The 131,651-nt window shown below is 42.1% G+C and overlaps 3 protein-coding genes, 1 long non-coding RNA gene and 1 other non-coding gene across 6 annotated transcripts; 4 read left to right on the forward strand and 1 right to left on the reverse strand.

Annotated features, from left to right (window-relative positions):
- The first annotated feature begins 14,580 nt into the window (after window positions 1–14,580).
- LOC115198560 (uncharacterized) lies at window positions 14,581–17,038 on the forward strand. Of its 2 annotated transcripts, XR_003879250.1 has the most exons (6): window positions 14,581–14,888; window positions 15,493–15,549; window positions 15,684–15,773; window positions 16,137–16,220; window positions 16,499–16,562; window positions 16,717–17,038. It is a non-coding gene; the product is annotated as an uncharacterized LOC115198560 (long non-coding RNA). The 2 variants fall into 2 exon arrangements; XR_003879251.1 differs by lacking the exon at window positions 16,499–16,562 and having other exon boundaries at window positions 14,583–14,888.
- A 4,706-nt stretch (window positions 17,039–21,744) lies between these two features.
- LOC115199260 (galactose-3-O-sulfotransferase 2) lies at window positions 21,745–41,349 on the forward strand. Its single transcript, XM_029761878.1, has 7 exons — window positions 21,745–22,089; window positions 23,589–23,708; window positions 33,025–33,175; window positions 33,297–33,443; window positions 38,296–38,416; window positions 38,713–38,915; window positions 40,618–41,349. Exons 1-7 carry the CDS (start codon window positions 22,067–22,069, stop codon window positions 41,347–41,349), a joined length of 1,497 nt encoding a protein of 498 aa, XP_029617738.1. The 5' UTR covers window positions 21,745–22,066.
- Window positions 41,350–50,610: 9,261 nt separating this feature from the next.
- LOC115198563 (microtubule-associated protein 11) lies at window positions 50,611–76,357 on the forward strand. The gene is made up of 11 exons (XM_029760583.1): window positions 50,611–51,326; window positions 52,596–52,691; window positions 53,064–53,193; window positions 53,466–53,552; window positions 56,401–56,521; window positions 56,932–57,079; window positions 57,372–57,433; window positions 64,371–64,543; window positions 69,422–69,558; window positions 69,681–69,880; window positions 73,194–76,357. The coding sequence occupies exons 1-11, from the start codon at window positions 50,835–50,837 to the stop codon at window positions 73,393–73,395; spliced, it is 1,848 nt and encodes a 615-aa protein (XP_029616443.1). The 5' UTR covers window positions 50,611–50,834; the 3' UTR covers window positions 73,396–76,357.
- Window positions 76,354–112,225, reverse strand: zanl (zonadhesin, like). Its single transcript, XM_029760581.1, has 52 exons — window positions 112,091–112,225; window positions 109,685–109,710; window positions 108,546–108,692; window positions 107,695–107,960; window positions 107,209–107,293; window positions 106,928–107,083; window positions 106,500–106,670; window positions 104,051–104,148; window positions 103,638–103,716; window positions 102,857–103,495; window positions 102,355–102,545; window positions 101,792–101,921; window positions 100,344–100,588; window positions 99,758–99,906; window positions 99,383–99,511; window positions 99,087–99,225; window positions 98,757–98,898; window positions 98,196–98,395; window positions 97,851–97,989; window positions 97,542–97,658; window positions 96,993–97,117; window positions 96,248–96,393; window positions 95,446–95,589; window positions 95,108–95,215; window positions 94,257–94,426; window positions 92,434–92,636; window positions 91,926–92,067; window positions 91,336–91,583; window positions 90,884–91,061; window positions 90,455–90,563; window positions 90,088–90,182; window positions 89,437–89,613; window positions 88,829–89,031; window positions 88,338–88,482; window positions 87,902–87,999; window positions 87,620–87,763; window positions 86,880–87,044; window positions 83,941–84,068; window positions 83,258–83,529; window positions 82,735–82,943; window positions 82,274–82,418; window positions 81,832–82,079; window positions 81,514–81,643; window positions 81,219–81,420; window positions 80,888–81,049; window positions 80,516–80,646; window positions 79,448–79,650; window positions 79,176–79,311; window positions 78,888–79,034; window positions 78,386–78,479; window positions 78,130–78,170; window positions 76,354–77,274 (listed from the first exon to the last, which is right to left on the reverse strand). The coding sequence occupies exons 1-52, from the start codon at window positions 112,192–112,194 to the stop codon at window positions 77,177–77,179; spliced, it is 8,298 nt and encodes a 2,765-aa protein (XP_029616441.1). The 5' UTR covers window positions 112,195–112,225; the 3' UTR covers window positions 76,354–77,176.
- Window positions 112,226–120,653: 8,428 nt separating this feature from the next.
- trnas-uga (transfer RNA serine (anticodon UGA)) lies at window positions 120,654–120,735 on the forward strand. Its single transcript has one exon. It is a non-coding gene; the product is annotated as a tRNA-Ser (tRNA).
- The last annotated feature ends 10,916 nt before the right edge of the window (window positions 120,736–131,651 follow it).

A 131,651-nucleotide genomic window follows, 5' to 3' on the forward strand; every position in this document is an offset into this window, starting at 1 on the left:
GTAGTTAATTATTCCTTGCCCACGAACATTCAACCACCCATCAGAGATGATTGCAATACAGTCTGCTTTCTCTATGATTTGCTTGACCTTCATTTGAACTCTGTTGAACTCTGCATCCAGCAAATGAGTAGAGAAAGCTGGAGGTGTGTATGCTGGGCGAAGAACATTCAGAAATCTCTTCTAATACACATTGCCTGTGCGCATCAGAGGTGAACCAGTTGCATACACAGCTTGAGCAAGACATTCATCTGCATTTCTCTGCCTACATTCCTTCATTGAGTCAAAAACTCCTGATTCCAGGAGGACCATGAGCTGTTGCTATCAATAAGGTGTCTGATTCATCATTTTCACCTCGAATAGAAGTAGAAGGACTTTTGTCAGAGGTTACTTGTTGTGAGCGCTGAGGGGACTTGGCCAGATGATTCTGCATCTTTGTTGCATTCTTCACATTTGATTTGGCACAGTATTTGCAAATGTATACCGCTTTTCCTTCTACGTTAGCTGCAGTGAAATGTCTCCACACATCAGATAGTGTCCATGGCACTAGAAGATCATTAGAAGATCATGAGTAAAAAAAACAAATACAATTCCATGTACCGATAAATAGTTAATCAGTTATATTAAACAACTCCTTTGTAAGATAAATGTTTTAAAATTAAACATGTATGGAAACAGGTGAATTAACACTCCTCAGTTAGCAGGTTCAAGCAAGCTAAAACCCACATTGTAGCAAAAACTAACTAGCAGAAATTGTTAACAAGTATGAAATGATTTAAAGACACTTTGCTGTAGGCTACTATTTACTAGTTAAGAAAAATGTATGTATGTCATATAAAATATCTTCACCCCACCCAGTATTGTAATCAAAACTTACCAGAAAGCATGTAGTTCTTGGCTCAGACAGTGTAGTAGTGTTGGCTCAATAGCATCTCATTAGTGTGCAAGATCTTGAGAATCAGCTGTACATGTGATGGAAGAATGTACTGTGCATGCAGAGGGTTGCAATTCCATTGAATTGGGGATAGTTTAACTGAAATATACCACAAGACCTAGAATTGCCTGATGTGTATCCCACAAAAAAGGTCCACTCTTATAAGCTAACTTTTTTGATGAATTTAAGCAATATTCCCAAAATTAACTTCCCGTGGAAAATTTCCGGAAGAATTCCTGAAATTTACTTTTAAGTTTCCGACCCTTTGTAACCCTAGTTACACCAGATACTGACTGGTTTTCGGATCCACACCCCTACTTTTTTTTAAGGTATGTGTGATGAACAGATGCATATCTGTATTCCCAGTCATGTGAAATATATAGATTAGGGCCTAATGAATTAATTTCAGTTGACTGATATATATATATATATATATATGAATTGTAACTCAGTACAATCGTAGAAATTGTTGCATTTATATATTTTTTCAGTGTATTATCTTTTGAATTGAATTGACTTACTGTGTGAGGTGAAGAAAAAATGACTGAGAAGCCCAGCTGGGCACTTTCTTACATTTGACATTTGCGAGAAACAGGCCAGGTACTTCTATGCGTGCTCAGGCGCGAGTGCTCCGTCAACATTAACAGGACAGAGAAATCAGACACATGGCATGAGATAAACCAAAACTTGTTTCTCACAAGCGTAGCAGGTTGGGAACTCTGCAAACAATGTTTCCACTCCGAATGAGAATGGTAAATTACTGTAATTAATAAATGAATAAAACAGAAATTAAAGTAACCAAATGACAGGGATTAATGGTAAATGTCCTGTTTTACAAACGGTAGGTTACCACATGAGTATTCATAAAAGTGCAAGGGCGACACTGTATAGCCTAGACTACTATTCTACTTTGCGGGTATAGGAGGGCGGCTATTTTTTTTGTCTTGCCTAGGGCAGGACCGGGCCTGTTCAGCTTTGATTAGTCTATGAATTAAGAAAAGATTCCATATAAAATTATACATGCCAGGTTGGAGAAGATTGGCACATTGTCCATTGATACAACATTAGTGCATTATAGGCCTCAGAGCCAAAACAACCTTGGCAACTGCTGTTGAATAATTAATGACATATCCAACCTTTTTTAAAAGAAGACCCATTTCTTGATTCACTAGCAAGCAATGAAAACCTGCATTGTATAAAAGAAAGTCCACACATCAAAGATTTGTTTTACTGAAGTGCCATGGCCTATAGCTCTCTACACTCCCGGACATCTAGCGGATTCATAGTTGTGGGAAGTAGGGGTGCTGAGGATGCTGTAGCACCCCCTGAAAAATCGTGAATAAAAAATAAAAAAATAAAAATCGCAGCAACTCCACCCTCAAACTACTTCCCGCGGCTATGAGCGGATTAGCTGCTATAGCAACAAAGGACAGTTGGAAAGTAGAAAGTAGTTTAATATACAGACAAAGTTAGCAAAACAATCGCTTATAATCATTAGTAAACAATCCCGCTGTTAGGTAAAGTTTATCTATATGAAAATAAAGTTAATAAAACATTTTTGAAATCCTAGAATTAATGTAGGCCTATTTAAACGGTTTTGACGGTTATTTTAATTTCATGACGGTCTTCATCCATAACCGTCAGTTACACGGTTATTCAATTACCGTCACAGCCCTAGCTTCCATGAGACTGTATAGCCTGGATGAACCCCGGGCCCTTATGGACACAGGGGGCTCCGGCAATGGCTGACATAGCACCCCATTTGGCTGTAACCAAACGTGGGGGCACTGACGTCACAGTAATGCTTTTGTGGCGGGTGGCGCACCGGTCGCTCAGACCCGCACTAAGGCCCCTCGCTCTGGGGGTTACCCGAGCCAAGTGCTCGGAGGCTGTTTCCTCATTGGAGGTGCCCGCAGGATGCTTTCTCCCTTTAACTCTAGGAATTGCAAATAGGAATGGGATTGCCATAATGCCAGGGGAAAGCTAGTAAGCTTAATTTGACGTAAGTTGTGCATGCTAGCCGACGTTAGCCATGATGAGGCTTCTAGGCTAGCTAGCCTCTTGAAAGTAGTACGGTCCGTTTAGATCAAGAGAAAAATTGTGGTGTAGATATAGGGGTCGGACGAACAGTAGATGAGTCCCCCCCATTTTTCCCCTACATTTTAAAATCCACTTCCTGCAATTATACACAGTTTAACATGAATTATGACTCTCTGGGAGGGTATTTTGAAAACACAGTGTAAGGTAAGTGGAAGGATATGTGGAAGGCCCCCCCCACAAAATATGTAAATGTTTTTAGTTTTTTTTAGGGAAAACAGCTAACTTCCTGCATTTCAACACATTTTTCCATGGGGCAGAGAGAAACATTTGCATTTACATTATGATGCTATGCTACACATTTTCTGATGAGTTTGAGAGAAAAAAACATTTAAAAAAACTTTCCTGCAATTCTACACATTTTACCACGGGGCTGAGAGAAAATGTTGCAGTTTTTAAGTAACTGTCCATTGAAAATCTCATATTCTATTAACTCTATGACTCATCCTATACTTGTATTTATGACTAAATAATAGATTGGAGAAAAAACATGTCAAAACCCTCAAACTTGTATCTCAAATGCTTCCTTTTTCCTCATAGAGGATGGCCAATCAGTGGTCTACTCGCATGAATATTTTTAATGACCCGGTATACGCCCACACCATTCTGTTGTTGGGGAAAACCCACACCATTCAAACACAGAAAAGCTGCTTTTTAACATACTTAATTAAAAAATTTTGGACGAAAATATTAATAGAAATCTATTTCATAGAAATCTGGAAACACTGCACAGTTTCTTCAAAGGTTGACTTTGGGAAAAAATGCTAAATGAATGGCTTTAAACTGTATAACTGATCAATGCACCATCATAGGTCATTTCATGCTTAACCCCAAAAATGGATGAATAAGATATTTGTTACTGATCTCTACAGCTTCCATCCAAAAACAAATCCTGTGAAATGACGTCAACACATACTGGAGGAGTTACTGGCTAGCTACAAGTGGCTAGCTTAGCTAACAAACTAGCCAAGGCGGTCAGGGCGCATGACCGTTTTTTGTTCCAAAAGTTGACCACATTAACCGATATGAGCGAGGGCAGCCTGATCATGCACCGAGCCGAGACATACTGGACAAGAAACGTTAGCATCTTTTAATTCATTGGGACATGGTCGCGAACCCCAACCAGACTTGTTAGCCTTTGTCATTTCGTTAGAGTTAGACAATCTTACTTATTGCTATAGCCAGGCCAAGCAACCCGAAGAATAACTAATTGTTTGTGATAAAGAAACGTATGAGAACCATACAAACTTCAGCACACAACGTCCAGGGGGTGAGCACGCTCTACCAGTAAGGGACAGTTTAGTTGGTTCAAAATTCAAAAGGCACTGAGCTAACTTTGTTGCAGGTGCATGCATGTTATGTTGTAAATGTGAACATGAGTTAATGCCACCACTTCAGATTACTCTGACGTTTTTTCTTGCACTATATGATTTATAAATCACCAATGATTTATGAAAACTTACTTGATAGGTCGACGTCCTCATTGTGGTTTTATAGACGTGTTTAATACGTTTTATGTACACACTTTATTAGAATAAAGTGTTATATTTGGTTACATTGTTATATTTGGTTACACTTGTTTATTTTCCCTCGACTCCAATCCCTTTCGTCGCATTGAACGGATGTGGGTGGAGCAATGTCTACGTAAGGGTGCATATTATAAACACTCACAAAAGCTCTGTCGAAGGTCTTGAGGCCGATACACAAAGCTTAAAAAAGAGCAGTGATACTATCAAGAGCAGTGTGCGGGTTTCTTCGTTTTTCACTGTTTAGTTGGTTGCAACGTAAGACAGTCTCGTGTTCCAATTGTTTGTTTTAGTAGAGTGAATCCTTCTTGTTCATGTGTGCAGCAGTGAGTGCATACTTGCATGTGGCTGTGTACACATGGCTGACAGCACCAGTATACAATTACTGAACAACAGCAGTAGGAAATAAGAGCCGTGGTCAGTTCCCCCAATGATTGAAATGCATCCTATTGAAGATAACCTTTTGGATAGCCTTGCTGTCCATCTCATTCGCACTGAAATGCATCCTCAACTCTGCAATACTCTCAGTACAACAAGGGCCTGTTCATCATGGTGCAAACGTTGCAGAATATCCAGATAGAAATGTATTGTATAGAACAGGGGCCATATTGACAAAGCCTCTCAGTGTAGAAAATTGCCCAGCTAGCACATAAAGTTCTAAGAACCATATGTTTTAGTGCTTGGTGAGATTGTGGTTGTCCTATGGTTATTCTTCATGCAACCTTCCCACAACTTTCTGGGAATGGTGCAGGATAGTTGTTTGGCTTTGGAACATTCTCAGCACATTTAAGGAACTTGACAAAAACTTTATTTTCTTGGTATTTCATTAGTTCAACAGAATGTTACCAAAAGTTCAAAGATGGTTACATTTCATTTACATTTTGGTAATGTTCTAGGAATGTTCTCTAGGTGGTTTGACATTGGGAATATTCTCAAATAGTTCTGTTGGAAGGTGAACCTTCACCCCATTCTGAGGTCCTGAGAGCTCTGGAGCAGGTTTTCATCAAGGATCTCTCTGTATTTTGCTCCGTTCATCTTTGCCTCGATCCTGACGAGTATCCCAGTCCCTGGCACTGAAAAAAGTCCCCACAGCATGATGCTGCCACCACTATGCTTAACCTTAGGGATGGTGCCAGGTTTCCTCCAGAAGTGACGCTTGTCATTCAGGCCAATGAGTTCAATCTGGGTTTCTGACCAAGGCCCTTCTCCACTGATTGTTCAGTTTGGCCGGGGGGCCAGCTCCAGGAAGAGTCTTGGTGGTTCCAAACTTCTTCCATTTAAGAATGATGGAGGCCACTGTGTTCTTGGGGACCTTCAATGCTGCAAAATTGTTATGGTACCCTTCCCCGGATCTGTGCCTCGATACAATCCTGTCTTGTCGTTCTAAGGACTATTCCTTCGACCTCATAGCTTGGTTTTTGCTTTGACATGCATTGTCAACTGTGGGACCTTATATAGACAGGTGTATGAGCCTTTCCAAATCATGTCCAATCAATTGAATTTACCACAGGTGGACTCCAATCAAGTTGTGGAAACAGCTCAAGGATGATCAATGGAAACAGGATGCACCTGAGCTCAATTTCGAGTCGCATGGAAAAGGGTTACAAATACTTGCAATACCAGTCAAAAGTTTGGACACACCTACTCATTCAAGGGTTTTTCTTTATTTTTACTATGTTCTACATTGTAAGACATCAAAACTATGAAATAACACATATGGAATCATGTAGTAACCAAAAAAGTGTTAAACAAATCAAAATATATTTTAATTTTGAGATTCTTCAAGGTAGCCACCCTTTGCTTTGATGACAGCTTTGCACACTCATGGCATTTTCTCAACCAGCTTCACTTGGAATGCTTTTCCAACCGTCTTGAAGGAGTTCCCACATATGCTGCTTTTCCTTCACTCTGCGGTCCAAATCATCCCAAACCATCTCAATTGGGTTGAGGTTGGGTGATTGTGGAGGCCAGGTCATCTGATGCATCACTCTCCTTCTTGGTCAAATTGCCCTTACACAGCCTGGAGGTGTGTTGGGTCATTGTCCTGTTGAAAAACAAATAATAGTTCCACTAAGCACAAACCAGATGGGATGGTGTATCGCTGCAGAATGCTGTGATAGCCATGCTGGTTAAGTGTGCCTTGAATTCTAAATAAATCACAGACAGTGTCACCAGCAAAGCACCCCCACACCATCACACCTCCTCCATGCTTCACAGTGGGAACAACACATGCAGAGATCATCCGTTCACCTACTCTGTATCTCACAAAGACACAGCAGTTGGAACAAAACATCTCAAATTTGGACTCATCAGACCAAATGACAGATTTCCACTGGTCTAATGTCCATTGCTCGTGTTTCTTGGCAGAAGCAAATCTCTTCTTCTTATTGGTGTCCATCGACCATGAAGGCCTGATTCACACAGTCTCCTCTGAACAGTTGATGTTGAGATGTGTCTGTTACTTGAACTCTGTGAAGCGTTTATTTGGGCTGCAATTTCTGAGGTTGAACTTATCCTCTGCAGCAGAGGTAACGGTGGGTCTTCCTTTCATCGCTCATGAGAGCCAGTTTCATCATAGCACTTGATGGTTTTTCTGACTGCACTTGAAGAAACTCAAAGTTCTTGACATTGTCCTGATTGATTGACCTTCATGTCTTAAAGTAATGATGGACTGTCATTTCTCTTTGCTTATTTGAGCAGTTTTTTTCCCATAATATGAACTTGGTATTTTACCAAATAGGGCTATCTTCTGTATACCACCCCTACCATGTCACAACACATCTGATTGGCTCAAATGCATTAAGAAGGAAAGAAATTCCACAAATTAACGTTTAACAAGGCACACCTGTTAATTGAAATGCTTTCCAGGTTACTACCTCATGAAACTGGTTGTGAGAATGCCAAGCGTGTGCAGAGCTGTCATCAAGTAAAAGGGTGGCTACTTTGAAGAATCTCAAATATAAAATATATTTTGGTTTGTAATTTTTTGTGGGGATTAATACATGGTTCCATATGTGTTTTTCATATTTTTTATGCCTTCAATAGCATTCTACAATGTGGAAAATAGTAAAAATAAAGAAAAACCCTGTAATGAGTAGGTGTGTCCAAACTTTTGACTGGTACTGTATGTAAATAAGGCATATCTGTTTTTTAATTGTTTATATATTGGTAAACATTTCTAAAAACCTGTTTTTGCTTCATCATTATGGGGTATTGTGTGTAGATTGCTGAGGAAATGTTTTTATATAATTCATTTTAAAATAAGGCTGTAACGTAACAAAATGTGGAAAAAGTCTGAATACTCACTGTATATGAGTCTCACTGGCTTGTCTGTCATGTATGCCTACAATTATAGGGAATGACATCTTCTGGTCTGGTTATTATATTTCTATCTGCAACATTCTGAATGTTTCACCCCAGGCCCTGGCTTGGAAGGTGCAGGGGTGCAACATTACAGGCTGTTCAGATAGAAATGTGTTTGAGTCTGCTGCTCTATGTGTTACATTTCTATATGCAATCTCTATATTGTTCTATGTGCAGTAAAACGTTTCACTCCAGGCCCTATATGGCCAGCCACAGAGAGAAGACACCCTTCACTTGAAGTGATAACTGTCTGCTCTATTCATTCTATTTCTATCTGTATTCTTCTGCAACGTTCTGAACATTTCAATTCCCCAAGTACACCCCAGGCTCTGCTGAGGCCTCTGTCGGAGACAGTCTTCAAGTGTTAGAAGTCATAACTGTTTGCTCTATTTATTATATTTCTTTGTGCAGTGCTCTGAACGTTTCACCCCAGGCCCTGCACAGCCTGCACAGCTTGCCATGGCACGGAGACACACTTCACTAGAAGTGATAACGCCCTGCTGTGGCCTTCCCCTCCATTATCACATTCCATTGCTTCTCGTTGAACTCTGTAGCGGCGAATTAGCACCAAGTCCACTCTTTACTGCTGCTGCTTGAACTGGAGGTTGTATCCTAAATATGCACCCTATTCCCTATGTAGTGCACTACTTTTGACCAGGGCCATAGGGCACATGTAGAAGTAGTGAACTTGTAAAAAGTAGTTAGACAAAGTTCTCTTGGATGTTCAGCATTCGAAGTGAGTGACAGAGACCTTTTGACTTCAAATCAAATCAAATTTTATTGGTCTCATACAGTTGAAGTCGGAAGTTTACATACACCGTAGCCAAATACATTTAAACTCAGTTTTTCACAATTCCTGACATTTAATCCGAGTAGAAATTTCCTGTCTTAGGTCAGTTAGGATCACCACTTTATTTTAAGAATGTGAAATGTCAGAATAATAGTAGAGAGAATGACTTATTTCAGCTTTTATTTCTTTCATCACATTCCCAGTGGGTCAAAAGTTTACATACACTCAATTAGTATTTGGTAGCATTGCCTTTAAATTGTTTAACTTGGGTAAAATGTTTCGGGTAGCCTTCCACAAGCTTCCCAGAATAAGTTGGGTGAATTATGGCCCATTCCTCCTGACAGAGCTGGTGTAACTGAGTCAAGTTTGTAAGGTTTGTAGGCCTCCTTGCACACGCTTTTTCAGTTCTGATCACACGTTTTCTATGGGACTGAGGTAAGGGCTTTGTGATTGCCACTCCAATACCTTGACTTTGTTGTCCTTAAGCCGTTTTGCCACAACTTTGGAAGTATGCTTGGGGTCATTGTCCATTTGGAAGACCCATTTGCGACCAAGCTTTAACTTCCTGACTGATGTCTTGAGATGTTGCTTCAATATATCCACATCATTTTTCTACCTCATGATTAGAGGTCGACCGATTATGATTTTTCAATGCCGATGCCGATTAATCGGCCGATTTTTTTTGTTTTTTTAACGATTTGTTTATTTGTAATAATGACAATTACAACAATACTGAATGAACACTTATTTTAACTTAATATAATACATCAATAAAATCAATTTAGCCTCAAATAAATAAAGAAACATGTTCAATTTGGTTTAAATAATGCAAAAACAAAGTGTTGGAGAAGAAAGTAAAAGTGCAATATGTGCCATGTAAGAAAGCTAACGTTTAAGTGCCTTGCTCAGAACATGGGAACATATGAAAGCTGGTGGTTCCTTTTAACATGAGTCTTCAATATTCCCAGGTAAGAAGTTTTAGGTTGTAGTTATTATAGGAATTATTGGACTATTTCTCTCTATACGATTTCTATTTCATATACCTTTGACTATTGGATGTTCTTATAGGCACTTTAGTATTGCCAGTGTAACAGTATAGCTTCCGTCCCTCTCATCGCTCCTACCTGGGCTCGAACCAGGAACACATCGACAACAGCCACCCTCGAAGCAGCGTTACCCATGTAGAGGAAGGGGAACAACTATGCCAAGTCTCAGAGCGAGTGACGTTTGAAACGCTATTAGCGTGCACCCCGCTAACTAGCTAGCCATTTCACATCGGTTACACCAGCCTCATCTTGGGAGTTGATAGGCTTGAAGGGGTGGGTATAATTTGTGGAGCGTTCCAGCAGGAATCTGTTCCAAAAAACGTAAAGTAAAAGGTTGCCAACCAACAACGCATACAAAGTAGCAACGCATACAAACCTAGCTAACTAGCTGCCGAATAGGCATCAACTCACCACGTAGCTTATTCTTAATGTTTGTCAATAGGCAACCAGAGTGAGGACAGACATTTTTCGGGAATAAACGTGATGAGTGAAAAACGCAATGAAATAGACCACTCCCTACCCGGTATCTTATTCTGCCGCTATACAACTTTGGATGCGTTGTTTTTTGGCAACCTGGTTATTTACGAAGGTTTTGGAATAGAAGGCGCCAGAAGGCGCTCTCAGAAGGCGCCAGAAAGTGGAATGACGTCTCTGCAGTCTCTGGGCGAAAAATGGAAGGAGTTTTTGTGAGTGGTCAGCCAGGGAACAATGACACTGGAGTGCACGTCCACGAGAGGACTCCATGTTTATCTTTCAGTCTATGAATGAATATAACGTCGCCCGGTTGGAATATTATCGCTATTTTACGAGAAAAATAGCATAAAAATTGATTTTAAACAGCGTTTGACATGCTTCTAAGTACGGTAATGGAATATTTTGACATTTTTTGTCACGAAATGTGCCCGCGCGTCACCCTTCGGATAGTGACGTGAACGCACGAACAAAACGGAGCTATTTCAATGTAACTATGGATTATTTCGAACCAAAACAACATTTGTTGTTGAAGTAGAAGTCCTGGGAGTGCATTCTGACGAAGAACAGCAAAGGTAATCCAATTTTTCTTATAGTAAATCTGAGTTTGGTGAGGGCCAAACTTGGTGGGTGTCAAATTAGCTAGCCGTGATGGCCGGGCTATCTACTCAGAATATTGCAAAATGTGCTTTCGCCGAAAAGCTATTTTAAAATCTGACACCGCGATTGCATAAAGGAGTTCTGTATCTATAATTCTTAAAATAATTGTTATGTACACCGCTCAAAAAAATAAAGGGAACACTTAAACAACACAATGTAACTCCAAGTCAATCACACTTCTGTGAAATCAAACTGTCCACTTAAGAAGCAACACTGATTGACAATACATTTCACATGCTGTTGTGCAAATTGAATAGACAACAGGTGGAAATTATAGGCAATTAGCAAGACATCCCCAATAAAGGAGTGGTTCTGCAGGTGGAGACCACAGACCACTTCTCAGTTCCTATGCTTCCTGGCTGATGTTTTGGTCACTTTTGAATGCTGGCAGTGCTTTCACTCTAGTGGTAGCATGAGACGGAGTCTACAACCCACACAAGTGGCTCAGGTAGTGCAGCTCATCCAGGATGGCACATCAATGCGAGCTGTGGCAAGAAGGTTTGCTGTGTCTGTCAGCGTAGTGTCCAGAGCATGGAGGCGCTACCAGGAGACAGGCCAGTACATCAGGAGACGTGGAGGAGGCCGTAGGAGGGCAACAACCCAGCAGCAGGACCGCTACCTCCGCCTTTGTGCAAGGAGGAGCAGGAGAAGCACTGCCAGAGCCCTGCATGACCTCCAAATGACCTCCAGCAGGCCACAAATGTGCATGTGTCTGCTCAAACGGTCAGAAACAGACTCCATGAGGGTGGTATGAGGGCCCGACGTCCACAGGTGGGGGTTGTGCTTACAGCCCAACACCGTGCAGGACGTTTGGCATTTGCCAGAGAACACCAAGATTGGCAAATTCACCACTGGCGCCCTGTGCTCTTCACAGATGAAAGCAGGTTCGCACTGGGCACGTGACAGACGTGACAGAGTCTGGAGACGCCGTGGAGAACGTTCTGCTGCCTGCAACATCCTCCAGCATGACCGGTTTGGCGGTGGGTCAGTCATGGTGTGGGGTGGCATTTCTTTGGGGGGCCGCACAGCCCTCCATGTGCTCGCCAGAGGTAGCCTGACTGCCATTAGGTACCGAGATGAGATCCTCAGACCCCTTGTGAGACCATATGCTGGTGCGGTTGGCCCTGGGTTCCTCCTAATGCAAGACAATACTAGACCTCATGTGGCTGGAGTGTGTCAGCAGTTCCTGCAAGAGGAAGGCATTGATGCTATGGACTGGCCCGCCCGTTCCCCAGACCTGAATCCAATTGAGCACATCTGGGACATCATGTCTCGCTCCATCCACCAACGCCACGTTGCACCACAGACTGTCCAGGAGTTGGCGGATGCTTTAGTCCAGGTCTGGGAGGAGATCCCTCAGGAGACCATCCGCCACCTCATCAGGAGCATGCCCAGGCCTTGTAGGGAGGTCATACAGGCACGCGGAGGCCACACACACTACTGAGCCTCATTTTGACTTGTTTTAAGGACATTACATCAAAGTTGGATCAGCCTGTAGTGTGGTTTTCCACTTTAATTTTGAGTGTGACTCCAAATCCAGACCTCCATGGGTTGATAAATTGGATTTCCATTGATTATTTTTGTGTGATTTTGTTGTCAGCACATTCAACTATGTAAAGAAAAAAGTATTTAATAAGATTATTTCTTTCATTCAGATTTAGGATGTGTTGTTTAAGTGTTCCCTTAATTTTTTTAGCAGTATATTTTTTGAACGTTAATCGTGAGTAATTAAGTAAATTCACCGGAAGTTTGCGGTGATACAGCCCGACAGGATGCTCTCAATTGTGCACCTGTAAAAGTTAGTGAGGGTTTTCGGTGACAAGACACATTTTTTCAGCCTCCTGGGGTTGAAGAGGTGCTGTTGCGCCTTCTTCACCACACTGTCTTCACCACACTGTCTGCTCCCTTTGCTGTTTCCAGAAGTCCACAATCATCTCTTTTGTTTTGCTGACATTGAGTGAGAGGTTATTTTCCTGACACCGCACTCCGAGGGCCAGTTTTTCTTATATAAGGCTGAACGGTCTGAATGTAATGGTCATTCTGCATCTGAGTACTGTAATTATAATACTGTACATTACGTCCAATTCATTCTTTACCGTTACACATGATATCGCTTGGTCTTAAGCTGAATGGACTGAAGGACTGAATGTAGCCTAATGCTCTTCATGCATTCAGTAATAGATATCTACAATACAAATGCATATTATGTGCATGAGAACCCTTTGAGTAAGACTAAAGGGATTTGGATGTTGCCTAATGGTCATCATACATGTATAATGAACAAAAATATAAATGCAACATGTAAGTGTTGGTCCCATGATTCATGAAGTGAAATAAAAGATCCCAGAAATGTTCCATACACACAACAGCTTATTTCTCTCAGATTGTGTGCACACATTTGTTTTTATCCCTGTTAGCAAGCATATCTCCTTTGCCAAGAAAATCCATTCACCTGACAGGTGTGGCAAGTCAAGAAGCTGATTAAACAGCATGATCATTACATAGGCGCATCTGGTGCTGGGGACAATAAAAGGCCATTCTAAAATGTGCAATTTTGTTACACAACACAATGCCACAGATGTCTCAAGTTTTGAGGGAGCATGCAATTGGCCTGCTGACTGCAGGAATGTCCACCAGAGCTGTTGTCAGAGAATTGAATGTACATTTCTCCATAAGCCGCCTCCAATGTCGTTTTAGAGAATTTGGCAGTAGTCCAACCGTCTTCACAACCGCAGCCACCCGGACAGCTGATGAAATAGAGGAGTATTTCTGTCTGTAATAAAGCCCTTTTGTTGGGAAAAAGTCATTCTGATTGGCTGGGTCTGGCTCCCCAGTGGGTGGGCCTGGCTCCCAAGTGGGTGGTGCTATGACATCCCATGCCCACCCATGGCTGTGTCCCTGCCCAGTCATGTGAAATCCATAGATTAGGGCCTAATGTATTTATTTCAGTTGACTGATTTTCTTATGTGAACTGTAACTCAGTAAAATCTTTGAAATTGTTGCATGATACATTTATATTTTTGTTCAGTGTAGTAATAGATACTGTACTGTACATTAGGTCCTTGACATTATTATGTGATGTAGTATTTATTATATGTCGATATTAAAGGGATAGTTCACCCAAATTACAAAATTGCACATAGCAGCCAGGTTATCAAACCCAAAGCATTGATTGCTAATACTGTCTCTCCTTGTCCTAAGACTGCTTATAGAGTAAGGAAACCAATATTTAATTTTGGTGAATGATCCCTTTAAATTTGTCAAAAATAATCTAGTCTTCTTTTTTTTATTGGTTGCCACAGATTAATCTCTACACTGCAGTGATGATACATTTTTAGGTTATCCTTTGATTTATTTATATTTTGTATTTATATTTTAATATAGGTGATCTCATCCCATTGAGATTAAAAAAGGAACATCTATTTTTTCAAAGGGACACCTGTCCGAACAAAATTTCCCCATGCCCAGCAATCAAACACTACAGTTTGGGGTATTATAATTTATCCTTTATTTTATGGTGGTCCCATTGAGATTTAAAAATCTATAACAAGGGATATCACCCGAAAACATTGCCCCAGCAATCAGACATTACAGTATTTGGGTATTATTACACCAGTATTATTATCACCGGTATTATGATTCAGTATTAGGTGGTGGTAGTGTTGATCCTATCGCCTCTAGGTAAGTTCAGCTGGGTTCAGTCACACGCTCTGCCCGGTCTCTGCTTCATGATAATTTAAGATAAAACAATGAAACTTAAGGTTAATTTAAGAACCCATACTTTTCCATCAGTTCGTTTTTGAACCTTTGTAGACTTAAGGGGTGCTTTGAAGAACCCTTTTCAAAAGAGCGGTGCGTTTTGGAACCAGCAGCGTGCTCGTGAGTAAAGGGCGCTCGTGCGTATAATTTGAATTGAGACGGTTGGTCAAAAAGATGCACTGGAAGCGTGTGGATGGTTGTAGACCCGACAGGTGAGAGACAACTGCAAAGGATCGATGAGAAAGGTGAGTAAATGTTAGCTATTCGATAGCAAAGATAAGTGATATCAAAAAACAAAAAAACAGTACATCATGTAATGTAGTCTTCGTTTTTCATCAGCTAGCCTGTAATGTTAACTGCTCATTGTTGTATAATTGTTGGTACATTTTAGCTAACGTTAGCTTGCTAGTTAAAGTTACTGTAACGTTAGCTAACTTTAGCTAGCTAGATTCAATATTGAAAAATGTTAATCCTCATTTAAACCCATAATACACTCTCTCGCCTCCTTTAAGACTTTCACACAGAGAGAGAGAGAGAGAGAGAGAGAGAGAGAGAGAGATAACCCAATCTAGGTTATATTAAAGGTGAAATATGCAGAAATCGTTCCGCCATTTCCTGATTGAAATAATTCTAATAGTTTGCCTAATTTCAGTTTGTGTCAAAACAAGCATTCATTGTTTTGAATGATTGTACCATCTAAACCTCTGTTAAATATATTTTCCATAACCCAAAATATTGTATGTTCAGCAGTTTGAAGCTGATGTACTAAACTGAAGAAAAAAAAGAAATGTATATGTTACATTTGATATCAACTACTCATGTTGACTGTGTCTAATGTATGTCTTTCAGGGTGGTGTGTCGGGATGGACTGCTCTGATGGAGAAACTCAACCTCCACAAACGGGGGGTAAGACAGACACACACAGATGACCCAATCTAGGTTATGTTAGACTTGCAACCCAGCTTGGTTGTAAACTTGACAAAACGATTTCAACCCATAAAATATTATCTTACCATCTCTTTCCATCCTCCTCCCTTTAGTCCCTGTCGTATCCTGCCCCTTTCCAGTAAAGTTGTAGAGAGTGGGAGCTGTGAGCTGTGATAGAGAAATGTATCAAAATCCACAAACAGGTAAGGCACACACACACAGAGAGAGAAAGAGAGATGACCCACTGTAGGTTTATGTTAAACTTGACAAAAATAAGAATAAATCAATCAGATTAGTGAGATGCAGTTGATATCGAATACTCATGTTGTTTATGTTTGTGATTGTGTCTAATGTATTTGCAGTGTGATTATTATGTGTTCTGTTCCTCCTGTCTCTCCTCCACACTCTCCCTCTCCATACTGTCTTGTCATAATCACTGCAGCTGATAGCATAGCACATAGTTAACTTTTACTGGATGATAATCAACGGCATTATTCAATGTAATTTGCATTACAAACCAAATTGTTAATTTAAATGTAGTCTTGTATGTTTCTATTTTGCTGTAGGTACCCTACTACCCGGCAATACATGTGTGCACCGCTCTCATTCAAAAGTACTCCTTGTTGAGAGAACAGACAGGGAAGGGATAAGTAAGAATTCTTGAATTTTCCTACTCACATTAATTCACACACTAATAACCTTTTTACACCATAATGTGCTGGCTTAGATGTTTTCTTCTCACATTGGTTATTCCATGACATTTCCAGCAGCATAAAAATACCATCTATTGTTATGTAATTGACTAAGTCATCTGATCTCAGTCCCAATAATCCGTCATGACATTTCTCATGTACCCTTTACAGTATGCAGGCATTCTAATTCCATTCATTCGAATCCAGACGTTTTATTATACACCCTTAAATTTAAGGTCTCGAGGCCACTGCAGCCATTTTGCTCCTCCCCTACCTCCTCAAAGAAGATCCAAGTGGGCTGTACGTTACAGACAGTGTATATATTTCTCACCAGACAAATAAATAAATGAAAAGTTAGTAATAATACTGTGTAAGGGGTGCTCAGTTGTTAACATACTGTTTGAAATATGACTTGAATAACCATATATATATATATTTTTTTTTTTACTTACAGTGTGTAAATTTCCCTATTACCTACCAAAAGAATAGAAGGGAATCCCTTTGCGGATTAGAGCCAAGTCCAACTCTTCCTGGATGGAGAGGAGCTACATGCCGGAGGACATCTCCATGGGATTGAGATTGGCAATGGGAGTCCATTTTGTTTTTAACATTGAGTATGCAGCGTCAGTGAAAAACACTATGCTGAGCATTCAGAAACGTGTTCTGAGAATTTATGAGGGGGGTGAATTACCAACAAATGTTGAATGGCAAACTTTTTTCAGAGTTCCTCTGTCCAGTGTCTGTGTTATTTTGCCCATCTTCATCTTTTCTTTTTATTGGCCAGTCTGAGATATGGCTTTTTCTTTGCAACTCTGCACAGAAGGCCAGCATCCCGGAGTTGCCTCTTCACTGTTGACGTTGAGACTGGAGTTTTGCGGGTACTATTTAATGAAACTGCCAGTTGAGGACTTGTGGGGCTTCTGTTTCTCAAACTAGACACTCTAATGTACTTGTCCTCTTGCTCAGTTGTGCACCGGGGCCTCCCACTCTTTGTATTCTGGTTAGAGACAGTTTGCGCTGTTCTGTGAAGGGACTAGTACACGGCGTTGTACGAGATCTTCAGTTTCTTGGCAATTTCTCGCATGGAATAGCTATCATTTCTCAGAACAAGAATAGACTGACGAGTTTCAGAAGAAAGGTCTTTGTTTCTGGCCATTTTGAGACTGTAATCGAACCCACAAATGCTGATGCTCCAGATACTCGACTAGTCTAAAGAAGGCCAGTTTTATTGCTTCTTTAATCAGGACAACAGCTTTCAGCTGTGCTAACATAATTGCAAAAGGGTTTTCTAATGATCAATTAGCCTTTTAAAATGATAAACTTGGATTAGCTAACACAACGAGCCATTGGAACAAGGAGTGATGGTTGCTGATAATGGGCCTCTGTACGCCTATGTAGATATTCCATTACAAATCAGCCGTTTCCAGCTACAATAGTCATTTACAACATTAACAATATCTACACTGTATTTCTGATCTATTTGATGTTATTTTAATGGACAAAAAAATAGCTTTTCTTTCAAAAACAAGGACATTTCTAAGTGACCCCAAACTTTTGAACGGTAGTGTATATATGTATGTTTTTATGTTTAGATTCATAATATAATTTAAAAGTATGCATTAAGGGATCTGTAATAGAATAAATGTGGCAAAATGTCTACATTACGAATGTAGACATTAATAAAGGCATTTCTATAGCTTCCTAAATATTTTTTACAATGGTGGGGGAGTGCCAAGATGGAGGCACGGGGGCTTCAACACAATGCCCCCTAACAGTCATTGGGCTAGATCCATGAAGTCTGAGTGTGACCAACTAACAGGGCACAGCAATCTTTGTGTGCAGGGTTCTACACTATATTTTTCCACAAACTTTTTCAGTTGATGGAACTAGAACATGATTTGGTCGCACCAATTTTTTTTAATAAAAACACTTTATAATTGATAATGACCTGGCCTGTTTATTAATTATTTTATTTTTTATTTCACCATTATTTAACCAGGTAAGCTAGTTGAGAACAAGTTCTCATTTACAACTGAGACCTGGCCAAGATAAAGCAAAGCAGTGCGACACAAACAACAACACAGTTACACATGGAATAAAGAAGCGTACATTCAATAACAATAGAAACAAAGAAAGTCTATATACAGTGTGTGCAAATGGCGTGAGGAGGTAGGCAATAAATAGGCCATGGATGCGAAGTAATTACAATTTAGCAGATTAACACTGGAGTGATAAATGAGCAGATGATGATGTGCAAGTAGGTGTGCAAAAGAGCAGAAAGTAAATAAAAACAGTATGGGGATGAGGTAGGTAGATTGGGTGGGTTATTTACAGATGGACTATGTACAGCTGCAGCGATCAGTTAGCTGCTTAGATAGCTGATGTTTAAAGTTAGTAATAATAATAATGTGGGACACATGGTGCCAGGTTTCCTCCAGACGTGACGCTTGGCATTCAGGCCAAAGAGTTCAATCTTGGTTTCATCAGACCAGAGAATCTTGTTTCTCATGGTTTGAGAGTCTTTAGGTGCCTTTTGGCAAACTCAAAGCGGGTTGTCATGTGCCTTTTACTGAGGAGTGGCTTCCGTCTGGCCACTCTAACATAAAGGCCTGATTGGTGGAGTGCTGTAGAGATGGTTGTCCTTCTGGAAGTTTCTCCCCTCTCCACAGAGGAACTCTAGAGCTCTGTCAGAGTGACCATCAGGTTCTTGGTCACCTCCCTGACCAAGGCCCTTCTCCCCTGATTTCTCAGTTTGGCCAGGCAGCCAGCTCTAGGAAGAGTCTTGGTGGTTCCAAACATCTTTCATTTTAGAATGGAGGCCACTGTGTTCTTGGGAACCTTCAATGCTACAGAAATTGTTTGGTACCCTTCCCCAGATCTGTGCCTCAACACAATCCTGTTTCGTTGCTCTATGGACAATTCCTTCAACCTCATGGCTTGGTTTTTGCTCTGACCATGCACTGCCAACCTTGGGACCTTATATAGACAGGTGTGTGCCTTTCCAAATCATGTCCAATCAATTGAATTTACCAAAGGTGGACTCCAATCAAGTTGTAGAAACATCTCAAGGGTGATCAATGGAAACAGGATGCACCTGAGCTCAATTTAGAGTCTCATAGCAAAGGGTCTGAATACTTAAGTAAATAAGGTTGCTGGTTTGAATCCCCGAGCTGGCAAGGTGGAAAAATCTGCCATTATACGCTTGAGCAAGACAGTTAACCCAAAGCAACTGCTTCCCGGGTGCCGATTAAGGCAGCTCCCCGCATTTGTTTTGAAAACTCCAAAGTTTTCTGTTTCTGGAGTGCACTTGGAATGGAGTTTTCAAAACAAATGGCCACTGGATTGATGCAAATAATCATGATTGTAACGTTCGTCGTTATGGGTAGACCAAGGTGCAGCGTGGTAAGTGCTCATGTTTACTTTTATTTAACTCAGAACACTAAACAAAATAACGAAAAGGAAAATGAACGTTACGTTCTGCAGGCTTACACAGAGCTGTACAAAAACAAGATCCCACAACTGAAGGAGGGAAAAAGGGCTGCCTAAGTATGATTCCCAATCAGAGACAACGATAGAGAGCTGCCTCTGATTAGGAACCATACTCGGCCAAACACAAAGAAATACAAAAACTAGATTGCCCACCCCACATCACACCCTGACCTAACCAAACTGGAGGAAATAAAACGTCTCTTAAGGTCAGGGCATGACAATGATTCTGCCAGGTAGGCATACAGTGCCTTCAGAAAGTATTCACACCCCTTGACTTTTTCCAAATTTTGTTGTGTTACAGCCTGAATTTAAAATTGATTACATTTAGATTGTTGGCCACCCCATAACGTGAAAGTGGAATAATGTTTTTCCGGCATTTTTACAAATTAATTAAAAATTAAAAACTGAAATGTCTAGAGTCAACCCCTTTGTTATGGCAAGCCAACATAATAAAAATGTGCTTAACAAGTCACATAATAAGTTGCATGGATTCTCTCTGTGTGCAATTATAGTGTTTAACATACATTTTAATGACTACCTCATCTCTGTACACAACATATACAATTATTTGTAAGATCCCTCAGTTGAGCACTGAATTCCAAACACAGATTCAACCACAAAGACCAGAGAGGTTTTCCAATGCCTTGCAAAGAAGGGCATCTATTGGTAGATGGGTGAAAAAACACCCAGTGACTAAAACAATACAGGCATCCTTCCTAACTCAGTTGCCGGAGAGGAAGGAAACCACTCAGGGATTTCACCATGAGGCCAAAACAGTTACAGAGTTGAATGGCTGTGATAGGAGAAAACTGAGGATGAATCAACAACATTGTAGTTACTCCACAATACTAACATAATTGACAGAGTGAAAAGAAGGAAACCTGTACAGAATAAACATTTTCCAAAACATGCATCCTGTTTAGCAACAAGGAAATAAAATAAAGCTGCCAAAAATGTGGCAAAGCAATTCACATTTTGTCCTGAATGCAAAGTGTTATGTTGAGAGATTAATTGAGATATGAATTTACCTTTCTACAGGACCAAAACGTATAACACAAGGCCAAATCTACACCCGGGTTGCTTACCAAGAAAACAGTGAATGTTCCTGAGTGGCTGAGTTAATGTTTTGACTTAAATCTACTTGAAGATCTATGTCAAGACCTGAAAATAGTTGTCTAGCAATGATGAACAACCAATTTGACAGAGCTTGAAGAATTTTGAAAAGAATAATGGGCAAATGTTGCACAATCCGGGTGTGGAATGCTCTAAGAGCCTTACCCAGAAAGACTCACAGCCATACTTGCAGCCAAAGGTTACATATGTAAATGAGATATTTCTGTATTTCACGTTCATAAATTCCTGGTTTGCATACCCATTCTTGCCTTAACATTTATCATAACTTGGAGCATTTCATACTTCCCTACCCCATGCTGTTGGAGAGCTCAGCCCGTGCTCTGTATGTGTGCAGGCCGCATGTAATAAATACACATAATGAACGAACAGCTTCGGGTATCCATCCGTTTTTTAAATAAATTATATAGCATAGATTTTTACAATAACAACAAAAACATTTCACTGGCCCTAGCTGCCCACTGACGGGTTGATCATCCGGGTTTCCAAAACATCCCCTGTATGTCGAGCCCAGACAGACAGGGGCATTCCCGTGCTGTTGTTGCTTCTTCAGAAAGTTTGGGTCAATTTCACATTACTGTTTGAATAAATCATGATGATAAAAAAAACGTGACCATGTACATGTCTTTCACTGGAACCCTGGCAACCAATTAAAAATGTGTGTTCCACTGCCAAGTCAAACGGTCGCAAATGTGACTTTTTTGGTTGCAGTATCGGACACTGCCCGCGCGTGTTTGTGTGTGTATGCTGTGTCTGTGTCCCTGTGTATGTTTGTGTGTGACTCCCCCGCCTCTCATGACCCCACCCCCCCAACCCTGCACATAAACATTTACGCTCACAAAGCCAACCCCTTTCTCTCCGTCCAAACCTGTTTTTATCCCAGAGCCCTGAAGGAGCAGCTAGCCAGCAAGGAGAAAGGCGCAATAATAAAAGGGAATGCAGCTTGACAAACAGCACTGCGAGGGCGTCACGTAGCAGCCTGCGGTAGCCTAAAACCGTAAAGCAAAACCTCCGGGATTTTATAAAGAAGACAATACTCGTTAATCTATAGCGATGGCTTGATTTGATCGGTGGGTTTTCGGTAAAGGCACGGCCAGGGCTCGTGCCTTCGAGATGCACGGTGGCTCCTGCTGCCGTCAACCGCTGCAACACGCCACGGAAACCGCCACCGGCCCGGTTCTATCATGGCTTTCAAACGGAGAGCGAGGTAAGAACACCGAGTTTGTGTTCAGTCGAGACCGGGACGGGGCTTGCATTGCAATCCGAGCCAGCAGCGGAATCGGACAATGGAGGTTGATAGATGCAAGGCTCTGAATTTCTCATTGAAACCGAAGCTGAGATTGATACAGTGACAACGACAGACAGCGGTGGTTGTTTTTTTATTGTTTTTTTTATGGTCGGTCTACTGAAAAGAGAATCCCACCAAACTAAGGCCCCCACGTTCGTGCGATAATGTCTCTTCCTTAGGCTATACCCTTCATTGAGCATTCAGTTTATATAATTTGTATTAGGGCGTCTCACAATGTAACTCATGCTAAGCATTTGCTTGCCTTGCATGCTTACTAGCAGGTCGACTCATCACCATGCTCGCTTGTGTGACAAACTGAAATCCGTGATTTCGCTCTGTCTGTTACGATTCTGTGGTGTAGCTAGAAAGATTAATTTTCAATCAGCAGTGTGCTGTTCTTGTCTGTGGTTATTGCTTACAGCTTCGCCTCCTCTCAGTCTGAAAAACCGTTGTGCTTGATTGAACATCTGGGAACATTGAAGTATATTTCCACCCACTATCTTCGTTTTTATCATCATTTTATTATAACAATAAATCAATGCGTTATAGCACACAGCAGAAGAGGTTATTACTGTGACATAAACATTACAGTGGGACAGTAGGCTAGAACTGTAGCAAGCTATCTAGCAGTACAATGCCTGTTACTGTTGTGGCTGAAAGAGTCATTGACAGGTTTGCACAGCACAGGGATATCATTACAGTACCACTAAACCAATTCCACCTATGATGACATGTGATACAGCATTGAACCAGATACCCCTATTTAGAAGTACTCTATAGGCCTACTTCCACTATTTTTCAAGAACTGTACCCCTGCCAAATAGAGGAAAGTAAACAAACACATCAATGAAGAGTGAGTAAATTCTGTGCACACACACATGAATTCATGAAATTCCTCTATCCTCTATAGACTTGTTGTTTAGGTCAATTATTCCTTGTTCTGTTTACATGCCGTGTTCGCTGACATCATACTCAGAGAATGTACTCGCTGATACTGGTGCTTCTCACTGGTCATCACAACCCTCAAGTCATAATTGTTTGGGGACCCATGCAACTCTGCCTCTCGCACACTACCTTTCTTTATCTTTCTCCCTCCCTCTATTTCCCTTCTTCCCTCTCTCCTTATTTCTCTGTCCCTTGCTCCCTTGCTCTTTATACCCTCTCCCCTTCTCCTTCCTCTCCCGCCCCACTCCAGGAGGATGTGGCTGGGGCCTACGTGGCTCTGAGCCTAACCCTTATATTAGTTTGTGTTGTCATATCATATTTGTTTGGTGACCCATGCAATTCTCTCTCCCTGTCTCTCTCTCACTCACACACACACACACACACACACACACAAAGGGTATGTGGCTGGGGCACGTGGCTCTGGACCTTTAAATAAATAACAGTAATATTTATAATTCTCTACCTCTCCACAGGAGGATGCGGCTAGGGCTGGGGCGCTATCGGGTGGGGCCCATGTGGCTCTGGAAGGCCCTGCTGGTGTTTGTGGCCATCGCCTTCGCAGGACAGTTACTGGGGGTCATCTTCAACAAAAGGTAAGAGGTCCTCCACCCTAGCATGGTCCCAGATCAGTTCCTGCTGTCTTTGCATATTCCTGTTTGACAATGAGCGTTGGAGTTGGCAAGAAAGCGCAAACATTTGTGGGATCAGGCTATAGCTACTCTGCAGCTCTTTGTGAAAACTACATCTTCTTTTTCTATTCTATTGTTCTTCAGTAGATAATAGAATCAACTTCCCTATCCCAGTCCATAACCAGTATATAACCAGTATAGGAACAACCAATACAGCAATGTTGTGTTCGGTCAACTTTCACCTGCACCTTTAGCAATTTGCACCTTTCTCTTTTTTTTCATATTGCTTTCATCAGCAAAACAATGAAGAAGAAAAATACATTGTAGTAGCACCTACATTATAGAGACTTACCTTGTACAGTATGTTACGTCTTGATTCATTAATAACCTCTAAAAGTCTAAGCTGTTGGGGGGGTTCTACTAAGCTAACATGTGGAATTGTTTTAAGATGATCATAACATGGATCATTTAGCTATATGATTTTTAATTTTAGAACCCCTTCAAGTATAAAACATATATATTTCAAAAATATTTAATAAAATATTGAATTTGGCCTTAACTACTCTATCCCATGGAAACACATTGAATAACACATTCATAAGTGGCAAAAAAGACAGTAAAAAAATAAATAATAAAGGTATAAGGTTTTGAAGTGTCTGGCCGATATCTAGGACATATAAGAAAGCTCAAGAAATATTTAAGTATTTTTTTTTTACACATATTTAACCCCTTATTTTGGTTGGCACAAAACTACCTCCATACTTCGATTAATTTGTATGGGTTACATTCAGACAAGTCCCGTGACACTTTTTTATATATTTTTTATTTTATTTAACCTTTATTTAACTAGGCAAGTCAGTTAAGAACAAATTCTTATTTACAATGACGACCTCCCAAAACACAAAAGGCCTCCTGCGGGGACAGGGGCCTGGGATTAAAAATGTAAAGTACATTTACATTTACATTTAAGTAATTTAGCAGACGCTCTTATCCAGAGCGACTTACAAATTGGTGCATTCACCTTATGATATCCAGTGGAACAACCACTTTACAATAGTGCATCTAAATATTTTAAGGGGGGGGGGTTAGAAGGATTACTTTATCCTATCCTAGGTATTCCTTAAAGAGGTGGGGTTTCAGGTGTCTCCGGAAGGTGGTGATTGACTCCGCTGTCCTGGCGTCGTGAGGGAGTTTGTTCCACCATTGGGGTGCCAGAGCAGCGAACAGTTTTGACTGGGCTGAGCGGGAACTGTACTTCCTCAGAGGTAGGGAGGCGAGCAGGCCAGAGGTGGATGAACGCAGTGCCCTTGTTTGGGTGTAGGGCCTGATCAGAGCCTGAAGGTACGGAGGTGCCGTTCCCCTCACAGCTCCGTAGGCAAGCACCATGGTCTTGTAGCGGATGCGAGCTTCAACTGGAAGCCAGTGGAGAGAGCGGAGGAGCGGGATGACGTGAGAGAACTTGGGAAGGTTGAACACCAGACGGGCTGCGGCGTTCTGGATGAGTTGTAGGGGTTTAATGGCACAGGCAGGGAAATAAAACAACGAGAGAGACATCACAATACTACATTAAGAGAGACCTAAGACAACAACATAGCATGGCAGCAACGCATGACAACACAGCATGGTAGCAACACAACATGACAACAACATGGTAGCAACACAACATGGCAGCAGCACAACATGGTAGAAGCACAAAACATGGTACAATCATTATTGGACACAGACAACAGCACAAAGGGCAATAGGTAGAGACAACAATACATCACGCGAAGCAGTCACAACTGTCAGTAAGAGTGTCCATGATCTAGTCTCTGAATGAAGAGATGGAGATAAAACTGTCCAGTTTGAGTGTTTGTTGCAGCTCATTCCAGCTGCAGCGAACTGAAAAGAGGAGCAACCCAGGGATGTGTGTGTTTGGGGACCTTTAACAGAATGTGACTGTCAGAACGGTTGTTGTATGTAGAGGATGAGGGCTGCAGTAGGTATCTCAGATACCCTAAGAGGGTTTTATAAATAATCATCAACCAGTGGGTCTTGCAACGGATATACAGAGATGACCAGATTACAGAGGAGTATAGAGTGCAGTGATGGGTCCTATAAGGAGCATTGTTGGCAAATCTGATGGCCGAATGGTAAAGAGCATCTAGCCGCTCGAGAGCACCCTTACCTGCCGATCTATAAATTACGTCTCCGTAATCTAAAATGGGTAGGATGGTCATCTGAATCAGGGTTAGTTTGGCAGCTGGGGTGAAAGAGGAGTGATTACGATAGAGGAAACCAAGTCTAGATTTAACCTTAGCCTGCAGCTTTGATATGTGCTGAGAGAAGGACAGTGCCATACTCCCAAGTACTTGTATGCAGTGACTATCTCAAGCTCTAAACCCTCAGAGGTAGTAATCACACATGTAGGGAGAGGGGCATTCTTCTTACCAAACCACATGACCTTTGTTTTGGCGGTGTTCAGAACAAGGTTAAAGGCAGAGAAAAAGCTTGTTGGACACTAAGAAAGCTTTGTTGTAGAGTGTAACACAAAAGCCGAGGAGGGGCCAGCTGAGTATTAGACTGTATCATCTGCATATAAATGGATGAGAGAGCTTTCTACTGGCTGCGCTATGTTGTTGATGTAAATTGAGAAAAGTGTGGGGCCTAGGATCAAGCCTTGGGGTACTCCCTTGGTGACAGGCAGTGGCTGAGGCAGCAGATGTTCTGACTTTATACACTGCACTCTTTGTGAGAGGTAGTTTGCAAACCAGGCCAAAGACCCCTCAGAGACACCAATACTCAATAATTAGCCGGCCCACAAGAATGGGCCGGCCCACAAGAATGGAATGGTCTACCGTATCAAAAGCTTTGGTCAAGTCAATAAAAATAGCAGCACAACATTGCTTAGAATCAAGGGCAATGGTGAAATCATTGAGGACCTTTAAGGTTGCAATGACACATCCATAACCTGAGCGCAAACCAGATTGCATACCAGAAGAATACTATAGACATCAAGAAAGCCAGTCAGTTGATTATTGACAAGTTTTTCCAACACTTTTGATAAACAGGGCAAAATAGAAATTGGCCTATAACAGTTACGATCAGCTTTATCTCCCCCTTTAAATAAAAAACGCACCGTGGCTGCCTTCCAAGCAATTGGAACCTCCCCAGAGAGTAGAGACAGGTTTAAAAGGTCAGAGATAGGCTTGGCGATGGTAGGGGCAGCAACACTAAAGAAGAAGGGGTCTAATCCATCTGACCCAGATGTTTTTTTGGGGTCAAGTTTCAGGAGCTCCTTTAGCACCTGGACTCAGTGACCGCCTGCAGGGAGAAACTTTGTAGCTGAGCAGAGGAAAAGAGGGAGGAGCATCGTGGTAGTTGCATTAGAAGGGGTGGGAGATTAGGAAATGTTGGACGGGCAAGGAGGCATGGCTGAGTCAAATAGGAATCCTGACTTGTTGAAGTGGTGATTAAAGAGCTCAGCCATGTGCTCCTTGTCAGTAACAACCACATCATCAACATTAAGGGACATGGGCATATGTGAGGAGGAGGGTTTATTCTCCAGGTCTTTAACCATTTTACAGAACTTCTTGGGGTTAGACCCACAGAGAAAGACCTGCTCCTTAAAGTAACTAACTTTGGCCTTCCGGATAGCCTGAGTGCACTTATTTCTCATTTGACTGAACAAGAGCCAGTCAGCCTGAGTATGCGTGTGCTGAGCCTTTCGCCAAATGGAATTCTTGAGGTGGAGTAACCTGTTTTTAATTCTAATTTTCTTTATGGTGGCATGTTTGTTAACAATACCACTGAAAATATGAAAAAATAAGGTCCAACCGTCTTCGACAGAGGGGATCAAGCTAATTCTATTCAAATTTACAGAGACCAGGTCATGAAGGAAGTTTTGCTCATTAAAGTGTTTTAGCAAGCATCTATGACAAATCCGGACAGGTCGTTTCACTGAGCAGCCATTACGAAGACAGGCTGTAAAACAGTCATCACTAACGTCATTACAGAAAACACCAGAATGATAGCTATCAGGATTATTTGTGAGGAAAACGTCAAGGAGAGTAGCCTTTTCTGGGTGTTTGGAGTCATACCTTGTGGGATTGGTAGTAATCTGAGAAAGATTTAAGGAGTCCCATTGCTTTAGGACTTGGTCAGGTGGTTTAAGTATGTCCCAGTTTAGGTCACCTAGCAGGAAAAATTCAGACTTAGTGTAAGGAGCCAGGAGAGAGCTTAGGGCAGGTAGGGTGCAGGCCGGTGCTGATGGAGGACGATAACACCCAGCAACAGTCAACGAAGAGTTATTTGAAAGTTTATTGCGTAAAACCAGCAAATCAAATTGTTTGAGGACAGACTTGGTGGAGACAACCGAGCACTGAAGGTGTTCCTTGGTAAAGATTGCCACTCCACCAACTTTGGAAGATCTGTCTTGCCGAAAAAGATTAGAACTAGAAAGGTTAACATTAGTGTTCAAAACACTCTTAATCACGTCTCAGTAATGACCAATACATCTGGATTGGAGCTGTGAACCCACACTTTCAATTGATCCATTTTAGGTAATAAGCTTCTAGTGTTAACGTGCAGAAAACCCAGGCTTTTACGAGAGCAGAAATCAGTGAAGCAGATATCAGAGCACAAGTCAGAATTGGGGTTAGCAACAGTAGATGGGCCAGAGTGTACATGCACATTTCCATATATCATCAGCAGTAATACAATCAAGGCACAGTACAGGGATAGCTTTGCAGTGTTGATTTATGACATTTGAATGTGCATTAGATGGCAAAATCATATTGTACAGCAATCTCATCAGGTAATATGAATATAAAGCCGGCGAGAGGTGTCCCGAGTGTGGGAACAAACACAGTCTGTCCCACGGTTGGGTAAACAAGCAAGTTCATAGTCATCAAAGCATGCAGGAGTCATGAGGCAAATAGCATAAAGCACAACAAAAAAATATAACGACTTGGGGCTAGCCATTGTAAGTTCAGAGTCACTCGCCCCAACAGTGTGTGTGTGCTGGAGGTGAGCGAAAGCTCGGGAGAGAGGGGGAAGTATGGCGGGGTTACCTGTACCAGACGGGGAGACAGGCCAGGGCAGACAGTGAACAGATCGCCAGGTGGAATCCAAGCAGCAGTGTCACACCCACATGGGATAAGCTTTTTCCTGGAGGCAGATTCCGTGTAGAAAATGCCAGGGGATGGTTTCTGAACAGCGGGAGGGTGCTTCAAAGGCTTCTGGATTTGGGTGGGTAGGCTGTGAGACTCTCCTGCCATTGTTGGGCTCAAAGGCTTTGACACCTCTCACTTCACACCTCAGTGCTAATTGAAGTTGTATCTGTTCTGTCCTAGCAAGCTTGGTAGCCTTAACTTAGCATTATGGGGGTTGTAGAGCAAAACGGAGAACACCATCATGTTCGTGAGAGTCTCATCTTTACATAAAGTTTGTAGGTCAAACCGTTTGGACGCTACAGGCGTATTCGTGAGAAGACAGATTTTTTTGTATGTCTCACGGTCTTGACAAAAACTGCCGTAGCTCGGCCACCTTCCATCATAGATGCGAAGGCTGAAATAGGCAGATGCGTTGGATCATGACGCAGCCCATGCGCATTTTTTTTTAATGTAACTGTATTTAGAAAAAAGCATGCTAAGTGACCTGGTCCGTGTTGTCTTCTAGAGTGACCCAACTGTTTGGATAGAAGTGTGTCCAGTAAATAACTACAGTATCTATATGGGTCTTTCTATAAACTAGGGTACCAGTGAGGATTTCCTACACTGGACAACTTGTTACCGCTGTTGATAAGTCATTGATAATAATCTGCCAATTTATTTCATGTCATTACATTAAGATATAAGAGGGATCATAGCTATATTCCATCAAATTTAGGAGTTGATTTAAACCTGTGTTTAACCCTTTATCATGGTCGATGTTTTAACAGAAAGTCAGAAAGTCCAAAATGCAAGGACTTTCTGTCCTCGCATTTATGGCAGTTTAAGTTGTCTTTATATCATATATTAAGCATTAATCAGTTAAATTAGACATAAAACTTGAACCCTGTAAGAATCCTGGATCTAGCTGTTGGACAGTGTTTTTGTATAGCGATCTCAGAAATGCAGTGTAACTAACATTTTGTGTCTTCTTATGTTATGTGGTGAAAACAGTTTAATGGGAATGCAAATCCAAAATAATTAATTGAAAAATAGAATAATTCTAACTGAAAGTCACCTTACCTTGATACTTAAAACCTAAATCAATACTATCATCAATACTATCATTAAAGCGGCTCTTCAATAATTATGCATAATAGTTTACTTGTTGGATTCACTTTAGGTGTCAAGCTGTTTAATTACGCCCTGATATTTTCACACATCATCATCTGACCCAGCAAAGAATTTTCAGAATGACAACCAAGTGACGGATAGCTGTTGTGATAGTGCAAGAGATTCTACAACAGCCCAAGTGCTGGAAAAAAAGGTGTTCGCGAGGAATGTCCAGAATATCTTGGTGTCTCATTTGTTACGCAAGTGTAGAGAGTTGTGCCTGGATTCACGTTGGATCTAATATCCCTAGCGAATTGAGGTTGATCATCTGTTGTTGTCTGCTTGATTTACAGCAGGGTCTCGTTAGATTTAATAGAGAAAGCATCAAGGTAATGAGTTCATGTTTTCGTATGTTTTTGTGCCTCGGATTGGACACGAGTCTACTGTGCGCAAGTGTGTAGGATAGACTATTGCGCAACACCCAACTCTCTTCCTGTTAATTATTCTGGATATAATGACAACAAATTACATAGCCTAGTGGACTTATTGACAATATGATCTGGTAATGAAATAACATGACAAATAAAGTTTGTTCTCCATGTTACACCTGCAATGTTAAACAATGGAAGGGGCTTGAATTTGTAGCTCAGAAATGTTTTGCTAGAAAAATGACATGTGTCATGCACAAAGTAGATGTCCTAACCGACTTGCCAAAACTATAGTTTGTTAACAAGAAATTTGTGGAGTGGTTGAAAAACTAGTTTTAATGACTCCAACCTAAGTGTATGTAAACTTCCGACTTCAACTGTATTTTAGAATGTAATAATTTGAATAACAAATTCATTATTCTTAAAGTGGTAATGGCCTACTTTTTCTTTTACACTTTTGCATGCTTTTTGGGGGTAGGGGTTCTATAATAGGCCCTAAATGTACAATTATATACAGTTGAAGTTGGAAGTTTACATACACTTAGGTTGGAGTCATTATAACTCGTTTTTCAACCACTCCACAAATGTCTTGTTAACAAACTATAGTTTTGGCAAGTCGGTTAGGACATGTACTTTGTGCATGACACAAGTCATTTTTCTACAATTGTTTACAGATGGATTATTTCACTTATAATTCACTGTACCACAATTCCAGTGGGTCAGATGTTTATATACACTATGTTGACTGTGCCTTTAAACAGCTTGGAAAATTCCAGAAAATGATGTCATGGCTTTAGAAGCTTCTGATAGGCTAATTGACATAATTTGAGTCAATTGGAGGTGTACCTGTGGATGTATTTCAAGGCCTAGCTTCAAACTCAGTGCCTCTTTGCTTGACATCATGGGGAAATCAAAATAAATTAGCCAAGACCTCAGGAAAGAATTGTATACCTCCACAACTCTGGTTCATCCTTGGGAGCAATTACCAAACGCCTGAAGGTACCACGTTCATCTGTACAAATAATAGTACACAAGTATAAACACCATGGCACCATGCAGCTGTCATACCGCTCAGGAAGGAGACGCGTTCTGTCTCCTAGAGATGAACGTACAGTACGTGTTTTTTTTTTTTTTTAACTGATTGAAAGTATGAGATAATATCTGTAAACAAATGCTGAGGCTACGACGGCGCCAGTGCAATGAGTGGAGCTTACTTAGGTTCATCTGTACAAACAATAGTACGCGTGTATAAACACCATGGGACCACGCAGCCGTCATACTGCTCAGGAAGGAGACGCATTCTGTCTCCTAGAGATGAACGTACTTGGGTGCGAAAAGTGCAAATCAATCCCAGAACAACAGCAAAGAACCTTGTGAAGATGCTGGAGGAAACAGGTACAAAAGTATCTATTTCCTCAGTAAAACGAGTCCTATATCGACATAACCTGAAAGGCCACTCAACAAGGTAGAAGCCACTGCTCCAAAACCGCCATAAAAAAGCCAGACTACGGTTTGCAACTGCACATGTGGACAAAGATCGTACTTTTTGGAGAAATGTCCTCTGGTCTGATGAAACAAAAATAGAACTGTTTGTCCATAATGACCATTGTTATGTTTGGAGGAAAAAGGGGGAGGCTTGCAAGCCGAAGAACACCATCCCAACCGTGAAGCACGGGGGTGGCAGCATCATGTTGTGGGGGTGCTTTGCTGCAGGAGGGACTGGTGCACTTCACAAAATAGATGGCATGATGAGGTAGGAAAATTATGTGGATATATTGAAGAAACATCTCAAGACATCAGTCAGGAAGTTAAAGCTTGGTCGCAAATGGGTCTTCCAAATGGACAATGATCTCAAGCATACTTCCAAAGTTGTGGCAAAATGGCTTAAGGACAACAAAGTCAAGGTATTGGAGTGGCCATCACAAAGCCCTGACCTCAATCCTATAGAAAATTTGTGGGCAGAACTGAAAAAGCGTGTGCGAGCAAGGAGGTCTGCAATCCTGACTCGGTTACACCAGCTCTGTCAGGGGGAATGGGCCACAATTCACCCAACTTATTGTTGGAAGATTGTGTAAGGCTACCCGAAACATTTGACGCAAGTTAAACAATTTAAAGGCAATGCTACCAAATACTAATTGAGTGTATGTAAACTTCTGACGCACTGGAAATGTGATGAAAGAAATAAAATCTGAAATAAATAATTCTCTCTAATATTATTCTGAAATTTCACATTCTTAATATAAAGTGGTGACTCTAATTTTTACTTGGATTAAATGTCAGGAATTGTGAAAAACTGAGTTTAAATGTATTTGGCTAAGGTGTATGTAAACTTCCGACTTCAACTGTAAATTATACAATTGTATAACATTGAGGTCCTTGAAAATTACAATTAAGTTCTTGAAACGGTCCTTGAATTTGACTTATCAATGTCTGTATGAACCCTGCTTTAAGAATGTATAGTCATATGACTATGTTGTTGGAGTTATGGGCCAATTTTTATAAATTTACATTTATTCCTCTCAGTGCACATGTGGAACAGCATAAAAATATGTTTTATTTTTGTTTCAAACCATTTAGAAATCATCTTATTTTCCCCCTCCCCTCATGTAGCCTCCAGCAGGACAGGTCGCGGTCGCTGTTCTCATCCGACGGCCAGGGCCCGTCTCTGGGCTCCTGTCGGCCCCACAGCCACGTCATGTTCCTGAAGACCCACAAGACAGCCAGCAGCACTGTTCTCAACATGCTTTACCGATACGGAGAGGTAGACTACTTCATCTTCAGTTTGGCTTTCCTTCAGCAAACTTATTTTTATGTTATATTGTACAATTTATTTTGGCTCTTTGAAAGCAGCTTCAAATCCATAGTCGTTCTTGTTCTTCTAGGAGAGGGATCTGTGCTTTGCCCTGCCTTTGGGGTACCAGTTTGGCTACCCCCTCCCCTTCAACGCACACAGGGTCAAAGGTTATAGAGGGCCCCACGTGGCCGCGTTCAGCATTATGGGAAACCACATGCGCTTCAACAAACCAGAGGTACGTGTTTTAGATTATTAATTGTGTATTCCATTATTTTCTTCCAATGTGTATTTATTGAGGTTTTTGAACAGCAAAAAAAACCCCGAACAAACAAACCCATTAACAGGGCAAGACACAAGGTCAATTGTATTGTAATTTTTCCTGTATTTTTGTGCATGTGAGGACATTTTTTATTCTATATTTACACGTTGGCCTATTATTTATTGAGGAAACAAACAAAATCATAGGACAGAAGGGAGAAAAAAACGAATACAAAACAGAGTATTCTTAAACATTTTTGTGCGTTAGTTTAACACAGATTATTATTTGCATGGAGCTGATGATGTCTTTTGTAGGTTTGGCAGGTTCGCTTGTGATTTGTTAACTGCTTCTGTTGTTGGCAAAGAAAAGGACACTGACAGTTCTATGTGAATGTTTAAACAGGATGGAGCAATTTAGCTACCAAAAGTATGTGGACACCTGCTCGTCGTACATCTCATTCCAAAATCATGGGCATTAATATATAGTTGGTCCCCCCTTTGCTGCTATAACAGCCTCCACTCTTCTGGGAAGGCTTTCCACTAGATGTTGGAAAGGACTTCCATTCAGCCACAAGAGCATTAGTGCATTCGTGAGGTCGGGTACTGATGTTGGGCGATTAGCCCTGGCTCGCAGTTGGCGTTCCAATTCATCCCTTAGGTGTTCAATGGGGTTGAGGTCAGGGCTCTGTGCAGGCCAGTCAAGTTCTTCCACACCAATCTCGACAAACAATTTCTGTATGGACCTCGCACTGGGGCATTGCACTGGGGCATTGTCATGCTGAAACAGAAAGGGCCTTCCCCAAACTGTTGCCACAAAGTTGGAAGCACAGAAATATCTAGAATGTCATTGTATGCTGTAGCGTTACGATTTCCCTTCATTGGGGCCTAGACCGAACCATGAAAAACAGCCTCAGACCATTATTCCCCCTCCAACAAACTTTACGTTCTCCTGGTATCCGTCAAACCCAGATTCGTCTGTCGGATTGCCAGATGGTGAAACTCGGTAGTGAGTGTTGCAACCGAGGACAGATGATTTTAACGGCGGGCCCCTTCTGTGAGCTTGTGTGGCCTACCACTTTGTGGCTGAGCCGTTGTTGCTCCTAGACGTTTCCACTTCACAATAACAGCACTTACAGTTGACCGGGGCAGCTCTAGCAGGGCAGAATTTGACGAACTGACTTGTTGGAAAGGTGGCATCCTATGATGATGCCACGTTTAAAGTCACTGAACTCATCAGTAAGGCAATTCTACTGCCAATGTTTGTCCTTGGAGATTGCATGACTGTGTGCTCGATTTTATACACCTGTCAGCAACTGGTATGCCTGAAATAGCTGAATCCACTAATTTGAAGGGGTGTCCACATACTTTTGTATATATAGTGTATCTTAGAATCATCACTGACTGTACGGTGTGTGTGTATGTTTGTGTGTGTGAGTGGATTACTTTTGGGAACAGGAGCGACCAGAGCTTATTAAAAGAGGTTTGTTAGTGGTACTTGTGAGAAAACATCAAAGACTGGGATTCAACTTCACAAACATTAGACTCATTGCGCGCACACACACACACACACACACACACACACACACACACACACACTCCTACTAGTCCTTCTAAAATATATATATTTTTTTTCTTTAGGGGCTAGATCTGCTTTAATATTGCAGATACATTGTGGCTTCTATCAATGTAATTGGCTGCATCATTTCCAATCCCCCATATACACTACCGTTCAAAAGTTTGGGGTCACTTGGAAATGTCCTTGTTTTTGAAAGAAAAGCACATTTTTATGTCCATTAAAATAACATAAAATTGATCAGAAATACAGTGTAGATGTTGTTAATGTTATAAATTATTATTGTAACTGGAAACGGCAGATTTTTTATGGAATATCTACATGGGCGTACAGAGGCCCATTATCAGCAACCATCACTCCTGTGTTCCTATGGCTCATTGTGTTAGCTAATCCAAGTTTATCATTTTAAAAGGCAAATTGATCATTAGAAAACCTTTTGCAATTATGTTAGCAAAGCTGAAAAATGTTGTCCTGATTAAAGAAGCAATAAAACTGTCCTTCTTTAGACTAGTTGAGTATCTGGAGCATCAGCATTTGTGGGTTCGATTACAGGCTCAAAATGGTCAGAAATAAAGAACTTTCTTCTGAAACTCGTCAGTCTATTCTTTCTGAGAAATGAAGGCTATTCCATGCGAGAAATTGCCAAGAAACTGAAGATCTCGTACAACGCTGTGTACTACTCCCTTAACAGAACAGCACAAATTGTCTCTAACCAGAATAGAAAGAGGAGTGGGAGGCCCCGGTGCACAACTGAGCAAGAGGACAAGTATATTAGAGTGTCTAGTTTGAGAAACAGACGCCTCACAAGTCCTCAACTGGCAGCGACCAAAAACAAGATACATATATATATGGACAGTACCAAAACAAATTATCTAATGATTCTGTTTCTTCGCAGCAAAATTTGCAGAGCTGATATGGTTGTATCCCCCATATATATAACATTCTATTGGTTGCAAGAATTTTGTATAGTAATTTAAATTGAAAAACTCAAAGTATTGAATCTAGCGTAATTTTTTGCAGCAGTTCATAAACCATGTGCCATGGAATCGGTACATCGACAATCTCTTCACAACAATTTTGCAATCTGTATTGCACAGCTGTCATTTTTATGGGTCCTTAAAACCTGTTGAGGATCTTATCCCGATCTTATCCCGGTATTGGGATTCATTGTCATGTGACCATGGCGGGGAATTCAAAACTGCAAGAGTAATCATTTCAAAAAATCAAATAATCAACTATTTTCCTCCATTTGAAAGATATATCTCCTAAATCTAACCACGCTGTCCGATTTTCAGAGGCATTACGGAGAATGCATAAAGTTAGGTTATGTGAGGAGAGTACATTGACAATAGCTGCGTGTAATGTTTAGCCAATTCAAAGAAGGGCATCAACAGACAGAAAACTAGCTAGAATTATGCACTTACCTTTGACAATCTGCATCAGATGACACTCATAGGACATTATGTTATACAATACATGCATTTTTAGTTCCATCAAGTTCATATTTATATCCAAAAACAGCATTTACAGTCGCGGTGAAATTCAGAATTTTTTTCGGCTCGAATGCACCCAGTGAATCCAGCATTACAAATCACGGAATTACTATTCGAAAACATTGGTAAATTATAATATTGTCATTCAAAGAATAATATATTATCATCTCGTAATTGCTACCGAATGGCCAGATCTCAAAATAACTTTACTGGGAAATCACATTTTGCATAAACTGGGTACTATGCTAACAACAATAAGCTATATGCTAAGCTAAGCTAAGCTATACCGTTAGCATTAGCATCATCTAATATCGATAATAACATTCTAAATATCCCCTTACCTTTGATTATCTCCATCAGAAGGCGCTGCCAGAGATCCCAGGTCCAGAACAAATGTGGTTTCTTTTGACAAAGTTCATAATTTATGTCCAAATAGTTAGCGTTCAGTAGGCTCCCACAAAATGAGGTGGGCAGTGTAAAGTCACGTCGAAAAGCTAAAGAAAACCTAGTAAATAATCTATTTACGTTTGTTTAAACATGTCAAACGTTGTTTAGCACTAATCTTTTGTTCCATTTTTAACGTGAAACATCAGTAAACATCAGTAATATTTTCACACAACCTATCAAGTGTCTAGAATAAACGATAATGACAAAGGCACTCTTCTCAGATTCATGCGCAGGCGCAAAAAATGAAGTGATGACGTGTCAACTTGTAAGCTTTCTAATTCGGTCTGTATTCATGACAGATGCTTCCAACAACTTTCTAAAGATCGTTGACATCTAGTGGAAGCAGTAGGAGTTGCGAACTGAATCCTTTCTCACTGTGGTATCTTTAAAACAATGACACTAAATAGTACAGTCACAAAATTCTCTTTTTTTTTTATCTATTTTTCACAGGTTTTTGCCTGCAATATGAGTTTTGTTATACTTACAGACACCATTCAAACTGTTTTAGAAAATTCAGAGTGTTTTCTATCCGAATGTGTTCAAAATTCTCAATACTGCCCCCGTGGCCCGTAGAGGTTAAATGACGCTGGTATACATTTTTTTTATCACAATTTCCTTTAAACAATTTTGGTCTTTCATGCAGGGCTGACAGACAAGTTCCTTACTTTTTCCCCCTTCCACTTGCCTTTTCCTTTTTTGCGGTAATGCTGCAATTAGTTGGTTGTAATTTTGGGTAGAGCAGACATTTCCATATATTTTTGTTAGCTGCTTGTGTGACATAACTCCACCAGTCCTATTTTTGATATCATTCACAAAGATTATACCTTTGTTTTCTGTTTTTCCCCAAATAATGTTTATTTTAATCAATTAGTATATTTGAGTTTAACCATATTGTTGTAATATGTGTTCTGTCTTTTCTGGTGGATTAAACTGAAATTGCAGCCAATTTTCTATGGCTTGTTTTAAAAATAGCGATATTTTGGAGATTATTTCATTTTCAAGGACCACTATAAGTGAGAGGTTGTAATAAAGGCCTTCTAAACCGTTAGCTAAAGTGCCACCCTGTCCCTGATGAAGTAAAGGCATTATACTGCAATGAAGAGAAGAGAGTGCGGCACCTAACGTCATATTATTATATCCATTCTTTAGTTCATTATTTCATTTTTTACATCCAATCAAACCGTTTTCAATGTTTTTAATTATACGGTGTACAGGGTCATTTCAAGTCATTCAAACAGTTTGACTATGGCCTCCATCACTCGTTTTCTTTCCCCATGATCTTTGACCCTCTGACCTCTTCTTCTGTTGCCCTCCAGGTAGAGAAGGTGATGCCAGTGGACACCTTCTACTTCTCTATCATGCGTGACCCCGTAGCGCTGGCCGAGTCGTCCTATGCATATTACAAAGCTGTCGCCCCCGCCTTCAAGAAGGCCAAAGGTACAAAATGTAGCCAATCTGTTTAATGCTCGTATATTTCTGCTATTCTGTTACTTTTTGGGCACAGGTTAAGCCTAGTCCAGGACTCAAAAGCACTTTCATTAGAGATTTTCCATTGAGCATGCATTTTAAATTCAGGAGTAGGCTTAATCTGTGTCTGGGGAATCTGTTTTTTTAATCTACATTGAGGTTGTATGCTGCAAAATGAATTGCCTCATTGAGGACAAAGTTTTCTTAATCTAATTTTAATGTAATCTCTAATCTAATTTTAACCTTAATCTAATCTAATCTGACAGGCCTGGGAGAATTCGCCGACAACCCCAGAAAGTACTACGACCCCCGTCTCCGTAACAACCACTACGCCCGCAATCTGCTCTGGTTCGACTTCGGCCTGGACCACAACGCCAACTTCTCGACCACACTGGCCCGACGAGGCGAAGCGGCCGTCCGACGCGCCTTCAAACTCATCCTGGTCTCTGAGCACTTTGACCAATCCATGGTATATATACTATTATAATATATAATAATATATGCCATTTTGCAGACACTTTTAGCTTTTATCCATAGGTGGACCTTATTCTAGATCAACACTCTTTTTAAAAATGTTATTTAACCGTTATTTAACTAGGCAAGTCAGTTAAGAACAAATTCTCATTTACAATGATGGCCTACCAAAACGCAAAAGGCCTCCTGCGGGGACTGGGGCCGGGATTAAAAAAATTAAATATAGGACAAAACACACATCACTACAAGAGAGACAACACAACACTACATAAAGAGAGACCTAAGACAACAACATAGCATGGCAGCAACACATGACAACACAGCATGATAGCAACACAACATGGCAGCAGCACAACATGGTAGCAGCACAAAACATTTTACAAACATTATTGGGCACAGACAACAGCACAAAGGGCAAGAAGGTAGAGACAACAGTACATCACGCGAAGCAGCCACAACTGTCTGTAAGAGTGTGCATGATTGAGTCTTTGAATGAAGAGATAAAACTGTCCAGTTTGAGTGTTTTTTGCAGCTCGTTCCATGAGCATTGGTGGCAAATCTGATGGCCTAATGGTAAAGAACATCTAGCCGCTCGAGAGCACCCTTACCTGCCGATCTATAAATTCCATCTCCGTAATCTAACATGGGTAGGATGGTCATCTGAATCAGGGTTAGTTTGGCAGCTGGGGTGAAAGAAGAGCGATTACGATAGAGGCAACCAAGTCTAGATTATGTGCTGAGGGAAGGACAGTGTACCATCTAGCCATACTCCCAAGTACTTGTATGAGGTGACTACCTTAAGCTCTAAACCCTCAGAGGTAGTAATCACGCCTGTGGGGAGAGGGGTGTTCTTCTTACCAAACCACATGACCTTTGTTTTGGCGGTGTTCAGAACAAGGTTAAAGGCAGAGAAAGCTTGTTGGACACTAAGAAAGCTTTGTTGTAGAGTGTTTAACACAAAATACGGGGAGGGGCCAGCTGAGTATTAGACTGTATCATCTGCATATAAATGGATGAGAGAGCTTTCTACTGCCTGAGCTATGTTGTTGATGTAAATTGAGAAGAGCGTGGGGCCTAGGATCGAGCCTTGGGGTACTCCCTTGGTGACAGGCAGTGGCTGAGACAGCAGATGTTCTGACTTTATACACTGCACTCTTTGAGAGAGGTAGTTAGCAAACCAGTACAAAGACCCCTCAGAGACACCAATAATCCTTAGCCGGCCAATAAGAATGGAATGGTCTGCAGTATCAAAAGCTTTGGCCAAGTCTATGAAAATAGCAACACAACAATGCTTAGAATCAAGGGCAATGGTGACATAATTTAGGACCTTTAAGGTTGCAGTGACACATCCATAACCCTAGCTCTTGCTCTGAGACCCTTTATAAATACATGCCCTGGGTTCAGTTTTTCCTTTTAGATATAGCAAATAATATTACATTCACGGACAAGGTGGACCTGATCCTAGATCAGCACTCTTTTTCCTACGCTTTATGAATACACGTCCTGGGGCATATGTATCAAGTGTTTCAGCCTAGGATTGTTGATCTAGGATACATTTTGCCTTAGTGAATAAGATTACCTGATTCAAGATCAGCACTCTTACTCTGAGAAGCTTTATGAATGTGCTGATCAGTGAATAAGATTTAATGGACAAGGTCCCAGATCAGCACTCTCTTACCTACACTTTATGAATACAGGTCTTGCTGCGCCACGCCCTCTGCTGGCCGCTGGACGCCATCGTCTCCTTCAGTCTCAACGCCCGCCAGCAGAAGCCCAGCGGAGGCAGCTCCTGGGTGGGTAAAGCGGCTGCTGCGCAGCCCCCCGCCCTGGCTCTAACAGACGACCAACGTCTAAAGCTCCGCGAGTGGAATGCCCTGGACTGGCACCTCTACCAGGCCTTCAACCGCTCCTTCTGGAACGAGGTGGATCGCTTCGGGAGAACCAGGATGGACCAGGAGGTCGCTCTTCTCCGTACCCGCCGGGATGTGCTGGCCCGGGCCTGCCTGAGGGACGGCGGGAGACCTGTGGAGGCCAGCCGCATCCGCGACAAGACCATCAGGCCCTTCCAGAGCGGCTTGGTGAAGATCCTGGGATATGAGCTCCAGCCTGGGCTGGACAACGCTACTCATCAGTCCTGTCTGAGGATGATCAGGCCAGAGATCCAGTATAAGGACCTGCTGGACGCCAGGCAGTTCCCCAGGGCTGCTCCCCAGGCTGCCCAAGCCCAGGCCCCGGCTATCCCTGCTGGGGGAGACTACGTGAGGAAAGACCCTTCTTCCCAACTCAGGACAGGAGAGCTGGGGGTGGGGGAAGGAGGAGGAGTAGGAGGGGGGACGGGGGAGGACAGGAGTCGGTTATCTCGTAGTAATAATAATAATAATAACCAGACATTGCTACGAGAAGGAGGAGGGAAAGGGAAGATAAAATAGTTTTCCATCCAGAATTCACTACCTTGAGAGAGTGGATAAGACTATCGCTGACTGAGCCTGTGTACTTTTACTCAAGCACTCGTTGAGTATTTCTATTACTAAAGTACTCAAGAGACTTGTTGGAAAAAATACCCATTCTCCCTCCAACCCACCTCTACTTTACTGTACATTCTCTTTCTTCTGGCTGATCTTAGGACTGGTTATGACTCTATTTCGTGTTCACACGGACTTTATGATTGCTGTGGATGTGGTTCAATGGGACTTGAAATGGAATTGCATTGCGTTCAGTGGGCCAGCTGTCGATCAAAAAGTCTGCTTCTCTGATCCGAGAAAGAAAGTTACATTTGGTGGTCCAACTGCTACGTTCAACATAGTCTCCTGCACGATCAAGAACTCAGTCAGTTTTTGTTTTTCGAAAAAAATAACTAGGCTATTACCTTTCTTGAACGCTAACACAGACGGCATATATGATATGACAGCAGCCAGGCAGCCAGCCATAGCGACATACTGGGAGAGGAATGATTCCCACCTGATGTGAGTTGCATGTTCTGACTGAGAATAGGAATAGGAATGGAATCCATCGCTTTGAACGCAGTGTGTCCGGTGTAGAAAATGTGGTCCACATGAAGCAGTCGAGGCAGATGAGGGGAGGACGGCTCATAATGGCTGGAATTACAACGAAAGCATCAGTATCAAACACATGATACCGTTCTATTCGTTCCATTCCAGCAATTACAATGAGCCTGTCCTCCAATTTAAAGCGACACCAGCCTCCACTGATACGAAGCCAGCATTGGAGAGCAGTGAGTCTCAGAATAGGCTTAACTGTGATGTCTCCAAGATGGGAGTTAGGAGCGAAAACTCTTAAGTTAACACATGGTACTTTGATAAGGACCGACGTGTACAGCAGTAATGTACTGTATCTGAACTGAAGCACTGTGGTTGAATGGATAGCTAGCATGTCTGACTTTGAACCTTTTAGTGTGGCTTTCAATAGATATAGTAATATTGGTCCACAGTTTTTCCCTGACTCAATGCGGGTGTTAAATGCGAGCTACACAGCAAATGGGCCAGTGTTACCTAGTGTTGATTTTTCAGTGTAACATTTCTAGTGTTGATTCAGGTGTTAAGTTAACACTATTTGGTGTAAATGAACCCCAGTGTTGGTGTTAATAACCAGTGTTAAACTAAAACGACGTCCATCATTATCATATTTCTGATATCTTAGTCTTCCCAACCCAGCAGTCATTCTGAATGCAGGTGAATAAGAATTTAAAATGTTGGATATACCAGTCTGTCTGGATTCCAATAGGAATTACTCATCACATCACTCATCATAATGTGACTTGCAGGCCTGAAAACCATGAGTTTCAGGCCACTGTATTGGGCTAAAACAAGGCCCTCAAAATAAGGCCTTATTAAAAACTTGTTGTATTGTGTTAAATAATATAGTTTTAATGTTAATATATTCCCTAAGGATCTCACTAAATGGATGAATGCAACAACCATGTCTCTGTCACAAAACAATACAGTTATAGGTGGTAAAACTACAATTCACTCAAAAGGCAAGGCACTCTGGGAAATATGGAAATAAGGCTGTACACTAAGCAGTGTGCTAATTTAACACTGCAAAGTGTGGACCGGTATAGACACTGGACCAGTGGCCTCACATTAATTTGTGGGAAAGCCAACCTATTCACTGAAATTGTCCAGTCTAAATAGTGCTGTTTCCTTTTCCTTATTGGCCAATGGCCATCTACCGAAATAAACTTGATCAATAAAGTTGATAAATGGCTGCGAAAAGTTGCCATCTATCGACATATATGTAGTATACCCATGTTCATTGAGGTTTGTCTGTTAGAAAAGCGCAAACAGTACATGTCACCGCGGTTGTTGTCCCACTTCCATTGATTTCAATACAATATCGATGTGAGCGATTAATTTGCGCTTGATATTGTGTACAGTAAAACAAGCTAATCAATTCCAGTCTTGAGTGACAGCTTGGTAAATGTTGGTCTGTGTGCAGTTCATAAGGTACTTATTTAGCAGTCATCTGAACACAAGTGTGACACATATGTAGGGAGTAACTTTTATGTATTGGTCTTCAAAATATCACAACGTATTTGAACATATTGATTATGAATTTGGACATCTAAAACCAGTTTAGCCATGAGTCAAAAAGCCATGACAACAGGAAGCAGCAACAGTATAATTTTCAATGTATGTTTTAGGAATATAAATGGTACTTTAAACATTATTTTTCAGGATTATACATTATCAGGTAAAAGCAATTAAATGAACCCAAAAACATGCTATGATTTATTGATTTTGATGATATTAGTGGAATTGTGAAAATATGTTTGTTCTGGCTATAAACATATACTGTACATCACGTGTGTACATACAGTGGCTTGCGAAAGTATTCACCCCCCTTGGCATTTTTCCTATTTTGTTGCCTTACATCTTGGAATTAAAATAGATTTTGGGGGGGGGGGGGGTTGTATCATTTGATTTACACAACATGCCTACCACTTTGAAGATGCAAAATATTGTTTATTGTGAAACAAACAAGAAATAAGACAAAAAAACTGAAAACTTGAGCGTGCATAACTATTCACCCCCCCAAAGTCAATACTTTGTAGAGCCACCTTTTGCAGCAATTACTGATGCAAGTCTCTTGGGGTATGTCTCCTTAAGCTTGGCACATCTAGCCACAGGGATTTTTGCCCATTCTTAAAGGCAAAACGGCTTCAGCTCCTTCAAGTTAGATGGGTTCTGCTGGTATACAGCAATCTTTAAGTCATATCACAGATTCTCAATTGGATTGAGGTCTGGGCGTTGACTAGGCCATTCCAAGACATTTAAATGTTTCCCCTTAAACCACTTGTTGCTTCAGCAGTATGCTTAGGGTCATTGTCCTGCTGGTAGGTGAACCTCCGTCCCAGTCTCAAATCTCTGGAAGACTGAAATAGGTATCCCTCAAGAATTTCCCTGTATTTAGCGCCATCCATCATTCTTTCAATTCTGACCAGTTTCCCAGTCCCTGCCGATGGGGATGATATTCTCGGGGTGATGAGAGGGGTTGGGTTTGCGCCAGACAGAGAGTTTTCCTTGATGGTCAAAAAGCTCAATTTTAGTCTAATCTGACCAGAGTACCTTCTTCCATATGTTTGGGGAGTCTCCCACATGCCTTTTGGCGAACACAAACGTGTTTACTTATTTTTTTCTTTAAGCAATGGCTTTTTTCTGGCCACTCTTCTGTAAAGCCCAGCTCTGTGGAGTGTATGCCTTAAAGTGGTCCTGTGGACAGATACTCCAATCTCCACTGTGGAGCTTTGCAGCTCCTTCAGAGTTATCTTTGGTCTCTTTGTTCCCTGTCTGATTAATGCCCTCCTTGCCTGGTCTGTGAGTTTTGGAGGGCGGCCCTCTCTTGGCAGGTTTGTTGTGGTGCCATATACTTTCAATTTTTTAATAATTGATTTAATGGTGCTCCGTGGGTTGTTCAAAGTTTCTGATATTTTTTTATATTCCAACCCTGATCAGTACTTCTCCACAACTTTGTCCCTGAACTGTTTGGAGAGCTCCTTGGTCTTCATGGTGCCCCTTGCTAAGTGGTGTTGCAGACTCTGGGGCCATTCAGAACAGGTGTATATATACTGAGATCATGTGACACTTAGATTGCACACAGGTGGACTTTATTTAACGAATTATGTGAGTTTTGAAGGTAATTGGTTGCACCAGACCTTATTTAGGGGCATCATAGCAAAGGGGGTGAATACATATGTGCGCACCACTTTTCCGTTTTTTAATTTTTTAAAATTTTTGAAACAAGTAATTTTTTTCACTTCACCAATTTGGACTATTTTGTGTATGTCCATTACATGAAATCCAAATAAAAATCAATTTAAATTACAGGTTGTAATGCAACAAAATAGGAAAAACGTCAAGGGGGATGAATACTTTTGCAAGGCACTGTACATATACAGTACATTTAACACACAGATACAGATGCTCGCACACAGATGCTCGCACACACTGTTACTCCGTCATGCTTGACAGCTTAAGTGTGAGTCATGGAAGCTCATTGAAAGGCACTCTCACAGGTCTCAGTGGCTCAGCCAGCCAGGCAGTGCAAGTGGTGTCAGGTGACCATGGGGCATATAAAGTTATGTCATCTGCTGGTGTGGAAATGAATGGTAGCCCGGGCCATATGTATCAAGCGTCTCAAAGTGTTTTATCATTTAGATCACACTTAATCAGGTCATTGTGGACAGGGAGGACCTGATCCTAGATCAGCACTCCTACTCTGAGACAAGATAAATACGGGCCCAGATCTGTCTCTGCTATCTATCCAGTCCTATGATCGTCACTCACAAACATAGGAGTTGGCTGTACAGCGCAAATTGATCTGGGACCAGGTAATAGCAATGCCACTGAAGCCTCTGAGTACCAGGATGTCAATATTGATTAAATGTCTTACTAGCACGTAATAATCAGTCTAAAACGTGTACACAAAGGTACAAATGTCTTTGGCAGAACAAGCTGTGATTTTTGTAGAGAATCTGAGACTGTCGGGAAATGTTTAAGTAATCTTTTAAACATTATCGGTGGTGTCTATGGCTAACAACATGTATGATCAAAATAGGCCCATGTTCAGTAGAAAACTGAAGAAATTGTCTTGAAATGGAGGAAGCACTACCAGAACTTGTCCAATGAAAACACAAATTTCCGTTTCAAAGCGTTTTCTGTTTTCATGCCCAGGGAATAACTGAAATATGTTTTTACATTTATTTTATTAACTGTTAGATTCAAAATGTGCATAGAATGTGGAAGTTAAAACAACTGCTCTCTCTTTCACTGTGTCTATCTATCTGCCTTTTCTATGTTTTACATCCTTATGAACTACAGTTATGGCGGGTGTATTAACCTAGAGCCCATTTCGCTGCCTCCATGTTTGTTTATTTTTTGTAGTTTTTTAATGTCTTGATCAAGAGTCACAGAGATGGAGGTTTTAACAGAAAAAGAAGATGTTGAATGATGTTGATTGTTCAAGAACATGTAATCATTTTTAACATGTTACAAAATCCATTACAAACTCAATTCAATGTACCTTCCAGGAACTACAACCATTTCAGAAACAAACAAACAAACACTAATAAAACAGCTATTTCTTGCCTTAGAAAACAGTACATTTCGGAAAAAGGGCTTTAAAAACGATAGCTTGCTGTATTTATCGTTACTTTAAAAAAATATATTGTTGTATATATTGTATTTATTATTTTAAGGTAAATAGTGTAAAAAGTTTTGACTGGAATACACTGTTTTGTTCATTTTTGGTTTTCAAAACATTCAAGAGCTAACGGAAACATACACACATTGATACACCATTTAATTATGTTTATTATCCCAATTATTATTAGAATATTAACAATATTACACATTAATACAAAAACACAAAACATTTATGGTACTTGACCCAAGTTACTACAAGTTTATGAAGTATTTATGCATTAAAAGAATGGCAGGAATGCAACTAAACACACAGTGGTGGAAAAAGTACCCAGTTGTCATACTTGAATAAAAGTAAAGATACCTTAATCGAAAATGACTCAAGTGAAAGTCACCCAATAAAATACTACTTGACTAAAAGTCTAAAAGTATTTGGTTTTAAATATACTTAGGTATCAAAAGTAAATGTGATTGCAAATATATACAGTACCAGTCAAAAGTTTGGACACACCTACTCATTCAAGGGTTTTTCTTTGGTTTTACTATTTTCTACATTGTAGAATAATAGTGAAGACATCAACTATGAAATAACACATATGGAATCATGTAGTAACCAAAAAAGTGTTAAACAAATCAAAAAAATATATATATTTGAGGTTTTTCAAAGTAGCCACCCTTTGCCTTGATGACAGCTTTGCACACTCTTGGCATTCTCTCAACCAGCTTCACCTGGTAAAAGTGTCACACCCTGCTCTGTTTCACCTGTCTTTGGGCTTGTCTCCACCCCCTCCAGGTGTCGCACATCTTCCCCATTATCCCCTGTGCATTTATACTTGTGTTCTCTGTTTGTCTGTTGCCAGTTTGTCTTGTCTCGTCAAGCCTACCAGCGTGTTTATCAGAATGGCAGGCAGGCTTACGCCTGTTTCCTTGAGCCCGTTTTCTATTTTTTGATCATTTTGCCTGCCCTGAGCCTGCCAGCAGTTCTGTACCTTTTGCCACTGCCCTGGATTACTGACAATATTGTAAGAAAGTTTCATTTTATTGCTCAAAACATGTTACAAATAGCAGAGGCCTGCCCCCGACCCTGAGCTTGCCGCTCTGTACCTTACGAACTCCGCCCTGGACTACCAACCCCTGCCTGCCCTTGACCAGTCCTATGCCTGCCCCCTGTTTATATAATAAACATCCATTATTCGAACTGTCTGCATCTGGGTCTTTTCCTGAGTCATGATAAAAAGACCAAGTCCATATTATGGCAAGAACAGCTCAAATAAGCAAAGAGAAATGACAGTCCATCATTACTTTAAGACATGAAGGGTTACTTCTGCTGCGGAGGATAAGTTCATCTGAGTTAACTGCACCTCAGATTGCAGCCCAAATAAATGCTTCACAGAGTTCAAGTAAGAGACACATCTCAACATCAACTGTTCAGAAGAGACTGCGTGAGTCAGGCCTTCATGGTTGAATTGCTGCAAAGAAACCAGTACTAAAGGACACCAATAATAAGAAGAGACTTGCTTGGGCCAAGAAACACAAGCAATGGACATTAGACCTGTGTAAATCTGTCCTTTGGTCTGATGAGTCAAAATGTGATATTTTTTGTTCCAACCGCCGTGTCTTTGTGAGACGTAGAGTAGGTGAACGGATGATCTCTGCATGTGTGGTTCCCACCGTGAAGCCTGGAGGAGGAGGTGTGATGGTGTGGGCATGCTTTGCTGATGACACTGTATGTGATTTATTTAGAATTCAAGGCACACTTAACCAGCATGGCTACCACAGCATTCTGCAGCGATACGCCATCCAATCTGGTTTGCGCTTAGTGGGACTATAATTAGTTTTTCAACAGGACAATGACTCAAAACACACCTTCAGGCTGTGTAAGGGCTATTTGACCAAGAAGGAGAGTGATGGAGTGCTGCATCAGATGACCTGGGCTCCCTAATCACCCGACCTCAACCCAATTGATAAGTTGGACCGCAGAGTGAAGGAAATGCAGCCAAATAGTGCTCAGCATATGTGGGAACTTCTTCAAGACTCTTGGAAAAGCATTCCAGGTGAAGCTGGTTGAGAGAATGCCAAGAATGTGCAATGCTGTCATCAAGGCAAAGGATGGCTACTTTGAAGAATCTAGAATATAAAATATATTTTGATTTGTTCAACACTTTTTTGGTTACTACATGATTTCATATGTGTTATTTCATAGTTTTGATGTCTTCACTTTTATTCTACAATGTAGAAAATACAAAAAAATTAAGAAAAAACCTGTATGAGTAGGTGTGTCCAAACTTTTGGCTGGTACTGTACATAATATACTTAAGTATCAAAAGTATACATAAATTGAAATTAAGCACATTTCCTGTTTTTTTATTTCTGGATATCCAGGGGTACACTCCAACACTCAGACATAATTTTCAAACTAATAATTTGTGTTTAGTGAGTCCCCCAGATCAGAGGCAGAGATTACCAGGGATGTTCTCTTGATAAGTGTGTGAATTGGACCATTTTCCTGTCCTGCTAAACATTCAAAATGTAATAATTACTTTTGGGTGTCAGGTAAAATGTATGGAGTCAAAAGTACATTATTTTCTTTAGGAATGTAGTGAAGTAAAAGTAGAAAGGTATAAAAAAAAGTTGTACTTTAAAGTATTTTACTTAAGTACTTTACACCACTGAACACACACTCAGACACACACAGACAATGCACATAAGAAACAGTGGTATGCCCCAGTGCACAAATGTATCTACTGACAATATTGTAAGAAAGTTTCATTTTATTGCTCAAAACATGTTACAAATAGAAGTGATGGGATTACTACTTTCAAGTAGCTTTGAAGGCAGCTCTGCCTGCCAGACTGATGTTTAACCAACTCTGGATTGAGTAGGTTAAACATCATCCTTGGAGGCTGAGCTGCCTCACAGGCTAGTTTGAAGGCATATTTCTCGCTTATGCGGATTGCTATGGTACTGGGATAATAATACTTTTCTGTTGACCTCTCCACTATTGACTTGATGGGAACCATGTTACATATTGTATGTCTGTTTGAGAATTAATGGTACTGTACACTACTGAAATAAAGGGTTCTTGTCTCATGTCGAGTTGAAGCATACTCACCTGGAATCATGGAATCTTTTCTCTTTTTTCAAAGTTTTTTCTCACTGCCATTCAAAAATATTTTTTTAATGGGCATCATTCTTGAAAGTGGAATAAGGTCTTGAGACATTGAAATGTAACTTAAATACATTGTCCCTCCACCATTGAGTATTATTGATTGAATTGATATCATTATGATTTAATGAATTTGTATGGGTAAACCAAGGAAATATTTCCTAGGGTAAACCGAGGGAATACGATAGTACTTCTCTAAGCCTAAAATGTATTTTAAAGAACATAATGTACTGGATTGATAGGAATTGTATTCTCATTTAAATTGGGACTATTCTACCATACTTGAGAACCTACATTTTGCAGACATCGAAGGTAATATTTCAGAAAAACATATTTATTGTATCACTATGTTTTTTCTTACTTGAAGTTGTTTATACTTGGTTTGAAACCTTGGTATATATCTGCGTGCATTCATTCATATTTTTTTCAATTGTATGAAATAAAAGCAAATATTTCCTGACCAAAGCTTTGTCTGTGATCCTAGTGTCGCTTTGAGTGGTTTATCTATTTAAGATTTAAATAGAAATTGCAAATCTCTCTAGCCTTTGTTGCAAATTGATCACATTATCAAGTTTTACAATGGGATTAATGGGATTTTCAACTGACAAGATCAAGTGTTATTTCCTTCATTGTCAAACAAGCTCACAGTTTTTAATAATACATTAACTATTTAGCTACAACATGTTGGGTGAAAAACAATTTCAAATGTATTGGGAGATTATTTTGGTCTACCTGAATGGTGAGAGAAAGGCTTGCTATGTGGGCCTCTGTTAATTCCACTTATCAGCAGTTGAATACTCCTGCCTAGTTTAAAAATGCAGCTCTTTTTCTCTGTGGTCGACTAGTTGTACTGGAGTGCACTGCACACCTATGCTGCACAGTGAAAGCGTCAGTCGCAGGTTCACCGACTGATGATGGACACAGTGAATTGGATTTTAAATGTTTATTATTATAGAGATATTTGTAAAAATAGGCCAACTATCGATGCTGGTCATACACTAAGAATATTAACCCCCGAGTGGGTTTTGAATAGTATTAGCTTGTGTGATTGTATAGCAAGCTATCAACAGGATACATAATCTAGCTAGCCATGGTTCTAATGATGGAATCGCAGTGCGAGTATTTTATGTATTTCCCTGCGGTTCCCATCACGGACCTCTCCGACCCGTCAAAATACCGAACTCTCCCCCGGCGCAGTCACCTCTACCTCGGCGAAACGGTACAGTTCTTGCTGGTCCTGCGGTCCAGAGATGGAGCGTCGGGCTCAAGCGGGACAAAGAGAAGCGGGTCAGGTGACAGCGCTACCCGGGCTTGGAAGGAGCTGGTAGGGTCCCTCTCCGCTGTAGCAAGTGTCTGCCCCGGAGAGAGCCGACATCGCTCCCAACTTCACCCCCACGAGTTCCAGAGAAGCTACAGCGACGACTGTGCAGACGAGGATCCCGACGAGGTTGACTTTGCTGCGGGAACAGTCCACACAGCCAGAAGGGAGTCAAGAAACCGAGGTTTCAGAGAATGCAAGCCGCTTCTCATACACAATAATACGGGGCGTGATGGACGGCAGTATCGGCGCGCACCGGTTCAGGTAATATGAAATGATGTATGACAGTAATAATTGTAGGGAACAATGGCAAAATAATTGGACTATACACATAACAACAAGCTAATACCGTATTGAGTGTTATAATAGGCTACGTGTACACCTGCTGTGTAAAATAGGAAGTGCTGACATTTCCTGAGCATATAAGTGCAACGCTCGTGCAGCAGAAGTACAAATGTAAACCACAACAGTCAACCAGACCTTTTTTTAACTTCCTGCAAGCACTGACCTATGACAGTTGGAACAAGCCAAATTACTGTTTGACAGCAGAACTGGGTTCAAATACTTTTTGGAATAATTTCAAATAACCTACTTTGCGCTTGATTGAGCATGCCTGTTGCAATGGAACCAATAGAACAGTTCCAAAAATGTAAAGCCAGCCCACCTGGCACTCCAGGCAGACTAAACCAAACGCTCAAAACACTCAAAGTATACGAAAGATTTCAAGTAGTATTTGAACCCAGGTCTGTCTGACAGACAGCTTGTTATTGTGGCAAGGAGCACAGGTTGGTTCTAGCTGCAGTCACTGTGATGACATACAAATAGACGCCGCAAACTTTCTTGAGTCTTAACCAACCAACACTTCTTTCGATTTGTCCAACCTTGACATTAAGAAAGAGGGAGAGAGCGAGCTTGTGTAAGGAGTATTTGCTCACACTTGCCTGTTATCAAGCCTCGCAGGACAGACAGCAATAACCTACGAATTATTTTCAGACTACATTGGCAGAGAATTCAGACATACATGCCAACTTAACCTCATAGCCAAACATTTAACTTAACCTTGAGGTGTTGGCAATTGAGGGTAACAACCACCCACTATGATAGTCAATAGTAAGCATGGGACAAATAGAGCGAATGAATGAGTATTTTTTGCACACATTCATATTTGTCATATCCTCTGTGAAAGACAGATCCCTCTTCTTCTATTACATTTGACCATAATAATAGTGTACTAGCAGGTGGAGTGACTCACATCTGTATCGATAATCTATAGTACAAATGTAGAATACAAACTTTATTTGTCCCTACATCCTCCTCCTCCATTGTTTACATAATCTTCTCTTTCTTTCTTTCTTTCTTTCTTTCTTTCTTTCTTTCTTTCTTTCTTTCTTTCTTTCTTTCTTTCTTTCTTTCTTTCACTCTTAACTCTCTCTCACACACACTCTCTTTTTCTCTCCCTCCCCCCTCCCTCTCGCTCCCTCTTGCTTTTTCATTGTTTGTAATAGAGTATTTCTGTCTCTTCCTCTCTCCTAGTCAGCCATGGACGAGCCAGTGGTATTGAACGAGGAGGTCATATTCCCTCTGACCGTCTCATTGGACAAACTCCCCGTCAACACTCTCAAGGTCAAGGTGAGAAGTCATGCAGTGTGTGTGTCTGTATGTGAGTGAGTGAGACACACACAGAGAGAGAGAGAGAGAGAGAGAGACAGAAAACAGGACAGATAGTGTCATTGTCTTTTTCTCTACTCATCTCTCTATCTGTGTTCCCATCATATCTCCATTTCCTCCCCCACTCTGTGTTGTCTCAGATTGTAGTGACTATACCCTATGCATGTTCATAACCTTGTCATAGCCTCTCTATGCATGTTTATAACCTTGTCATAACCCCTCTATTCCTGTCTATGTCAGATTGTAGTGACTCTCTTCATGTTCATAACCTTGTTATAACCTCTATGCATGTTTATAACCTTGTTGTAACCTCTAGTTTCCTGTCTATGTCAGATCATAGTGACCGTGTGGAAGCAGGAGGAGGAAAAGGCAGAGATCAGGGAACATGGTTACCTCACCATCCTACAGCTGAGGAGCCCCACACACACCTTCAGACAAGACCTTAATACCTTCAAAGCCCAGGGTCAGAGTCCTTCACTCTCCAGTGGCTCCCTCTGGGTTGTGACTGAGAAGGATAATGATTATCTTAGATTGTAAAACATTATCTCAATTCACTGTAAGGCCCACCAAATGTGTATAGGCCTACATATTTAAAATACATTTTCAATATAAAGTAAAACAACGCAATTCTCGTCGATGAACAACTGCAATATACATTCAGTGTAAAGTGTATTAAAAGTGACCCTCTCTATTTTTCTCCCTCTTGTTCTCCCCCCGTCCCCATCCCGTGTCCAGTCAGCACCACGTTAAGTGTTCTTCCTCCACCAACTGTGAAATGTCAACAGATGACTGTCTCCGGGAAGCACCTGACCATCCTCAAAGGTGGGGAAGACTACAAAAGGGTTCTTGGCTGTCCCCATAGGAGATCCCTTTTTGGTTCCAGGTAGAACCATTTTTGGAAACGGTTCTAAATGGAACCCAAAAGGGTTCTACCTGGAACCAAAAAGGGTTCTTCAAACGGTTATTTTATGGGGACAGCCAAAGAACCCTTTTAGGTACTAGGTAGCACCTTTTTTTATGAAAGTGTAATACCTTTACACACTGCTATATTGTGATGGGGGAATACTAACATTGTTGCACCTGACCGTTCTCAAAGGTAGGGAGCAGAGGGGGGCTAACTCTGTTAAACTTGGTCCATAGAGTGGTATATTTATTTATACTCCGCTATTCATGCTAAATAACTCCCGTTAGCTGTGTGTTGTTCACTATAATCCAAGGTTTCATATGCATTATTGTTTGAGTATAACCTATTCTATACTTAACCACAAATGCTTACGACCAGGAGTTTTTTCTGACCACCTGAAAAGAAAAACCTTTAGGCCCTCGCTGTAGCCTGTGACTGTGAGGGTAGGGGCTAAGAATATATGAGCCCGATAACTACTCTGAAGCAGAGCCAAGAGCTCCTGACTCCTGGTGAACAAAGTTAAGATTGAAACAATGCTGAGCTGGTTTAAGGAAGTGCTTTCGCCTCTAAAGAAACGGGTTTAGCCACAGAGAGCCACTGAACTGTATCCTAGTCCTCAGCCCAGGGCTAAGATCAATAACAACCCTCTCGTGTGTAAAATCCTGTTAATTCACTGTATTTAATGAATCAACCACCAGGATAATCCCTGACTCTCTGATGGTACCGAGTCTGACCCAGTAATAGTGCAGGTTCATAGTTAGGTTGGGCCCATTCTAAAGCAAAGTCCCCAGCTAGCGATCATGATCCCATGTTAACAAAGCGTCTTTTAGATATTAAATCCATAAATGGGAGGACCTGATCCTTGATAAACACTCATACTCAGAGATGCTTTGTGATATACAGGCCCTGGACAATAGCAGAGCTCCACCCAATGTTCAAAGGGAGAGAAAAGTATTACAAATGTATTTATTTTTATGTTATTTCACCTTTATTTAACCAGGTAGGCAAGTTGAGAACAAGTTCTCATTTACAATTGCGACCTGGCCAAGATAAAACAAAGCAGTTTGACAACATACAAAAACACAGAGTTACACATGGAGTAAAACAACATACAATCAATGATGCAGTAGAAAAAAATAAGACTATATACAATGTGAGCAAATTATGTGAGATAAGGGAGGTAAAGGCAAAAAAATGCCACAAATAACCAAGACCTTCTTGAATAGATTGTTAGGAAACATGTCCCAAGTAATTAACTACACCGACAACAGTGTTATCACCGTGTTATCACCGTGTTATCACAATAGCTCAATAGTTTATATAGGTAGTAGCTCTTACGTGTACATGCGGTACAGGATATTGGCTCACATATGTGGATTTATATTTACAGTATGTATAGTACCCTCAAGTTTGAAATTACCCTCAAGTTTACAGTATTGTGTATTGTCTTTATGGGATGTGGATTACATTAGTGAGGGTTGTGTATTAAGCTTGGGCAATATACCGTTTATGCCATATACCGGGTTATTTTGAAATACCGACGGTATGATTTTCAATACCATAAAAACACTACGCCACTGCGTATAACTATTAAGTTAAAGCTGCAATATGTCACTTTTCGGACAACCTGGCCAAATTCACATAGAAATGGGAGGTCTAGATATGTCATTCTCATTGAAAGCAAGTCTAAGAAGCTGTAAATCTGTTCTATGTTCGTTATTTCTATGCTTCCCGTTCTCAAGTTTAACTATTAGAATTTAAGCAACCAGGAAATGGCTGAGAGATTTCTGCATATTGCACCTTTAAGTATAACTATAAATTATATCCAGCTCAGGGATCCAGCTATGCATTTGGTTTGCTAACTTGCTAGCTAAGTGGCTAGATGTCAAGATCAAACTTCTTGGTTACAGCAGAGACATTCAATATTTTTGTGTGTTAAAAATGTATAATTATAGCACCCCCTGTGTGCACTTCCGGTAATACAGTATACCCTAGTATGGTACAGAAACGGTATGACGGTATAAAAATCTGGATACCGCCCAACCCTATTGTGTATATAGCTATATACCATGTATGTACTGTGTATAAATAGTACCCAAATCAAATCCAATCAAATGTTATTTGTCACATGTACCGAATACGTAGACCTTACTGTGAAATGCTTACTTACAAGTCCTTAACCAACAGTGCAGTTCAAGAAACAGAATTGAGAAAATGTTTCCTAAATAAAATAAAGTAAAAATAAAAAGTAACAGTAGAATTACGTAACAATAACAAGGCTATATACAGGGGGCCTGGTACTGAGTAAATGTGCAGGTTAGTTGAGGTAATTTGTACATGTAGGTAGGGGTAAAGTGACTATGCATAGATGATAAGTTGATAAACAGCGAGTAGCAGCAGTGTAAAAACAAAGGGGGTCAATGTAAATAGTCCAGGTGTCCAATTGATTAATTGTTCAGCAGTCTTATGGCTTGGGTGTAGAAGCTGTTACGGAGCCTTTTGGACCTAGACTTGGCGCTCCGGTACCGCTTGCTGTGTGGTAGCAAAGAGAACAGTCTATGACTTGGATGACTGGAGTCTTTGGCAATTTTTTGGGCCTTCCTCTGAAGTGGAAGTGACTATTGTTTTTGACAATAGTATTATGACATCACCTAAACTTCTTCCTCTCTTATGCTTTTGTTTCTCTCTATCTCTCCTTCCCCCATTTCCCCCCTCCCCTTCTATCCCTTTTCTAACTCCCTTCCCTCTCTCACTCCCTCACCCCAGTATTAAACTCCAGTTCTCAGGAGGAGGTCTGTGTGAGGGACGTGAGAATCATTCCTAACTTCAACGTGTCCTACCTCCCCATGATGCCTGATGGTTCTGTGCTTCTGGTGGACAATGTCTGGTAAGTACAGATCTAGGATTTTGGGACCCCCCCATTCCTAAACTTAACCATTAGGGGTGAAACAGAAACTGACTGTAGATCAGTGCCTGATGGCTCTGTCCTCCTGGTGGACAATGTCTAGTACACTCCCTTAACCACAGATCTAGGATCAGATTACAGTACTACTAATACCAACTTTTGCAGTTAAGGGTAAAAAAGCATCAGTGTCTGCCGGACAAGGTGCTTTTCAGGGACGCTGTTTATAAGTGTTGAAACATATTGTATATTTTGTTCTAAAATGTTGCATAAAGATATAATGAGTGTCTGAATGTCCCATACTGTTGTTTATTTTTTATGAACCTTGATCAGAATGTAAAAAGTACATAACTTTTGTAACCATGGCGATGGCATCATTTACTTCCTGTCTGCAGCCACCAATCAGCAGAGGTTGGAATGGCGTCGTTCCATAGGATGAACAGTAGCTCCTCTCACCTTCCCAGCACGCTCTCTGCCCTGGAGGAGCAGAACTTCCTGTTTCAGCTGCAGCTCAGGGACCAGCCGGAGGAAGAGAGCAACGAGGTGAGAGGAGAGGAGAGAGGGAGGAATGGGGAGAGAGAGGGGGGTATAGAGAGAGGGACAGAGAGAGCGAGCGGGAAAAACAAGGACAATGTGAAATATCAAATAAATGGTCCTAGTTTGTGATGTAAAGGGCAGTGAGATACATTTCAGGTAATATGATATCATACTTAGTGTGCGATCATTTCATCTGTTTTAGATTAAACATATGCATGAGAAATCTGCCATGAATGTCCTTGTGTGCACAGCATGAAATCATTTGAGGAATGTGAATGTGTTTTGCTCTCTGCTTAAGGGTCTGGAGGTTCCTTTGGTGGCTGTGCTGCATTGGTCCACCCCTAAACTTCCCTTTACCAGGTAGGTCTACATCAACTAATAGATAGAACTGGTTCATAATCACTAAAACTACCCCACACACTCACTATATCTACTCCATTATAACGACCCCATTATAACTACTAGCCTTCCCCAGGTACAGTACATCTCCACCGACTATTAGTTGGAACCAGAGCCATATATTTAAGAGAGTTGGGCCAACTTTTAGAATTCTGAATATTGTTCTAATTCTAGACAGTCAGTTACATAGCATTGCTTAAATATCGCCCATGTAATGTTAATGTAGCTAGCATGGCTGCCATAGGATGTTGTAGTGTCATGTAAATGCATCATAATGCCCATTCTAGTGACATGCCATTCCCCATATAATGTTAATGGGTCGCCAACATGGCTGCCGTAGAATGTGGTAGTGTCACGTACAGTCGAAGTTGGAAGTTTACATACACTTAGGGTGGAGTCATTAAAACTTGTTTTTCAACCACTCCACAAATTTCTGGTTAACAAACTATAGTTTTGGCAAGTCGGTTAGGACATCTACTTTGTGCATGACACAAGTCATTTTTCCAACAATTGTTTATAGACAGATTATTTCACTTATAATTCACTGTATGACAATTCCAGTGGGTCAGAAGTTTACAAACACTAAGTTGACTGTGCCTTTAAACAGCTTGGAAAATTCCAGAAAATTATGTCATGGCTTTAGAAGCTTCTGATAGGCTAATTTACATCATTTGTGTCAATTGGAGGTGTACCTGTGGCTGTATTTCAAGGCCTACCTTCAAACTCAGTGCCTCTTTGCTTGACATCATGGGAAAATCAAAAGAAATCAGCCAAGACCTCAGAAAAAAAATGGTGGACCTCCACAAGTCTGGTTCATCCTTGGGAGCAATTTCCAAATGCCTGAAGGTACCACATTCATCTGTACAAACAATAGTATGCAAGTATAAACACCATGGGACCACGCAGCCGTCATACTGCTCAGGAAGGAGACGCATTCTGTCTCCTAGAGATGAACGTACTTTGGTGCGAAAAGTGCAAATCAATCCCAGAACAACAGCAAAGGACCTTGTGAAGATGCTGGAGGAAACAGGTACAAAAGTATCTATATCCACAGTAAAACGAGTCCTATATTGACATAACCTGAAAGGCTGCTCAGCAAGGAAGAAGCCACCGCTCCAAAACCGCCATAAAAAAGCCAGACTACGGTTTGCAACTGCACATGTGGACAAAGATCGTACTTTTTGGAGAAATGTCCTCTGGTCTGATGAAACAAAAATAGAACTGTTTGGCCATAATGACCATTGTTGTGTTTAGAGGAAAAAGGGGGAGGCTTGCAAGCCGAAGAACACCATCCCAACCGTGAAGCAAGGGGGTGGCAGCATCATGTTGTGGGGGTGCTTTGCTGCAGGAGGGACTGGTGCACTTCACAAAATAGATGGCATCATGAGGTAGGAAAATTATGTGGATATATTGAAGAAACATCTCAAGACATCAGTCAGGAAGTTAAAGCTTGGTCGCAAATGGGTCTTCCAAATGGACAATGATCTCAAGCATACTTCCAAAGTTGTGGCAAAATGGCTTAAGGACAACAAAGTCAAGGTATTGGAGTGGCCATCACAAAGCCCTGACCTTAATCCTATAGAAAATTTGTGGGCAGAACTGAAAAAGCGTGTGCGAGCAAGGAGGCCTACAAACCTGACTCAGTTACACCAGCTCTGTCTTTAGGAATGGGCCAAAATTCACCCAACTTTTAGTGGGAAGCTTGTGAAAGGCTACCCGAAACGTTTGACCCAAGTTAAACAATTTAAAGGCAGTGCTACCAAATACTATTTGAGAGTTTGTAAACTTCTGACCCTCTGGGAATGTGATGAAATAAATAAAAGATGAAAGAAATAATTCTCTCCACTATTATTCTGACATTTCACATTCTTAAAATAAAGTGGTGATCCTAACTGACCTAAGACAGGGAATTTTTACTAGGATTAAATGTCAGGAATTGTGAAAAACTGAGTTTAAATGTATTTTGCTAAGGTGTATGTAAACTTCCGACTTCAACTGTAAGTGCATCATAAAGCAGAAACCTCAATGGCCCAACCATAGAAATCCTGTAGGTCGTTATCAATAAGACGTCACAATAAGGTGCAGAGCATTCGATGGCGCATTTGCCGATGTACTGTTAGCTGATAATGTTTACTTTGCAAGCTACCGGACCAGTAGAATCTTTGTACAGCTGGCTAAACATAGTGGTAAGTAGACCTAATGTACTTTTTTCAATCACAATTGCTGCTGACAGACGTGATAGGCGATACACTAGCCTAACACAGTTTCTCTGGACCCCTCCGCAACGTCGGTGTTTGGCCCCCGAACCCGACTGTTTTCCATAGAGTATTGCCAACCCAGACAGTATTTCCAGAGACATTGTGCATTATATGTCCATTGTGCTGCACACAATTTAAACTTAGTCTTGAATGATACATTCCAAGATACACCAGGGACTGTTGTAAAGGACTGTTGATATTGCAACCACTCAACTCAAACATCAGTTCACCAGTATGAAGACGAAATCGCAAGCCCTCAAGAACTGTTGTCCGCTAAAGATGATAATCTGTTTGCATCTGCCAATTTATTGGCTGTCCAGTATCCAGACGACCTGTCCCCAGAGCTTCCTATCCAGTTAATCTCTTTCCGTACCGTGTTGATGCTGGCAATTAAGGAGAATGAGAGGCGCAGTTAAAGATGTACCACTCCCTTCTTCCCAGTTTCCCTGATGATAATATGGCAATCAAGCTGTTTTTACCATCCCTCCAACTTGCTTCTGCGGAGTGATATTTTTCTAAACAAAAACTAATAAAGAACTACCTAAGAAGCATTAGGCTCTCGGTCTGATATGCGCTTTTGAACACCTAAGTAAGCTCCACTCATTGCACTGGCGCCGTCGTAGCCTCGGCATTTGTTTACAGATATCATCTCATACTTTCAATCAGTTTAATTTGTTATTTTTCAAGGTCTGAGGCACTTTTTAAGTCACATTCCTGAAGCCCAAAAAACCAACACGTAGCTTCTTAATACATATGTCAATTTAAAAGATGTATTAATGACTTTTTGGAGGGTTACTGTCAAATTCATTTATTAAATAAATAAAAAATAGACATCGATGACAGGTGCATGGGCCCTCATAGTTTCTTGGTCCACTCCACCTTGTGGGGACTGCCGGTACGCAGGTGAGGCTACATTGATTGATAGACCACAAATTGGCTAGCTAGCTAATAACAGATTACGCCAATATGGCTAGTTAACGAGCTAACTTTAAGGGGATAAACTGGATGGCTTTGCTTGCCATCTACGGTGGTGATGACAGTAGTCCGACTGACAACTTTACCAGGACGAGGACTTGCCGATGTCAAGTTTTTTCCAAAAGCCAAATCTCTAATGAAGCAAGCTAAATGACACATGTTGCTAGCTACATGCCAAATGGATAGGCTACCCTCACTGTAAACAATTGATGTTTAATAATCATGAAAAGCGTGCAGTTACTTGCTGTATAACTCTGATGATGTGTAGTTATGACTATGCTCTTCAAGAGCTGATGATATTAAAACCAAATAGTTATACCATTTATTTAGTCATTTATTTAGTAAAACGGCACATAGTTGTCAATAGTTTTAGCGGAGCTGGGGGCTTCCTTAACTCCCAGCAGCCAAATCGAACAGGGCACTGTATTGCAGTGTTGCCAACTCCTCAGTTACTAAAGTAGCTATTGGCTGTCCTAAAAGTCGCTAGAAGTCGCTAGATGACGTCATCACCTAATTTGCATAATTTGCCATGTGCATGTAATTGTGATGGACGCTGTTGGAGAGAGGAATAACGTCGTGGGAGAGACAAAAAAGTGAGTAAAAAACACCCTAAATATGTTTAGAACCACAAATTAACTTTCTTCTGTCGATTCTTGTTTTTTTTAAATGTCACAATTCCAACCCTCCTCCTTTATCCGGGCTTGGGACCGGCAAAAGTGACCCAAAAGAAACACTCTGGTGGAGTTACTTAGTTTTTATTACATTTTTTATTTAAAATTAAAAAAAAAATGTTTAGTTTTCTTAGTTTGGTTATGGTTTTTAACCTTATGGTCCACTACAACAAGTCACAGTAAAACATGAACATTTTTAACCATAAAATTTTTTACATTTTTTTGTATACAATCTACATTAACAATCTAAATGGACCAAAAGAGACAATAGAAAAAACTGTCAATGGCAATGTGAGAAAATTATGGTAACAAGTCTGGCCCTAATTCAGGTTAAAAAAAAATGTTCCCAGACCCCCCTCCACACACACAAAGGCTGTGCTGGCTCACAGAAAGAGTGGTCCATCGCCATTTTGGTCAAGGCTCTCTATGGCAGGTTCAGCAACTGAGGGAGCTGACTTAAATGAGTAAGCAGCTGATGTGCCAAAGATGTGGCAAAAAGCTGCAAAACATTATCAGGCAGCTGGTGCTCATAGCAAGCCTCACCAGACAGTACCTCACCTAGCACTGACTTTAAAAAAATAATATACAATATGTTTTGAGGATCACTGTACATGGAGTAGAAAACCTCAGCCATGTAGCAGTGTTCACTGGACTTGGTGACTGCGAAATGCAGCCTAAGCTCCTCCCACTGGTCCAAAATGCGTGAAACCGCAGGTTCAATGGAGAGCCAACGTGTGGCACAGACCTTGGTTATCTGTAAAGGTTTCTCCCCACAGTTGATGGTCTCATATATGGCCTTGTAGGCCTCCCTGCGCTTTGGAGACACTGAAAACCGGTTATAAGTCTCTCGTACCAAGTAATCCACACTACAGGGATGGTGTAATTGGAAGCATGACTTACAGCAAGCTGCAGAAAGTGCCACACACAGCGAATAAGAACCAGATATTTGAGGCCATACTCCTCCTTCAGCACTTTATGGACCCCATTGTTAATCCCCAATAGAGGCATTGTCAGTCCCTATCCACAGGAGTTTCTCTTTTTTAAGACGACACTTCTCGAGGAAAGCCACAACAGCACGGGCTATAGATTTGGCATCTCCTCCCTCCAACTCAACAAGCCCCAGAAATGTTGATACAATTGTCTGCTTGGTGTCACTAAAGTACCTTATCACAACCCCCAGGTACTTAGAAACACTTACATCCGTGGACTCATCGAGGAGGAGGCTGGAACGCTGGTCACCCACATCTGCGACCAACTTTTTCAGAAAGTATGGTACTAGAACACCATTAATCATTTCTGTGCACTGTGATCCTGTACATTTTGAAGTGGGTAGCAGCAGTGGAGTCTGAGAAAGCAGCTCTACATGCTTCTCCAATGTGATCACATGGCAGCATGGAACCGTGTTCAACGATAGCTAATGTCATGGTTGCCTCAGCCTTTCTTTTTAACCATAAATGGCAGCTTGTTTTGGGTGGAACTGTTATAAGGCTTTGCCTTTTGAGTATGTTTTTGAGTTGTCATGTGTTTTTTTACATCACTAAGTTTGGCGTAGAAATCAGCCTTACAATACAGGCAGTACGCCCGTGTATCATCTCCAATAAACGGCTTCAACCAGCCTTTGAATTCAGGGTTTGATTCCCACTCCTTTCTGTATTTTTGAGTGTACAGTTTAGACTGAGACATGATGAGCTAGCCAGCTAGATGTTTAGCTTATGCCACAGAGAGGCACACACACAGTGGACAAGGTCAGTAAGTGACTGAGGCTGTGTGAGTCAAATGCAGTGATTTATTTTTGTGCAGTGATTTATTTTAGACAAAGAACATTTTACATTACCATCCCACCCTGAATGTAAGCCAGGGCAGGATCAGCCAGCAGCGGCTTCCCGTATGCGCGATTCATTTGCAGTCTGGAGGGTTGAACATCTCCTGCTCTGACTGCAGCTGGGAGGGACTGCTGCGCGTGAACTGGGCCGCCTGTGAGTGCTTTGGGACTGGGGTGGGGCCCATGGCAGCACCTGCTGCTCGTTGAGAAGAGTAAGAACGATACGTGCTTTCACGTCAGAGTCTCCAAAAGTTTCCAATAACACCAGAAAAAGTCGCTAGATTTGTCGCTAGTCGTTTTTTTGAAAATGTGTTGCTAGAGGGGTCTGAACACTCGCTAAATATAGCGACAAAGTCGCTAAGTTGGCAACACTGCTTGCTGTATTGTAACATTTTATTGATAACGACCTATTAAATTACTAGAGGGGCTATGTCATAAATCCTAAAAGTTACAGAATGGGGTGAAAATGGCAGCAATGTTGGTCAGTGAGAAATCCAAAAAACTACTCTAATTGAAATTAATTTCAGTAGAGACATAGTCCTGATTTTACTTATGCAGAAAAGTTAAGGCATATGATATATAAGAACTTGTGTAATATAAGTATTGTAAACCTAAAATATTGTCATATAATTATAAATACAGTTTATATGGATAAGTAAACAGACCAGAAATGTATCCGTTTTTGTTTTCTTGGAAGGCTGTGAGTGCTATTATATGATACAATATCAGTACTTGTTGCATTTACAACTTGTCTATGTACTTTCATCAACTGATTTCAGCCAGTGTATGTCTGAGGATGGACTGCATTGTATGAATGGAATGTTGGCATATTGGCAGTTAATCTGAAAAAAATTATGGAATCATTCCTCTAAAACTGACTGGCTAGCTAGCTAACAAACATACAGTGCAGATACATTCTTAAAATTCAATATTGTACACAATATCATATCACAGCATTGGCTTGTCATGGTTGACCAACTCCCTCACCAAAATGGCTGACCTTTATCCCATCATAAGAAAGTTAACAGTATTTTAATTCCTAATTCTATGGGGTCAACTCTTTAAATACATAGATCTAGTTGGAACTATCCCATAATAACTACTCTACGTTGACTAACTGTCCAAATATACTTACCCCATTATTACTCTACTACTTAACTTCCCTTCTCCAGGTACATCTCCACCCACTACCAGCTGCCCAGCGTAAGACTGGACCAACCCCGGCTGGTTATGACAGCTTCCTGTCCCAGTGCTGTGCAGCCTCAGGAGCACTTCCGGGTCAAATACACCCTACTAAACAACCTGCAAGACTTCCTGGCTGTAAGACTGGTCTGGACGCCCGAAGGTGAGGGGATGGGAGAGGAGAAGAGATGGGATGGGATGATTATGGAGGGAGATGGGAGTGAGATGTAGAAAACGGAGAAGATTAATCCTTTTTACACAAAAAAGAGTGTAATCGAGCAAGAGAAAGAGTAGAAGAGAGGGATAGAAAAAGAATGACAGAGGGTAATGACAAAGGGTCCGTTAGAAAGAGACCGGGAGAGAGTGAGAGATAGTCCAGGGAGAGGATCATACACACTGAACTAATAAATACAGTGGCTTGCGAAAGTTTTCACCCCCTTGGCATTTTTCCTATTTTGTTGCCTTACAACCTGGAATTAAAATAGATTTTGGGGGGGTTTGTATCATTTGATTTACACAACATGCCTACCACTTTGAAGATGCAAAATATTTTTTATTGTGAAACAAACAAGAAATAAGAAAAACTGAAAACTTGAGCATGCATAACTACCCCCCCCCCCCAAAGTCAATAGTTTGTAGAGCCACCTTTTGCAGCAATTACAGATGCAAATCTCTTGGGGTATGTCTTTATAAGCTTGGCACATCTAGCCACTGGGATTTTTGCCCATTCTTCATGGCAAAACTGCTCCAGCTCCTTCAAGTTAGTCCGCTGGTGTACAGCAATCTTTAAGTCATACCACAGATTCTCAATTGGATTGAGGTCTGGGCTTTGACTAGGCCATTCCAAGTGTCGTGTCTTTGGCTATGCCGGATTAAGTGATATGACATGCTATTCTATACAATCATTTCTCTGTAATTAATATTACCTGATTAAGCTAATCATGTAAATGTAATTAACTACAAAGTTGGGGCACCACAAAATAATGTTTATAGAGCTGTTATCTTCCGAATAAACTCTTAAAGACCTGGTAATCTTTTACCTCAATAGCAGTCATTATTTAATCGTCACCTTATTCAGTCTCATCTGAAAGTTGTAAATTATTGGTTATCTTCACGAACCCTGGCTAACAAGTTGAATCAGCAATACAACATTTGGTTTAATTATTTATTTACTAAATACCTAAATAATCGCACAGAATTGCATCTACACAGAATGGATCATATATTGATTACAAATTATGTCATAAAGGAAAACGCCCCTAGCAGACGGAACAGATATGACGGCTGGTTACACAAAGAAAGGGGGTTGGGTTTTGAATGAAAGAGCGGGAAGACTGAGGACCAAAATCATTTTGTGTCTCTATCGGGCCGTAGGCAGCTACTCTATCGTAAATACAGAATCTTATGCATTCTAAATAACCGCCCATTTGAAAAAGGAAAATGCAATAAATATTTACTCTGAGCTGCGCTTCAGTAGATTGGTCGTAGATAGAAGGCCGGGTTGTCCAGCATGGATCTCTTGTCCTCCAAAGAATGTCTAGTGGTGAACTGGAGCGTGGGACAATGGATACTCTGTCCGTCCTCTCCTAGCCCATGTTTACAGCTGCTGTTGCTAACGCAACGGCTAGGAGGTATCACTTCTTTAGTGAATAAGAGTTCAAAGTTCATATCAAGTTGCCATACTTCAAGCTCATGCTATATTCTGGCTGGTATAGTCGAAATTCATCCTTTTGGCGTGTTGATCGTCATCTTCACGTTGAAATTCGATGCTAATGTCGTTTGGTTCTTGTCATTCAACCAGAGCTCACGCTGAGGTTGGCTTAGTTCTTTGTCCTTTCAACGTGGGGACCGCAAGTCCTCACGTCCTTGGAACAGAAAGTTGGATTTTCGTCAACGGGCTTATATCGGGGTGAAGAGAAGGGCATGTTTCCTAGTTTACAACCAATGTCTGTTCACTTGGGCGGGGCATCTGAGTGAGCAGAGTTTCTCTATGACAAACCGTTCTCTCATTTAAGAAGCTAAAATTACATTTCATCTTTTCACAAATAGTTTCATATTTAAACATTTAAATTGCACAACAATTCCATGTGAATCTGATAACTAGAATGTGTCGACTTTCCAAGATACAGTTTATGTCATCCTGTCATTAGTAGTAATGTCTCAGACAACAACTGATCTGAGATCATATTCATTAAGTACCAACGCATATTTTCAACTGGTTGGATTACCGAAATATGGTTCCGTTTCCCACCTTTTGATGTTACCACTCTCTATGTTACAAAGGCTTTACAAGAGTCAACTTTAGAAAGTAGAGAGAGAGAAAAGGGGAAAGGTATTTATGGGGGCCATAAACCTCCCCAACAGGCCAACGTCATGACACAAGACATTGAAATGTTTCCCCTTAAACCACTCAAGTGTTGCTTTAGCAGTATGCTTAGGGTCATTGTCCTGCTGGAAGGTGAACCTCCGTCCCAGTCTCAAATCTCTGGAAGACTTAAACAGGTTTCCCTCAAGAATTTCCCTGTATTTAGCGCCATCCATCATTCCTTCAATTCTGACCAGTTTCCCAGTCCCTGCTGATTAAAAACATCCCCACAGCATGATGCTGCCACCACCATGCTTCACTGTGGAGATGGTGTTCTCGGGGTGATGAGAGGTGTTGGGTTTGCGCCAGACATGATGGTCAAAAAGCTCAATTTTAGTCTCATCTGACCAGAGTAGCTTCTTCCATATGTTTGGGGAGTCTCCCACATGCTTTTTGGCGAACACCAAACGTGTTTGCTTATTTCTTTCTTTTAACAATGGCATTTTTTTGGTCACTCTTCCGTAAAGCCCAGCTCTGTGGAGTGTATGGTTTAAAGTGGTCCTATGGACAGATATTCCAATCTCCACTGTGGAGCTGGTCTCTTTGTTGCCTCTCTGATGAATGCACTCCTTGCCTGGTCCATGAGTTTTGGAGGGCGGCCCTCTCTTGGCAGGTTTGTTGTTTACATTTTTTAATAATTAAATTAATGTTGCTCCATGGGATGTTCAAAGTTTCAGATATTTTTTTATAACCCAACCCTTGTCTGTACTTCTCCACAACTTTGTCCCTGACCTGTTTGGAGAGCTCCTTGGACTTCATGGTGCTTGATGGTGCCCCTTGCTTGGTGGTGCCCCTTGCTAAGTGGTGTTGCAGACTCTGGGGCCTTTCAGAACAGGTGTATATATACTGAGATCATGTGACACTTAGATTGCACACAGGTGGATTTTATTTAACTAATTATTTGACTTTTGAAGGTAATTGGTTGCACCAGACCTTATTTAGGGGCTTCATAGCAAAGGGGTGAATACATATGCACGCACCACTTTTCCATTTTTTTTTTTTTCCTTTCACTTCACCAATTTGGACTATTGTGTGTGTATGTCCATTACATGAAATCCAAATAAAAATCAATTTAAATTACAGGTTGTAATGCAACAAAATAGGGGATGAATACTTTTGCAAGGCACTGTATGATTGTAATACAAATGCCTTAGAGAGAGATAGAGAGAGGGACAGAGAGAGAGAGATTGATTTGATTTTTATCAGGATCGCTTTTAGTCCTCATTTGGACTAATCTTCAAAGAGTCCTTAAACATTAAAGCACAATTCATAATACAATCACATTTTCACAGATAACACACTGTTACAAACAACAGACATATTACTCTGAAAATATAGATTGATTCCTTCATCTACCATAGTCCTGCACAACCTTCCAATGTTTTATATTTAAATGGTTCTAAAGTATTGTTTGAATTTGGATATTGAAAGGTTTCTGGTTTGCTCAGATAAATTATTCAATATCTTTATTACTCTGAATCTAAATGTTATTTTGCCTATTTCTCTTTTCTTTCTGGATAACACGTAGATGGTGGACAATCTAGTCCTAGTGTTTACTGAAAGCCTGTCTCTTACCAGCTGAATACTGTTGTAAATGGAGTTTGGTCATTTTAAATGGTGTACATTGTCAAATAAAATAAGCTATGTTTTTTTTAATTATCTTGTTGATGAATTACCACCCAAGAGCATTGTGCATGACTACAACAGAATAATCATATCTCTACCTTAAAACAATCCTTGCTGCTTTGTTCTGTGCAACCTGCATGCTCCTAATTTCACTTGCTGATGCATGTCTCCAGACCACATAACAGTAATTCACCTGACTCCCAATTAATGCTTGGCTTGTTTGCTTAAGAATCTTTCCCGGTGAATATTTTGCTATCCTTCTGATCATGCATGCATTTTTTTTTAAACATAGATAAGTTATTGGAGACAACCATGATAAGCAGTTGTCTAGCTGAACCCCTAGTATTTTGGTTTCTGCCACTTCGTCAATTTGTACTTCCCCCATACTTAATTGCATCCCATGTTGTGCAGCCCTTTTCCTGGTGGAACAGACCAACATAACCCTGGTTTTCTTGGCGTTCAAAATAAATTTGTTCCCACTCCCTGATATTTCCCAGATCTACTTGTAGAGCTTGCTGTACCTGTTGAACCGATTGTCTTGCTGTATAAATTGTAGTATCATCTGCAAATATAGTAGGTTGAGTTTCAGATAAGGCATAAGGAAGGTCATTGGTATATATTAAGTAAAGAAGTGGTCCAAGGCAACTGCCCTGCGGTATTCCACAGTTTAATGCATTAGGGGAAGAAAACGGCCCATTGATATAGGTGTACTGTTTCCTGTCAGTTAGATATGACTGTACCCAATTGAGTGCTGCCTCCTGAAACCGATATTGCAATAATTTTGTCAAAATTATTTAATGATCCACTAAATCAAAAAATAGTACACCCACAAACCTGAGACAGAGAGAGAGAGAGAGAGTGGCGGTAGATGAGGGGTGGGAATTCTGTCTAATGTCCAGTGATGATTTATAACTAACTAACTAACTAACTAACTAACTACCAGAGGAACATAATCACTTTAGGCTATATTATATTGCTCTCTCCTTGGGTAAACTAAACACCAGCCTCTCCCACTCTCCCTTTCCGTCAATGTCACCCCCTCCCCTCCAGGTCGTGGTCGTCAGGAGGACCCCTCTGTCAGTTCTGTGGTATGTCATTCCCCCCTTAACAACCTGGGCCAGTGTCGGAAAGGATCCACCCTCTCCTTTACTGTCGGCTTCCAGATACTCAAGGCAGGACTCTTCGAGGTACCAGCGAGAGATGGAGAGAGTGCACGTGTGTGTCTGTGTGTGTGTGTGCCTCTTTTGTTTCTCCGATTTTGCATACCAAACATTACTCACTCCACATGCCCCCCTCTCCTCCTCTCCAGTTAAGCCAGCACATGAAGCTGAAGCTTCAGTTCACAGCGTCCTGTTCCAACCCCCCTGCCGAGGCCAGGCCCATGTCTTTGTCCTTGTCCAGGAAGAACTCTCCCTCCAGCCCTGCTGTTAGAGACCTGCTGGACAGACAGAGTCTGGGAAGATCACAGTCCTTCTCTCACCAACAGCCATCACGGTCGCTTCTTATGAGGTAGGAGATACACGCATGTAACGCACAGACACATACACTATATAGCCAAAGGAATGTGGACTCCCCTTCAAATGAGTGAATTCAGCTATTTCAGCCACACCCGTTGCTGACAGGTGTATAAAATCGAGCACACAGCCATGCAGTCTCCATAGACAAACATTGGCAGTAGAATGGCCAGTACTGAAGAGGTCAGTGACTTTCAGTGTGGCACCATCATAGGATGCCACCTTTCCAACAAGTCAGTTCGTCAAAGTTCTGCCCTGCTAGAGCTGCCCCAGTCAACTGTAAGTGCTAGGAGCAACAACGGCTCAGCTGCGAAGTGGTAGGCCACACAAGCTCACAGAACGGGACCGCCAAGTGCTGAAGCGTGTAGCGCAGAAAAGTTGTCTGTTCTCGGTTGCAACACTGACTATCAAGTTTCATACTGCCTCTGGAAACAACGTCAGCACAAGAACTGTTCGTTGGGAGCTTCATTAAATGGGTTTCCATGCCCTATTTTGATCAAATCAAATGTATTTGTCACATACACATGGTTAGCAGGTGTTAATGCAAGTGTAGCGAAATGCTTGTGCTTCTAGTTCCGACCATGCGGTAATATCTAACAAGTAATATAACCTAACAATTCCACAACAACTACCTTGTACACACAAGTGTAAAGGAATGAATACGAATATGTACATAAAAATATATAAATGAGTGATGGCCGAACGGCATAGGCAAGATGCAGTAGATGGCATGGAGTACAGTATATACATATGAGATGAGTAATGTAGGGTATGAAAACATATAAAGCGGCATTGTTTAAGGTGGCTAGTGATACATTACATCAGGATGGCAAGATGCAGTAGATGGTATAGAGTACAGTATATACATATGAGATGAGTAATGTAGGTTATGAAAACATTATATAAAGTGGCATTGTTTAAAGTGGTTAGTGATACATCTAATTACATCAAGATGGCAAGATGCAGTAGATGGTATAGCGTACAGTATATACATATGAGATGAATAATGTAGGTTATGTAAACATTATATAATATAAATAATATAAAGTGGCTAGTGATAAATTGATTACATCAATTTTCCCATTATTAAAGTGGCTTGAGTTGAGTCAGTATGTTGGCAGCAGCCACTCAGTGTTAGTGATGTCACCATGTGCAATGGTGGAATGGTGGAAAGCTCGCCGCCAGTGGAATCTTGAGCAGTGGAAAGACGTTCTCTGGAGTGATGAATCATGCTTCACCATCTGGCAGTCTGACGGACGAATCTGGGTTTGGTGGATGCTAGGAGAACACTAGCTGCCCCAATGCATAGTGTCAACAGTGACGTTTGGTGCAGGAGGATTAATGGTCTGGGGCTGTTTTTCATCAGGTTAGGCCCTTTAGTCCCAGTGAAGGGAAATCTTAACACTACAACATACAATGACATTGTAGACTATTCTGTGCTTCCAACTTTGTGGCAACATTTTGGGGAAGGCCCTTGCCTGTTTCAGCATGACAATGCCCACGTGCGCAATTGAGGTCCATATAGAAATGGTTTGTCAAAATCTGTGTGGAAGAACTTGGCTGGCCTGCACAGAGCCCTGACCTCAACCCCATCGAACACCTTTGGGATGTATTGGAACTGCGAGCCAGGCCTAGTCGCTCAATATCAGTACCCGACCTCACTTATGCTCTTGTGGCTGAATGGAAGCAAGTCCCCACAGCAATGTTCCAACATCTAGTGGAAAGCCTTCCCAGAAGAGTGGAGGCTGTTATAGCAGTAAAGGGGGACCAACTTTTAGAATGAGATGTTTGACGAGCAGGTGTCCACATACTTTTGTAGTGTATATACAGTGCTTTCAGAAGGTATTCACATCCCTTGACTTTTCCAAATTTTGTTGTCTTATAAAGTGGGATTGAAATGGATTAATTGTCATTTTTTGTCAACGATCTACACAAAATACTCTGTAATGTCAAAGAGGAAGATAATGTCCTGCTGAAAGGTTAATTCATTTCCCAGTGTCTGGTGGAAAGCAGACTGAACCAAGTTTTCATCTAGTATTTTGCCTGTGCTTAGCTCCATTCCGTTTCTTTTTTTATCCTGAAAATCTCTCCAGTCCTTAGCGATTACAGCCACACATATAACATGATGCAGTCACCACCATGCTTGAAATTTGGAGAGTGGTACCCAGTAATGTGTTGTATTGGATTTGCCCTAAACATAACACTTTGTATTCAGTACAAAAAGTTAATTGCTTGGCCACATTTTTGCAGTAATCCTTTAGTACCTTGTTGCAAGCATGTTTTGGAATATTTTTATTCTCTACAGGCTTCCTTATTTTCACTCTGTCAATTAGGTTAGTATTGTGGATTAACTACAATATTGATCCATCCTCAGTTTTCTCCTATCACAGCTATTAAACTCTGTAACTGTTTTAAAGTCACTATTTCCTTCCTCTCCGGCAACTGAGTTAGGAAGGACACCTGTATCTTTGTAGTGACTAGGTGTATTGATACACCATCCAAAGGGCAATTAATAACTTCAAATGCTCAAAGGAATATTCAATGTCTGATTTTAAAATGTTTACCCATCTATCAATAGGTTCCCTTCTTTGCGAGACATTGGAAAACCTCCCGGGTCTTTGTGGCTGAATCTGTGTTTGAAATTCAGTTCTCGACTGAGGGATTTTATAGATAAATGCATGTGTGGGGTACAGAGATGAGGTAGTCATTCAAAAATCTGGTAAACACTGTTATTGCACATAGAGTGATTCTATGCAACTTATTATGTGACTTGTTAAGCACATTTTTATTCCTAAACTTATTTTGACTTGCCATAACAAAGGGGTTGAATACTTATTAGCTCAAGACATTTCAGCTTTTCATTTTTAATTAATTTGTCATTTAAAAAAATGTAAAACACAATGCCACTTTGACATTAGTGTGTAGGCCAGTGTAGGCCAGTGACCAAACAAATCTAAATTTAATCCATTTTAAATTCAGGCTGTAACCCAACAAAATGTGGAAAAGGTAAAGGGATGTGAATATTTTCTAAAGGCGCGCACACACACGTACACACACACACATACTGTACGTACACACACACATCAGCATACATGCAATGCATAAACTCATACACTCACACATAAGCATATATGTACACAATCATACACACGCAGACCCACACACACACACACACACTCCCTGTAATCCCTAAATTCTGGCAGTGACTCCTTGACCTCTTTCTGACTCTCTGACCTCTCTCCTAAACCCCATTGTGTGTGTGTGCGTATGTCTCTTTGTATTTGTGTCTCTGTGTGTGTGTGTTCTAGGACGGGCAGTGTGATGGAGCGCAGGGCCATCACCCCTCCAGTGGGATCCCCAGTGGGTCGACCCCTCTACCTCCCCCCCGATCGGCCGGTCCTCTCACTGGACAAGATCGCCAAGAGAGAGTGTAAGGTACTGGTGCTGGAACCGTGGAAGAGACTGAGAGACAAGGCGAGAGACAGGAAGAGAGGGAGTGCTGGTACTTGAGCCAGGTAGAAACAATGAGACTGTGAAGATGGGAGGGAGCGAAGGAAGGGAGGAAGAAGGGAGACGTAGATAGAAAAATGGAGAGAGAGAGACATGTCCCATGCGGAACATTTCCTACATCCTACAAGGCACGCATGAACAATGATTTACCAGACAGACAGATAGACAATCTGTCAGACACTGAATGATTGACTGTACGTGAGCCACGTCATTTGAAGACACTGGAGAAGTTACTTTCAACAACATCATTTCACATTTTTATCTCAACAACATTTAAAGTTTTTATTTCACTGTAATGTCAACATTCCATTTCATTCCTTGTTTTATTCCTTGTGTAATGCTGTAATTTAATGTGTAAATAATTGTTAAGGTTTTAAACAGGGTGAAGACAGAACCAGACAATTTGTAGAAACATTTTGGGAACTTTTTCACTGAAGATTACTGTGTTTACCGTACAGGGTTATGGTAATAGCCAATACTTTGTTAATACATATTGTTATACACTGGTATACATTTTACACAGGATATGTAATGTAATACTTGGATGTTGTTAGTGGAAAACTGGATTATGTTAGTGAAAAACTGGATTTTATTATTGAAAAACTGGATTTTGTCAGTGAAATACTGGATTTTAAGAGTGAAAAACTGGATTTTGTTAGTGAAAAAACTGATTTTGTTACTGAAAAACTGGATTTTGTTAGTTTACACGCTGTTAGATAAACTTATCTAACATGATGGATGTCAAACTTGTGATTAAAAAAAGCAGCAGGAGACCACAGGGAAAGGGTTGAGTTCTGTTGCATTGTGGAATAACTCTAGCCTGGTCTCAGATCTGTTTGTGCTGTCTTCACAACTCCTATGGTCATTGTCACGATAGGAATTGGCAAGACAGCACAGACAGATCTGGGACCAGGCTAGATCTGTTTCACCCGTGGATAGTGTTATCGGGTTCACTCTTATTAGAATGTGTTGTATTTTAGTGGCTTGGAGCCACACAGTCTCTACACTGTATTTAGTAGTTAATAAGTATTCTACCAGAGATGTTTTTAGTTTATGCTAAATATATTTATTGTCCGATTTGTATAATTTAGATTTTCTTTTATCAGCATTTGCTGCTGCTTTAATAGTCTTAAAAGTGCATATACACACTCCTTAGTACACTCCAGAGCACACATATTGTACATGGAAGGACATACTCCGTAACACACACTTCATAGTCCACACTCCATGATAGGGAACAATCCTTTCAAATCATTTGCCTTTCCCTTGCTATACTGCTGTTCGCCCTACTCCCTATAAAGTGCACTACTTATGGACCCTGGTCAAAAGCAGTGGACTAAATAGGGAATAGGGTGCCATTTGGGACACGGCCTCACACTGTTGTTCACAGCTGTTAAAACTTTGATTACACTCTTTGAGCCTGTTGTTGTTATGCCATTCATTCACACCTTACCTTATTATTAGGGATTTAGTCCTGGGTAACAATCCAGATGGATTATTGGATTATGGATTATTATAGTGGATTATTTAGAAGTCGTACGTCCGTTACTGTAGCTACGTTTTCAACTGTTTACATTTGTGTTGAGAACATTGAACAATGGTGTGTGTGTGTGCATGTGTATGTGCATGCATAAGTGTGTGTGTGTATGTTTGTGCCCCTGAAGCATGTTTTGTATGTTTGTCTAAAGTATTATTTTATTTCCTGGTTCAATTGCCAATGGAAATTACCAATGGGTCTTTATCCCTGATGTAAATTACAATGTGAGGTTGGGGACATTTCAAACAATCAGATTTTTTATTTTTTTTAACTGTGTGTCGAAAGCCCCGTTTATACCTGTCTCTAACATGCATCCTTTGTCCTGATCTTGTCCACTTTTTGATTGTGCCCACATTTTTAGACAGGTGTTGACAATCAAAAGACACATTGTGATCTGTTTGTGATCAGATCATTCTGCCCACCTCCGGAGGTAGTCAGGCATGCATTGTGTCTTTATATCTTACAAGTGTAGACAGATCTGGACAGAGAAACCATTTTAGTACATTATTCCACCCGTTAAAATCATTGACAGGTGGCACCATTGACTGATTACATCAATATGTGTCTTATAATAAATAAATAAATCTTATTTTGAAAGAGTAGTGAAATAATTAGCATAAAGGAATGGATCGTGAAATCTGGTCACAATGCAGACACATTGGACGGATAACAGACACATTTTAATACCATGTGTAGACACATTTCTGGAAATGTGGGCACATACAGAATGTAGACAAGATCAGGACAAAGGACCCATGTTAACACCAGGTATAAACTGGGCTTATTATGCCTTATATTCCCTGGACACAGAGTACTTGCTTGTTTATTCTTTGTTTAATTTAGATGTTTTTATCTCTATATCTTTACATGAAGTCAAGAAATAGACGTACCCAAGACTGTTTGTGCAGAGGATGTGTTTTATTTCGTTTCTTGTTTTATTTTGTTTAGATGTTTTATTTCCTTAAGCCTGGAATTTAACTGAAAAACAAAACCATTCCAACTCAATTTTCATTGTTCCAGAACATTCGATGAACAAAAGTTTGGTCACAAACATTTCCATTCCTTTCCTCTGTGATTTTAAAACAATATATTATTACTACTTGGACCAAAGTAGCTCACAGTTTGATTGTTTATGTACATTAGTGACTTATTTTTAACAGTCATTGTTGTTAAGCACTTGAATTGATTTTAATTGTATTGTTCTTGGTTCTTTGGACACACAAACAACAAATGCAGCTGATTGTGTCACAGATGTACTGTGGCACGTTGTTTGCTAGCAGTCTCACTGGCCTTATTTTAGGTCTTGCTTGTTTTTAGATGCCTTGAATTCAAACGTCTGTCAGGGAAAAGTGTTGGGGAAAAATTGTTTTGGGTCACTCCTCGTTTGTTGCACTCTTGAAGTATGAATAAATACAATTGGAGCGATTGGGAAGTTTGTATTTTACGCTCGAAAAGTCTGCTGACCAAGAAAAAGGAAAGTGGAAGAGGGGGGAGAAATGGAGAGAATATGGGATTTGAATGGGTACAACGACATCCTTGTGGCACACCAATTTCACAGGTACATTACTGTAGGACAGGTAAGACAGACACGGGCGTGTTACTGTAGGACAGGTAAGACAGACACGGGCGTGTTACTGTAGGACAGGTAAGACAGACACGGGTGTGTTACTGTAGGACAGGTAAGACAGACACGGGCGTGTTACTGTAGGACAGGTAAGACAGACACGGGCGTGTTACTGTAGGACAGGTAAGACAGACACGGGTGTGTTACTGTAGGACAGGTAAGACAGACACGGGTGTGTTACTGTAGGACAGGTAAGACAGACACGGGCGTGTTACGGTAGGACAGGTAAGGCAGACACAAGACTGACATGACAAGTAATGTTAAGCGTGCAGCAACAATTCAATTCACTTCAATAAATTACATCTCAGGCACTTGAGGCATTTTATAATTGCACTTTTCCCTGGATCACATCTCATAATTCATGCATTCTCAAATTACAACAAAAGCATTAATAAGTTAATAAAAGCAGATAATATAATGACAATAATATTAACAAATTCCAAAAAGAATAATGTGGCAAATATGTAACATTGACGTTACGGACTGTTCTGAATTGGTGTGCATTGTTTGTGAGTGAGTGATTGAGTGTGTGTCTGTCTGTGTGTGTGTGTGTGATATCCGTACATTCATCTGCCAGTAAATATGAAACTCTTATGTTCTCTACTCTTCTTTCTCTCCGTCTACATGGGAGTCATGATGTCGCTTGCGTTCTTCTGCTGGTTGTCCAGGTTTTCGTATATGACGTCGCTGTCCTTAAGATGCATGCGGTATTGGATGCCTAGTAGAAATTCAATTCATAGAATTATAAGCGAGGCAGGGAATGAGGGAGAAAGAAAGAGAGAAAGTGAAGGAGGACAAAGAGAGGGAAAGAGAGAGGAAAGAGACAGAGAGAGAGATGTAATGTTTATTATTATCATGAATTTGTTTTTTTATGACAGGTACTATTAGGTAGATCCAGGAGTTTCTCCTGGCCAGGTCACCAAGGTGATCAAGGGTTTAGTTGGGAAGGATGGAGGGCAGAACTACTTGTCATGCAATCCAGTGGAAGAACCAAAGCACTTATTTTTCACAGTATGAGCATTGATTTCACAATTTCCCTCCTGATCATGACTTCATAGAATTACAAAAACGTAAGTTTAGGCATAAGGGTCGAAATGAATGAACGTTATGTTTAAGTTTATGTTTAGGAACAAGGGTTAGGTTAAGGTTAGTGTTATATCAGTGAGGTTAAGGTAAGGGTTGAGGTTATAGAATTATGGCACGGCAAGGTCCACTTGCCTCTGTAATAAATCAGCTGAATAGGTGGGTGACAGGTGTTTTTCTTGTGCTTTTCTCTTTAGCTGGCTGCCAATATTCTGTTTCAAAATAATCAACTTCAAAATAATTTACTCATTTAAAATGGTCTACGGTCCACCCATTATGGCATCATTGACCTGAACAGGGAATTTTGTTCTACTGATTCGAATTCAATGTTTACTATATCCTTCCCATCTAAATCCTTGACCTGGTTTTATTGGGATAATATTAGCTAAGTAGTATAATATTAGTATAATATTAGCTACAGTAGGTAAAACAAAATGTAAGTGAAAGTAAAAATTGATATGTTTTAAGTGAGATTGAGATAGGCACTTACTTGAATCTGTGTTGTCAAAATCAAACTTGTTTTTTTTGTTCCTGTAAACGCAAAATGGTTTAGAGAGTTAGCGTCCATTTACATAGGAATACAAATACTGCACTGACAGGTGACGTTAGCTTTTCCTGTCTTGTATACTGAATAATAAAGCAAACTGTCATGATCACCTTGATCTTTGATTATTTCATGTTGTCAGTGTAGATTTTTGCTCTACGACAAACAGGCTGTGTTTTAGTGGTTGTTGTAAAGTACTTACGTTCGACAGCATTTGTAGCATAACACACAAATCAGTGCTATGATGATGACTCCCAGAGGCACTAGGACTGCGATGAGAATGATCGTGTTCTTATCTGTGGGACGAAGGAGGAGACAGTTACAACACTGGTATGCCTGTATGCTATTCTAACATCAGTTTAACAACAAGGATTACCGGGTACAGTACAGTATAGTACAGTCCCATACAGTACAGTATAATACAATACAGTACAGTACAGTACAATACATATGAGTCCCATACAGTACAGTATAGTACAGTACAATACAGTACAGTGAAATACGGTACAGAATAGTATAGAGCAGTACAGTCCCATACAGTACAGTACAATACATATGAGTCCCATACAGTACAGTGAAATACGGTACAGAATAGTATAGTACAGTACAGTCCCATACAGTACAGTGAAATACGGTACAGAATAGTATAGAGCAGTACAGTCCCATACAGTACGGTATAGTATTAGCTCCAGTTAATCACGTACCCAGGCCTCCGCTGGTCTCGGTCTTCTCGATCTCACACAGGTTGCCCTCGAAGCCCTCTTTACACTGGCAGGTGAATGAGTCAACTGTAGTGTTAGACTCAGAGCAGGTACCGCCATTTAGACAGGGGTAAGCCAGACACGGACTCACTGAGAAGAGAGGGCAAGAGGGTACGTTTGTTATCAAAGACATTTCAGTCCATTTTACACACTGAAGTTGTTCTCATTGCAACTACTAGGGGCACAAATGCATGTTTCAGTAGCCACACACAAAGACACACACACACTCACTTTTGTAGCAGTCACGCGCGTAGTCGAAAATGGTACAGACTTGTGTGTCGGCACAGCCCTTGGGTTGGCACACGGCGCCCGAGGCTGTACATTCACACGACAGGGCACAGTCCTCTGTCACAAACTTCTCCTTGAGCTGGGTTGGAAGGGAATGGAGGGATGGGGAGAGAGAGAGATCAAAATGGGGTAGAGAGAGAGAGACGTACGAGGAAAGGGGCCAGAGTTATACACACCACACCATACAATGTTCTGCGACAGCTGTATTAACTCACCGGGTAGTATCTATCCAGGTAGTTGCAGCCACACTCGCTATAGGGCACACAGCTGCCTGTGCTCATGGCGAAACCGGGGGCACACTGGCACCCCTCAACACAGGCAGTGAAGTCACAATCGGAAGGCGCGGCCAGGTCAGCGCAGGAGGCAGGGCAAGGGGTCATACACTCAGAGTAGGTACTGTTGGCCACACAGCTCAGGACTGGGGGGGAGGAGAGGAGGGAGAGAGGGAGAGAGGAGGGGGAGAGTGAGGGAGGAAGTGAAGAGAGAGGGAGAGGGGGAAGTGAGGGAGAAAGTGAGGACACAGGATTAGCAACAAACACATAAGGGGTGTTGAGAGGAGGGCAGTTGAAAATAAGTATTACTGCCAAAATGATTTGGCAGAATCAGTTTAGCAGTTTGCTAGGGATTACAAGTGAAGGAAAAAAAGTCATTTATTAAGAACACAGCACTGAGTGAATGTATTTTGATTTTATTTCGGATAGATTGTGTGTGTACTTGTGTGTATTTAAGAATTTGTGTGTGTAATACTGGAGTGTGTGCGCATTAGTGCATGTGTGTTTGCGTATGCATTTGTGTGTCTGTGAGTGTGCGTGTGCATTTATGTGTGTGTGACAAGGTGCATGTGTGCATTTATGTGTGTTTAATAAGATCTCTGTAGTGTAGTGTGTGTGCGTGTATTTGTGCTTGTGTGTGTGCTCGTTTGTGTCCGCGAGTGTTTGTGTGTGTGCACACGTTAGAGAGTGTGTCTGTGTGCGTGTGTGCGTATGCATACGTTCATTTGTGTTTAATAACATCTCTGTAGTAATGTGTGTATGTGAGACAAGGTGCATGTGTGTGTGTGTGTGTGTGTGTGTGTGTGTGTGTGTGTGTGTTTATAATGACATCTCTATAGTAGTGTGTGTAATAATAATAATTTGGTGGGTGCTTATATTTCACAGTTGCACCAGTGTGTACTAATACACATTTGTGAATTGGAAATGTGTCTTTTGCATAACCCAACTCTCCTTCTATGTGTGTGTGTGTGTGTGTGTGTGTGTGTGTGCGCGCGCCCGCACGTGTCTTACCACAGCCCAGCTGTTGTCTCCATTTGCCCAGTTTGACACCGGCCTCCTGGCATGCCAGGGCGTACACCTCAAAGCTGTCACAACGCAGAGAGGCGGTTTCCTGATCCGCACACAGGTCAAACACACAGTCCCTAAAACGCACACACACGACAGACAGTGACTGGAGGGAATAGTGCAGACCTACACACAGATCCGAACACTGTAGTATGAACATATAAAGTAGAATATAAATTCAAGTTGTGGCTTGAGAGAAAAGTATCAAACGTACCCACCTGTAGCACACAGAAACACTCTTTCGCTTTCTCTCTCTCTCTCACACACACACACACAAACACACACACACACACACACACACACACAGTCTCTACTCACTCCTGGAAGCTGTTGGGCAGTAGTTGGGCGTGGCAGCCAGCGAAGGGTCCTGTAGGGTCGGACACGGCTCCGCACTGTTTGTTACCATTCAACTCAGCCAGCTGAGCGTCAGTACAACCTGCTGTCTCAAAGCCAGACTCTGGGTCTGTCTCCACATCGCGCCTAGGGAGAGGGGAGAGGGTGAAGAAGAGGGCGAAGGAGAAAAAAAACTAAGGAAGGAGAGTCATATCTATTTTTCAGTCGGTTGTGTTTATAAATAGATTATGAATGAACCAACAAATAAATAAATACATTAAATGTGTTTATATATAATCGAGTGATTCCTTCCCACCTGTGCAGGTGCGCCATCTTGGGGAGGTCTGCTGTCACTAGCTCCGCCCCCTGCCTGTCAGTCACTCTCCAGCTTTCGCCGAACTCGTCAAGTTTCCGCGTCACAGTTCCGTCTGGTTTCATGTACTCGTTCTTGGAGGACCCGTCGTAGTTCCCACACAGACCTCTCACCCTGTTCTTGTATGTACTGGGTAGGATCACCTCTGTTAGGGAGGGAGAAAGAGTATTGCATGAGTACAATCTCTCTCTCACACTCTCACACTCTCTAACTCTCACACTCTCGCTCTCCCTCTCACCTCCGTGGATTTTGCCGTCGAAGCGGACCGTCATGCCAAAGTCGGTGACCAGCTGGACGTTCTTGGAGTTCATCGTGATGGTCAGGCCGTCTCTAGGACTGAGAGGAGGAGCCACACGCTCACCGTTCACCTACACGGGTAGTGAGAGGACATAAGAAGTTATAACTGTTCATGGAGATGACACAAGAGGTTATAACTGTTCATAGTGATGTCATAGTTGACCTGGAAGGTAACAGAGAGGAGACTCTCATGGTTTTAGAGCTAGATTACTGTCGCCAAGGCAACAGGCATTGTTGGATTATATTATATTTAACTCACCAGTACAACTTTCTTCTGCAGGAAGCGGATGCTGACTCCATAGACATCTACATACACCTCATCCAGGTAGGAGATCTTCTTGCTGCCACCGCGACGGGTGTTCTTCCCTCTGACTTGGAGGGAGGCCAGTGAGCTGAGGAGGGAGTGGCCCTCGGTCAGGGTGTAGGTGTAGGGGCCCTGGAAGTGGTGGGTGAACCCGTCAAATGTACGGTAGTGGGGGTCGCCGTGGATATTGCACCTGTCGAATTCTGGAGAGGGGAGGGGGGGAGTGGCAGAGAAAGGGAGATGAAGTAAGGTGGGGAGAGAGGGAAAGAGAGAGACAGAAAAGTTTGTATTGAGGAAGTATAGTTGACAAATAGTAACCTTCTCCTAATATTTTCGGGAGAAATGGCAGTGGGGGCAGAGTTGCAGGGACTATTTTGAGAGAAGAGTTGGGACTTACTCTCAGGTTTGCAGTAGAGGTCTCCGTTCTTGTCCAGAGTGCAGACAGAATCATCCCTGCATTGAAAATCAGAACAGGTGATGGAGCCGCCCAGGTTACAGGTACACTTGTCATCACAGTGGTCAGTCACCCACGAGTCTCCCATCTGCAACACACACACACACACAGAACACACATTAGGATTACAGCTGACTGTTTATACAGTATGTCTAAAGAAATCTCGTTTGAATGGTATTATAGAGAATGTGTTGAATCTGTGTCTGGCTGGTGGAGTTTGGATTCTTGTCTAACCAAACTTGTTTCATAGTTGAATATCATGCACGCTATGGTACAAATATGTTTGCCATCTGACAATCCCCATAAGTTGAAAGGAACTTTTCGGTGTTTAGTTGGGGTGTATGACTGGTAAAGTAGTGCGTGTAAGCGGGCCACGATTGGTCGACGAAACAGTAAGCACTCACATCGTGGTACTCCCCATTGGAGTCCACACATCCACACTGGGCCAGAGGGACACACTTCCCGTCGCTGAGTACGAACCCCGCATCACACTGGCACCCCTCGACGCAGGTGGTGGGGGGAAGGTGGCAGAACATGGGGAACAGGTCGGAGCAGGTGGCGGGGCAGGGGGGCGTGCAGTCAGAGTAGTGGCTATTGGGGGGGCACGGCAGGGCTGGAGGGGGAAAGAGTGATGGTGGGGTTGGACGATAATCAAAGATCCTATCTTTCCATACAGTGCAGTAACAGTTACAGTAACATTGGCTCTATGGATGGGTTTCGTCTGGTAATTGCGGCATCATTGGTCGACAGTATAGGCCTACACATGTAGTACTTTTACAAATTCAATTCCAAAGCCAACTCATTTCCTTCCATTTTCATTCATTGATATAGCATCCTATGCCCAACCTCCCTCCAATACTCTCTCCTTCCATCTCACCCTACCCTCTCCATCTCCCTCCCCCTACCCCCATCTCCCCCATAACTTACGACAGAATGTGTTGTTTCTCCAGTCGACGGTAACCCCAGCTGACTGACAGGCCTGTGCGTAGGCTTCCACGTTATCACACAGCGTGGCCTGCATGCCGTCGTATTCACACATGTCGTACACACAGTTCCCCAGGAAGGCCTCCGGTGGCAGGAAAGAGTGGCAGGGCTTGAACTTGTCGCCGAGGATGATAGAAGAACATAGGGTCTCGTACTGTTTCTCTTCTTCTGCCGTGCAGTTTGGGTGGATGTTGGGACGCTCATCTGGCGAGCACCTGGAGGGATGGAGGGAGAGATGGGGGGAGGGATGGGTTAGATAGAGGGATGGAGAAGAGGGAGAGAGAGTACCCAAAAATGTAACCTCCTACCAGACCATAAGAATGAATGATCACTCACCAATAAGTGTCAGTAGAACATTTCATTATACATATTTTTTGCAAGCCTTGTACAGACAGAGTGGTTTACTCCTGGCCTATTTGTACCTGGTCTATTTGAACATTGGCTTGCCTTAAGGCTATATATTATTAAAGATCCAGGTATCTAAAATATAAATGATATAGACAGGTGTCAGTGTTTCAGGGACACTCAGGTGTACAGTAACACATGATCTGACCAAGACAAAGCTTTAGTGGTAGCCTCCTGGCCTAAAGTACAAGGTCAAAGGTGAGGGGTTAGAGGTTACTGACCCTGGGTCTGAGTCTCCCTCGGACTTCCAGCTGTTGCCCAGTTCTATCACGTCCTTGGCCGGGTTTCCATCGGGCTTCAGGTTGTCGTCTTTGGCGTTCATGTTGTAGTTACCACACATACCACACACCTGGACAGACGGAAGGAAAGAGTTGTGAGTTGAAACTGGGGAATAATATAAGAGTGAAGTTTGTACAAGAAACAGTGTCAATTACTTTTAAAAAAGATAAATAAAATAAATGTGAATAGAATTTGAACAATAGGGCCTCCCGAGTGGCGCAGCCGTCTAAGGCACTGCATCGCAGTTCTAGAGGCGTCACTACAGACCCGGGTTCGATCCCGGGATCTATCACAACCGGTCGGGCTCTATGACATTATATAGAACTAAGACCGCACATAATGAGCTATGTAAGGCCATAAGCAAACAGGAAAACTCTCATCCAGAGACTGCGCTCCTAGTGGCCGGGGACTTTAACGCAGGGAAACTAAAATCCGTTTTACCTCATTTCTACCAGCATGTGCAATTAGAGGGAAAAAAAACTATAGACCACCTTCACTCCACACACAGAGACCCGTACAAAGCTCTCCCTCAACCTATATTTGGCAAATCTGACCATAATTCTATCCTCCTGATTCTTGCTTACAAGCAGTACGTACCCTGCATGAGCGACTCGGTCAGTAAAGAAGTGGAATATGTTCTGGGATTCTTCCGATGGCATTGAGGAGTGCACCACATCAGTCACTGGCTTCATCTATAAGTACATTGATGACGTCGTCCCCACAGTGACCGTACGAACATACCCCAACCAGAAGCCATGGATCACAGGCAACATCCACACTGAGCTAAAGGGTAAAGCTGCCACTTTCAATGAGCAGGACTCTATCCCGGACACTTATAAGAAATCCCGCTACCCTATCGACGAACCATCAAACAGGCAAAGGCCAATACAGGACTAAGATCGAATCGTACTACACCGGCTCTAACGCTCGTCGGATGTGGCAGGGCTTGAAAACTATTACAGACTACAAAGGGAAGCACAGCCGCGAGCTGCCCAGTGACACGAGCCTACCAGACAAGCTAAATTACTTCTATGCTCGCTTCGAGGCTAGCAACACTGAAGCATGCATGAGAGCATCAGCTGTTCCGGACGACTGTGTGATCATGCTCTCCGTAGCCGATGTGAGTAAGACCTTTAAACAGGGCAACATTCACAAGGCCACAAGGCCAGACAGATTACCAGGACGTGTGCTCTGAGCATGTGCTGCCCAACTGGCAAGTGTCTTCACTGACATTTTTAACCTGTCCCTGACTGAGTCTGAAATACCAACATGTTTCAAGCAGACCACCATAGTCCCTGTGCCCAAGAACACTAAGGAAACCTGCCTAAATGACTACCGACCTGTAGCACTCGTGTATGTAGCCATGAAGTGCTTTGAAAGGCTGGTCATGGCTCACATCAACCCCATCATCCCAGAAACCCTAGACCCACTCCAATTTGAATACGGCCCCAACAGATCTACAGATGATGCAATCTCTATTGCACTCCACACTGCCCTTTCCCACCTTGACAAAAGGAACACCTATGTGAGAATGCTGTTCATTGACTACAGCTTAGCATTCAGCACCATAGTGCCCTCAAAGTTAATCACTAAGATAAGGACCCTGGGACTAAACACCTCCCTCTGCAACTGGATCCTAGACTTCCTAAAAGGCAGTCCCCAGGTGGTAAGGGTAACAACAACACATCTGCCACTCTGATCCTCAACACGGGGGCCCCTAAGGGGTGAGTGCTCAGTCCCCTCTTGTACTCCCTGTTCACCAGGAACGACTCCAACACCATCATTAAGTTTGCCGACGACACAACAGTGGTAGGCCTGATCACTGACAACGATGAGACAGTCTATAGGGAGGAGGTCAGAGACCTGACCGTGTGGTGCCAGGATAACAACCTCTCCCTCAACGTGATCAAGACAAAGGAAATGACTGTGGACTACAGGAAAAGAAGGACCAAGCACACCCCCATTCTCATCGACAGGGCTGTAGTGGAGCAGGTTGAGAGCTTCAAGTTCCTTGGTGTCCACATCACCAACAAGCTATCATGGTCCAAACACACCAAGACAGTCGTGAAGAGGGCACGACAAAGCCTCAGGAGACTTAAAAGATTTGGCATGGGTCCTCAGATCCTCAAAAAGTTCTACAGCTGCACCATCAAGAGCATCCTGACTGGTTGCATCACTGCCTGGTATGGCAACTGCTCGGCCTCCGACCGCAAGGCACTACAGATTTTACTTAACACTTATTTTTCTTGAAACTGCATTGTTGGTTGAGGGCTTGTAAGTAAGCATTTTACTGTAAAGTCTACACCTGCTGTATTCGGTGCATGTGACAAATAACATTTGATTTGATCGGGAGTCCAATAGGGTGGTGCACAATTGGCCCAGCGTTGTCCGGGTTAGGGGAGTGTTTGGCTGGGGGGGCTTTACTTTGCTCATCGCGCTCTACCGACTGCTTGTAACGTGCCTGCAAGCTAACTTCGGGCGTCAGGTGAATGGTGTTTCCGCCGACACATTGGTGTGACTAGCTTCTTGGTTAAGTGGGCGGGTGTTAAGAAGCGCGGTTTGGCGGGTCATGTTTCGGAGGATGCATGACTTTGACCATCGCCTCCCGTTGGAAAGTTGCAGCAATGAGACAAGATTAAAATTGGGGAGAAAACGGGTAAAATTATAAAAACTAAAATACAAAACATTTTTGAACAGTATGGATAATTCCATGAATGAAAAGGGCAGAGAAAATCATTAGAAGTCGCTTTAAAATGTAGTTCTGAGTATTTTAGTATGGCCAAGACATGTATTGTGTGAAAGGCTTAATTTTACCATCATTATAAGTTGTACAATACGCATTATTATACAGTAGCATTACTATAGTTGGGCTCAGACGTACCTTGTTGAAGTATTCTCCAGGGATGGTGATCTCCAGGTGGTGGACTCCATCAAACTTGACCTTCAGGCCAAAATCAGTGTCCAGTAGACTGTAGACACCACTACTCAAGAGCCTGGCCCCGGCCACACCGATGGACAGAGGAGTACGTACCCTGCGCCCATCCAACTGGAGAGGAGAGAGAGAAATAGAGAGAGGGGAGGGGGGGATAAAGGAGAGGTGATTCGTGGAAATCAATAACAAATAAGGCATATGGGTTGTTGTTTCTCAAACTTCACTATCACAGCTTCCATGGGCGGTTCCACAAAGTGGCTTGCCGGTGTTGAAGGCCCCTCAAGAATAGGCCTAACACCCCAATTAACACCCCCCCCCCAAGGTAATTTATTAGTACACCATAGATCCCTAGGCAATGACCAAGCTACCCTGCCAGCTTCATTAAGAAGATGAATAACGATCAAAACGTACCATAACTGTATCTCTACTATCTGACTCAAACGGTGAGAAAACAAAGGAAACTGTACTCAGGATTGAGCCAAAGCGTCAAACTACTACTTTTCGCTACTCTGACAAATGTGATTCTAAGCATGCTCCCCAATGGATCCCTCTCCCTCTCTCTCTCTGTTTTGTGTTTTCTGTCTATGTTTGCTGTGATGAGACTGAGGCATAAAGCCTGTAAGCCATACACACAATTCTACTTTCACCAAAAACGGACAGCAAAGGTTTGAACTTGAACTCCATCTCACCAGAACTCTGTTGCTCTTTTGAAGCGTGACGTTGGCGTTGGGAAGATAGACCGTGACGGAGCGCACGTACGACGCCTCCGGTTGGCCGCGCTCCTCGTTCTTCGCCACGATGGTGAACGGAGTTACCTTGGTGGAGTTACACACCTGAGGGAGAGAGGGATAATGGAGGGGGGGGGGGGGTCGGAGGGAAGGTGAGAGGGATGGAGGGAGCGAGACGTGTTACAGGGATCGGGAGAGACAGAGGGGAAGAGGAAGAGAGGTTGAGAGACGATGGTTACATACCTCCACCAGTGTATAGGTACAGGTGCCCATGAAGGTGTGCATGACACCATCAAAGGTGTAGTAATGAGGATCTCCGGCCACATGACACACACCCAAACCTGGGGAGAGACACAGAGAACAGAGACATTCATATCTGGGTTAGTGATGCCTTCTTGGGAGTTCTTCATGGTGTGTTTCATATACAGGCAGTGTCACATTCATTTCAAATCACAACTGAAGATACTTAGAGCTGGTTTTCCAGTCACAGATTAAGCCTAGGTCTTGGAAGCATGTTCAATGGAGATTCTCTAAATGCTTTTGAGTTCAGGACTAATAATTCATTATAATTAGGAATCTGTATCTGGGAAACCAAAACATTTCTGTCCCAGTAACAGTAGCAAAATAAACAACACAACAAAGACCAAGAAAAAGCCCTGAAAGGGGGTGTGGCATTTACCTGTTGAAACACATGCCAGCTCTCCCTCCAACACCTTACACTCCTGGGCGGGACTACACTGCCATGGCTCACAGACAATGTTGTTGCCAGGGTTACACTTACAACGCTCCGAACAGTCCAGCTCAGTGAACCAACTGTCTCCCACCTAGGACACACACACACACACACACACACACACACACACACACACACACACACACACACACACAAACAAACAAGGAGAGATACGGACATAAGACACAGTCCCACAGACATATGACAATCAACCATGTTAGTTAGTCAATAAACCACTTAATTAATTTAGTCAATCATCCACATGAGCACAATGAACTAGCCTTAACAACATTCTACCAAACACTACTTTTCTACTTTTGCAAACAGACTAAAACTATTTCAATCTGTGTACATCATTCCTATAAGTCTCAGGTCATTGTATTGACTACTATGTAAACTTTACTAGTCAAGTCATAACTTGGTTCCTCCATTCTTACAGGCCTGTAGTTGTTATCTTTGTCGGTGCAGCCACACTGGCTGGGTGGAACACACTTGTCACCGCTGAGTAGCAGGCCGGGGTCACACACACACCCCTCTACACAGGGCTGGGTACAGGTGGCGTTGAAGGTAGGGTTCTGACAGCTGGAAGGACAGGCGCTACCACATGGCTCGTAGTGGCTGCCTGGGAGACACTTCAGAGCTGGGGGGAGAGGGGAAGAGAGAGAGAGAGAGGGGGGGGGGAACATGGGTTACTGATGGGCAATGAGAATAATCTGTGTTGCTGCTGCCCAAGAAAGGGGGAGAACTAGAGGGAACATGGAATTTGAATTGGTAGTAAGACTAATCCTTGTGGCACACCACTTTCACAATATTGGTGTTACCCAATAGAGATAGGACTCAGTACACATAAAGGACTCACAGGTGTGTTACAGCACATGGCGCACAGGTGTGTTACAGCACATGGAGCACAGGCGTGTTACAGCACATGGCGCACAGGCGTGTTAGTTAGACTACACACAGTCGGGAAGGTGTGTGTATGCGTTTGCGTGCATACCTGTGTTTCAATGTGTGTGCGCGCCTGCACGCACGTTGGTATGTGACTTACGGCAGAAGGTGTTATTCCTCCATGCGATGGGTACTCCAGCCAAGGCACACAGGTCAGCGTAGCTCTCTATAGCCTGGCACAGAGCCACCGTCTCCCCTCCCGTAGCACACTGGTCGTACACACAGTTCTCCTGGTAGATGTTGGGGGGAACCACCGCATGGCACGGCTTGAAGATACCTGAGAGAGAACGGATGGAGAAATGGATGGCGTTAAATAGCTGAGACAGTGAGGAATTATCAATAAATAGTTTTAACATTGTACAAATGACACGTAATAACACAATAGACAAAAACAAAATGCTGTAAGACAACTGAGAGAATTGGACAAATGAGCAATGAGTAATGGTCGTGGTAAGTTAGCTGACATTTCAGGCACAACTCTCTCGCTTATCTCTAGAATCAATGATGTTTCGTTTAAATATCATTTCTTGTTCTACAGAAATGAGAAATGGCTTTAGTAAATGGAGACTAAAAGATACAGTACAGGTGGTATGTAATAACATGAATATAACACGTTTTGTGAAAGAGTGCACGTGGATTGAGCATGTCTATGATTTTCTGACTGGTGTTAATGTCCGACAGCTGTAATTTGTGTTTCCATGCGTGTGTGTGTGTGTGTGTGTGTGTGCGTGTGTGTGTGTGTGAGTCTCACCGCTGGGGTCAGTGATCATGCCACAGCTGGTGGGTTTCTCAGCTTCTGCCTGAACCTTTGGATCGCACTCCTCCTCTCCTCCACCGTGGGTACAGCTGAAAGAAGAGAGAGGGATGGAGGGATTGACGATAGGAGGAAAGGGATGAATGTAAAAGCCGTCACTGTCGAGGATGGAAATGAAACCTCCTCGATGGAGTCAGACCTATAGCTCATAATTGATACAAAAACAATGGAATCTGGGTGAAATGTAACATAGTCTGGTATCTTAGTTCAGACTACAGTTCTTCCTAACAGTGCTGGACAAATAAAAACATTGAAACTGAAACACGAATGTGTGTCGTGTGTGTTTCAGGTGTGTGTGACTCACTCGGGGCGGTCGTCGGGCGCCTGCCAGCTCTCTCCCAGTTCGTTTGTGTTGCCGGCTGGTTTACCGTCTGGCTTGATGTTGTCATCACCGGGTTGGCCGTTGAAGTCTCCTACAAGAATAGAGGATCGACGGTACCAGTTACTACTGCCCACATCAACAGTTACTGTGCATACAAACTGTTAGCTGGGTCGGGGTAAAATTATATTTTAAAGCAGTCAATTCAAGATATAAAATGATATTCAAAGAGGTGTTCAGACAAGACTACATAAATCTACTACCCACTACAAAGGGGATATGATGAAAGTGGGTGAAATAACTTATCAGTGCTTTTTTTTGTAGATGTGCCTGGTTTCTTTAAATCCCATTCTTATTTACAATCAATTATCTGTCATGTTTGGAGAGGATCATCATTGATTGATTATCGCTTACCACAGAGTCCACAGAGCAGACCGTTGTAGGAGGAGGGCAGAGTGACGTCAGCGTGGTGGTTACCATCGAACCTCACCCTCAGGCCAAAGGTCGTCTCCAAGACAACAAACTTCCCGCTCAGGTAGATCTTCACCCCATTGGTCAGAGTCACAGGAGGGGTCACCAGAGTTCCGTTGACCTGGAAGAGATGTGAGGGTGTAACCGTTTTAAATTGGAGTTAACTTAGCAGATTGTACACTACGTGGTTATCTATTGATAATGTACAGTATTTTCATTGGTATGCGTTCTTGTTTTCGTATATTCCATTTCGAGACATTTGCTCCCAGTTTGTTCCCACTTTGCCACCATAACGTCTAAAGTCTATTTTATTGACCACGGGCCTTATCTTGCCACTTTGCCAGCATAACCGAATAAACCAGGTCGTGCTGTGGCTAACCTCCCATGTTCCTCACCTGTATTTTGCGTCCTTTCCCCAGGATGACGGTGATCCCGTACACCTTAATCACGACGGCTTTGACGTACGACACCTTCTTGTTGCTGCCTCGGTGCTCGTTCTGGGTGTCAACGGTGAAGTATGGCATCCCGGAGGTTTCATTGCAGGGCTTGGTGAGGGTGTAGGAGCAGGAACCCATGAAGTGGTGCACCCTCTTATCGAAAGAGGTGTAGTGAGGGTCACCCTGGACCGTGCAGATTCCCGTTTCTGTGAGTAGAGGAGGGTAGAGTTTAGATTTGAGTTTATAATGTTTTGTTTTCATAGAAGTTTAAACTTATGTTTTGAGGGAGCACTGATACAATATTGCATTTACAATATTTCTTATAAAAACGTACACATTTCAAAAGCTACAACTGCATGAAACTGAGACCCCACAATTGTATAGTGCTTGTCACCTAAAGACGCTTTTCAATCTTACCCCCAAAATAAAGGCCAAGTAAATTAAATGACACACACAAAAAAAATGACATTGGCATCCGTACTCTCCCTTCTGTTTGTGCGTGCGTGCGTGTGTGTGTGCGTGTGCGTGTGCGTGTACGTGTGTCGTACCCAGTGGGTAACATCCTAACTCTCCGTCCTGCAGGCCACAGCTCTCTGTCAGGGTACAGGTGGTGTTGTGACACTGTATCACCCCCCCGTCCAGACACACACACTCCTCCTTACAGCCCTCCAGGTACCAGTCGTCACCCACCTGAAAAACACACACCATGTTCAGACTACAGTACCTGACTGCCATGAATAGCCCAGGGAAACGTTTTTTTAAATGTTATTTAACCTTTATATTTTACAGGGAAGTCAACAGGTATCTTTTACAAAAAAGTCCAACATGGAAAATACAAGATAGAGTAAATATAAACGTGTACAGTTCAGTATCAAGTTTTGGGTATTTCTGAATGTGCACGTGTACTGACATTTTGGATGTGCATATTTTATTTTATGTTCGGATGATTTAGCAATGTATTGTATTTATACTGTATCCTAATGTACCCTTTCCCAAACCTTGATGCTTTACATAACACGCCGAAATTGTCAAAGTGAAAGAGGGAGTCGTACTCACAGGGTGGTAGTCTCCGGAGGAGTCGACACAGCCACAGTCTTTAACGGGAACACACTTGTCGTCACTAAGGATGAAGCCGGGGTTACACTCGCACCCCTCCACACACAGCTCTGAACAGCCAGGGGCGCCGCTGAACCCCAGGCAGGTCTCGGGACAAGAGCTCACACACATGGAGTAGGAACTGTTAGGGGGACAGGGCAGGGCTACGGAGGGAGAGCAAAAAGAAAGGGGAAGGCAGAAACAGGGTCAGTACAGGAAAATCTTCATAAATCACAAACATATTGTAACAAATCTGGGTTAAAGGGGCACAATAACAAAGCATGCTTCACATCAAATCAAACTTTATTTGTCACATGCGCCGAATACAACCTTACTGTGAAATGCTTACTTACAAGCCCTTAACCAAAAATGCAGTTCAAGAAAGAGTTATGAAAATATTTACCAAATCAACTAAAGTAAAAGATAATAAAAAGTAACACAATAAAATAACAATAACGAGGCTATATACAGGAGGTACCGGTACCGAGTCAATGTGTGGGGGTACAGGTTAGTCGAGCTAATTTGTACATGTAGGTAGGGGTAAAGCGAGTAGCAGCAGTGTAAAAACAAGTGGGGGAAGGCCATAATGTAAATAGTGGCCATTTTATTAATTGATCAGCAATCTTATGGCTTGGGGGTAGAAGCTGTTAAGTAGCCTTTTGGTCCTAGACTTGGCGCAACGGTACCGCTTGCTGTGCGGTAGCAGAGAGAACAGTCTATGACTTGGGTGACTGGAGTCTTTGACAATTCTTTGGGTCTTCCTCTGACACCGCCTAGTATAGAGGTCCTAGATGGCAGGAAGCTTGGCCCCAGTGATGTACTGGGCCGTACGCACTACCCTCTGTAGTGCCTTACGGTCAGATGCCGAGCAGTTGCCATACCAGGCGGTGATGCAACCGGTCAGGAGGCTCTCGATGGTGCAACTTTTTGAGGATCTGGGACCCATGCCAAATCTTTTCAGTCTCCTGAGGGGGAAAAGGTGTTGACGTGCCCTCTTCACTACTGTCTTGGTATGTTAGGACCATGATAGTTTGTTGGTGATGTGGACACCAAGGAACTTGAAACTGTCGACCTGCTCCACTACAGCCCCGTCGATGTTAATGGGGGCCTGTTCAGCCCGCCTTTTCCTGTAGTCCACGATCAGCTCCTTTGTCTTGCTCACATTGAGGGAGGGGTTGTTGTCCTGGCACCACACTGCCAGGTCTCTGACCACCTCCCTATAGGCTGTCTCATGCTTCCCGCCCTTGCTTGTATAAAAAGCTGAGAGATGGGGCTGGAGGATTGTAACTACTCTCAAGAGCTACGGATAGAAGGACTGACCATCCATGATATTAAAACCATATTTTGGGGCTATAAAGTGTTTGTTTACATTTATTTGTTTACAAACATTGGAGTAAAACAAGCTTATATTTTTGGTTCTGATGGAGTACGACAGTTGAATTAAGCTCTTAAGGTATTGATAAATTATAGACTTCAAGAATCAATGCTACATATCTCTCATTTATAAGTCCACAAATGAATGTAGCAACTGCAGATTGCCCCTTTAAGCTTGCTGCAACATTTAAGGAATTACTTTACTATTGACGGACAACAATATTTTCTCCGTAACTGTGTTAATGTGTGACTTTGAAGTGGCAGACTGAGATACCGACTTTTGCTTCTTCTTTCAACTTTTGCTCAAGCTGACACATAATTGTGACCTGCCAAGTGTTTTCAAACCAAATATTTGTACAATCTTCGAGGGCCTGACAGAGTGTCTATATATTTATATATATGAGACTCACGGCAGAAGTCTGGCTTCCTCCAGGGGTGAACCGTGGCCCCTGCACCCAGGCAGGCGTCAGTGTAGGCCTGGAGCTGGTCACACAGCATCTGCTGCTGGCCCCCGAAGCGACACATGTCATACACACAGCTCTGGAAGAACGGAGTGGGGTCCACCAACGCAGTGCAATCTCTGATGGGGGGGGGGGGGGGGGTGAGAGAGAGAAAGGAGGGGTGAATTAAATGTGTGAGGAAGAGGGGGGGTAAAGAATTAGAGAAAGAAAGAAATACATTAAGAAAGAAAGAAAGAAAGAAAGAAAGAAAAAAAGAAAGAAAGAAAGAAAGAAAGAAAGAAAGAAAGAAAGAAAGAAAGAAAGAAAGAAAGAGATGGGAGGGTGAACGGGAGAAAGAGGGAGAGAGAGAGAGAAAAGTAAAATACAAACACACAAATCACTTTGTTTGTTTTGAACACATGGAGGGAGTTAAGTGTTATGACCTGAATCATGTCAGGGCATATGAACTATAGTAGGCTTGTATGTATAAGACAATCTTAGATATTCTTAGCAGTGTGGAATGTAAAGGAGTAAGATTGCCAGCCCAACATGTGTTTACCATGCTATCTGGATTAAAGTCATGGATTATTGTAAACAGATATTACAATAGACTAGAGATCCATGTTTGTAAGCATCAGGGGTCATAGCGTGTGAGTTTCGAGGTATCTATGTACGTATGGATTAGTGTATGTTTTCATGTGTGTGTATGGTGGGTTAAACTGGGTGTTTATGTCTAAATGATACATATGGTATGGATCACACACAGTAGGGATACGTTGTTGGTTATGTATGTCAAGTATCCATGTGACTCTGTTGCTCACCTGAAAGGTCCTTTGGTATCGGTTAATTTCCCACAGTTCTCTGGTTTGGACACTTCTGCCTCCAGTGATGGATCACAGACAGGGTCTGGGTTGGTGTCGGGCTTGCATCTATGGAAACACACAATTTAAATAAACAATTTAAAATAGGAAATGTAATACCAATAAAGTGCACAATACAGTTACTACTCCTAATAAGTGCGTATAGGACAAAGTGCACACTCAGTTCCTAAACTACTTCCTAAAGTGTGTACCTACATTCTACTACATACACTACTTGGCAGAAATATTCCTGACTTCATTAGTCAGTATTCCCAAGAGAAAACATGATTCCCACTCACGTGGCATCCTCATCGTCCTCGGTCTTCCAGCTGTTTCCAAAGTCCTTGGAGCTGGTGACCTGGGATCCATCCGGCTTGGTGAAGTCATTGTTAGGGTTACCATCATAGTCGCCACACAGACCACACATCTGTTCAGAGTAGGAGCTGATGGAAAGACCAAGACACACGACATTTCACAAACATTTCCCTACACTCGCAATATTCTGCTAACCATGTGCAAGTGACCAATAAAATGTGATTTGATTTGAACACAGTAGATTAGTTCAAAGGTCAAGATACAAAGATATACAACCAGTGGATTAATAGAGAGATCCTACTAAAAATGTCAAAATACAAGTCACAATAGATTAGACACCGATATAGACAACAACCAATGGATTATTACGATTACCAGATTATTACCAAAAGATACCAAGATACCAAACCTCTGGATTACTACAAAGATATCAAGACACACAAACAATGGATTACTCGAGATCCTACTACAGAACCCATGGAGAGGGAATTAGAAAAAATCCTGAAAGCTTTAGTTGATTTAAGAGATCTATTTACAGTGGATTGATACTGAGTTGAAACCCCTCTAAAGGTTGAAAGATGTGGAATGTTTGGAACAGAAATGGTTCTAAATTCTGTATAATTGTTGATCAATTATCTCCATGAATATTGATAAAGTACAACACAGGTACAGCCCCACAGGCTGTGCCCAAACGTAGACACCTAACTTAAGAATAGGGTGTAATTTGAGCCTTAAGAGGGAAAAGGAAGTTGCTAGGGATCTACTTCCTGTGTCCGTAGTACACACCTGGGCACTGAGATCTGGGCGTAGTGGTTTCCGTCCCAGCGCACCTTGAGGCCGAACGGTGTCTGCAGGGTGATGTACTGACCCGCTAGCGATAGAGAGATTAGTGGAGAGGGGTAGTGAGGGAGGGACACACGCTTTCCGTTCACCTGTGGAGGCAGAAAGAGAGATTAATTCTAGGAAAGTCTCCGCTGATCCGGAGAAAAATAGACAAAAAAGGAGGAATAAGCAGTCCGAGAGAAGAGGAGGCGCAATTGGTGGACAGATTTGAAGGATTACTGGTAAAATAGACGATGACGGAGGGTGAATGAGATAAAAGATAAAAAAGAGACAAAGATAGAGAGAAAGAGAAAGACAGTTAAATGTGTATGGAAAAGGGAAAGAAAGGCTTTGGGTGTGTCGTCGTTGTGTAATTTCACTAATCCTCCGAATAAGGGAGATATGGAGTTTGAAAGATAGAGATAATTGAGTGACACCACATCTGTGATGTGCAATGTGAATGATCAAAACGTTTATGGGAAAGTGTTATTACATGTTAATAACTGTGTTAGTGTCACAGGTCTATGTTAATTACTGTTTAATAGCAAATGTATTTCTTCCTTCTGACAAGTTTTTCCTAGCCAATGTGCTTCTGCTTTGCTCTTGCTCTTTGGGGCCTAGGCCTCGTTACTTCAAAAGCACTGTGACAACTTCTGATGTAAAACGGGCTTTATGAATTTGACTGATTGATTGATGTATCAACAAGTACCAGAGTCCTCCTGCTCTTCATCAGTGTGACGGTGATTCCATCGACGGTTACATAGAGCTTCTTCAGGTACGACACTCCAGCCAGACCACGCTCCTCGTTCTTACCCTCCACGGAGAACCATGGACCTGAGAACACAGCAGAATATAGTTAGAACCCAGAGTTCGAACCCCGGAACCTAGAACCCAGAGTTAGAATGGCAGAATCTAGAACCCAGCGTTAGAACTGCATCAAATCAAATGTATTTATATAGCCCTTCTTACATCAGATCATATCTCAAAGTGCTGTACAGAAACCCAGCCTAAAACCCCAAACAGCAAGCAATGCAGGTGTAGAAGCATAATCTAGAACTGATATGACAGAGCTAGAACTACAGAACCTAGAACCCAGAGTTAGAATTACAGAATCTAGAACCCAGTGTTAGAACTACATAATATAGAACTGTTAAGACAGAACTAGAACTACAGAACCTAGAACCCAGTGTTAGAACTACATAATCTAAAACTGATAAAACAGAGCTAGAACTACAGAACATCATCCTCATGTGTTTACCAGTGTTGTTCTTGCAAGCCCTAGCCAGGGTGTAGGTGCAGGTTCCCATGAAGCTGTAGAACTTATCATCAAATGTGTTGTAGTGGGGGTCCCCAGAGATCACACAGTCCTGAGAACCTGGGGCAAATGGAGCAGCGGGAGATATCATGAGATATAAAAGCCTGCTTCCAGACCTCTTTGTGTTGTCTTGCCAACTCATATGGTCATAGCCTGGTCACCTACCCTGACTTCCAAGACGTCAGACATCAAGACACCATTTTGAGTGCGTGTTTGTGTGCGTGCTCAGGCTGTTTATGTAAAGGGACTTACCTGTAGGGTAGCAGTCCAGCTCTCCTCCCTGTACCTTACACTCGTGCATGGGAGGGCAGTCAGAGGGCTTGCAGGTGACGAGGGGAGCGTCACAGAAACACTTCAGCTTACAGTTCTCCATGTACCACTCATCACCAGGCTGGAGGGACGAGGAAGGGGGGGGGGGGGGGGGGTTATGTTCTTCCCGAAGTGGGTTAATCCTATCGGAGCAAGTTTACTATGCTCTGGGAGTCCTGGGTTCGAGGCCTGCGAGGGCCGTTGCACTGTCACCGTTCAGTATAATATGTTTGAGAAACCTCCCAACTCAGACAACGGCATTGATAACTGACACATACACCCTCTTACCTCGTAGTACTCTCCGTTAGTGTGTTTGCAGCCGCAGGAGCTCTCTTTGACACACTTCCCGGCGCTGAGGATGTACCCAGGGTCGCACACACACCCCTCTGAACAGGGTCCGTCACACCCCGTGGGGGGCTTGGCGGCACAGGTGGGCTGGCATGGGGCGGCACATGGTATGTAGTGACTGTTGGGGGGGCATTTCAGCGCTGAGAGAAGGAGGGAGGAGACATTAGGAGGTCGGTCTTTAAAACACGACTGTCTCTCGGTAACGACTCTGTTGATTTTAAAGAACAGAACTGTTGGAGTGCATTGTTTGGTCTTTGATGTGTTAATAACAGTGTCTTCGGTGAGTGAATGAATCATTATTGTCATACTGATCATCTTAAACATGAATTTCCTCCTCTTCCTCCTCGTTATCATCGTGTAGGGTTGGGGTCCCTTCCATTTCAATTTCCGTCAATTCAGGAAGTTGACTCAAAATCTCATTCCAAATCTCTTCAAATGCTTTTCAATGAGGAACAATCTGGAATTGAAATGGAATCGACTCCAACCCTGATCTCTACTCACGGCAGAAGGTGCTGTTCCTCCAAGGTCCAATGGTGACTCCTCGGTCCTGACACTCATTTACATACGACTCAATGGCTTCACACAGGATGGGCTTGGCACCGTCCAGCTCACACAGGTCAAACAGACAGTCCTTGAAGAAACTCTGAGACACACACAGAAACATACACACATTGCAGACAAAGTTCGAGAACTTTAGTTAGAGTACTGCAGTCTTGCGTTGCCACACTGCCAGTTTCTTAGTTTCCCACATAGCTAGATATCCCGGAATTACATACTGTACCTTTATCTACAGGGCAGATTCATAATGATACAAGTAAGGTAATTACTCACATTGGGGTTGACCTTGGGGTGACAGACAGCAAAAGGTCCGTTCTTGTCCAGTAGCATGCCGCAGTATCCTGAGCTCTCGTACCTGTCCTGCTCATCATCAGTACAGCCAGGTATGGTGGTGTTGGGCTGCTTGTTACAACTGGAGGGCGAGACAGAGTGAATCAGTCGTGTGTGTGCGTGCGTGCGCGTGCGCATGCGTGTACGCCTGTGCGCTTGTGTGCATGTGCACAGGTGCATGTCTTTCTGTGTGTGAGTGCCTGCCTGCGTCCGCATGTGTAACTGGTGGCATGACTCACTTAGGATCGGTGACCCAGCTGTGTCCAAAGTCATTGGGGTTGGTGGTCAGAGAACCATCAGGTTTCCTGAAGTCATCGTTGGGGTTTCCGTTGTAGTCTCCACACAGTCCACACAGCTTGTCCTTATAGCTGAATACAGAGGAGCAAACAAGTTTACGAGTTAATCATTTTCTTAATGCATTTTAATCACAGCAGAATTCTATCATAAACATATTACAATGTGAGAGGCTTCTATTTTTTTTCTTTTTTTAATGTTACTTTTATAGTTATTTTAAGGGCATATCATATTGGGGTCCCCAAATCTGTAGGAGGGAAACCTATATGCATAAACCCCATGTTTGGTCTCTGCAGGTGTGTGAAGCAGTTTTGACTCACTCGTTGACGACTTTGATATCCATGAAGTGGTTCCCGTCGTATCGTACCGTCACACCAAAGTCCATGGCTACGGTGTAGTGTTTACCGGACATCAGCACAGACACTCCTGTAGCTGGGGTCAGAGGGATGTTCACATTGGTACCATTCAACTACATGGAGAAGAGGAGGGAAAACACAGAAATGGGTTAGTGATAGGCATTTCTTTTTTTTATTCTGATTTTTGACTTCCTCTTTATGTGCTGTTCTGTGTCTATGTTTTTATGTGCTGCACAGGAATTGCCCTCCATTGACTAAGATTTATTGAATTGAAAGACAAACTTTTCTTTACTGTGTATGTTACTTTATATTGAAGGCTAAAGGCAAGGGTTACAAAAAATATGTACTTTTCATACTGTGTAGTCACTTTATATTGGTGTTAATTAGTCTGTACATATGAGGGCTTTGCATTTTACAAGTCATCTTTTCTATTGCTATAATATGTGTAAAAAAAAGTTTCAAATGTCATCCTTCCGTCCCATCATCATACCCCTCATCTCCCACTCTCTTTCTCTGCCCCCCCATCTCTCCATCCATCTCTCTCTCTCACCTGCACGGTGCCTCCCTTGAGCACGGAGATCTTCACCCCGCGCACGTACACGTGCACAGCCTTCAGGTAGGAGATGGTCGGCAGGTTATAGCGGTTCTCGTTGTCGGCGTGCACCTCGTAGTGAGGCACTGAGGTGTCGTTACAAGGTTCAGACATCAGGTAGCTGCAGTTCCCCATGAAGTTGTAGTATTTTCTGTCGAAGGTAGTGTAGTGAGGGTCACTGGACGCTATACAGGTAGAAGTGCCTGGAGGGAACAAGTAATTCATCAAGTAATCAATCGATCAATCAGATAGCTGGGAATCAATAGCTGTCGATATAAATGTGTGTCTAATGTGTCTAGACTGTGTGGAGAATATTAAACAGGTGGATAAGATTGGTAATATCATACTACTGATTGATAGAGGTGCCTGTAGTATTTGGTTGTGTTTACACAGGCAGCCCAATTCCGATCTTTTGGCGCTAATTGGTCTTTTTTGACCAATCTGATCAGATCCTTCTCCCATAACTGGGCAACAGATCAGAATTGGGCTGCCTGTGTAAACAGACTCAATGTCAGTAGGCTGGTTTCCATTGAGCCAGGTTAATTCCACAAAAGCAATGACACAAAAAAAATCTTTGTGACATGTAATTTAAACGGCATGTTCTAAAGATTGACAACATTTTCATCTGTTCAGTGGTGGATTTTTCTTTTGTCTAACTTACTTTATTGCTACAAATGATGATGGAAACTGTGTTTTTCGAATCCATTTATTCAACTATAAAAAAATGGTTTCCTTGCAGGACAAGGATTGTCTAGACTTTCAAGAATGCCTGAATTACTTCACATTGCAATTTCAAGTTTCACCATGAAATTGTTTCAGATCTAGGCCTACGTGAGTGTAAGTTACCATGGTGATAAGTAGGTAAATATGAGTCAATTCTTGCATTCTATCCATGCTGGCTTTTACGGGCTACCTGAGACATGAAAGATAGATGGTCAGGCCATACAGGCTGTCACCACTTTATTAATGCGCAATGTGTCCAATAGGATCATGGTAACACTTCTAACCATTGCTTTTTTATTCAACATTCTAGGTTTTTGCTAAAAAGTATTTTTATCGACACTAGCTCAATGGAAATGCACCGTGGCAGGCAATCTAATTTCTATGCAAACTTTCTAAATGTCGACCAAAAAAAATCACTGGACAAGTTAATGGAAACATAGCTAGTGTTCAAATGTCTTCCTTGATGCATTGGGTTAGAATTGTCAGCCGGTGATGCCTGACATAATGGTAATAGGTTTTGTACTGAGCCATAAATACACATAATATATGCTCTTTGCATAGCTAGGAATCAAACTAGGCACAATACCCAAGGGTTTCCCAAGGATTCTTTCTCCTTGTCACTATTATTGACTCTAAGAACATTTCAAGGTTTATACAAGTTGTGACAACTCAACTAACTGTACCTTTGGGATAGCATGCCCCGTTGCGACACTCCTCCGCGGGAGAGCAGGCGTTGTCCACACAGTCCAGAGTGTAGTTGCTGGCACAACGACACAGCTTGGAGCAGCCGTCACCAAAGATGATCTCTCCTGGCTACAACAACAGAGACAGGGAAAGAGGTGAATTATTAACATGTTGTTTGACAATAAACATTGTTCATTTGTGAATTGTTTCGTGTGTTCCTTGCATCGTTGGTGCTTTTTAATGTGTATTTGTGATGTGCTGACTTGAGCAACATCCTTTTCCATGTCAGTGGACATTCTGCAAATAAAAGTATTGTTTCAAATATCGCATTCCATATCGCATCGTATACTGTATCGTAAATAGCGTCGTATATCACCGTGCTTCCCAAATTGAACGTCATGGACCACATACTAACTACTACAGACTGTCTCATACCTCAGAGTGGTTGTTATCCCCATCCAGACAATCATATCGTATTTATATAGTATATACTATTGCATCGTGTTAGATCATATCGAACATTTTTAACCACAGACAAAACAAATCCCAGATGGTCTCATACCTCATAGTAGTCGCCTCCCTCCAGACAACCACACGTTTCGATGGGGACGCAGCGACTGCCTTTGAACACGAAGCCTGGTTTACAGAAACACGCGCTGATACAGGAGCCAGTGCAGTTAGTAGAGGGTTCCTTACAGCTGGGGATGCAGGCTGGGCCACACTCTATGTACTCAGCATTGGGAGGGCACTTCACTGTGGGGGGAGAAGAGGGAGGGGACGATTGGGGGGAGGGCAAAAGAGAGAGGGAGAGGAAAGGGGGATGGGGGCAAAAGAGATAGGGAGAGGATGAGGAAAAGGAGGGTCAATGGAGAGGAGGAATAAGTGAGAGAGTGGGGAAGGGCGGAAGAGAGAGATGGAGAGAGGAAGAAGAGGGAGAGTGTTGTGGGATGGAAGGGAGACAAGTGGTTAACATTAGGACTGTATTAATCATTTTGTGCAATACAGAAAGTGGTGTTTGATTCTGATTGTGAGAATGAAATCATCTGATTGGCTGTTAATCTCACCTGGTGGTTTGGTGGTTGAAGGTTTTGCTGTAGTTGGCCCAGGAGTTGAGGGTTTTGGTGTTGATGGCCCAGGAGTTGAGGGTTTTGGTGTTGATGGCCCAGGTGTAGTTGGTCCTGGAATTGAAGGTTTTGGTGTTGATGGTCCAGGAGTTGAAGGTTTTGGTGTTGATGGCCCAGGTGTAGTTGGCCCAGGAGTTGAAGGTTTTGGTGTAGTTGGCCCAGGAGTTGAAGGTTTTGGTGTTGATGGTTCAGGAGTTGAAGGTTTTGGTGTTGATGGCCCAGGTGTAGTTGGTCCTGGAGTTGAAGGTTTTGGTGTTGATGGCCCAGGTGTAGTTGGTCCTGGAGTTGAAGGTTTTGGTGTAGTTGGCCCAGGAGTTGAAGGTTTTGGTGTTGATGGTTCAGGAGTTGAAGGTTTTGGTGTTGATGGCCCAGGTGTAGTTGGTCCTGGAGTTGAAGGTTTTGGTGTTGATGGTCCAGGAGTTGAAGGTTTTGGTGTTGATGGCCCAGGTGTAGTTGGTCCTGGAGTTGAAGGTCTTGGTGTAGTTGGCCCAGGAGTAGTTGGTTCAGGAGTTGAGGGTTTAGGTGTAGTTGGTCCAGGAGTTGAGGGTTTTGGTGTAGTTGGGCTGGGAGTTGGTGGAGCTGAAATAACCAAGGAAAACATATGATATACAAAACGATCATTTCAGAAGACCAAATAAACTCGAGGCTAGCAGTTTTCAAAGATCATAAAACATCAATAGATTATATACTGTATTATCTCAGATCATAGATTATTCCTTACCTGTGCAGGCTGTGATGCATACAGCGTCTATAGCGATGTCTGTCTTAGGGGTCTCACCGTAAACACCAATAATCACAAACTGATACACAAACACAAGGGACACATTTTTCACAACCATAACCATAGGCTGCGACCGAAACACTCTTCATCAAACAAACGTTCAAAGAAAAGGAAAAAAGTTAAGGTTCATTCAATTAGCTCTTTACTCTTCACAATATACAACCACATTTGCGCTTCTAGGAGGAAAGGTTGAAAACCAGATTCAAGATCGATATCAACATGCCTTTGAAAGCAAAGTCTTTTTGGTCTCTCCCCCCAGTTCTAAAGTTATTTTGGACCCCAGGAAGACTAGTGGTCTTCAAGCTGCCATCTTATGGGGATCCAAATAAAGAATAAAACCCTACTAGGTTTACCTGCACGCTACCTGAGCCAAGGTAGTGTATGTCTGCAGGCTTCCAGCTCTGGCCCTGGTTCCCTGTCAATGAGAAGATGGGGGCTCCAAGGTTTCCTCCTGGGGGGGGGGGGGGTGTATGTGAAGAGGTGGTCAGAGTTTATGGAGAAAGGTAGAGAGAGCTAGAGACTGAAACATATAGCGGTGATCAGTGGAGGCTGCTGAGGGGAGGACTGCTCATTATAATGGTTGGAATGGAGTGAATGGAATGGCATCAAGCACGTGGAAACCATGTGTTTGATACCATTCCACTGAATCCGCTCCAGCCATGACCACAAGCCCGTCCCCCCCAATTAAGGTTCCACCAACTTCCTGTGGTGGTGATACTCTATCTTAGCATTGTCTAGACAATAGAGGGCTAGCAGTTGATGTACAACACCTCCTGGCGGCCATGTTGGAAGGCCGCCGCATTAATTCTTCTGACAACAACAGCCAAGTGGCTACCCCAAACGGCATGATAGCGGTGACTAAAACTAAAACAAATCGTTTTTTAAATTGAGAACATATAGCTGAACAATATGTAAACAATGTGTGAGTTACGCTATTCTCTGCTTCAGATGCACAATGTCAAGGGGTGCATTGCAAATACTGTAGGCCAGTGGTTCCCAACTCCGGTCCTCGAGTACCCCCAACAGTAAAGTTTATTGTAGCCACAGGCAAACACACCTGATTCAACTTGTCAACTAATCACCAGGCCCTCTGAGTTGAAACTGGTGTGTTTGTCCATGGATACAACAAAAATGTGTGCTATTGAGGGTACTCAAGTACTGGACTTGGGATCCACTGCTGTAGACCTATGGCTGCATTGACGTTGCATGCCATTATCAGCTGCAAAATGGGTTCACACGGCTGATATCCTGAAAAAATTGTGACAATCAAATAAAACTAATTGGAGAGCTTATGACTGAACAAAAAGGTCCTGTTCATTTGAGAATACAACACAAATAGACAAATTAGAGACAGATTCCCTTCCCCTCTTTATTGCAGGATTGTGATGTGTGATTAATCAACATAGACACTAGTTCATCATGAATAATATTTAAGTTAACAATTAAAACAAGTCTAAACACTTAACATCAAAGAATCAACACTATTTCATACAATTTCAAAGTGTACAAGTAAGCTAACTCATCTGTAAAGGTTAGACATTTTAGTAAGTAGGCTATTATTACTAAAGCCTAATTTTAGGTGAATAAAAAAAGCAAATACCGGAGGTGGCCAACCTCGCTCCACTTATCCCTGATCTACGGGTAACTAATTAGGTTTGATACATTGAATCAGGTGTGTTAGTGCTGGGCTGGAACAAAAACCTGCACACCCAGCAGAGTTGGCCTGCTCCAGTTGGAATAAGTTTGCACATTGTGTGTGACTTTCAACTGTATTTTGGTTCACAAAATGTGCTAACATAGGTACACATATAATCCATGGTATACAAGGATGTACTCTTGGGACATTTATTGGGACCTCTTCGTCTGCAGACATGGTTTTATGGCTCTCTGTATCTGAGGACTGAAAACATCAAAAAAGAAACAGGCTGCGTTATACTGAAAGTAGACAGCACTGAATATGATGTTGCTCCCGTCCTCAGTTTTTCAGGCTAGGGACTGGAGCTGGAGAATATGTTCATAATGTCCTCCCACAGCTGGAACTGCTAGCTAATGCTTTCGCCCTCTTCCAGTTAGCTAGCTACAAATGCCTTTTGAGTTACAATGATAAATACATCAAGACGGCTAGCTAACTATCTAATATGAAGTTAGCAAGCTGGTGATATTTAATTCACTTAGCTAGTTACAGTATGTCAAGTTAGCTAACTAGCAAACATTATCTTAGATGCTCATTTGAGTAAGCCTTCACACTGTGTTTCTGTAGAAAGCTAACTAGCTAATAATACATTGATAATTTTCAAAATATATTTACTTACTTGAATGGGTTTTCCCACTGCCTCCGTTTTCTGGGTCCTTAGAAAAATTAAATAATGGGAAATCTTTCCGAAGTTTCCGGTGGAAGCAAAAACGCAGCGAGCAATGTGGACGACCTCCAAAGGACTGACATTTACATTTTAATCATTTTGCAGACGCTCTTCTCCAGAGCGACTTACAGGAGCAATTAGGGTTAAGTGCCATGCTCAAGGGCACATCGACAGATTTATCACCTAGTCAGCTCGGGGATTCAAACCAGTGACCTTTCAGTTACTGGCCCAACAATCTTGACTGCTAGGCTACTTGCCACCTGACCCTGGTCTTCAATTTGTAAGTCGCTCTGGATAAGAGCGTCTGCTAAATGACTTAAATGTAAATGTAAATGTAAAATGTAAATGTCTTCCAACATGGAGCCTGGTGCGGTTGCTTGGTGATTTGTGACAACTGCAAGCCTTCTATTATTTTTCCCTCAGTAGTCTTGTTGGGTCTTACCTGCGGTCACAGCGTGCACTTGGAGCTTCATTGTGGTGGCAGTTCCCCACATGTAGTAATGGAAGGTGAGGTCCAGACAGCCAGAGGAGCCGGTGGAGGTGGAGGGACTCCACAGCTCTGCTTTCTCTCCAGGGACAGCATATGTTGAGTCCATCAGCAGGTAGCTGCCGACTATGGAGAAAGAAGACCAGGACAGACCTTAGACACAGAAATCTAATAGTGATGACATGATTTCACAAGCACTTTCACACTGTCATATCGACCCGAACTGTACTGGGCTGGCTCGTATATTTTCTTTTCGCATGGTCTTTACCAGTACCATTCCAGCAACTATGGTGGATGTGTAACCAGGCCAGTCCAGTAGCCTACAGCTCGTCTCTGTTCCCCTCGGCTAAGTAGTGTGAAAATGATATAATACTGATACTCACAGCCTGGTTTGGAGAAATCATCGTCAGGACCAGTCCCAGGGGTCTCAGTCCCTCCAATGAATTGTTCCCAGCCGAAGATTTCAGGATTTGAAGGGGTTTTGGCATCCCACCCACACAGCTCATCAGAGGTGTCGAAGTCGCAACCAGTAAGACAGCCTGTGGAAATACATGGGATTGATCAAAACAGACGTATAGACAAACAGAGAGAGAGAGAGGCATAGAGGTGAAGAGAGCGAGGGAAAGAGAGAAAGAACGGCGATACATAGTAAAGAGTTATGTACCAGGACAAGCTCCCTCACTAATGACGATATTATCCAGAGCTGAGTCACATGAATCGCTGAACCCTCGCTGTGCCTCAAACACGATCTGTAAACCGAGAGTTAATAGGTTAATGTAGAGTTAATATGGAGAATATGAACATGGACACTTGTGACCTGACTAATCTGAACACACACACAGCAGTGTTTTAGCAACAACTTTAGGTGAAACTTGTTTAAACCGGACACATATAAACATTAGTGTCTAGGCAACTACTTTCCCTAAACCTTCCCTAAACCTTTAAAAAAATGCAATTGTTGTTGCAGTTATTGAACTATGCTCTTGGTCCATAAGATCAATCAAGCCCAGATAAAGTATTTAACATGATTTAAAATAGTATTTTAACCCAGGTCTGAACCAGCGACACACACGCACACACACGCACGCACGCACACACGCACGCACGCACACACACACACACACACACACGCACACACACACTCTCTCACATTTAGGCTCTGTCCTGCTGGTTTGGCCACAGTAATGGAAGCTCCAAGCCAGGAGGGGCTCTGGATCCCTGTCTTCTCCCAGACGTTGTCCTCTAAGCTGGGCCGCTTGGCCAGCACGCGCAGGTGGTTCTGGTTGTCTGAGCCGTACATGTAATAGCGGAACTGGACACAGATCTGGGCTGAGGGCGAGGTGAGAGCTGGGCTGAGGAGACGAGCCTTCTGCCCATTGGCCACGTTGTCACACTCATGGTAGATGTAGAAACCATCTAAAAGAGAAAGAACGGAGATACATAGTAAAGAGGTATGTACCGGGACAAGCTCCCTCACTAATGACGATATTATCCAGAGAGAGGGAAAAGAGAGGAAGAGAGAGACAGAGAAAGAGAGAGAGAGAAAAACAGAGAAACAGAAAGAGAGAGAAAGAGAGAAAAACAGAGAAACATAGAAAGAAACGGTGATGGAGAATAAGGGTTTGGAGACGAAGGAGAAGCGTTGAACTACACTGTGGCAGCGTCTGAAAAGGCACCCTAGTCCCTAGATAGTCTACTATTTTGGACCAGAGCCAAGGGGTGCCATTTTGGACAAAGGCTTCTGTGTCTTCTCAGGACACACACACACACGTCTCGATATTGACAACAGAAACGGACTGGCATCCAAGCTACCATGACTCGTAGCATGACTCGTGGAACGTGGCATTCTCTTGTATCTTGGGTGGGCAATATGAGATATGACCACAGGTAGGTAAATCTCAAAGGAGCTCCTTTTTCCCCCATTACGTGGATAGAAGAGGGAACCAATCATTGAATGGTCTAATGTTTCAGGTGTGCGTTTTAAGGTCAAACACTACTCACTGCCGTCAGGGTAGTCCCCGGGGGGTCCTGTTCCAGGTGTAGGGGTGGCGCCTGTATGTCTTGTCCAATCACTGTTATCCATGCTGTCCTGCCGGAATTGACAGAACGGCGTACTTTCCTGGTTAAAGTCACAGGAGGTCAGGATGGCTGTGACAGAGAGAGATGGGGGGAGAGATGAAGAGAGAGAGAGGGGTGGGAAAGCGGGAGAGTGAGCGAGGCTCTGAAAGTTCTACTCTCTATAGCACACAAATCTCTCTGACATCACCGAACATTAAATAACAGCAAATACTTGATCTCAACTGGCATCACTGAACGTCAGTTACTGTGAAGAATTTGTGTCAGTTTATATTACCAATAAGGCAAATATCACGGATCAGTTGGCTGATCAAAGCAAATCGTCATAGCTAAATAGCATTATACCATACTGGCTGTCATGTGTTGTCCTCACTGCTACAAAGTCAAGGTGACATTGCGCAACAAGTTGGCAACAGAACACTGACTACTGTATCAACAGTAATGCATTTGGAATCTGCATTATGAAAACATTATGGAACACTCAGGCCCTAAACTAATCACTATATGACACCCTCCTGCGCTGTCTTATAGGAAGGGTATCTGTGTGTGTGCTTGTGTGTGCACACATGTTTAGTGATGGGTAAGCAGGTTGTGTAGTGATAAGCATGTTGCATTGTATAGGGGAGGGGATGTATAGGTATACGAAGATAAGAGTAAAAGGAGGAAAGTCCATCACGTTCCCAACGACACCAAATGGCACCCTTTCCCCTATATAGTGCACTACTTTTGACAAGAGCCCATGGTCCACTTCATAGGGAATAGGGTGCCATTTGGGACTCGGGCTGGATCCCGTGGCTGGATAGTACTCACAGAGCCTCTTGTCTTGAATTCTATCATCTGCCCTAGAATAGACCCACAGCGTGTACATCTTTGTTCCAGCCCGACACTAAATCACTGGGCTCAACTAATCATTTAATAATCAAGCTCTTGATAGGTTGAATCAGGTGTGCTAAGGCCTTTATAGGCTGAATCAGGTGGGTCCCTGCTACTACTGTCACCTCCTTAGTTAGGCAGAATGTGAGCAAGATTCAAACAAATTTGTAGTTGTTATATGACACACTTACCAGCATCTCTCACTGTTCTTTCATAGCTGTGTAAAAGAAACACAAAACTAAATGAAAACAGGAAAAAATGAATAGGTGAATAGCAGTACTGGGGAAGCTACTCTGAAAATATAGTTTCCCAAGCTACCAATTAATTCACACTGGAATTACATTTATCATAGTGATTCAGGTGTGACATTAAAACAGAATAATATGCTGCACCAACATTAGACAACAATCCTGAAAACACAAACTCAATTTGCTGAAATAACTAAATCAAATCAATGAGAGAATAGTCACTAAAATAGCAGTGCAGATGGCGCTCTTTTGCAAAGTGAGTTACAGTTCATATAAGGAAATCAGTCAATTGAAATAAATTGACTTGGCCCTAATCTATGGATTTCACATGACTGGGCACACTACAGACGGAAGTTGGCTGATCGGTTGTACCGACTTCAGACGCTTGTGGGGGTCGGAGAGCAAATGCCGTCTTGTACATGAGAGTTTCATCTTTCCATAGAGGGGTCAGAATAGTCTGTAGGCCAAACCGTTTGAACGCTACAGACGATTTAGTGAGAAGACCAATTTTCGGGACGTCTCATGGTCTGACAAACACCGCTCTAACTCTGCCACCTTTCACTGCAGATGCGAGAGTGCAATTTCGGCGAATGCATCAATGGAAAAACATATTTCTAGCTTAAACTGACTGATTTTGATAGGGATTTTTGTATTATGGTAAATAGATTCGCAGGGCCGTGGAAATCGACTCTAACCCCCATACCATTTCATTACTTTACTTATTATGGTTTGGGACACCTGGGACCATCACATGACAAAAACCTTCAGGGGACCATGACACAACATCCCAAGGACGTCCTAAAAACATCCTAGGGGATGTCCCCGGGACAAACCAGGAACTAGACAAAACCTCCATGGGACCATGACACAGCGTCCAAAGAACTTCCTAAAAACATCCTAGTGGACGTCCCCGGGACAAACCGGGAACTAGACTAAAACTCCAGGGGCAAACGCCATCCTAAGGGGGCTATAAAAAGGTCCCCTAAAGAACATTCCATTGGGACCATCATGCAACATCCTCAGGACTAGTAAAATGAAAGTACTGAGAACATCCTAAACCGGTTATAACATGGTCCTCAGTTATAACATGGTCCTCTGCGAACGTACAGGGAACTAGACAAAGGTCCCCCCGAGAACGTTCACTTGGGACCATCACGTGACGTTCTTAGAACGTTCTCAGAGGCTTAGAGGGATAAAAAAAAGTAGTGTGTAGTTCCAGTAGTTAGCTGCACCACTAGATGGCCAAAAGGTAATTCACTGCTGAAAACATTACCAAGAGTTGAATTTAGTTCAATTACCACCAAGCTACCACAAAATGCAATTAAATTACTAGTTGAACTAAATGTAGTTCACTACTCCCCAACACTGGGGAATAGTGAGTTTCAAATGACATTTTTTACGTTTACATTTTAGTAATTTAGCAGACACTTTTATCCAGAGCGACTTACAGTTAGTGCATTAGTGCAATATAATCTACAGTTAGATTAATCATGAATAGAAAACTTCCTGAATATGATCTATCCTTATTTTATGTAAAGAATAAGAAATCATAGTATAAAATACACCAGCAGAGATTATCTTCTATACTGTACAAGTAGAGTATAATTATTTTAAAGCATCAATGCATTAACGCATCAAAAACAAGTGGTTCCATACTGTTTTAAAATCATTCAGAATAACTTGAGAGGAAACTAACCATTCACAGAAACTTGTGAGACACTAACGATCAATTATTCAACCATCCAATGTCACCGCTGTTTAAACCAGCTCCACCAGAACAGACTACAATACATTGTAGAGTACAGTCATAGCCATGTATTTAGAGAGTTGGGCCAACTTCTGAATATTGTTCTGAATCTAGACATTCGGTTACATAGCGTTGTTGAAATACACTGAGTGTACAAAACATTAAGCCAACCTTCCTATCATCGAGTTACTGTTTCGTACACTCAGTGTATTTCCTATGTAATGTTAATGGGACCCTAACATGGCTGTCATAGAATGCTGTAGTGTCATGTAAATGCATCATAAAACCTCAATAGCCAAACTCTCTAAATACTTGGCTCTGGGTATACACTTTATGTCCCTCAATGATGTCTTCTCGATAAGCATCAGGTTCTACAAATCATCCAACTAAATTCAAATCCTTCAAAAACTTTGCTGGTAAAATGTTCCAAACACTGTAACAGTGATGCCTGCATACTTATCAGTAAAAAATGGATCATGTATAATAATGCCCAAAATCAATTTAATATTGAACCACTTCATTCAAATGATGCAATTAGACATCCACAACCGTAGCACTTGTTCATGGATCAATATTAAAATCTCAGTCTATCTGTTACTCACCCTTCTTCTGTGCTAGCCACTGTGCTGTACCCGCATATCAACAGCAGCACACAAATTATTTTTAATTTACCCATGGCTAACATTAGAGTTAGCAGGCTAACCATTCCGTTAGCAGGGAGTGAGGCCGATGTGATGGATCAGGGGGACTTTTATACATCTACAGGTGGAATGGAGTAGTTAAAAAAAGAGGGGCGGAGGGAGGTTGGAGGTGAAGAGAGAGAGAAGCAGGAGGTGAAGAAGGGAGTGGATCGTACTGGAAATTCTATGACTCTATAACCTGTATACAGGTGGGAGGAAAGTAAAGAGAGAGGGAGGTAAAGAGAGGTAGGAGGGTAAGGGAGTGGGGGTGTATTAGAAATCACAAGCCTATGTCTCATGCTGTGTATTATCTTGCAGTGCACATTGCAAAACCACCAACCCAATGAGTGAATTAGTTACAATGAGTGATATGGCATGGGTGTGTTCGACTTGTGTGTTTTGTCTGAGGACAGTACACATTTAGAATGGGTGGGGATGCTCCTGAGTGGCGCAGCAGTCTAAGGCACAGCATCTCAGTGCTAGAGGTGTCACTACAGGCCCTGGTTCGAGTCCAGGCTCGAAAAAGAAAAGGAGAGCTGCACACTCTAGGAGCTCAATTACAAACAAATAAATCTTGTAAACATCTTATCCATTGGCAGTAATATGTTTTCATGAGGACTGCCAGAGAGGCTAGAAAAGTCCATCCACACTTGGACACATTCCCAACCAATAGTTTTGGAAACGCTGTTCGGAGTTTGGACTGGGAATCACTGTTCCGTCTCTGTAGAGCAGTCCCACCCTGAGCGCGGATAAGAGGTTTTATGGGAGGTCGTAAAGAGGTGCAAGCCCATGTTATTGTCCGTTGCCCTATGAGTCTCACATTCACTCTCTCTCCATCTTTCTCTCTCTCTCTCTGTGGGACCCCGCCATGCTGTGTCAGTCACCTATTAAGTCTCTCTTTCATTTCTCCATATTTCATTGTCTTTCGTCCCCTCTTTCTCTCAATGCTGCCAGGCTATCGATCTGCTGTCCATCCTGTCTGTACAGCTATCCCTTCAAAACTCTCACGCTCTCCGTGTAAACGACCTGTATCAGTCTATCTTTCTCACGCGCTTATTTTCATCTGTCTGTCCCCTTTCGTATTTTCCCCATCCATTGCGCTCTTTTTTCTCTCTGACCATATTTCACCATCTGGCCTTTCACCGTCGCCCTCTCCATCCCTCTACTATGATGGTTAGTCAGGAATGGTAAGGAACGGGAGTGAGATTAACAAACTCACACTAGAGTAGGAAAGCAATCAGAAACGCTTTGCCCATGTGAGTTTGGCCACCTTAGAACACTTTTTTTTGATACAGTAGGATTTCCATTTTTTTCTTGGCTCTTTCTTTTTCTATTTGACTTTCGTTCAGTAAGTTTCCTATGTGTAAAAGTAACAAGTAATTAAAGAGAAGCAGTAAAATAACAATAGCGAGACTATATACAGGGGGGGTACCAGTACAGAGTCAATGTGCGGGGGGCACCGGTTAGTTGAGGTAATATGTACATATAAACTCAGCAAAAAAAGAAACGTCCCTTTTTCAGGACCCTGTCTGTCACATGTATTGACGCTGGAGAGACGAAGCAGGTACGGGGAGTAAAACATTTAATAAATAACGGACATATAACGAGACAGGAACAGCGTCAGCAAACTAATACAAAAGACAAAAACAATACAACGCAGCAGCGGGGAACAGAGCTGGGGAACTGACAAATATAGGGGAGGAAATAAGCAGGTGATCAGTGAGTCCAGGTGAGTCCAATAACGCTGATGCGCGTGACGAGGGAAGGCACGTGTGCGTGATGGACGGCAGGAGGGCGTGATGCAGGGCAACCTGGCGCCCTCAAGCACCAGGGGGAGGGAACAGCGGGAGCAGGCGTGACAGTACCTCCCCCTCTAGGCGAACCGGGTCGAGACATGGGCGCTGGGCAAGCCGGTTGGGGCGTGGGAGCCCAACGAACCGGCAGGAGCGTGAGAGCCTGGCGAGCCGGCTGGGGCATGGAAGCCCGACGATCCGGCTGAGGCAAGACGCCTGTCAATCCCGCTGAGGAAGCCCGAAGATCCGGTGGAGTGTGACATAGGATGGGAAGCTGCCAAACCAACCGAGGCAAGGAAACCTCTCAAGCCAGCCAGGGCATGGAAGCCCGACGGGCTGGCTTAGGCACCTCCCAGTTCCATCAGCAGCGGAATCCACCCAGATGTCACCAACTAAACAAACAAACAAAAAACTCCTGGACCGGCTGGGCGAACAAGAACTGACAATCCAGCTGAGGCCTGACGTGGGATGGGCGCCATCCGAGCCAACCGGGGCAAAGAAACCTCTCGAGCCAGCTAGGGCGTGGAAGCCCGACGAGCTGGCTAGGCACCCCCGCTTCCATCGTTGGCGACCCAGAGCCGCTGCCACCATAACAACCGGAACGCCAGTACTCCTCGATGCTTCGTATGTTGGCTACTGCATTCTGTCACATGAATTGACGCTGGAGAGACAAAGCAGGTACGGGGAGTAACATTTAATAAATAACGGACATATAACGAGACAGGAACAGCGTCAGAAAACAAAGACAAAAAACAATCAATGCAGCAGCGGGGAACAGAGCTGGGGAACAGACAAATATAGGGGAGGAAATAAACAGGTGATAATTGAGTCCAGGTGAGTCCAATAACGCTGATGTGAGTGACGAGGGAAGGCAGGTGTGCGTGATGGATGGCAGGAGTGCGTGATGCAGGACAACCTGGCGCCCTCAAGCGCCAGGGGGAGGGAAGAGCGGGAGCAGACTTGAAACTGTCTTTACAAGGTAATTCGTAAAAATCCAAATAACTTCACAGATCTTCATTGTAAAGGATTTAAACACTGTTTCCCATGCTTGTTCAATGAACCATAAACAATTAATGAACAAGCACCTGTGGAACGGTCGTTAAGACACTAACAGCTTACAGACGGTAGGCAATTAAGGTCACAGTTATGAAAACTTGGGACACTAAAGAGGCATTTCTACTGACTCTGAAAAACACCAAAAGAAAGATACCCAGGGTCCCTGCTCATCTACGTGAACGTGCCTTAGGCATGCTGCAAGGAGGCATGAGGACTGCAGATGTGGCAAGGGCAATAAATTGCAATGTCCGTACATTGAGACGCTTAAGACAGCGCTACAGGGAAACAGGATGGACAGCTGATTGTCCTCGCAGTGGCAGCCCACGTGTAACAACACTTGTACAGGATCGGTACATCCGAACATCACACCTGCGGGATAGGTACAGGACGGCAACAACAACTGCCAGAGTTACACCAGGAATGCACAATCCCTCCATCAGTGCTCAGACTGTCCGCAATAGGCTGAGAGAGGCTGGACTGAGGGCTTGTAGGCCTGTTGTAAGGCAGGTCCTCACCAGACATCACCGGCAACGTCGCCTATAAGCACAAACCCACCGTCGCTGGACCAGACAGGACTGGAAAAAAGTGCTCTTCACTGACAAGTCGTGGTTTTGTCTCACCAGGGGTGATGGTCGGATTTGTGTTTATCGTCAAAGTAATGAGCGTTACACCGAGGCCTGTACTCTGGAGCAGGAATGGATTTGGAGGAGGAGGGTCCATCATGGTCTGGGGCGGTGAATCACAGCATCATTGGACTGAGCTTGTTGTCATTGCAGGCAATCTCAACGCTGTGCGTTACAGGGAAGATATCCTCCTCCCTCATGTGATACCCTTCCTGCGGGCTCATGCTGACATAACCCTCCAGCATGACAATGCCACCAGCCATACTGCTCGTTCTGTGTGTGATTTCCTGCAAGACAGGAATGTCAGTGTTCTGCCATGGCCAGCGATAAGCCCGGATCTTAATCCCCGGGACCTGGGACCTGTTGGATCGGAGGGTGAGGCCTAGGGCCATTCCCCCCAGAAATGTCCGGGAAATTGCAGGTGCCTTGGTGGAAGAGTGGGGTAACATCTCACAGCAAGAACTGGCAAATCTGGTACAGTCCATGAGGAGGAGATGCACTTCAGTACTTAATGCAGCTGGTGGCCACACCAGATACTGACTGTTACATTTGATTTTGACCCCCCCTTTGTTCAGGGACATGTTATTCCATTTCTGTTAGTCACATGTCTGTGGAACTTGTTCAGTTTATGTCTCAGTTCTTGAATCTTGTTATGTTCGTACAAATATTTACACATGTTAAGTTTGCTGAAAATAAACGCTGTTGACAGTGAGAAGACGTTTCTTTTTTTGCTGAGTTTATGTTTGAAAAACCTCCAACTCAGACAATGGCATTGATAACTGACACACACACACACATTCTTACCTCGTAGTACTCTCCGTTAGTGTGTTTGCAGTTTCTTTTTTTGCTGAGTTTCGGTAGAGTTATTAAAGTGACTATGTATAGATGATATCAACAGGGAGTATCTAAACTCATATCTAAACTATTAAAAATGGTAGCATGGGGAATCTCCAGCCAATACTGTTAATCTATAATCCAATGAGCATCCACACCCATTCGAGCAGTTATACATGCGATTATATAATAAAAAAAATTGCATTTATGTAACTGAGCAACAACTCAAGCCTCTCTCAATTTGTGTACTAAGCCAACATAATGCTACTTTAAATATATATATACATATTACATACAGTATTTTATAGTTGTAAGTTTGGCCAAAAGTTTAAAAAAGATTATGAAAACAAAACAATATTGTTTTGTTTTCATTATATATATTTAAAGTAGCATTATGTTGGCTTACTACACAAATTGAGAGAGGCTTGAGTTGTTGCTCAGTTACATTGCATCAGTTACATTGCCGTGGGACAAGGGTGTCATGCACCCGCAAAATCTGAGGGGGCACAAAGTACGTCAGTATGGCTGGGGGGTTGTCCAGAGGGGGCGCTAAGCCCCCCTCTGGAAGTTAGAGAATTTATAATTTTTCAAACACCTGAAACAGCTTTTTTCCTGCAATCTACATGTAGATCCATAATCATTATGCTTAATTCTATGTAGAAAATATCTGTTTATTTTTCTACATATCTACCTTTTCTGCATAACTCTTGAGCTGTCTGTATCCTACTGACTAGTGGTTATGATTTTAAATTAAATAAATATGCTTCTCTGCATTTCTGCTAAAATCTGGGTAAAAAAAATGAAAGAAGTCTTATTCAGTACATTTAGTAACGGCTTACTTTTCTAAAATCTACCAATTTTGCCAGCAGGCATGCCAGGTAAGATAATTAGACAAGCTAGCTACTCTAACTTGATTGATAGCCTGAAATGGTTTCTTGGTAGCCAGTTATGAGGTTGGGAGATGGGGAACCTATCTGGGCTAGCTAAAATCAACTTCATCAAATTGCTAGGTAGCTAGTAGTATTACAGAGAAAAAACAAAAAATGTACTTAATTTGTATTTTATTATTATTTTTTAATTTTTTAAACAGGACAAATATTGAGGGGGCACGAGCTTCTGTGCCCCCTATGGGCATGAAGCCTCTGCCGTGGGAATAAGGATAATCTTTTTCATCCTTTTTTTCTTTTGTGTGTCAGTCAGGACTGAAAAGGTCAAATGTTACTATTTATGGCCAGTTTTAAACACCTGTTATATCTGCATGTTTACATTGGTACCCTGTCCTGACCAAATCTGGGTTCAAATACTATTAAAAATCTTTCAAATACTTTTACAATTTGCTTTAGTCTGCCTGGAGTGCCAAATGGGCTGGGTTTGCTGTTTTGGAACCATTCAATCGGTTCCATTAAGACAGGCAAACACAGATTGTGTATTTGAATTTATTTTAAATAGTATTTGAACCCAGGTCTGGCCCTGAATGGTACAGTTATGTACCGGATCTATCTTAGCAACACAACGTCATTGTTGGTGTGGTGCAGTGATCTTTGTACACGTAGATACTCCAACTCCAGTCCTATATAACTGGAAACAGACTGGGTGTGGTTCGGTTGTTTAAAACATGTGGGACAGTAAAGGTGATGGCAGATATGACAAAAGGTTTATTTATTAATAACTTGATGACCTGAAATGTGATAAGTACTGCGTACGCCCCTGTGACACCTATGCTGAACATCCATGTGACAACAAAGACAGATCTTTAAGTCACAAACCTGTGGTGCGATTGCAAAAGCAGTAGGACACTCTGGAAGAATACCTGAAGTTATGATGAAGGCCCCTCTATTGTTAATACAATATTGACACAGTTTCTCACTCTCACCTGTCTGAATGGGTCTGAATGGGTAAAGGGGTGAAAATATGCAGTGGTTCGAGTTGGTTTTGTGGAAGTGAGGAAGTAAAACAGACATGATTCGTAAGATGTACAGGGGCATTACTACAAATCAGAATCGTGTTGTATTGTTAGGAAGGCCAGGGCAAGGCCGCAGTCAAGTCAGTCATGTAAATCTCCTACCTTAAAGTGTTGATATTGGCAAAATGCATGTTAAGGTAGATGTGAATGATTGGGAAATCTATAGCTTTACAGCCACAGTGATGAATCTATTTACGAGTAAGATGGGGAATGTGTCTACTAGGCCTATACATGCTGAGGTGTAAGTGAAGTAGTTGGTCTATGAAAAAGACACAGTAGTCTAGTGAAGGAAAAAAATTATTGCTGTTCGTTTAGGGCAATCGTGAAATCACATCTCTGTTCCATTCCCTCCTATTCTATATCATTAAATCAAATAAAATTGTATTTTGCACAACAGGTGTAGACCTTACCGTGAAATGCTTAATTACAAGCCCTTAACCAACAAAGTTCAAGAAATAGAGTTAAGAAAAAACTTACTGAATAAAATAAAGTAAAATATTAAATAAAAAGTAGAACAATAAATAACAATAACGAGGCTATATACAGGGGGTACTGGTACCGAGTCAATGTGCAGGGGTACAGGTTAGTTGAGGTAGTTTGTACATGTAGGTAGGGGTAAAGGGCCTATGCATAGACAATAAACAGCAAGCAACAGCAGTGTAAACAAAGGGGGGGAGAGTTCATGTAAATTGTCTGATTAATTGTTCAGCAGAACTGAAAAAACGTGTGCGAGCAAGGAGGCCTACAAACCTGACTCAGTTACACCAGCTCTGTCAGGAGGAATGGGCCAAAATGCACCCAACTTATTGTGGGAAGGTTGTGGAAGGCTACATTTACATTTACATTTAAGTCATTTAGCAGACGCTCTTATCCAGAGTGACTTACAAATTGGTGCATTCACCTTATGATATCCAGTGGAACAACCACTTTACAATAGTTTCATAAAGAGGGGGGCTATGAAAAAGGTGTTTGCTTTAGGCTAGCCAGCATTGTAAACATCTCGGGAAAAGGCATTTATGGCACCCTATTGCCTACATTGTGCTCTGCTTGGGCCCTGGTCAAAAGTATCCTACCCCATGGGTCCTGGTCAAAAGTAGTGCACTAAATAGTGAATAGGGTGCTATCTGGGACAAAGGTGATCCAGAACCCCTCCTGGCTTGGAGCTTCCATTACTGTGGCCAAACCAGCAGCACAGAGCCTAAATATATATGTGTGTGTGTGTGTGTGTGTGTGTGTGTGTGTGTGTGTGTGTGTGTGTGTGTGTGTGTGTAATGGAGGCTATCAGGAATTAATGAGTCCAATCTAAGGGGGAACTCATTCCCTCCAATCCAACCCATGTGTCAATCAATCATGCAACATTGTCCACTGTTAAATTTCACTTTCTTCAATAACTAACCTCCCAGCCCACACTCTGGAGAGGAGACCACAGCACAAATACACAAAACAACACCTTTCAAATGAGATTATAGTATTTTACCAAAGATAGGAAACCTTAATATCTGAACAAATATTAAACTGTTTGATAATACCTTGTGTTGTGTTGTCAGGGGGGTTAGTTGAAGGTTTAACCAAACAGTTAAACGTTCAACTTTGTGGTTCAATCACAGTATCTTCGGTTCATGTCAATCGCCACAGAACACTGATGAAAATGCATAGCTCACTAGTGCCACCTAGACACATGCACAGATGCTGCATCTGCGTGCGTGCATCCAAATATGAAGGATGGACACAACTACAATTAGTATTGCTGTAGAGAAAGCTAATGCTTGTTTCAAGAATGATGCACAAAGTATTGCTAATGTAGGCTATTCATAGGTCAAATCAAATCAAATGTATTGGTCACATGCACATGGTTAGCAGATGTTATTGCGAGTGTAGCGAAATTATTGTGCTTCTATTTCTGACAGTGCAGCAATATCTAACAAGTAATATCTAACAATTCCACAACAAATATCTGATACACACAGATCTAAGTAAATGAATGGAATAATAATGCATATAGCCCTAGTTTTGTAGGCTATTATGTGCCTTCTCACGCTGTTGATACCAATGTGTATTTATGTGCGCCACTCAGCGTCGCAAATTGTAACAATTTACTGCAATCAAATACAAGCAAATTCACTGTAGAAAGCAGAGCCAAATTACATTATATCAAATTAACGACTGGTATGTAAGAACATGATTTCAACTCACTTTCTACAATGTTCCGCATAGCAGCTGCGATGGCCGAGTGGTTAAGGCGTTGGACTTGAAATCCAATGGGATCTTCCCGCGCAGGTTCGAACCCTGCTCGCAGCGACTGCCGTTATCTTTTCATAAAAGCCAGTTTCATCATTAACTTGCTGGTTTTTAGACTGTACTTGAAGGATCTTTTAAAGTTATTACGTTTTCCAGACTGCACTTGAAGAAACTTTTAAAGTTATTACGTTTTCCAGACTGCACTTGAAGAAACTTTTAAAGTTATTACGTTTTCCAGACTGCACTTGAAGAAACTTTTAAAGTTATTACGTTTTCCAGACTGCACTTGAAGAAACTTTTAAAGTTATTACGTTTTCCAGACTGCACTTGAAGAAACTTTCAAAGTTATTTACATTTTCCAGATTGACTGACCATGTATTAAAGTAATGCTGGACTGTCGTTTCTCTTTGCTTATTTGAGCTGTTCTTGCCATAATATGGACTTGGGTCTTTTACCAAATAGGGCTACCTTCTGTATACCACCCCTACCTTGTTACAACACAACTGATTGGCTCAAACGCATTAAGAAGGAAAGAAATTCCACAAATTAACTAAGGCACACATGTTATTTGAAATGCATTCTAGGTGACTACCTCATGAAGCTGGTTGAGAGAATGCCAAGAGTGTGCAAAGCTGTCATCAAGGCAAAGGGTGGCTACTTTGAAGAATCTCAAATATAACATATATTTAGATTAGTTGAACACTGTTTTTGGTTACTACATGATTCTATATGTGTTATTTCATAGTTTTGATGTCTTCACTATTATTCTACAACGTAGAAAATAGTACAAATATAGAAAACCCTTGAATGAGTAGGCGTGTCCAAACTTCTGAATAATATTTACATATTTTGCATTACTCATCTCATACAGTTGAGGTCGGAAGTTTACATACACCTTAGCCAAATACATTTAAACTCAGTTTTTCACAATTCCTGACATTTAATCCTTGTAAAAATTCCCTGTCTTAGGTCAGTTAGGATCACCACTTCATTTTAAGAATGTGAAATGTCAGAATAATAGTTGAGAGAATGATTTATTTCAGCTTGTATTTCTTTCATCACATTCCCAGTGGGTCAGAAGTTTACATACACTCAATTAGTATTTGGTAGCATTGCCTTTAAAATAAATTTGTCATTATGGAGTTTTGTGTGTAGATGGGTGAGAGTGAAAAAAACAATTTGATCCATTTTGAATTCAGGCTGTAACGCAACAAGGGGTATGAATACTTTCTGTAAGCACTGTACTGACTGGCTTTGGCTAGTCCTCTCTGGACATTTTAACTTCAGAGTTTTAAACAAACCATCTGTGGAAACAAATCATCAATATCATAAGACAAGCAACAGTTTCTTAATTCCCTCCAAGCCAATCAGAATCGAGTATTTGACGCAATGACGTCAGAGCTGGTGTCAATCATGTCAAATCAGAGAGGAAGAAGCCTCTTCGCTCAAAGTTGAAGTGCGCCGCTGAGATTTGAACCTAGGATTTCCTGTTTATTAGACAGGCGCCTATGCATGCTGCATTTAACATATAGATAACGTATTTGTTCACTATGTAACGCAAGGTTATCAATGTTTGTAGTTAAACGAATAGCATGTATGACAAAGCCATTGATCACGAGACACCATTCATTCCTATGTTAAAACTCAATATCGCACTGAAGCCAAATGAAAGGGCGTCTCATGGAGACGTAACCTAAATATTGCTTATTATATTTACAATATATTCGCGTGAGCGAGCTAACAATGGAAATACAAATATGGAAGGCAGGTAGGAGGAGGCGTGATCAGGTCGGACCATTCTAGCCAATGAGAGGGATATGTGAACAACAGGCCATAGAGATAGATAGAGGATTCCTCTTTGTATCTGTGCTATGGCAAAAACAGTACAGTATGAAGTTAGGTCGAAACTGCCTCTCCAATACCAATACCAGAGCACACAGGCAAAGTCATGGCGACATAATCTACAGACAGAAGGGGTCAGTTATAAATATCTTTGCTAATTGGGCGTCTAACTGTCGTCTCGCGCCGAACTGCGCATGTGCAGGCCGCCAAATCAAAGGCACCGTTTCGACATGAAGTTGTTATTGAAAATGTTGACACAATTGTGGCTAAATTGTTGGGGGTTTTTCTCACAAAAGTAGTGCACTTGGCCTTTACTAGCTCTGTATTTGCAGACCTATGTAGCTGTCTGTAGCGCAGACTCCAAAAAATGTTTCTTCTTCAAATCAAATCAAATTGTATTTGTCACATGCGCCGAATAAACAGGTGTAGACATTACCGTGAAATGCTTACTTACATGGCCTTAATTAACCAACAATGCAGTGTTTTTTTAAGTAAGTCATAAAATATTTGCAAAAATAAAATACAAATAAAACAAAATTCAAACAATAAAGTAACATTAATGAGGCTATATACAGGGGGTACCGGTACTGTGTCAATGTGCGGCTGAACAGGTTTGTTGACATAATTGAGGAAATATGTACATGTAGGTAGGGGTAAAGTGACTATGCATAGATAATAAACAGCGAGTAGCAGCAGCGTAAAAAAGGGGGTCAGTGCAAATAGTCCAGGTAGCCATTTGATTAACTGCTTAGCAGTTTTATGGCTTAGGAGTAGAAGCTCTTAAGGAGCCTTTCGAATCGCTTGCCGTGCAGTAGCAGAGAGATCAGTCTATGACTTGGGTGGCTAGTCTTTGACAATTTTTAGGGCCTTACCCTGACACTGCCTGGTAGTGAGTACGCGTTTTAGTTCCGTCTTCACAACTATCTTGGTGTGTTTGGACCATGATAGTTTGTTAGTGATGTGGACACCAAGGAACTTGAAGCTCTCGACCCGCTCCGCTTCTTCTTCATTGGCTGATTGCTCCCAACTCATAGGAATCCTCACCTAGTTGACTGCTTTAAACTTCCACACCAGTAGAATTACACTTTTCGAGCTGATAGACGAAGATCGGAGCTGACGCATAAAGTTGCACAATAATTTTAAGTCAATAAATCATGATTTAAGTCAAAGTATGGTATATTTGGGCTTGAAGTGACATATCCGAACTGCCCACTTTGTGGAAATTCCCGTAGAAGCGGTGTATTTTCCTATGATATGACATACAAATATATATTTTTTAATGTTACCACCCACCAGTAATCGAAATAGCGGCCAGCAACTTCCTCTGAGGGGGTCCTTTAAAATGGTGGAAGCCAGAGTTTTGAGGAGACGAGAAACTCCATTGGAATCGTATTAACACCCATTGTGTACGTTGCCCATACGTCGTCAATCGGCCGTGCGGTGGGTTCTGAGTGATTCTGGGACAAGGAGAGCTCTCCTCTAAGGAGTGATTGGGAGTCAATTGGGCACTAGCTCAAAAACCCAATAGTAGCATGAATTTTGTCAACAAGAAGCACAACATTAAAAATCTTTTCTGAGATGTGAGATAATGAACATGTTTCCTGTAATATTGTATAGCTTTGGAATCGTGACATTACAGTATGTACTTTTGAGGAAAATAGGCAGGTTTCTGGACTCATACCCTGACTTTGAGAATGGATTGCATGACGATTAGCTTAGAAACCACATGACAAATTGAACGCAATTAGTCGACAGTCTGCTGGGTGAGGCGATATACGTTCCTCCATTCACTGCCCAATGGGATTCCTATCTCCTCCTTTCTCTAATATCTCTGTGGAAGCCCTCAATGGCAATTTCCATTACATCCATGATATGTGCGTGAACTTATATCAGTGCATTCATCAGTGCATTCACTTGTTGCATTCATATCAAATCAAATCAAACTTTATTTGTCACATGCGCCGAATACAACAAGTGTAGACTTTACTGTGAAATGCTTACTTAAAAGACCTAAACCAACAGTGCAGTTCAAGAAAAGTTCAGAAAATATTTACCAAGTAGACTAAAATAAAAAGTAACAATAAAAAGTAACACAATAGGAATAACAATAACGAGGCTATATACAGATGGCACCGGTACCGAGTCAGTGTGCGGGGGTACAGGTTCATAACAACCTAACAATTACGAAACATCTATTAGATCAAATCAGCTTCAAGTAGCAAAAAATAATAAGACCTCTCGCTTTGCTTCTTCCTCTCTGATAACAGTTAGTGCTATGCGGGATCCTTGCGACATCCTATCCTAAACCCTAACACTAAACATAACCTTAACCCCTCCCCATATCCTAACCCTAACCTGCTAATAATGCCTGCAGTACTGCAGTCGGCCTTGAACTTTTGTGGCTTCAATGAGAGGGGGAAGTTGTTCTCCCCTGGTAAATCCAGATCATTTAAAGGGGCAGCGCAGTCCCCCATTTTTTTATACAGTATTTCCACACTATGAGGTTGTAATAATACTGTGAAATTGTGAACATTTTGATATTACACTTCTAGTGTAAAAGCTGTTTGATATTTCGTCTGAAATTTCAAGTTGTTTGGCTGCCTGGTGACATCAACAGTCAGTATATTGCTGCGTTTGTAACCAAGTGGGGAGTGGAAATTTACCACATACGACCGGGGAAAAATCCACTTGAACGCCACTCCAATTGGTAATTACTAGTGGGTAACTCATCTATCATCCTGAGCTCCCACTTCTCCCACATGCTGACCTCTGACGTCACTTACTAAGGAAATGACCTCGATAACAACATTTTTTGCAGTTAAATGCAACAACAAAACATTATTTATAAAACGCAATATATCAATATGGTTTTTGAACAATATAATGTGTTTACAAGCACGATAACTCTTTGTTTTGTTCACGTTGAGGAGAGGTTGTGTCACGTCCTGACCAGTAAAAGGGGTTATTTGTCATTGTAGTTTGGTCAGGGCGTGGCAGGTGGTGTTTGTTTTGTGTGTTTGGGTGTTTTTGGTTTAGGTTCTATGTTTTTTATTTCTATGTTTATATCTAATTTTCTATTTCTATGTTGGGGTTTTGGCAATGACCTCCAATTAGAGGCAGCTGGTTGTCGATTTCTCTAATTGGAGGCCATATTTAGTTGGGGTTTGTTTCACTTGTGTTTTGTGGGTGGTTATTTTCTGTATAGCCTGGGAGCCTTATGGAACTGTTTTTCGTCATACGTTTATTTTGTTTAAGTGTTTTCATCAAATAAATTAAGTATGAGCACTTTACCCGCTGCGCCTTGGTCCTATCCTTACGACGCCCGTGACAGGTTGTTGTCCTGGCACCACACTGCCAGGTTAGGACCTCCTCCCTATAGGCTGTCTGATCGTTGTCGATGATCAGGCCTACCACTGTTGTGTCGTCAGCAAAATTAATGAGGGTGTTGGAGTGGTGCTTGGCCACGCAGTCATGGGTGAACAGGGAGTACAGGAGGGGACTAAGAACACACCCCTGAGGGGCCTCCGTGTTGAGGATCAGCATGGCAGATGTGTTGTTGCCTACCCTTACCACCTGGTGGTGGCCTGTCAGGAAGTCCAGGATCCAGTTACAGTTGGAGATGTTTAGTCCTTAGCTTAGTGATGAGCTTTGTGGGCACTATGGTGTTGAACGCTGAGCTGTAGTCAATGAACAGCATTCTCACATAGGTGTTCCTTTTGTCCAGGTGGCAAAGGGCAGTGTGGAGAGCAATCGAGATTGCGTCATCTGTGGATCTGTTGGGGCGGTATACAAATTGGAGTGGATCTAGGGTTTCCAGGAGGATGGTGTTGATGTGAGCCATGGCCGGCCTTTCAAAGCACCTCATGGCTACAGACGTGAGTGCTATGGGCGGTAGTCATTTAGGCAGGTGACCTTGGCATTCTTGGGCATGGGGACTATGGTGGTCTGCTTGAAACATGTAGGTATTACAGACTCGGTCTGTAATGTTGGTGAAAATGTCAGTGAAGACATTTGCCGGTTGATTCAAGCATGTTCCGAGTACACGTCCTGGTAATCCGTCTGGCCTCGCGGCCTTATGAAAGTTGACCTGTTTAAAGGTCTTACTCATATCGGCTACAGAAAGCGTGATCACACAGTCGTCCGGAACAGCTGGTGCTCTCATGCATGCTTCAGTTTTGCTTTCCTCGACGCAAGCATAAAAGGCGTTTAGCCCGTCTGGTAGGCTCGTGTCACTGGGAAGCTCACAGCTGGGTTTCCCTTTGTAGTCCGTAATAGTTTGTAAGCCCTGCCACATCCGACGAGCGTCCGTACTGAGCGAGTCACTTGTACTTCCTGCTTATGTTTTTACTCGTAAGCAGGAATCAGGAGGATAGAATTATGGTCAGATTTGCCAAATGGAAGGCGAGGGAGAGCATTGTATGTGTCTCTGTGTGTGGAGTAAAGGTGGTCTAGAGTTTTGGCACAGGTGTTGTTAGGCCCGAGATGAACTCTGGCTTCGAGTGTATTATCACTTTTAAAAAACGGGTTACCAACATAGTGAAATAATGATTTACACATTTTCATTAAAAAAGTTATTTTGAGGAATTTATTCATACTATTTCATCCTTCCACGAGATATAGTCCCGACACAAAGCTAAGTTCGCTAACCAAGCTGGCTGGTAATTCGTTCTATCGGTTCGGTTGCATTCTGTATATATGGACGTGATCCAGTCGTTCGTTCTAAATGTTCCATTGCCATACTGGCTGGCAACGTTCTTATCCCTTGCCTGCTAGCTAGCCAACTATGGCTAACTTACAGTCACATCACACAGTACAGCCAGAATACCAGCTAAGTATCTGCATTTGCATTTGTTTAAGCTGTTTTCTAGTGACATTTATTTGGATACATCCATAACAATAAGCTAATGACTCACAATTTCTCCTGGCATAGAAAATGGGCTCTCTTGTCAGGACACTGTTGTTCAGAGGAGCTAGCCAACAACACAGCTAAAACAATCACTTCAAACTAAAGCTGGAAAGACAGCAAACTAGCTGCCTTTAGTTTCGTTTGACCTGTTTTCTATTGAAATGTCTTTGTATATATCCATAAAAAATATCCCAGCTGATTCATGATTTCGACTGGCTGAGATAAGTTGCCTGCATGTCAGTCTCGTCCCGACTCCCGACACGTTCATTACTATGGGACAGCTGGAGATCGAATTTCAGTACTGAAACAATGTTGCAAATGTCAGAGAGACTTACAGCAAGGTTTACACAAATCTCCAGTGTTGAAAATTAAATGCTAGTCTAAAAGAAAGGGGAGATAATGTCTAGATGCTTTTTATAGTGGAGAGCAAGTTTATAAATTGCCTGGCTGGGTTGATGAGACAGTGGATTGCGCAGTGAGATAGAACAGAGTAAATAGGCATTTCAACATCATAACTTTAGCCGGTAGTAACTTAACCAACCAGCATCCAGGATTAGACTCACCAATTGTATAATAGACCAATAACAAATAGAGTTTGCCCTCCTCTCTGCAAATAACACCTAGTTTTCAGGTTACACATCCCTCCTATTAGGCTCATCCAATTATAGACCCCTCTCTTAGACCACTCCCAGACAGTCCTAGCAAAATTCTTGCTTTAGAAATTGCATTTTGCTAAGAAGCTATTTTTGTTTGTTTTTTACTATTTGAATTGAACACAATCACAGTATGGTAGTTAATTGTTTCCAAGAAATGGTTCGATATTGAGATAAAAACAGCTGCAGTGGACCTTTAACACATGCAGCCAAAATTAGATCATTTTCTAAATATTATTATTATTATTATTATTTTTCTTTTTTTACAGTTGTCTGCATGCCCGCCTCGAGATTTACAGAGAGGAAGAGGCGAAGCAAGAGGTTTTACTCCGCCCAACAGCTGTTCACAAAAATAAGTCCACAAAGTGAGGAATTTGTTGTATGGAGGTCAATGTGAGTGTCCAAATTGGTCAACAAAAAATGTAATTGCTAATTTACTAAGTGAGGCTTATTTGATCTAACGGAAATGTCATAATGATTAGGTTGTTAGGGAATGCACTGATATAAGGGAATATTGGCAACTTTGAAAAAAAGATATCGTTGTTGCCAATAGAGGATTCATCATGGGTAGAACCCATTTTAGCATGGACATTGGCATTGACCATTTTAAAGTAGTCAACTGGGTGGGGATTCCAATAAGTCGGGAACAATCAGCCAATGAATAACATATAGATAAGATTTATCACCCCGTTTCATGTAATATCACTTTTGTTCCAGATGGGGGCAATGTAGTCAAAGAAACTTTCAAACCTTGTAGTACTGCTGTGGTGGGATTCAACTATTATTTCTCTCTCTCTCTCTTTCTCACCCCCCCTCCAACCCGACACATACACATACCCTGAAATCGTTTGTGAAAACCACCAAGCATGCCTGATGCCACTGTGTGGCCGTTAATCAATTATTTCCCAATAAGAAACTCTCTCTTACTTTCCCCTGGAGGACTCTTACTAATCCAGATCAGAGACCACAAGCCTAACCCCAACTTCCCCTGGACTAACTCTAACCACTAACACTCACTGTAGACTACTGTAGCAAGAGTCATTCAGGAATGTCCACAATGCTCATACGTATAACATTTAGTAGACACTTTAACCCGGATGACGAGGACGATGATCATCATCTTCATACTTATCGTCCTCATCATCATCACCGTCAACACCATTCCTAATCTTATTTCACCCTGAATAGAATCAGATGAATAGCAGAATGTGTTGTATGAAGCTCAGAGAAATAGTGCTAGTGTGTTTGTTGTATTTGCAACTGAGAGACCAGGTGTGTTGAATTTAGGCAATCACTGAGCTGATCAATTAGCATAGTTGGTCAGGTGTGGTGCCTAGCTGGATAAAAAAATCTCGCAAATGCTCTGTGTGATTTTAGGACAGACCTTGACCATTACGTTATTTACTGGTCCTATGTTCTGGGGAGAAAAAAAAACATATTATTTATGTGACACACATAAGCAACCTATTATGGTGTTGTTCTGTTCCAACAGTTCTGATAATGATGACAGAATTGGTGTACTTTCCATTACATGAGAGTAGTGTAAACTGGGTTTTGAATAACTCTTTTGCTGGGAAATGTCTTTTTTATTTTACCACAATCCCATAAGCCTCATTATGTTTTCATATTTGTTGGTCCCACAGGCCCGTATGTTCTGGGGGAAAAAACATGATCTTAAATAACTATAACTGCAGCGAACTGTTTGTTTGTGATACACTCATATTGGTCATGTACCCAATTAATTTTGTTGTTGATGTTCTAAAGGATTTTGTAATTATGAAAGAATTGGGTAGCCTACTTTCCATATAAAACAACAGTAATACTATTGGTTTTGGGCATTCTTTAGAATAATTATATTGTGTACATACTTTTCGTCTTATGCCAGGACATGCATCTCTAATTTGTCGTGTGCATGCTCTTCCCATTTCATGTGTTTGTCGTCATTTTGACCCCAGAATGCCAAAGATATCATGACACACGTGTCTATGTCTATGCTTCTATGTTTGTGTGTGTGTGTGTGCGCACACATGTGCGTGAGAATGTGTGTCATATATAATACAATGCTATTTGGGATACCCCCCGGTTTTCTCTTGGGCTATGTATAGTCAGAAAATAAACGAATTAGACCCTGGGAACCATTATTCATAGAACGTGTAGCCATGGGTAAGGCATTAATCGTCGCGCAGACTCATTCTATCTGAATGACCCTTGGCCGATATCCACTACAGCAAATTATATTTTTCATTTCATTTTCTTTTCTGTAATTTCTCCTCTCTCTCTCTCTCTCTCTCTCTCTCTCTCTCTCTCTCTCTCTCTGTTTGTCCCTTTCTCTCACTCTCTCCTCACTTCTCTCTTTTACAAAAATACCTAGCCATAGATTTCTACTAGTTATACGACTCTTTTATGTGTCAGCCTCCTAATATGTCCCTGTAGATGTCTTTACCATTCACTACTACAGGCTCCCCAGCTGTTCAAAACGTACAAAGTGACCACTACAGCTGTACCCTATGAGGACATGATTTACTTGCTACTGTGACCTACAGTTGAAGTCGGAAGTTTACATACACTTAGGTTGGAGTCATTAAAACTCGTTTTTCAACCGCTACACAAATTTGTTGTTAACAAACTGTAGTCTTGGCAAGTTGGTTAGGACATGTACTTTGTGCATGACACAAGTAATTTTTCCAATAATTGTTTACAGACAGATTATTTCACTTATAATTCAATGTATCACAATTTCAGTGGGTCAGAAGTTTACATACACAAAGTTGCTTGTTCCTTTAAACAGCTTGGAAAATTCCAGAAAATGATGTCATGGCTTTAGAGGCTTCTGATAGGCTAATTGACATAGTTTGAGTCAATTGGAGGTGTACCTGTGAATGTATTCAAGGCCGACCTTCAAACTCAGTGCCTCTTTGCTTGACATCATGGGAAAATCAAAAGAAATAAGCCAAGACCTCAGAAAAAATTGCAGACCTCCACAAGTCTGGTTCATCCTTGGGAGAAATGTCCAAACGCCTGAAGGTACGACGTTCATCTGTACAAACAATACTACGCAAGTATAAACACCATGGGACCACGCAGCCGTCATAGCGCTCAGGAAGGAGACGCGTTCTGTTTCCAAGAGATGAATGTACTTTGGTGCAAAAAGTGCAAATCAATCCTAGAACAACAGCAAAGGACCTTGTGAAGACGCTGGAGGAAACAGGTACAAAAGTTTCTATATCCACAGTAAAACGAGTCCTATATTGACATAACCTGAAAGGCCGCTCAGCAAGGAAGAAGTCACCGCTCCAAAACCGGCATAAAAAAGCCAGACTACGGTTTGCAACTGCACATGGGAACAAAGATCCTACTTTTTGGAGAAATGTCCTCTAGTCTGATGAAACAAAAATAGAACTCTTTGGCCATAATGACCATCGTTATGTTTGGAGGGAAAAGGGGGAGGCTTGCAAGCCGAAGAACACCATCCCAACCGTGAAGCACGGGGGTGGCAGCATCATGTTGTGGGGGTGCTTTGCTGCAGGAGGGACAGGTGCACTTCACAAAATAGATGTTAACATGAGGTAGGAAAA

Source organism: Salmo trutta, chromosome 8, assembly GCF_901001165.1.
Source record: "Salmo trutta chromosome 8, fSalTru1.1, whole genome shotgun sequence".
In the NCBI taxonomy this organism is placed as follows: Eukaryota; Metazoa; Chordata; class Actinopteri; order Salmoniformes; family Salmonidae; genus Salmo; species Salmo trutta.

Coding starts and splice junctions, on each gene's coding strand:
- LOC115199260 (XM_029761878.1), top strand. CDS start 22,067: ATGGCTTTCAAACGGAGAGCGAG. Junction 23,709..33,024: donor GGGGTCATCTTCAACAAAAG/GTAAGAGGTCCT, acceptor CCCCTCATGTAG/CCTCCAGCAGGACAGGTCGC. Junction 33,444..38,295: donor TGCGCTTCAACAAACCAGAG/GTACGTGTTTTA, acceptor GTTGCCCTCCAG/GTAGAGAAGGTGATGCCAGT.
- LOC115198563 (XM_029760583.1), top strand. CDS start 50,835: ATGGTTCTAATGATGGAATCGCAGTGCGAGTATTTTATGTATTTCCCT. Junction 53,194..53,465: donor TAATACCTTCAAAGCCCAGG/GTCAGAGTCCTT, acceptor TCCCGTGTCCAG/TCAGCACCACGTTAAGTGTT. Junction 64,544..69,421: donor ACTGGTCTGGACGCCCGAAG/GTGAGGGGATGG, acceptor CCTCCCCTCCAG/GTCGTGGTCGTCAGGAGGAC.
- zanl (XM_029760581.1), bottom strand. CDS start 112,194: ATGGTTAGCCTGCTAACTCTAATGTTAGCCATGGGTAAATTAAAAATA. Junction 99,907..100,343: donor TCAAGGGAGGCACCGTGCAG/GTGAGAGAGAGA, acceptor TTCTCCATGTAG/TTGAATGGTACCAATGTGAA. Junction 80,647..80,887: donor CTGCCCAACAGCTTCCAGGA/GTGAGTAGAGAC, acceptor TGTGCGTTTTAG/GGACTGTGTGTTTGACCTGT.